Source organism: Dryobates pubescens, chromosome 4 (assembly GCF_014839835.1).
Source record: "Dryobates pubescens isolate bDryPub1 chromosome 4, bDryPub1.pri, whole genome shotgun sequence".
In the NCBI taxonomy this organism is placed as follows: Eukaryota; Metazoa; Chordata; class Aves; order Piciformes; family Picidae; genus Dryobates; species Dryobates pubescens.
In genome coordinates this window covers 10,135,331-10,268,239 of record NC_071615.1, presented here as the reverse complement: position 1 = coordinate 10,268,239, position 132,909 = coordinate 10,135,331, and the positions used below count along the sequence as shown (strand labels likewise).

The 132,909-nt window shown below is 52.4% G+C and overlaps 5 protein-coding genes across 9 annotated transcripts; 2 read left to right on the top strand and 3 right to left on the bottom strand.

The window, feature by feature from the left end:
* Positions 1-22,004: 22,004 nt before the first annotated feature.
* Positions 22,005-30,046, bottom strand: UBALD1 (UBA like domain containing 1). Its single transcript, XM_054180488.1, has 3 exons — positions 29,799-30,046; positions 24,045-24,104; positions 22,005-23,104 (listed from the first exon to the last, which is right to left on the bottom strand). Exons 1-3 carry the CDS (start codon positions 29,904-29,906, stop codon positions 22,784-22,786), a joined length of 489 nt encoding a protein of 162 aa, XP_054036463.1. The 5' UTR covers positions 29,907-30,046; the 3' UTR covers positions 22,005-22,783.
* A 6,347-nt stretch (positions 30,047-36,393) lies between these two features.
* Positions 36,394-95,677, top strand: MGRN1 (mahogunin ring finger 1). 4 transcript variants are annotated; one of them, XM_009900531.2, is made up of 18 exons: positions 36,394-36,521; positions 43,330-43,448; positions 47,324-47,412; positions 55,555-55,701; positions 67,964-68,081; positions 72,951-73,017; positions 76,082-76,134; positions 79,240-79,287; positions 83,580-83,648; positions 85,764-85,923; positions 87,658-87,767; positions 88,712-88,777; positions 91,260-91,483; positions 92,399-92,522; positions 93,042-93,084; positions 93,714-93,821; positions 94,390-94,434; positions 94,967-95,078. In XM_009900531.2, exons 1-17 carry the CDS (start codon positions 36,434-36,436, stop codon positions 94,428-94,430), a joined length of 1,674 nt encoding a protein of 557 aa, XP_009898833.2. In that variant the 5' UTR covers positions 36,394-36,433; the 3' UTR covers positions 94,431-94,434; positions 94,967-95,078. The 4 variants fall into 4 exon arrangements, with proteins under 4 accessions (XP_009898833.2, XP_054036456.1, XP_054036458.1 ...); XM_054180481.1 differs by lacking the exon at positions 94,390-94,434 and having other exon boundaries at positions 94,967-95,677; XM_054180483.1 differs by lacking the exon at positions 88,712-88,777.
* A 444-nt stretch (positions 95,678-96,121) lies between these two features.
* On the top strand, positions 96,122-98,921 carry NUDT16L1 (nudix hydrolase 16 like 1). 2 transcript variants are annotated; one of them, XM_054180485.1, is made up of 3 exons: positions 96,122-96,381; positions 96,942-97,202; positions 98,165-98,921. In XM_054180485.1, exons 1-3 carry the CDS (start codon positions 96,160-96,162, stop codon positions 98,612-98,614), a joined length of 933 nt encoding a protein of 310 aa, XP_054036460.1. In that variant the 5' UTR covers positions 96,122-96,159; the 3' UTR covers positions 98,615-98,921. The 2 variants fall into 2 exon arrangements, with proteins under 2 accessions (XP_054036460.1, XP_054036461.1); XM_054180486.1 differs by lacking the exon at positions 96,942-97,202.
* Positions 98,922-101,966: 3,045 nt separating this feature from the next.
* NAA60 (N-alpha-acetyltransferase 60, NatF catalytic subunit) lies at positions 101,967-121,989 on the bottom strand. The gene is made up of 7 exons (XM_054180489.1): positions 121,878-121,989; positions 110,461-110,576; positions 108,905-109,034; positions 107,079-107,175; positions 104,146-104,380; positions 103,162-103,346; positions 101,967-102,688 (listed from the first exon to the last, which is right to left on the bottom strand). Exons 2-6 carry the CDS (start codon positions 110,568-110,570, stop codon positions 103,190-103,192), a joined length of 729 nt encoding a protein of 242 aa, XP_054036464.1. The 5' UTR covers positions 110,571-110,576; positions 121,878-121,989; the 3' UTR covers positions 101,967-102,688; positions 103,162-103,189.
* A 986-nt stretch (positions 121,990-122,975) lies between these two features.
* Positions 122,976-130,942, bottom strand: INTS15 (integrator complex subunit 15). The gene is made up of 6 exons (XM_009900557.2): positions 130,635-130,942; positions 129,508-129,729; positions 128,152-128,317; positions 126,586-127,113; positions 124,529-124,568; positions 122,976-123,833 (listed from the first exon to the last, which is right to left on the bottom strand). The coding sequence occupies exons 1-6, from the start codon at positions 130,824-130,826 to the stop codon at positions 123,644-123,646; spliced, it is 1,338 nt and encodes a 445-aa protein (XP_009898859.2). The 5' UTR covers positions 130,827-130,942; the 3' UTR covers positions 122,976-123,643.
* Positions 130,943-132,909: the final 1,967 nt, after the last annotated feature.

Here is a 132,909-nt window from a genome sequence, read left to right as displayed (position 1 = left end):
CTGGTCTCGGATGGTCACACTCCAGCAGCTCCCCCCCAAGCTGCAGAAATGCTCCCACACTGCAGCCAGCCCAAAAACATCCCATGGGCACAACCAGGGTGGCTTTGGGCCCCAAGGGATGGCCAAAGCTGGAGTGCTGGGCAACCCATTCAGGGCATGCCCACCTCCACAGCACTGCACAAGCCTCCACATGCACCAGGACAAGTAGCAAGCCCTGCCCCAGCCCTGCCTGCATTACAGGTGTACCTGGAGAAGTGGTTCTGGGGTTCAGCCACCTCCACCTGCAGCTGCTGGGTCAAGCTAAGGCAAGGCTTTGGTAAGCATGGGGAGGAAGATCCATCCCTCCCTAACCTGGTGGCTTTGCTTTATTCCACTCCTGTTTTCTAGCTCACACTCCCAGCCTTTCAGCAGCCTCCTGCAAGGTGGCAGGAAATCTAATCAGCTCTCAAGTCCATGGAGGAGAACCATTGCCCATTGCTGATCAGGGAGGAGCACCACAGCCTGTTCCTGATCCCCAGGAACTGAGCAAAGCCCCAGCAGGCACAGGCTCTCCCCAGGCTGGCTGTATGTACTAGTATTTCTCCCCAGATACCTGCAGTGGGATGTTGCAGGGACACAGCCTCAGAATGTAATTCCAGGGCAGCTGGAGGTCACCTTCCTCCTGCTTTTCTCTCCCATTTCTTCCCTGGCACCAGGGGCAGCAGAGGCAGCCCCAGGGCAGGAGTTACACACAGAGCCTTTCCAGCAGAGGAAAGCACCTGAAGCAGAGCACACTGCAGAGCCCTCCTTCTCCTTCAGTGACCTACAAAGCTACAAACTGGGCTGTGCTCTTTTTAGCTCCACTGGGGATGGAAGGGGAAGGAAACTTACTCTGCTGAACATAGCCAACCCACCCTGCGCTCCCAGGAGCCTTGGACCTTCCCATCCCCATGCCTGCAGGGTGGGCTCCTGGATGAGTCCAACCCACCTGGAGCATTCCCAAGTCCTTAGCTAGGGACAGCAGCCTGTGGGGGAGCTGGCTGAGCCCACAGCTTTTCTACTTTAAGAGATCTCCTCCCATTCCCGCTCAGATGCTGCCTTCCATAAGGTAACATCTTTCAGCACTCTCCAGCCTTACTCCCCCTGCCACCAAAGCAGCTGGTGAGAAAACTCAAGGGACAGAAAACCAAGAGGCAGCTCCACCCACGTGCTCCAGCAGCCACTCCAGAAACGTCCCTCAGATGAAGCAATAGCCCCAGACCGAGCCAGCAACTGACCCTGCCCCCCTGGCCAGCAGGACGAGGCAGCCACCGGGCCACGGCCAGTGGATCCCAGAGCCACGCGTGCCCTGGGATGAAGGAAGCCGCAGGGGCTGCAGAGCTGCTCTGCTGCTGCTTGGCAGGCTCAGCCACTCTTAATGCAATATTCTGCTTATTAAGAGAGGTCTGTAAAGAGCAGGATGCTGGCTGGGTGCCCTTCCCAGGAGGCAAAGAAAGCCTGTTGCTTCTAAGCCTCTTAGAAGCTTTTCCTCCTAGGCTTTCTTTTATCTTCATGTGAGAAGCAGAAAACGCACCCCAGCCCATTTCTGCCAGAGAGCTGAGGGGAGCTGGAGGGCACGTGGGTGGGAGCTGCCCCAGAACATCACTCACTGTCCTGGCACGGACAGCTTTGCAGTGTTCTCTCTCAAAAGCAGCATGGACAAAGCAAAGCAAGACAGAGCCTCCCCCTCGTACGCCCATGCAGCGCAGAGAGGACACCTTGCTCTCAGGAGGGTGCTAGCAGCACCCCTGCAAAGAGGCTGAGCTTCCCTGGGCAGGAGAGAGGGGAGCCAGGAGAGTCCTGAGGGGCTGAAGTAGGTCAGTGGTACCTGGGCACAGGCAGGTGAGGTGGGAAGATCCAGCCACTAAATAAAAGCGTATCAGTATCTTGCATCCAAAGAGGATCCCCAGGAGCACGTCACAAGGACTCTTGCTGCAGGACACTTCCAGTTTTAGCCACTAGCTTTCAGTGAAGCTGACTTTCCTGTCTCTGTCTTGCAAAAGAGACATGAGACTTCTGCCCATGGATAGCAAAGTCTTCACAGCACACAGAGCCTGCTATACCCTTCTCAGGGATCTCCAGCTACCCACACCAGCAGGATGAGCCCTTCTGCCTGCACACTCCAAACCTTAACCATATTAGTTGAACCACCAGTGCATTGCTGTGCCATGGAAACAGTTTAGCCATAAGCAGCTGCTCTGCCATGGGAAGAACCACACTGACAGAACAGCTGAACACTGAAGGGGGAAAAAAAGACCAAAACAACTTTACAAATCACTTTGGCCAAGTTTACCAGGCTCAGGGTCAAAACCTGATGGAATCACCAATGCCAAGTACATGTCCTTTGGGAGAAGGACCCACATAAGACTCAGAAGGAGTCAGTCACCAGTAAAAGGATGTTCCCAGCCCAAACCCCACAGATTAGTTCTCAATGGCTTTAACTGGCTCCTCCAACTTCAACTAACTACATAAGATGAATGCACTACACACTGGTTGCAAACAGTGCCCCTGTTAAAGGCAGGAGACAAGTGAAGGGCAGCATGACTAACCAAGCAGAACAAGGATCAGAGGATACCCCCTGGATCAGCACATCCTTCTTTCCCTCTCTGGGGACCAGACCCCAACACTTCCCTTCACATGCCAGCTGTGTGGTGGCTGTCCTGCTGCTATTCCCACAGGAAGCCTGCCCCAGCCCCAATGCTTTCTGGCTATGGCTTCTGCCCTTCCCCACTGCTGGCTCTGTGCTCCCTGGTTGACCCAGGGTCTCTTCCATGCAGCTTTTGGGTGAGGAGAACAAACCCATGGCAACAGGTCTACACCCCTCCACCCAGACTAGGGCATGAGCCCCAGTCCTGAGAGGTCTGTGTGAGGTTTCTCTGCAGCAATGAGCAGAGCCACAGAGCAGCACACAGCCCACACATGGCTTCCCAAGCCACCTGCTTCTTGTGCTCAGCAATCCCAGCTCCAGTTCGTTAGGGATCAATAACTCAAAAGTCCAAAGTTCCCACTACAGACACATCCAAAAGCAGTGACCACAAAGCTCTCCCAGCTGCCTGCTGCAGCCACGAAGGGAGCTGGTGTGTTTGGGTCCAGTCTTCCCTGATGGCTGTTACTTCTCTATGCTACATCACACAGTATCACCACAGAAATAGTCTGGGATGGCAAGAGGAAAAGATCTGCCCAACCCACCTGTGTTCCAAAGAGGTCAGAAACAACTGAGCCATGGTGTGCAGTGGGACCAGGGAACATCACACCACCAGAACAGGTCCTAGATGAACACATGCTAACATAGCACAAACCAGAGCAAGCCATGAGGACAGGCACAGGTAACTCCTGCCCTGCTCAGGGAGCCAGGATTCGGATGGTTATCACCATTCTGCCAGGCAGCAGCCCTCTGCACTTCAGGCTGCTTCCTCTTGGATGAAACCAGCGAGTGTGAGACAAAGCTGAAGCAGATGGAGCCGGTCACTGGCAAGTCTAACTCACGTGCAAACCCTGACGGTGCAGCACTGGCCCTGTGCAGCTCTGAGTCAGCCTCACAGGGCAGCTGAGATCCACTCCCACCAGCAGCAGCACAGTTTGTGCTGTCCTCGCTCCTCCCGCATTTGATAACAGCAGACCCATAGCCGTTTGGCTTTGTTTTGTCTAGGTGAGCAGTGGCTCCAGCCACCAAAGCAGGAAGCAGCAGCAGCATTTGTTCGTGCTCAGCCACATTCAGTGGTGTTGGCACTTCAAAAATCACAGAATCAGAGGATTATGAGGTTGGAAAAGACTTCTCACAACCTTCTACCCAGTGCTTCCATGACCACTAGACCACGTCCTGAGGTGCCACATCTGCTTGGTTTTTGAACACCTCCAGGGATGATGATTCAATCACCTCCCTGGGCAGCCTGTTTCAATGCCTGACCACTTCTGTAGGAAAGAAATTGCTCCTAACATCCAACCTAAACCTCCTCTGGTGCAGCCTGGAGACATTAAGCTGCTCCTGCACATTTTTGGAGTGCTTCCTCCATGAAGAAATTTCTGGTATTTAGGAAATGAAAAAAAGCCACACTGAAATTAAATTAGTAAAGAAGAGGAAAGGATACAACAACTTCCAGCTTTGCTGCACACCAAACACACATAAACTTAAGCTTCCAGGCCTTTGTAAATAGATATCTAAGAGCAAAGGGGAGAACTCCAAAGAAGTCTGGGCTCCCTCCCTGAGGCCAGCCTCCTTCCTCCTACAAAAGGATCAGCCTTACAGACATCATCATCCCAGCTTTCCTGAACGCAGGAACACCACCTGTGTGCCACAAGCTTCTACCCGCTCCAGAAAGAGAGAAATACTGAAATCGGGAAGGCAGACAAATGCAGTAGGGATGGGCACAGAAGGCAGGTCAGACGCTGGCACAGCGTCATTTGAACGAAAGCCTTCACAAGGGCAAGAAGAGACTGAACCAAGCAGGGCCAGACGAGAGGCGGACAGAGCCCTACCCTGGCCGTGGGGAACACAACTGCCCTCCTCCACCACCATGGCGTTTCCAAGCAGCATCGCGGCAGCCTGGGCCTGCTCCGCGCCTCGCAAGCGTGGCCCGGAGCGCCCGCGGCCCCGCAGCGTGCGGGGCTGTGGCTCAGCTCCCGCCGCTCCCCAACGCCCCCCGCCATCCACACCACCAGCTCCTACCCGCAGGGGAAAGGCGGCAGGAATCGCTGCTGGAAAAGCAGTCTCGGTGGTCGCTCCCGCCTGGCTCTACGCGCAGCAGCGGCACAGCGATGCCTTCCCTGCCAGCGAGCCAAACTTCCCCCTCAGCCTCGCCTCTTCCCATGCGCATCTGCTGCCTCCAGCCCGCACGCCGCCTCCCCTGAGCCAGGAGGGAAGGAATCGGCCGCGGGCAGTGCTGCAGCCTCCTCCAGAAAGAGGACGGCCTGGCAATCCTCGGCCAGGGGCACGCACCCCCTCCGTGAGCCGCTGTTAACCCCAGCAGCACCTCCCCGGCTCGGCGCTCCGCGGCCGGGCCAAGCAGGCAGAGGGCGCATGCCTACAGGACACCGCACAAGCGCCGGCGGAAACCCGAGGCAGGAGCCGAGGGAAAGCTCTGCTCTTTTCCCTGGTTCTTACCCCAGCGGCGCAGCTGCATTTTCCTCCCAGCACCGCTGCCCGGGAGCACAAACCCCCCGTGCAGAGCAGCGGCTTTCTCCCACGCTTCTGCAGGCAGAACTCGGCTGTGGAAAATTGCTGCTTCCAGCAGGGTCAGACTCGTCCTTCGGCACGGGGCTGGAGAGCTCTGCTGGCAAAGCAGGACGGAGGCAGTCCCTTGAAACACGGCTGCCAGGGGAGAAGGTTATTCACCATTCAATCCAGCTACGGCAGACAGAGCTTCCCCGTGCTCTCCTCTACAGTCTCAGATCTCTGGAGGAGCATCCCCGTTGCAGTCGTTTACCTTGGGACCTCGGACATCTCGTTGCACCTTCTGGGTACCACTGTCACTCAACAGACAGCTAAGAGCAGGACCCTGCTGGAAGCCAGATGCTGCATCCAAAGCAGGGCATTAAATCCAAACCACAATCAGATCATCTCCATGGCACAGCCGAGGCTCAGCCATCCCCAGCCAGAGACTCAAAATTAGTGCTCCACACAGCCCCCCTGCAGGAAAACTGGCCACAAAAACTCCTGCTTAACACGAGGCTGGGTTATCTGAGACACCCACAAAGGGTTATGTGCAAGAGGAGCCTTTGTCAGGACCTGCTGCTGCCTCTGGGATTCTCTCCAGTGCTATTCACCTCCAGATGGGCTGCCCAAGTGCTTGCTGGCTCTCCATACCGGGGCTGTGTTACCAGGACCTGGTTAACTGGAACATTTAAAGAAAGAAACAGCCAAAACAAAGAGAACACACTGGGGCAGCTCTTGGCTCTCCATCCTGGGCTCCCAAGCTGCAGTGCACCCTTGTGGGAAGCATCATGCATCTGCAGAGCTCACTATGACAGCAGTGACATCCAGCAAGAGCCAAGAGGGAGATGGGTGAGCTGCCAGTGAGGACAGGCCATTACCCCACACTTCAAAACTGAACCCCAGCCCCTACACACTTAGGGGCACTGGGGAAGGCTCAGGTGTGCCCAGAGCTCACTGGATCACAAGGCAGCTGGACTCAGCTCCCAAAAGACAGTTTTGTGAACACAGAGCAAGTTGCAGCCAGGCTGCTGCTGGCCCTGGAAAACATTCCTCTTCCAATCAGGAGGGGCTTTCTGTTCAGACCTTACCAGCTGATCATCTGGGCTCAGGAGAGAAGATGAACTGCAACACTCCAGGAGTTCTCAAGGATTCAAAGATGCCATTGAAAAGAAACTCACAGAATGGTTTGGGTTGGAAGGGACCTTAAAGATTATCTATCCGACCCCACTTCCACGGGTAGGGACACCTTCCCCTAGCCCAGGTTGCCAGCCTGAGTTCCTCTGCACCTTAGCAATCTGCTCAGCAGAGAAAAGCAGGGTGCCACAAGCCAAATCTCTGTACCTTAGCAATCTGCTCCAGAGAGACTCAGTGAAGAAAAAGGAGGGTGCCATAAACCAGATCTCCAGGGAAGCAGATTGCTGTTCTGTGAGACTTTGAAGTTCACAAACAGCCCAGGCTAACACCTGATAACATCCATGGGAAAGCACCAGCAGTATCTGCAGCTGGAATCCTGTGCATCTACTTGATTTCCCCCCCGAGAGGCTGAATCCTGCATTACATCATCCATCTGATAGCCAATTAATAATGTTAAAACACAGTCTGCAATAATCTAGAGCAATTAACACCAGCATCTGTTCCAATAGTGGTGGTTTAATGTAACACCAAATTCAACTGTGCCACAAGACTAGTTGTTCATTTAAAGAAACCAACAAAAAAACCAAACTCCAGCTTGAGAAACTTAACAGTGAGCACAAGTCCCAGAGGAGCTGGGGCACAGGCTCCACAGCTCTTTGCATTAAAGGCAGTAACAGCTCTGTAGCTCAGTATCACAGTATCACCAAGGTTGGAAGAGACCCCAAGGATCATCAAGTCCAACCTGTCACCACAGACCTCACAATGAGGCCATGGCACCAAGTGCCACGTCCAATCTCCCCTTGAACACCTCCAGGGATGGTGACTCCACCACCTCCCTGGGCAGCACATTCCAATGACAAACAACTTGCTCGGTGAAGAACTGTCTCCTCACCTCGAGTCTAAACCTCCCCTGGTGCAGCTTGAGACTGTGTCCTCTTGTTCTGGTGCTGGTTGCCTGGGAGAAGAGACCAACCCCTTCCTGTCTACAACCACCTTTCAGCTCACCTCTGATGGCAGCCCCTGACTGATGCTTAAGGCTGAGTTAGGAAGCAAGCAAAGGCAGAAGGATCCTCCTGTCAGTCCCTCCCACTCCCAGCACTCAAAAGGGTTTTAGGGATTAGGTGGCCTGGAGTTTCTCCACAGACCATTCAAATTCCTTTCCTCCCCAGCCCACTGAGCTCTGCCACAGACAGCAGTAGCAAGTTCTGCTCTTCAGTTACCTACAGGAAAAGGTCTCTCCTGCTGTCACAGTCTGCTGCCTGTGCATTCCAATGGCACCTCCCAGCTCTGACATGAAGATGAACACAGGGGGATGACCCACAACGTCTCACAGCACAAGTCAGGATTTTGTAGTTTCCCTTCCCCAAACTATACTAAAAATAGATCATTCTTTGAAGCACCCCATATGCTTTTGTTACTACTCCTTCAGTATGTAGAATTTTTTTGAGAGGAAGTCCAGTAATACAGTGACATGGTTGCTGAATCAAACTGATTAGCTGTGTGACTTCATTAACTAACTCAGTAAGCTCCAAGTGGGGAGGAAATTAGAGTCATAGAGGATCAGCACTTTTGTGGAGATGTAGCCTCAATTTGTCCTCAGAATTAATCAGAGCCCAAGAGCCTGTATTCATCACTCCCTTGCAGATTTTGCAACACAATGAAACGGTTTTGAACACAGTGGTGGTGATTCCAGACCCTTTTTCCTTCCAAGAGATGTACAAAATAGAGGTCGTGGTGCTGATGTTCTCTAATCTGAGGCACTGCACCAGCTTGCTATAGGCCCCAACTCCAGTCTCCAGCATTAGCATTTGCTGTCCTCAGAGCCCTTCCTTGGCACCAGAGAAGCTGCTGACACTTAGATTTAACAGGTACAGTGTCACCTTGCTATTTTTTTTCCCTGAGGACTTGTGAGAAGTGCTCTATGTCATAAGGCTACGGCTTGCTCTTGGCAAAGAAGTTTGGGTTTAAGCAGGAGTGTCTGAAATCTCTCCCAAGTCCTATTGCCAGCCAAGAGGAGCCATGCACACCCAGAGACACGTGCACTGGAGGAACTCCTTCATGCTGAGGCCACTCATGTTATCATACTTACCTTTTCTCCTACAGCATGACCACACCTTGCTGTTTCCAGACCAGGACCTCTCTCCCAGTGGCCCAGTGCCCTGCTAGTGTGGGACTCGCACATCCCAAGGCAGTTTGACAGGAGGAGAGTATCCTGCCCTTTCCTGATCCCTTGGGCTGTTCAAAGACAGATGACACTGTCCTAGTTCACAGAACTCAAGACAAGAAGGCTCCAGGGAGACCTTACAGCAGCCTTCCAGTACCTGAAAGGCACCTACAAGAAAGCTTGGGAGGGACTTTTTACAAGGGCTTGTAGTGATAGGATGAGGAGCAATGGCTTTGAGCTGGAAGAGGGCAGATTTAGAGTGGGTATTAGGAAGAAATTCTTTCCAGTGAGGGTGGTGAGACACTGGAAAAGGTTGCACAGGAAGGTTGTGGGTGCTCCTTCCCTGGAAGTGTTCAAGGCCAGGCAGAATGAAGCCTCGAGCAACCTAGTCCAGTGGAAGTTGGCCCTGCCCATGGCAGGAGGTTGGAACTAAATGATCTTTAAGGTCCATTCCAACCCAAATCATTCTATAGCTCTATGGTGCTGCCTTTAGTCCACGAGTTCCTCCCCAAACGAAGCTGTGCTGAACCTCGGGGGTTCCTCTCCTTCTTAGATGGGTGGCCTGCTTTTGATTTAGAGAAATCAACAATGAAACACACAGGACTGACTTTCCTTCACCACCAGCCAGAAATCTCATCTCAGGTTACCAGCAGCACCCCGAGCACAGCTCTCTTCAATCTCCCGTTTAAGTGAGGTGCTGCGGGTAGCGGCACGCGTGGACCTCACAGCTGCGGCGAGCGGAGCTGCCTGCATCACAGCAACTCATTTATTCTCAGAAAGGCTAATTTAATCTGGCAGGGAATGTTCTCCAAGCCTCCTCACACAGAACAGCTTTTCTTTTGGTTGGCTTAACAACAATACAGCATATCCAAAAACGTGGAGGGATGCTAAAGAAGAACACTGCCCTTGTGTTTGGAGTCCTCTGGTACTTTTGTCTTGAGAAGTTTCTCTTGGTAACCACAGACTTGGAGAAAAACAGAAAGTGCCTCTGTTGGGTTTAAAAGCCCAACTGTATTTTCAAGACAAAATATACACCAGGCTCAGGCTACCCCTCCCTCTCCCCCCATACAACTGTCTTGACAGAGAGAGCTGTGCTGCTAATAAAACTAAAACCCAGCAGAGGTTGTTGAATATGGAAGCTCAACCACGCAGCTGCACAGCCAGCGTGGTGCTCAGCACACCTGGCCCAGGGTGTGCTACCTGCCCCTGGAAGGTGACTTTCCCAGCCTAGACTCCAGAGTAATAAACTTCAGAAGACATTCAAAAGCTCTCTGTATTAAGCAGCTGTGTAACAACATGATGAAACATTTCAGGGACAGCAGTGTTCAGCTTTCCAGCCTCTGCCATCCATGGAGGGGAGGGGGCAATAACTAATTAAGGAATCAGTACACTTTTATTCATTGCTTTTGAATTCTAGTTCTTGTTTTCCCCTTATTTGCAAGGGGGCAATGTATCCACAGTCATGTTTAGTTACCTGAACCAGAGTGTGCAGCCTCTTAGCTCTGCAGCAACAGTCACCACATCACCTGTGTCACACTGACACAGCATAAAGAAGTGGTCCTCATGTACCCCCGTACAAGGTAGATCACAGGGGAAACAAGCCCTTTGGAATTAGAAGAGCTACAACCAGTGGGGTTCATAGAATCACAGAATCCCAGCATGGGGGTGGGGGGTTGGAAGGGACCTCTGGAGATGAACTAGTCCAACCCCCCCCTGCTAAAGCAGGGTCACCCACAGCAGGTTGCTTAGGAACACAACGTCCTGGGCTGGTTTGGAATCTCTCCAGAGGAGACTCCACCACCTCTCTGGGCAGCCTGTGCCAGGACTCCAGCACCCTCACACCAAAGAAGTTTCTCCTCCTGTTCAGATGGAACCTCCTGGGTTCCAGTTCTAGTTTGTGCCCATTGCCCCTTGTCCTGTCACTGGGTACTAATGACAAGAGTCTGGCCCCATCCTCTTGCGCCCCATCCTTTAGCTCTTGCCGAGCACGGAGAAGATCTCCTCTCAGGCTGCTCTTCTCCAGGCTATTGGTTTTAGCTTTACAATAGACAGAGCTGCAGGAGTCTAACCCTCCCTGCTCTTAGGAGCGGCACCACCATCCTGCTGCAAAAGAAAAGCTGACGCTGTGCAAGGACCACAGCATGGACCACGTCTGAGAGGGCTCCTTTGGTACAAGGCCAAGAACACACCCCCAAAGGGTGTCCAACAGCTCAGTAACTCAAGAGCAAGGATTTGGTTATTCAAAAGCAAGGATTAAAAAAAAAAAAAGAAAAAGAAAAAGAAATCAGAGGGAGCTGAGCATTAAGACAAGCCAGAGGAGAAAAGATCCAACCCAACACAACACTCCCCTTGTTCCTATCTGTCAGGAACTGCTGTCCCAAGAATAGCCTATTCAGAAACCAGGAAACTCAGAGCAGCAGGGAAGGGCTGAGTCATGGCCATTTGGAAAGAAAAAAACCACACACAACAAAACAACCCAAAAGGGAAGGCCAGAAAACACGGACAGCAGCTGTTCTGGGGCTTGGAGATAGGAGCAAGCCAATCCCAAACACATTAGCCAGTCCTTGTTTTTTTCCCCCCAAGCTCTGCAAATGTATGGAGTTGCCATAAAAAGCAGCCAAGCCTCCCTCTGCTCCAGAGAGGCAAATTTAGATCAGGTAAAGCTGGTGGGGCTTCCCAGCACCAGCCCCTTAACACACCCCCCCCAGCCCTGCACGGCTGCAGGGACACAAGCTGCTCCCCTTTTACATCCTGATCTTTGCCTTTCTTTGTTCCTCTACAGCATCAGCATCCCAGTATCACAAAGACTTACAGGCTGGACAGAAGCTTTCCAGGAGAAGTGCAGTCTACTTCAGGGATGCCATTAGCAGAGGGCAAGGAGCCATTTCCCTCGCCCACACTGGAAGGCCATGAGCTAAACTTGGAGGGTTTCCTACAACTCTCTGTGAAGGGCTGAGCAGAAGGCAAGGGCCCCCCCCCTCTCACAGCCAGCCTGCAGAAGGCAAGGCCCCCCCCCCCCTCACAGCCAGCCTGCAGAAGGCAAGGGCCCCCCCCCATCTCACAGCCAGCCTGCAGAAGGCAAGGGCCCCCCCCCCCTCACAGCCAGCCTGCAGAAGGCAAGCCCCCCCCCCCCCCAGCCAGCCTGCAGAAGGCAAGGGCCCCCCCCGCCTCACAGCCAGCCTGCAGAAGGCAAGGCCCCCCCCCATCTCACAGCCAGCCTGCAGAAGGCAAGGGCCCCCCCCATCTCACAGCCAGCCTGCAGAAGGCAAGGCCCCCCCCCCCATCTCACAGCCAGCCTGCAGAAGGCAAGGGCCCCCCCCATCTCACAGCCAGCCTGCAGAAGGCAAGGGCCCCCCCCATCTCACAGCCAGCCTGCAGAAGGCAAGGGCCCCCCCCATCTCACAGCCAGCCTGCAGAAGGCAAGGGCCCCCCCCATCTCACAGCCAGCCTGCAGAAGGCAAGGCCTCCCCCCCCTCCCCCCACCAGCCTGCAGAAGGCAAGGCCCCCCCCCCCCCATCTCACAGCCAGCCTCAGCACTGCCCAACTAGCCCCTAGAGAAGACCAGGCTAAGGTTCAGTTCATCTTAAGTCTTCCCACGTGACAGTCTTTGTTCTGTGACCTAAATCAAATCAATTTCACAATGATTCTCCCCAGGACAGTAATCTTACTCACTCACCCATAATCTAGAAGATTATACCTGCCCTCCAGCTGTGGGGAAGCACAAGGGATTTGGGAACAGTGAGGGCTTATTTTTAACACAATTCCTCAATGATCCCTCACAAACTCAGGAGGGGGCTGTGTTTCTGCAGTCAAGTAACTGCACTTCAAAACAGGTTGGGAAAAAAATCTCCATTTCATTGTGCAGTGTGGGGTCCTGACAAGTTAGAGATGCAAAGGTACAAGTGGGAAGACCCTCAGATCTTACCTGACCATGCTGGCTGTCCCCAGAGGCTGCTAAGAGAGTTCAGATTAAAGATAGCTGCAGTTAAGTAGAGCCTCACACAGGAGATGTGTGGTGTGATGCAGCTTCCTTCCTACCACCTTCCTGTGATCCAGCAGAGGCCTGCTGACCTCTCTGGGCTGTCAAACAGCCCTTTTTCACCCCAAATACAACACACTTAAGACTGCAGCCATGAAGCAGCTCAGAATGAGCGAGCCCAAAGCCAAACTATAACAGCATCTGAAAGTTTCCCTGAGTGTCTTCTGCCAGAAATAAAACCTGAACTCCCCTGCCTCAGAGAATTTATACTGTTGAGAAAATGGGAGTATGTTTTCCTACAGCATCTGTTCTAATTATGATCCCTTTGATCAGAGCAGATCTGTCCATTGCAGAGCATGCCAAGATGTGACAGTGCCTATGAAGATCATACTACTCCCCTCCAGCTGTGAGAGAAACAACAGGAAAGCAGCCTGGTGACTATCACATCCCAAGGCAGAAGTTGCCCATCATGTGTTTTATGAAGGGAAAAGAAGGTACCCAGGTATCTGTGTGCAAACTGGTGTGCTCAGGTGCCTCACCTGAATTCTGCAGGTCAGCTGGGTTCAGGCAAGAGTATTTTGCCTGCAGAACAGCTGTAAATTCAGGTCCTTGTAGCAAAACCAACAAAAAGCCTCCAACTATGTGCAGGACAACTGAAGTTCTCGCTACAAACCACCACCTTGACTGTACTGGGGAAGAGGGAAGGGCACTGTACAACTAAAATCTTTCCTTCTAGAACATCACTCACTGTTGCTAAGAGCCACAAGGCAAATCATCTGTGTGCTGCTTTCCATCTCTGCTGTCCTCCCTGTTTCCAGCAGCTTTGTACAGATCAGCCTGGGAGAACAGCACCTTCCTCCTGTCTGATGAGAAGCTGGCATACCTGTTTAGAAGCTTCAAGGTAGAGTCAACCCTGCTGCTTTTGCTATTATTTTAACCTCCATGTTATGCACACACAATTTCTTCCTTGTCTCTCCTGGCAGTCACCAATCTTCTCCTTGGCTTGGTGCAAAGCTGTGTAAACATAAGTCTGCACACAGACAAAGTCTGACAGTACCCATGGGACATTCACCACACACAGAGGGCTGTGGTAGTTCCAGCAAAAGTGATGCACAGCCCCTAACAAAAACCAAACACACACACACTCCACACAAACTTAAAGAGCTTTAAAAACTTCTTTCCATCTAGGATACTCTTTCCTGATCAAAGCAAGTATAGGAAATCAAATGCAGGGCTTTACAATAGCACCACAAACAGACATACCACAGCTAATTTCATCATTCTCTTTACCTAGAAGCAAAAACCTGGTCTTGGATCAGAGCCTGTGTGTCTCCTTCCAAAACCACTCATCCTCATCCTGGAAGAGCTCTGCCTCAGTCATATCTTTTAAGTACAAGCATTTAGTTGCTAAATTCACATCTAAGGAGAAAAAAATATAATCTTTTACATAATAAAGTTACTTACATCCCTTTTCTGCTCCATTAGTGAGCAATACTGGCAATGGGAACACTTCTGCAGATAGCAACACTGAGCCAAGGACCCAAACCCCACTGAAGCACACAGCGTGGGTGCTGTGGACAGGCTCTTGTCTCACCCCTGGCTGAAGGCCCTTCAGCTACAGGAGTGCATTAGCTGTGCTCCCAGAGTGCATCCTCCAGTTGTGCTTCACCCAGAAGGAAAGCAGTTGCCACACTTTGATTTCCCAAGCACAGGAGTGGCTGATTAGGAAGTGAGCTTCACAAACATCCTCCTCAAACAAAACAAGGTCCTGATGGAGACACCCTCCCTCCTTTCCTAACAGCAGCTGAGGCTGAGCTCCAATCAAAACAGAAAGGTGAGGAACTGAATTTCAGGTGTAGGACCTGTTGGAAGCAGCACCAGAAACTCAGCAGGGTCTTGCATCTTCTTAGTAAGGGCTCAGGCTCTGAAACAGAAGCTCCTTCACTGTTAACTGTCCCAGTCAAGCCTGGCAAGATCTTTTGGTACTCATCATACAAACATGCCTATGCCCCCTCCCAGCACCTCCCTGAATACAACCTTGAGCAGGTGCAGCCACTGCAGCCTCATCACTCCTAGAACCACAGCTGGGGAGGATTGAGCCTGCTTGCTCCATTTGACATCCAGGGGACACCTGGAGACTTTGCTTCATCACTCAACCCTTATTACAGCTTCATCACCTGTCTGTGCTCAAGCCACACCACTGGACAGCCTCTTACCATCAGTTCCCCAAGTCACTGACTCCCTGCCTCCCAGCAGGAATTCCTTCCTCACAGAGCACCTACGGAGAGCAGTGCAGGTACATCGTTGAACACTTCCAGAGAATCAATAGAATCATTTTGGTTGGAAAAGGCCTCCAAGATCCTCCAGTCCAACCAGCAACCCAACACCTCCATGGCCATTAAACCATGGCCCCAAGTGCTATGGCCACACCTTTACTGAGCACCTCCAGGGGCAGTGACTCCATCACCTCCCTGGGCAGCCTCTTCCAATGCCTGACCACACTTGCAGCAAAGAATTTTTTCCTAATCTCCAACTGAAACATCCCCTGGCAGACTTTCAGGTTATTTCCTCTCATTCTATCACCTGATACTAGAGAGACCAACCCCCACCTCACTCCAACCTCCTTTTAGGGAGTTGTAGGGAGCAATGAGGTCTGCCCTCAGCCTTCTCTTCTCCAGCAACCCTATTTCCCTCAGCTGCTCCTCACCAGCCCTGTTCTCCAAACCCTTCACCAGCTTCATTGCCCTTCTGTGGACACACTCAAGCAACTCCATATCCTTCTTGGAGTGAGGGCCCCAAAATTGAACCAAATATTCAAGGTGCAGCCTTACCAGGGGATTTCTGAGGGACATTGCTCCAGAGAAGCCTTTAGGAAAGGGAATTTTTCAGCCTGCACTTTCCACATCCAACCCCAGTAAGTTTAGTTACTAAGAACAAATGAGTGACATACTACAGTGATTTATCACACTACACAATACTTCAGTTTTCTCTGCTGCCTACTCCAATCACACACTCTGGAAGGCAGGAGTGCCCCTGCTGAAAGAGAAGCCCCATTTCAAGCATGTTGGTTGAAAGGGAACAAGCAGAGGGGTATCTTGCATATTCTCAGCAAGTTTTCCATGCAGCCTCAAAGCACTGTAATTATATTTTAAAACATCTCCACTTAGAGTCAATGTGCCTGACCTAGTCTACCACCTGATATTTTAGGCTCAGCCTTAAATGTGACAACCACCAGCCCCCTCACCAGTTCTCACTGGTGCAAGGAGGCCATCTCTGAACAACTTTCCCAGTGACACCTTGGGCCAAAGGGAACACACGTACGCCTGGAGAAGCTTACCCTCAAGCATCATTCCTGTGGATAATCCAGAGGACACTGACATGACCATGTCCACCCTGGCCTCGCTGTTCCTGCTCAGCTGCATGGCCCTGCACCTGCTTTCAAGAGTCCCAAGCCCCACCCCTCCATTTACCAGCAATTCCAATCCCCATTAACCACCTGAAAGCTGCCTTAGCAGCTCCTACCATTTTGCCTCTCCACTCCGCTTAGGATTGCAGAACCAAGAACACTCTAATGGTTAAAGACCTTCCAGCCTCCCACTAACATATATTAGTTGGCATTTGTTGTTGTGCTTGGTACCCATTAGCTGAAGGAGCTCTCCTCATTTCACAGGGCTCACACGGACAAAGTGCTGATGGACAACACTACCCCCATCATCATAATTCCTTGTCCTGCTTGTCAGGACATTAGAGGCTCTTTCAGCTCCTCTAAAACGGGCCCATCATTCCTGATGCCTGAGCAGGCAGTTCCAGCCCGAGCCCACGTCTCTCGAGCAGGAATGACTGGAAACACACACACGCACTTGTACCTCGGCCTGGCTTCCTGCTCTCCCAGCGATCTGTTTGGGTAATGGATGATAGTTGCTCTTCTCACAGCTGTGCCCTGCCAGCAGCTCCCTGCCGTCCGCTCTGCAAGCTGGCACGACCTGCGCCGGGCTGCAGCGCTCGCCTTACAGTGGAAAGTCTTTTCCCAAGTACACGACCTCGCTTCCCACCCGATTAAATTTCATCCCGTGCCCGCAGCCCCAGCCCTCCAGCACGTCCCGATTCTCCCAACCCTTCCCTGCACTGCCGAGGGCATAAAGCTGAAGCTTTCTAAGATCTTAGTAACGCTCTGTGGACTACGGACAGCACTAAAACCCGGTCCCAGGCCCGGGCTGCCTGCTGCTCTCCCGGCCCACCTCCCCATCCCTGCAGACCTCTCCTTGCCGGGACGCAGCTCCGCAGCGAACGGAGAGCCCTTCCCTCTGCGGGAGGCGCAAGGTCCTGCCTCAGATTGTTAGCTGGGGATTTACTGTCGTCCCTCTTTTTCTGATCAGCGGCCGATGGTGCCAGACTTCTGCGTTCCCCCGGCCGCGCTCGGTGTCCCCACCGCTCCAGCTGCTCTCGCTACCGGGAGGCCGCCGCGGCCTGCCCGGGCTTGAGGGGGGGACACCGGCCCCGCCGAGCCTCCCTCGCTGCCCGCCGCCGCTTCCCGCTCGCCCCGCTCCCCACTGCTCCCCACAGCCCAGCTGGACCCCGCGCCCGACCCCCGCCTCGGCCCCGAGGAGAGGAACCTACCGGCTCCCGGCGGCGGCTCCGGCACCTGCCGGCTCCGGGGCGGGGCGGAGGCGGTGCCGCGGCGGGGCGGGACGGGGACGGGCTCCCCCGGCTCGGGCCGGGGTCCGTTTGCCGAGCTGCGCTGCTCCAGGACGCGGCTGGGGCTTGCGCTCCACGCCAAGCTGAGGAAGGGCCTAATCCTCTCCACCAGGCCCGGCAGCACCAGGGGCCTGGTCCCGGTCCCCCGAGCCGGCGGCACCAGGGCCGGAGCTGGGGCAGAGCCCCCGGCCGCGTCTGCAAGTGACCCCCGCCGCCCCCCCCGCCGGTGTCCCAGCCCCAGGCCGTCCCCGGGGGGCCGGGGGAAGCCATCAGGAGTGTCACCGTCTGGCTGGCGGACGTGGGGTCTGGGACAGCTGATCGCCAGGGGCTGCAGGTCGGTGCCCCTCGCGGCCTCCTGCGAGGCCTCCTGGAGCACCTGAGCGCGCAGGAGGTCACAGCACGGGTGGGAGAGAACGAGACGGGGCTCCTGCGGCCCGCTGACTGTGTGGCCAGCGGGAAGCCTGGTTGAGTTCAGCAGCAGCCCTGGCTCGGGAATGTGGAGGGGCAGCCGAGCCGCCCCAGCAGGGCCCCGGGCAGCAAAGAGCTGCCAGCCAGCCCCAGGCCAGGCAGCCACCAGGGAGAGGCAAATCGCGCAGCTGAAGAAGAGGATCGAAGCGGCCGAGGAGAGAATGATGGAGGTGAGAAAATATCCTCTGGATATTGCAGGTCTCACCCTCCGGGGTGTCACAGTGGGGTGTGGCCTATGCCACATCCTGCCCAGCGTGAGGTCCTGCCCTATATGGAGTCCAGCCCTATGCCATGTTCTGCCCTGCCCAGTGTGCCATCCTGCCCAGCGCTGTCCTGTCCCATGCAATGTCCTGTCCTGTCCCAGCACCCTGCCCTACGTGTTGTCCTGGTTTATGCCATAGAATCCTGCCCTACACGATGTACTGCTCTGGGTGACATCCTGCCCTACCTAGTGTCCTGCCCTATGCAGGGTTCTGTTGTGTGCAGTGTCCTGCCCATGTCGTGACACCTGCTGTCCTAGGACCCAAGAGCCCAGGATAAGTGTGGAAGTGCCTTCCTGACTCCAGTGGCCCCAGCTCCACTGTGGGGAATAATTAAAGAGCAGTATTTTACCAGAGCCACCATCCAAAGTTTCATTCTGTCACTTCTCATGTGCCCCTGGGGCTCTTGCTCTGAGATACAGGTCTGTTGGGTCCCATCCTGCCCTGGCAGTTGTGCCTGGTCACCCTGTGCTGGACACACAACTCTCATTCCCTCAGCTTGAACAGCAGCAGCCCTGTTGGATTCTGCTTCTCCTCTGTTCTCCGTGGCACAGCCAGTGGCTAAGCTGCAGCTGCTGGTGGTGCTGCCTCATTGGCAGGCAGGCCCCACACTAAAGCAGGGTCCTGTAGGAGACATTGCCATGGCACAAACTGAAGTTACTTGGCTGTTCAGGTTTAGATTTGGAATGGGAAACACATCATGCAACATCAGAGACACCCTCCTTGCTACAGCCACTCATTGCAGCATAAGGATGAGTCACAAAGTGGTGGGGTCTAGAAGGGACCTCTGAAGATCATCTCCTCCAGGATCACCTGGAGTAAATAACCCAGGAACATGTCCAGGCAGGTTTTGAATGCCTCCAGAGAAGGAGACTCCACAACCTCCCTGGTCAGCCTGTCCCAGGGCTCTGCCACCCTCGAAAGTGTAGATTTTTTTTCCCCATTATGTTTATGTGGAACCTCCTGTGTTACAGTTTGTGTCAATTTTACCTTGTTCTGTTGAGTTGTGGTGACCTTCTGCCCTGGTGTTGTCTCCACAGGCAGCATGGTGTCTGACCCACAGCAAACCCAATACTTCTTCAGCCCTTGTGAGACCTGGCAGCCCCAGGCCAGTCCCATCTCACTTGTTGTGACGGCTTTGAGCACAACCACAGGGCAAAGGGAAAAGGTGAAAGCACTTTGCCAAGGGTGAGGGAGCTGGAACTGGGATGCTTGTCCCCTTTGAATATTTTCCACTTTTATTTGGGGGAGCTCCATGGACATGGGCATGTTTTAGCCTGATGTGGCTGATGCTGTGGCAGCACTGTTGGGTCCCAGAGACCTCCTCAAGCCACAGTCTTCACTGCACACTCTCCCTTCTCTCCATGTCCTCCACAGCCTGTGAGGACCCAGCATCACTGACCAGACCCATAGTGCTCAGGTTGTGGACATGTGGGAAATGCTCAGCACCATCTGCTCCCTGAAAACCACCGCTGAGGGCTTCCAGGAGGAGCTGCTGCTCCTGAAGGACAATTCCCAGAAAGTGCCTACATAGAGCTGGGACCATTGCTGGAAAGGACTCAGCAAAGGGGTTGGGACCTGCACAGATGGCCAGGGTGCAGGCAATGACAGGATGAGATGCTGGGCTCAAGTTCCCTCCCACCTCAAGGCCTAGCTGGGAGATGTGGGATGTGCCCTGGGGCCCACACTGCCTGCAGCCACAGAGCCCAGCTCTGGCCCAGGTTGGGTGCTGCCAGTCTCTGCCTGTCCCTGCTGATGCTGACCCCCACCATTCCCAGCCCCTGCAGATGCTGAACCCCCGAGGTCTCTGTTTAACAGGCTGGGCTGGAGGAGGTGCAGGAGAAATTGGCACAGCAGGACAAGCATGGACACCTGCAGAACATCCTGGACCAACTGGTGAGTAGGGGCAGCCCTGACAGAGGGGCTGGGGAGGGCATCTGTGGCACTGTGCAGAGAAGCATGCAGCACCAACTCTCTAGGACTGTCCCCAAGCTGTCCAGGGTTAGCTTTTGGCAGATGAAGCTTCCCAAGGGCTGCCCTGGCTGAGGTGACCTGTCTGAGCAGGTGTTGGTCCCCACAAAGTTGTTCTGACGGGGCCCATGTCACCCTCCCAGCAACTGGAGCAGAGATCTCCATCCCTGGGTACCGCAGCATCGTGGACACTTCCACTGCTCTTGTCCCTCTTGTAGTGCCAAGAGGATTTTATCCTCTAGATTTTGAGGCTCTGGGAGACCTGCAGGGCTGGGGACAGAGTGGAGCTGGAGGTGCTGGCAAGGTTTGGAGTCTCTCTCCCCATCCCAGGGGCTGCCCAGCCCCTTCCCTCCTGGAACAGGCTGGACCTGCACCAGAGCTCTCTCTGTGGGGTGACTGCTGGTGAGGTGTGTGCAGGCTTCTCGGTGCAAGGCTCCTTTGCTGGGGGCTGGCAGTGCCCCTCAGCTCCTGAACAGCATGGGCCACCTCTCTCTCCAAAACTTCAGGGGCTCTTTAATTTCATAAGCTCTCCAACAAGGAGCTGAGTCCTGAGGCCTCACAGGAGCTGGCCAGTGACGCCTCATGCAGGCTGAGCTGTCTGCTGGAGCTGCAGGAGGCTGTGGGGATCCACATCAGCCACCACGAGAGCCAGCTCCAGCAGCACAGTGAGCACTGACAGCCACGCTGTGCCAGGCCATCATACTGGGCTGTGCCACCAGACCTTGGCCAGGACTAGTTGGTATCAGGGCCATCCCATTTGGGTCCCTGAGCCACAGCAACTCCCTTATGTCTCTGCCTCACTCCCAGCCACAGTGACATGGCTGGTGGTGATATGGTCACTGCCCTCTGAGGCACTGCCACTGGCCATGCCTGGGACCTGGCAGCAGTGCTGGGGGTCTCCACAGCCATAAAGCCACCTCAGTTTGGGATGGTTGCCATGCTAGGGGCCTGCAAGAGCCGACACTGCACAGATCAAAGCTTTGATTTCTGTTTTCAGATTAATTGGGGACCCTGGAGGATTTGGCTGGCCAATTGGAGGAGGGGGCAGGTGCACTCAGGGCTGTGCTGCCTGGCCTCAGGGGACTGGTGGGAGCCACTCTGCCCTGGCAGCTGCTCACTACAGTGTGGTATAGAGCACCAATAAAAGTTGCTTCCTCCTCTCTTGTCACTCTCATCCAGTCCCTGGGCTCAGCGAGGCACACGGGATGTCCTTGGGGACTCAGTGACCAGCACCTGACACTTTGGAGCTGGGACCTGTTTCTGTGAGACATTCAGGTCTGTGCTCTGGCCTTGGATTTTCCAATCCTATGGCTGTGGTAGCCCTGGGACAGGGACAGGCAAGTTCCCCTCCCCACCATCCATGTCTCCATGTGGTTTCACCTGTTTCACAGGCAGGTGGCTCCCTCCAAGGCTGGGGACAGATTCCTTTTCTGCTTCCCCTGGGTAGGCTTTGTGCTGCACACTCCCTGCTTCATGAACCATTCCATTCCCAGCAGAACTGCAGACTGTGCTCCATGTATGTGTGTAACGATCCCAGCTCGCTCCAGATGCCACCACCTCCGCCCAGCCCACCTCGGTGGTGCAGGACTGAGGCACCAGCACAACCCCACAAAGGGAAATTCATGAGGGCCAGCTCCAGCCCCTGCTCCCAGCCTCTGCTGAGGCTGTGCAGGTGGGAGCCAGGGTGAAACCACTGCTCCTACAATGTTTATTTTAGCAACACAAATAAGAGATTGAAATTAATTATTGACTGGTGAGCACAGGGCTCTGCAGGGATGGTGACCTCCAAGGGAACTGGCCCTCATCAGCCAGTGAAGGTGGAATAGGAGTCCAGTCACAAGAAGACACCCAGGACATCCAAGTGCCATGCAGGGAGCCTGAGGTCTCCCTGCAGCCCTGCCATTAGCCTACTGCTGCTAGGGACTCACCCCCACAGCTGATGTGGGGCAGAGCTGGGCTGGCTCCTGCTGGGACTGAGCCCTGGCATGGGCCTGGCCAAAGGCAGTCACCGCATGGCTGGGATGGAGTGTTTGGCGCTGCACATGCAGTGGAGATGTGGCCAGTGCCAGCTCGGAGGCATGGCAGGCACAGAGCCACTCAGAAAGGGGATCCTGAACGCCTCCCAGCCCAAGCCAGCCTCGCCCACGTCCCCTGGCTGCTGAACGAAGCAAGGACACGGGTTGAAAGCAGAGCGTGTATTGCAAGCGGCTGCGGTGCGGCTGGAGAGCCTTCCAGCCGCCGGGAGAAAAGAACAGAGGGTTAAAAACGATCCCAGTCTCTAGGGTTACACTGTGTCATGCAAACAGCCCTGGGGCAAACCCCATCCCAGGAGGGTGTGCAGGCCCAGCTGGGCCACCCTGGCCACCATTGCTGGGACTAGTGAAGGGCCAGGCATCCCCCAGCCCTGCTCACCAGCAAGCACGGAGCATGCAGGGTGGAGGCGGCAGCCAAGGAGGCACAGCCCTCTCTCTTCCCCTCACAAAATCCAAGCTGCACACCATGTGTACCCTCCACCTGGTAAAGTGGGGCCAAGGTATGGGGGGAAACAGCCACAACCCACTCTGTCTGGTGGGGTGGCTCAGGGGACCCTGAAGAAGGGACCTCCTCTGTAAATGTCACTCGCATGCAAACTCCGGTGTCCCAAGAGAGGAGGGGGTGCTCCCTCCCCAAGAGCCTGGCAGCGGCAGGGGTCCCAGGCAGAGGCCAGCACCGGCCCCACGTCCCACGCAGCCTCCTGCTGTCTCTGGGCAGCTCTGTTTGAGCTCGAGGACAAGTAAAAACTACTTCAAACCAAACCCATGCAAGGCAGCTATTTGCTCGTGTGTCTCGGTGGCTGCCAGACGCCCTGGCAGCAGAGTTCCTCTCCTCTTTGGGGAGTGAGGGGGAAAGAAAAAAATATATTTATTTATAGGCAGGGGTCCCCGCTGCTCCCCGCCGCGGCCTCATCTCTCTGCCTCCATGGTCACGTTGGCCTTCTGTTCTGCAGTGGCTTGCTGGGAGACGGCGGCTGGCCAGCCCGAGGGCTGCGCCGGCGGGGCCGGAGTCCACATGCTCTGCTGCTGGCCGGGGGGCGAAGCCGCCGGCCAGGCGGGGTTGAAGGCCCCGTGCTGGGGCAGCGGCGGGGCCGGGGGTGGTGGGGAGGTCGCCATGGATGCCACAGGGCTGCTGCTGTTGAAGCTCTCGGAGGCCTTGAGGCGGGAGAACATGGTGAGGGCGTCGGGGAAGTTGGGCGGCGTGGCCGGCGTGTTTGCAGGAGTGCACATCTGCGGGAAGGAGAAAGGGCGAGGTGTGAGGGGTGGTCTCCACCTCCTCCCTCCCACCAGGGCCCAGCATAAGGCCCCTTTGCCTCCACCACCGTGGCACATTGAGCTCCTGGACCTGCGCTCTGCTGTTGATGCTGCCCACAAGCAGCAGTTGATCAAGGCTCTGAAGGCCAGTGGAGACACCAGTGTGGCGAGCCCCTGGGCAAGTCACAGATATCCTCTGCCCCATAACCTGCTGGTGCCACCCTGGGCCTGCAGCTTTCTGGCTCAGCTCCCACCCCATGGCAAGACCAAGTACATTTGGACCCCACTTGCTCTGCATGCTTCAAATCCCTACTTGTCCCAGAGAGTGAGATGAGGCCACATCAGGCAGCAAATCCCTAATACACATCTGGCCAAGCAGATTAAGGGCTGCTTGGGCATGAAAGTGAAGGGACCCAGTCTGGGGACAGCTGGGAGAGAAGAGACAGGCAGCACCATGCGTGGGCACACTCTCACGTTTACACACAGCCAGACGCTGCGCACACTGTGCCAGGGGCACGCTGCGGGGCTCTGCACGCTCGGTCATGCCGGCAGGCCCGTGAGGCTCTACACGTGGCTGTGTCTACACAGCCTCTCTCTGCAGCGCTGAGGGTGATCTGGACTACTGGCCATGCCCAAAGCATCTTGTCAGACCGTTTCCTCTCTGAGGAGCAGCCCAACCCCTCTGCATGGTTTTGAGGGCACTCCCAGACCTGCTGTCCCACCCACTATGCCACCCCCAGTCGCTCTCCAGGAAAACCTTCCTTGGCAGGCAGCTCTGGCAGTGCCTGGGCAGACCTCCCTGCCAGCACTCCTGGGAGCTGTGAAGCCACTGAGCTGGGCATCAGCACCAGCCCGAAGCATCCGCCAGCTGGTGCTGTGCCCCAAGCGAGTGCTGGAGAGGTGGCAATGCACTTACCATCTGATGGTGGTGGCTGTAGGGGATGTTTGTTTCTTGGAAAAAAGCACTGAGAGCAGTCTGAAAGAAAAAATTAAAATAAATCAGGAAGATGATGTTATCACTGGCACGGAGCTGGGCACCCTCCTCGCCCCTGCACACAACAGCAGGGCTTTGCAAGACCTCTAAAATGACCCAAACCAGGCCCTAGCGGGGCTGGACTGTGCCCACAGCCCATATCCAGATGGGATTGCACTGTGGGTGGCTCTGCTCCCATGTCCCCAGGCAGGACCTACGCCTGCCATCTGCTTGCACCAGTGCAGGTGTTTGGGGGATCACCAACGTGGCTGCTGCTGTAGCAGACCCTGGCAGGCGTTTCAGAGCTCCCAGCAACGCTCTGCAGCTGCTGCGTGCAGGGAGAGCAAGGAAACCAAATCCAAAGCCTGCAGGAACCACTCTGATGTGTGTCCTTAACAGAACAAGACCGTGGCTACCACAATGATGGTCTCTCCTGTTGGGAGATGCTCAGGGCTGGGACTGCCACAGGCAGCCCACCCCATAGACCAGAGCATTTCCAAGTCAATCGCAGGCAGGGCATTATGCTTACGACTGACATAATGTTGGTTAGCTTCCAGTTCAGACCAGTAATATCTAGTAAATGTGTCACATGCCAGACATGTGAGAGTACGAGGCAGGGGTTGCAGGGAAGGAACACTGGGAGCATGAACTGGCCAGGAGGGCAGACACCCAGCCCAGGTCTGGGAGGAGCAGAGGCAGCAGAAGCTTTGGGACGGCTGGAACTGGGCTGATGCAGGATGGGCAAAGGTGAAGCTGACTTGGGTTCTGTGCCAGGCTTTAACTGAGTTTGGGCTAGAAAACAAAGTTTGGATTCAACTGCAGATCAGATCTGACAGAAATGTTAAGAGAGTTGGTTTGGATTCAGTTCTGGTTGGAGGAAAAGCCATAGTTAGGCCTCATTCAGCCCTCTCCCAATGGCAAGTCTGGCCTGCAGCTCTAAAACCAGGGTGTGGAGCAGAGTTTCTCCGTGACCCAAGACTTTGCTCCCTTCCTGCAAGCCAGTGATAGGATCATGGAATTGTTTCAGTTGGAAGAGACCTCCAAGATTGAGTCCAATCTTCGACCTAACATCACCATGGCCACTGAAATCCCAAAGTGCCATGGCCACATGTTTCTTGAATCCCTCCAGGGACAGTGACTCCACTGGAAAGGTGAAGGGGCTGTGATTGTACCAGCAAGGAGCTGGAGAGCAGGTGCCAGCTGCTCACAATGGGGTTTACTGTTTCCTGGCTAGCCAGGGGTAAACTATGAGGCAGTGCAGGTGGCAGCCAGGAGTATACCTGCAAAAAAACAATCATCCAGACCTGGGTAGGGGAAGCAACTCTTGCTCTAGAGTCTGGCAGCATCCAGAGCTCAGGGGGAGCATGTGATAGCTGGGCTGGCCAAGCCCTTCCCTGTAATACCTGCATTACCCTGGCTCCATTTAATAACCCAGCACCCAAATGCTGCAGCCAGACAGGCTGCAACCTGAAAGCCCTGGGCACCCACAGGCAGGACTCACTGGATTTCAGTGATGGCCACAGATCAGGAAGAGGGTCTGTGGCCCCAGAGGCCAGCTCCAAACAGGCCAGCACATGTCTATGCATGAAGGAAATGGCCGACAGAGATACAGACGCTTGTGAGGCAGCGACACTCCCATCCCCACGCTACCCTTCGTCCCGGGTGAGGTCTGATGTCAACACCCACAGCCTTATCACTCAGGCAGAAAGGATAGTGATAAGGAAGGGGGGTTACAGCAAACGAGAAGCACAGGCAGAGGTGTGGGCACAGCCAGATACCATAAGCAGATTACATCTGCTCTGCAGCAGTGCTTTCCAAGAGGCTGCGTGTCTGGGACTGTGCCATCGGTAGGCAGGGGCCGAAAAGGTCCCTGCTGTCCCCTGAGCTGCCCACTGATCCCTGCTAGAGCTGGGATGAAAGCTGTGGTCTGTGTGGAGGAAGCACTTCACCATCACAGGCTCCTCTGTCTAAAACACTGCGTCTCCTCCCCTCCGTCTGCCCCTTCCCAATACTGGCAGAAGCAGCCCCTCTGCCCACCACAATGCCTACTACCTCCCAAGGGATCCAGGACCTGCAGCAGCCCAGGCAGGTGAGAGACCCATACACCCACGTCCTTGGTAGTGTGGGGTACCAGGGTCATGCAGGTAGCCATCACTGCTGATGCCACCTAGGCGCCAGACAGTGTCACAAGTGCTGGGGCAACGGGTGCAACTGCAAAGCTAATTGATGCTCCTTGGATTGAGGAGCCTGAGCCACAGCTCAGCCCTGACCCTGGACCAAAGGCCCATTGCCCATGTCACCCTGGGTGTAAGAGCAGGGCAAGAACTGCACCTACTGCCTGGCCAAGCTTAGCACACAACCAGGCAACCATCTTCCCCCCCCACAGATTCAAAAGCAGGAGGCAGATCACAGAGACTCTACCAGAGTGCCAAGAGTTACCTTGGCACTCTGGTAGAGTGGTGACCCAGAGTATGGCTGCAAGGGCCAGGTAAGGAAATGAATGCAAGGAGACCTGGACACTGAGCAGAACAAGCTCAGCCTGGAGGAGGGGGCACACCCAGCCCTCTGCAGCCACTTGGATGGGACCCTGGGCACCATTTGATCCCCTGCCCATCACTGCCCAACTTGTATTCATGCCCTCTCCATCTCAACTGTGTGTGTGAGCTGGAGCTGCTGCAAGCACAGGGATCTGGCAGCAGGAAGCTCACGGTGCTAGAGCAGTCCTGGGAGAACCCTGCCCTTGAGCCACAAAGGGAGGGGAAAGTGGCTCAATAAGACATAAATACATCAGAAGAGGAAGTGGGAACCCAACTATGGACAACCAGAACCAGACACCTGCTTCTCCTCTTGCTCACCACACACAACCTCACTAAGCTCAACTGAGACAAAACATTTCATCAGGAAGAGGGAAGGAACTGCTGTTTTTCTTAAAGCTGATTTCTTCTTCTCCTTCTCAAGCAGCCCCAGGGACAATAATACTTTCCTGCCTAGGAAAGAGCTTGATCCACTACTCAGCCATGAGACATGAGACTCTGCAAACTCTGAAGTGTCTCCCTGGCAGGCTGGTGGAGGTACCTGCTGTTCTCCCTGGCTTCTCCCAAAAAGCCAGCACCTGTGGCTCTGGGATCGAGTGCCAGGCTTCACCCAGACACACTCCAAGCTGCTTTCTTCGGCCTGTAAACCTCCCCCTTCCATCAGCCATGGCACTGCTCCAGCTGCTGGAGGGCTGGGCTGGCACGGCCATTCCTGCTGGCACCCACCACAGTTGTCCCTGGCAGCACAGCAGAGCTCACAGTGCTGCAAGAGCTGCAAGCTACACCATGAGAATGCCTGCCCTGGGTCTCTGTGAAACAAGAGCGGAGTCACTGTGAGTACAAGGCACAAACCACAAGCTCCCCACGAGCTGCCCCATTCCCTGGGCACGGAGGTGTGCAAACCACATGGCTTCCTTGTAGAGTCCCTGAGTATGATCAGCTCATGCTGAAGCAAAGGCAGCTGTGCCCCCACATTTCCTGACTTCCTGCTCACTGTCCTGGATCATGCTCCTTCCCACGGGACAAACTCCAGGTGACACAGGGCTGGCAGGTCAACACGCACAGCGAGCCTCTGCAGCCCCCACTACCAACAACAGCCCCAGAGCAGCACAAGCCCGTAAAACTGGTTCCAGACTATCAGCATCCCACCAGCCTGAAACTGTCTGTGTTCTACAGTGGCATCCCTCTCCCTCCTGCTGGTGACCCAACACCCTAGGCTCCTGCTTCCTATCACAAGCTGCACCTCTGCCCAGGCAGGAAAGTTGCTGGGCATGGCAGATGGATTCCAGGGTGAACCCAACACCTAGATTGTCTCAGCTACACTGTGCAGACACCTCCCCACGGTGGTCTTACAGGGAAGAACAAGATCCTCAGGGTGCAAAGCAGGCTGCTCTGACTCGAGCTGCATGCAAAAGCAGCACTTTGAATTGGAGGAGTCCGAGAGTGAAAACAGTGTAAATTACCACCGAACTTGCCTGACCTATGCCAATCTACACTCAACAGAGGGCCTAGCCACCGAATGGGCACCACAACGAACAGCAAAAAGCCTCAGCTGGACAAGCAAGAAGTGAGAGCACGCTGGGGTCAGGAGCTGCCACCTCCCCAGCGTGGGCTCCCCGAAGCAGAGGTGCCCAGCGGCCATTTTGCACAGGGAGTGAGCTGACCGCTGCACCAAAAGCGAGTGGGGGAACGTAGTAAGTGCTCATCCCCACGCGTTTGTTTACAGCCCAGCTTCCTCTGAGTCATGTGAGTGCCGAGCCGGCAGGAGACGGCTGTTTGTACTTGTGCAACTCGCCAAACGGTGGCAAAGTTCTGGGGGGAAAAAGAAAAAAAAAAAAAAAAGAAGAAGAAGAAAAAAAAAAAAAGCCTTTTGAAAGAAAAGTTAAACTTTTGTCATCTGCTCCCGGCCCTCTGTTGCAACAGGCATGGAGGTGATGGCAGCAGATCCTGCCCGTCCCAGAGGGCCACTGTCAAACTGTATTAGTAAACAAATCCCAGCGCATGTTACACGTGCCACACGGCCACCGGTGCTGCTGCCAGCCGGCCGCGGCGTTAAACGGGCACGGTGGAGGGGGAGCACTGCTACGGCTTTCCAACCACCCCCACACCTCCACCCACTCGCTCCCCGGCCACGCATGGCTTGGCTTTGAACACCTCTCGGCCTCTGGTTTAGACTCTGCAGATGCTGGAGCTGCACGGTGCTGAGCTGCCGCCATGCCTGATCCATCCGGCAGCCATCACGTTACCGATCAACCACGGAATAACGGCCGGGAGGGTGCCAGCGACGCTCGCACCCATCTGGTTAGTACTGCGTGCTGAGCGAGGGGTGCCCTGAACACAGGGAGGTACACGAACCGCATCTCCTGCTCTCCAGCCCGACTCACACCTCCTCCTGCATCGCAAAACACGCTTCAGCGACAAAGGTGCCACTAGCGTCAGATCCATCAGCTCCAGCCTTGGGAGCTGCTGGGGCTGCAGAGGTGAAAGAACAAAAAAATCCCTGTTCGAGAGGAGCTTTGCCTGATGCAGCCGCCACGCTCCTAGCTTTGCTCCCTGCACTGTGACTCCGGGAACCTCCGAAGGCGCAGAGCACCCACAAAGGCTGCCGGGGGGAAGGTCCTTACCGCCACCCCTGCCCCACGCGTGACGTTAACTCCCGCCGATGTTACGGAGCATCCTGCCCGCGAGTAAGAGGAAAAGGAGTCTGAAGCCAGAAAAGCTTTGACCTACAAAGTCTTCTCTCCCACGGCTGCCTGCGGACCGAAACTCTCCACGGCAGGGCTGTGGGAAAGGTCGCGGTGGGGTTTTCTAGCCCACGGCCACGCGGGGAGGTGCGCTACCCGGGAGGAGAGCTCGTTGCCCCCAGCCCTTCCGCCGGCCCGAGTGGGGCCCCGGCTAGCCCTGGCTTCGCAGACACCCACGCCCCGTGCCTCCTCGTTTCCCCGCACGGGGCCCACGCCAGCTCCGCGCTCCCCGCCCAGCGCGGGGGCAGAGCGCGGCCCACGCCGACGCGAAGAGAGGAGGAGGGAAGCGGTGTGGGGGGGTAACGAGCAGAGCCGGGCCGGGCGCGCCCCACCCAAACCAACCTACCCAAACCCAACCAGCCCCGAGCGCTCGGCGGGGTAACCGGTACCGGCGGCCGGTGCCGGGGCGGCGGCCTCACCTCGAACTGCCAATGGGCCGCCTGCAGCAGCTGCTTGGCCTGGTCTGCGGCGCAGCCGGCCGCCAGCACAAACTGGTTGATCATCACTTGGTGCTTGAGCTCGTCCATGGCCCCGGCCCCCCGCCGCCCGCCTGCTGCCGCCGCGCCCAGGCCGCCGCGCCGCCCCCCGCCCTCACGGCGCCGCCACCATGGCGGAGCCGGCGCGGCTCACGCCAATGTTTACTGGGCACTGACTCACGGCGCCCGGCGAGCCCCGCCGACGGCCGCCAGAGGCGGGGAGGGGCGGGGCAGGGTGGCGGCCGCTGGGAGATGTAGTTCCCGCCCACCCTTCCGCAGCGCCGCCTCCGCGCACCCTGGACTACAACTCCCGGCAGAGCCCGCTTTGTTTGCGGAGCGGGAGCCGGGCCTCAGCGTTCATTGAGTGACGTTTCGAGATGGCCTATCACCACGTGGGGCTTGGTAGTACCTGACCGTATATGGTCAACAACGCCGCTACCCCCAATCGGAGGGCGGCGGGGGCGGGCCGGAGCAGGGGCGGGTCACGTGGGCCGGCGGGCGGTGTTTACAGTCGGCCGCGTGCGGTTTCCTGTTGACGTGCGGGGGGGGGGGAGCGGGAAACGGCAGCGGTTAGGCTGCCACTGCCCTTCGGCCCCGCCGGTAACTTTTAGCTAGGCAGCGGCGGGGCGGGGGGGTCCTTGCAGGCTCTGCGATGCCCACCGGCCTATGGGACCCACTGGGGACTTGTCGAGGGCTTGCAGCTGCTTCAGAGGTGCTGCCGATGCCGTGTCCACCTCACAGCCCTGAGGTGAGGGACGGGAACGGAGGCCCACGGGCCCCAGACCTGGCCCAGGCAGGGCACTTTGGCAATGCTGCTAAACGATGGGAGGGGGCTGTTCAGTTCCCTTCGCAGGCCTACTCCCATCACTTACACGTCACTGTGCCCCACTGACACGGTTTCTGAGGTGTAAAAGGAGAGCTGGCAGCGGGGGAAGGTTCTGGAAGGGGCCGGCAGGGGGGCGGGGGCTCCTGGCAACAGGAAAGGATCAGTTGCGCACGGGGCACTGCCATGGCAGATGAAATCACACAGCCTGGCAGGTGCCGCAGGGCCACGCTGCAGCGCCCGGAGGGGACCACTGTAGTGTTGCTAAGTACCGGGAAGCGATAAGCACGCACGGACATGCGGCTGAGTGGCTGGGGGGTAATAAAGCAAGGGGAAAAGCAGGGTGAGATGAAGCGATCTGCTGTCTCTGCAAGCCTTGTGAAGGCCTCCAGCCTCCACTGCCTTTCCTGAGCGATTCTGGGCTCTTTCCTGCAATTCGTGCCTGGGCTTAGCCTTGCTGCAAGCAGTTTGTTCACCAGTGCTCCTGACCCTGGCTGGCATTTCATGTATGGCTGCAGATATTTCTGAGCCATGAGGATTAACAGCTGAAGCTCAGGCAGGTCATGTGTTTGACCTGAGGGGTTTGCGATCTCTCTTGCTTGAACACGAATTGCCCCAATATTTTCCAAAGCTGACCATGTCTCCTTTGGTAACAGTGTTAAGTACTCCAGGCCTTGGAGGATGCCAGGGTCAAGGAGTTTCCTTCCTCCTTCTGTGTATGTCACTGCCTAAATCAAAGTGAGAGCACAACTGTACAGCAGGATGCATCAAGAGGTGACCAGTCTGGTTTACAAAGTCAAGACAACCCCAAGAGGGAAGTGGCAAGAAGTGATCTGCAGCCAGCAAGGTGTAAATACAGCTGGAATAACAAATCTCCATAAGGATTATTTTACTCTGAAAGAATCAGACATTTTTAGAAACCTTGTAGCTTGATGTTTAAAGGGAGAAGGGCTGGCCCTGGCCAAGCAAGGCTTTTGTGGAGGGTTGCAAGCCCTTTGGAGCAGGGCAGTGTTTAAAGAGGCAAAGTTCATGGGCTAGCCACTCCTTCCAGTGAGGACTAACTCTACGTGTGGTCTCCAGGGCTTCTGAACCTTGTTGTTCTACATGTACCCAACAAAGCAAATGACAGCACTGGGGTAGGGATAACTGAGACAAAGCAACTTGCTTCACTGGGTAATAAACCCCTGAGCAGATGGACTTTGGATGAGCTGCTCTGGTAAGTGGAAGGTTTGCAGGCAAACATAATTCCTTGTTTATGTGAGCGTGCTCATTGCTGCCTTCCCTGCAGAGATGTCCAAGGAGACTCCTGAAGGGCAGCTTGTGGTAGCTGGAGAGCTGTGTGTGGCAGCAGGAGGGTGGGTGTCCCTCTGGCCTGTCTGCCTTGTCACCAGGCTGAAGCTCAGTGGAGTTGTTCTCCCCAGGCATTTGCACTGGTAACTGCAGTCCAGCCTCAGAACCCCTTTTTCATCCATGTTTTTCAGGAATGAGTGATGTGGTGGATGCCAGCTGGGTCTGGGACACAGTGACATGACCCTTGGTAGTGGCAAGCATGCAATGGAGGAATAGGGAGCCCTGAGAGCTGGCAGGGGAGGTGGACTCTGATGAAGGATCTTTCCTCTGTCCTACTGCTCTTCTCTGAGTTGTGCAGGAGAATGGCTCCAGGCTTACCTTTTCCTGGATGGATTTTGCCCAGGAAAGAGCTGGAAGGCAGCTGAAGCCTCCTCATCAGCATTGGGGCTCTGCAGGGTCCTGGGGGCAGAAGCCTTGACCCAGTTTTGCTCTGGTCCTCCCTAGCTTGGCTGCTCTCACTCCACAGTAATGGCACCTGGGGTCTCAGGCTCCCCTGTACTTTGTGGGGGTGTTTTTACCCCTTTAGGAATGGAGGGGCCTCCCATCTTTGTGGCCTTCCTCTCCATCTTTAACATGGTGCAGGCAGGGCCCAGGGCCGGCAGCACCACAGTGAGAGATAATACAGTCTCAGGGAGCCCAGAGGTGAAGGTGCAAACCCCATGCCTGTTGACACAGCCAGGATTTGTGGGGCTATCTCTGCTTCTTGCATCTAAAACCAGCCCCTGCCCCACTGCTGGCAGTAGCTCCAGCCCCAAGCCTCTCATTTTCGTTTCCCCAAGCTCCTGGCAAAGTGAGGGACAGCAGAGGCGAGTGGTGCAATATCCTGCTTTTGTGTGTGCCAGCACCCGTGTCCCCTGGGCTGGGCGGGGTGAAGGAGCTGCGGTCCGCTGGAGGTGCTGCTCTCAGCTCTGCCGCTCGCTTTGGGCCCTGGTGTTTGGAGCAGAAGGGCTGAGCCCGTCCCTGGCACGCTGCTGCTATTGTAGTTGTCTGTCACAGACGTCTCACCGAGCAAGGGCCCTGAGGGAGTTATTCTCCAGCAAAGGCCCCTGCCCTCCCAGATGACAATAACCTCCTGGGGGCCCGACTGCTTCCTCCAAGCTCTGGAGAGCTGCAGACCCGGGAGAGACCTTCTCATTGGTGGAGGTTTTGCACGAACAAAACCCTCCTGCAGTGGCGCCGGTGCTCGGCAGTGCCAGGACCCTGCTGCTTGCCAGGCCCCCGGATGTTGGCTTCCCTGCTTATCCCGTGTGACACCAGCCTCCTGGTGAGCAGCACAGGCAGCTGCAGGGGTAAGGTGGCTGCTTTTGTCCCCAGAAAAGCTCAGGAAACAGCTTTGGGTCAGTTGCCTGACAAGAGGGGACAGAACCTGAGCATCTCCTTGGGCTGGGGAAGGCCAGGATGCTCTTGGTGCCCAGGCTGCAGGAGGAAAAGAAGGAGGACCCCATGCCCTCCATCCCTGTGCTAATTCCCCTCCTTCCACTCTGCATGGTGTGAACATGGCTCCGCTTTGCCCCTGTGCTCACAGCCAGATGGCTGGCAACCGGTTCCTGGCACAGCATGGGCAGATGGAGCTGCTGAGCCTTGCTGTGCTGGGTCTGCTCCAGCACCAAGCCCCACTTCAGCTGCTTGTGTGCAGGGTGAAGCCACAGGTTCACACTGCTCGGTTCAGGGCTGCTGGTGCCACATGAACCGTTAATACCAGCCTACTGCTGCTGCCAGGACACTGCCCAGTTTCTTGTTCCCAGCACTGAGGAGTGTCTGGGAGCTGCCCAGGCAGGCAGAGAGCACCCAGGATGTGTTCCAGGGCAGCACACAGAGCTGGCTGTTGCTTTGCTGGTCAGCAGACTCCATTCCTCCCTCTTGGTGCAGTTTCTGTCATGAGAAACTCTTGCATGGAGAGGCTGGTTGAGCAAGAGGCACCACGGCTCCAGGTGCCATCAGGACCCTGAGGGCTCAGGCCAAACTAGGGCCAAACCACTACAGGGACACAGCAGGCAGTGCCCAGGAACCTTTATTGCCAAAGCGCAGCCCAGGTCTCCCCTGTGCCAGGTTCAGGGTACCCAACTCTCGTGGTTTGCTGGCAGGATGTGGCCATTGCTTGTTTTCCTTGTTCCTGCCAGCACAATGCACCACAGGAGCAGAGCAAGGTCCAGTCCTGCTTTGCCCTCACCCCTAACACCTCTTCCTGCTGCAGTCCATGCCCCTTACGGCCCCACCGATCCAGAGTGGCTATGCTCAGGGTGGCCACAACAACTGGCAGGGCAATACCTAGCTGGAAGCATGTTTCTCGGCAGGTTTGTTTGCTTGCTCCTGCTGGCTGTGTTTTAGTTTGTGTTTACAACCACCAAATTCCACCCACCGCCCACTCACTGTCACAAACCCCTCCCGTGCTGGCAGGCTCGGCTGTCTGCTGTGTCCTGCCTCCCTGTGCCCCAGCCCTCTTCCCCTGCCAGTCCTCTACTCCCGAGGCCAATTTAAGAGATTTTGGATGTTTCACCTCAGGTCCTCATGTCTCCTGGGGATCTCCAACTCCCACCACTGGAGATTTGAGTCTTGCAGCATGGGCCTGTCTGTATGGTGTGCAGGAAGGCGCCTCCCTTAAAAGCCGAGCATGGGGCATTCTTCCCTGAGTTGCTGCAAGGCCTTGGTGCCAGGAGGGACAAAACTTAGTGCTGGGACATTGGTGGGGGCTTCCTTTGTGCCTCTTCCTATCGGCGGCGGAGATTGGAATCAATACAGCTGATCAGTATGATCTAGTATCGTTCCTTTATTGTTCCAGTATTGCAGGCCTATGGCACAGGCCTGTGGTAAGAGTATAGCACAGTGAAGTAAAGCATGCAAGCAGAAGGGATAGGAAAGGCAGAAGTGCCTAGCAAGGGAACTGCTACAACTTATATAAACTCGGAGTGCCTTGTTGGCATGGACTCATTGGTTCCCTGTGAGTGACCACACATCACACTATTATAGATTATTGGTCCAACTCCTGATGACATGCAAGGTTTGTTGATGCAGGTGCATGTCCTGTTGTCCCAAGATAACTTGCTGTGTTTATAGCTACCAGTGCCTTGCTTTAGTTACATACTGCAGGACAGCACTGTTTTGGTACACTGATAGCTGGCTCTGCACCCATGCTGAGCATGGCCTACCACCATGTCAGGCTCTAGGCCTGCACTGCCAGATTGCTCACACTGCTCGTCGCTGGCATTGCCACATCTCCCTTCATGCCATCCTCCTGGCTGTTGTGTTATATGTGCAGGACAGCCTTCAGTCATTCCCTGCTCTCGTGTGCAGACCTCAGACATCTCCATTCACTTTCCTGTGTGGTTTATCTGCCAGGAGAGGTTTCCCCATATAGACATCACATGTACCTGCAGCTGAGGAGACCAATTGTCTTCCTCTCCTGCTGGCAGTGAGCCTCAGCCAGAAGCAGGAGCCACCTTTGAGAACTGAATCAGATAACAAAATCCCCATACCAAACTGCCCAGGATTTGCATGGCTACCCCAGCTGGTCTGCAGGTTTCCCACATCCACCCCCCGACCTCCATCCCTGTGTGGACCAGCCCTGCCAAGGTGCCAGTCCCCACCAGCCACGGGAAAAGAGGCTGGTGGGCATGATTGTGGTGTTGCTACATGAGGCTCCCCTTCAGAATAACTACCAGCAGGTTAATAATTCCCTGGGCTGAGCAAAACTGCCTGCCCAGATACCCTCCCTGGAATTCCTTCTCTCTTGCCTTTGCACCTTTTGCAAGGTACATCCTCTTGCAGATGTCTCTGGGCGTCCCTTATGAGCATCCCTGTGCAGAGTGTGCCCCTGGCCGTACCTTCTGTGCATCCCTTCTGGGCATCCCTCCTGAGCATCCCTGTGACAGCTCCTAAAGGCTTCCCCATCCAAGGTGTGTCCCTGAGTATCTTTCGTGCACATCTCCTGGGCACCCCCGGGCATCAGCCTCGTGCAGAGTGCTCCCTCCCGGTGCAAGGGGCTCCCTCCCGGTACAGGATGCTCTCTCCCGATGCGGGATGCTCCCTCTCGGTAAAGGGTGCTCCTTGCCGATGCCGGATGCTCCCACCCGGCACAGTGTTCCGTCCCGATTCAGGGTGCTCCATCCCAGTGTAGGGAGCAGCCCGATGCCCGCCCCCGCCGCCCTCTCCAGGCGCCGCGGCTCGGTCGCAGCCCCCGCGTGGCAGCGTCCCCTGCCTGCAGCACGCCCCCTGCCGGCAGAACGCCCCCTGCCGCGGGTCGGCGCCGCCGCCGTGCCTGCCGGGAGCTGTAGTCTCGTGGCTGGCGGACTCGCTTTCCCGGCGTGCCCCGCGCCGCCGCCGCCGCCGTGGGTGCCGGTGCGGGCCGCTCGCCGCCGCCGCCGCCGCCGCGCTGTTCTGCGTCCCCCAGCCCGCCCGCCCTGCCGCCATGGGCTCCCTGCTCAGCCGGCGCATCGCGGGCGTGGAGGACATAGACATCCAGGCCAACTCGGCCTACCGCTATCCGCCGAAGTCCGGTGAGGGCCGCGGGGTCGCTCCCCTCAGCGGCGGGGACGGGGGAGGGGGACGGGGACGGGGACGGACCTTCGCCGGGTCCGCCGTTCCCTGGGCCGCTCCGAGGGGGACAGGCGTAGCGGGTCGCGATTGGGCCACGGGCTCCTCGGGGAAAGGGGTGAAGGAGCGCCTGTCATCGGCCGGGCTTGGGCTCTGCTCGGGCCTTGCTTGCCCGGCCTCGGAGCCTCCCTGGTGTGGGGAGCCGATGGAGGTGTCTTTTTGGGGCTAAATCTGTCGTATAAAGGCGTCTCGGTGCCCGGTTTGGCTGAAGTGTCAGGGTGCATAAGGGCGTGTGTCCGGACACTGAAGCTCAAGGCGCTGGTCCGCCCCTCTGTCAGTTTCCACGGCCGCCCGGCTCCGTCGTTGCCCACTGGCCATGGAAGGTGAGCAGGGCTTCGCTTCTTGGTTCTGAAAACGTGAATGCAGCGAGTCGTCAGTGCGTGGCAAGTGGGACATCTCCTGCTGGTAAAGAAGAAGTGGTGATGGAGTTTTGTGGGGATGTGGAAGGGAAATGTCATCTGGTGGAATGTCGGGTGGAAAAATTCCCCCATGACAACCTTCTTTAACTCCTTAAAATGGCAGTGGTTCTCACCTAGCTGCTGTTGGACTGACATGGCCTACATGCATGCTTGTCTTCCAAAGGCAGGTGTTCTGAAAAGTCAGTGTTGTCAGCAGTGCCACTTGTGAGAAGTTGGGATGAGCTGGTGACTCACCTTGTCTTAGACAGGCTGTTGAGATTGGCCTGGTTTAACTTGTTTAAAGAGTTTTATTTATTCTCACAAAACAAGGCAGCAGGGAAATCCAGATGCTCTTTTCTGTGCACTATCCATGCTAAGTTTCTGTTCTGTTGGGGCTTTTCCAGACAGGGTAAAGTGTTTGCAGAGCTGCAGTTTGGGTTCTCTTGCTCAAGTACAGGTACAGTGTAGCCTTTTTGTTCAGAGACTTGAGTTGTGGCTGTGTCTGATGACTTGTTGGTTATGACATCCTCAGGGCTCTGTGGCGGAGGGAGCTGGCTCTCCCTCATTTTGTTTGGAGGAGACACAAGGTCTTCTCAAATAGAGTCCTGCCATCATTACATCTTGTCTTGTTGCAGGTTGGCCTTCAGCAGGAATTGTGGTGGGGAAGAGGTGGAAGGGGGGAAACCTGCCCAGAAAAATTCTTCATCTTTGTTGGCTCTCTCAGAAAACATAATCGGCCTTTTATTTTTTAGGGAGGATCTAATTTCTTGGGCTGCTGGGAAAGGTAAATGTCTCTGTTAGGTTCCAGCAGGTTTCTGCATGTCCCTTGGGTGCTTGGAGGGCTTTTCCAGTGAGGATGTGAGCTGCCTGCTAAGCTGTAGCTATGGTGCCATGGATCATGCTGGCAGTTTTCTCATAGCCTAGAGGTTGCACCTGAGTTCTGCTGACAGACAGGAGTTTAGATATGGATTGGATTAATTCTAACCACCATATGCAATGAACATTGAACTGCTTCTTTCAAGCCCTCATCCTGTTGCTTCTGTACTGTTATAATTACCCAGAGCAGAATTTAACTGTGGTGGGTTTTAGCCAATGTGCTCACCAAGGTAACCCAGTCCCACACGTGGAGTTGGGTTTGTATGTTCACATGTACCCTGGGAAGGGTCTGTTGCCCAATGTGCTGCCAAAGACTGTTCTACACCTGGTACTTCCCTTGTAAAACTGAAGAGCTAGTGCCTTCAGGCAGCTGATTAAAGAAAAGTGTTGGCATTTCCTTTAAAGGCTTTAAATACAATTGGATGCTTGTTAATTAATTTTCTGTTACACTTGTGCTTTTCCTGAAACCATAGTTGCTTTGGGATAGAGCTTCTCTGCCTTCTTCAGGTTTATTTAACAAGGATCCTTTTGACTTCAGGAAGGGAGAAGAGCTGTTCAAGCTCAAGATCATTCTAGGCAGAAGAAGAGGCCATGAATGCTTCAAAGTTGGAGACTGAAAGAAGGTTACTAAACATCAGGACAGTAAGGGCTGCTAGGATGGCAACCCCTCCTCCCTTCTTCAGGTGGAGCATGTTCAGAAGGACATTGCTGCTTCTGGTCCTACAATCCTGAGTGTGTTGTCTTGGGGCTGGAAAGATTGACTCTGAGTGGTACAACAGCTGACAGTGAAGACGAGTGGCAGTGAGTGTGTGTGGTTTTATTTGATTTCAGGAAGCAAGCTGGAAGTAGTACAGAAAGTTCTTGGGCTAAATGATTGCTAATTATTTCCAACTTGATGCTGTCCCTGTGAGCCCTGTACAGCTCCTGCCTTCCTGGGAGAAGCCCAATTTCCATTGGCTGTGTTAGCTCTTTGGATGTGTGCACTGGAGTGTTAGCTTGGCACTCAGGCAGTCTCTTGGCTGTTCAGAGATTGCCCCTGAAAGGCTGGGAGATGTGGTTAGAGGGTGTTCTCTGAGGTCACCTATCCCCTGGAGTCATGTGTAGCACTGGGGGTTGTCCATCACCTTTTAGATTCTTTCCCTCCCAGTCTCTGGCTTAAGCAGATCTTGACTTTACTGCAAGTGTCTGGACAAGCTGCTGTGGCTCTGGACAGCTGCTGTTCCTGCTCAGCATCTGAAGGATGCAGGTTTGCCTTCTGGAGCAAATACACCACCTCACAAGAGGCACAGGTTATAGGAGGAAATAAAAGCAAAATACAAGTGTTGTAACAGCAGTTTCAGCAGTTTATCAGTGCAAAGGGACATGATTACTTTACCAGGTCCTACCCATTGACAACCCTTGTGAAGTCACTGCTGGCTGCAAATGCAGTGGTGAGTATTCATTTGTCATTGACTGACTCTTGATGTGGTCATTTCTGGGCCACTGACAGGGATTCAGCAGGTTGCTGTGGAATCCACCTTGGTCTTTATGAACCAGAGTCTCTAATGAGGCATCCACAGTTGCAACTGATGTTCAGATTGTAGTTAAAAATCCTCTGAAAATGCCCTGCTTATTCCTGCAGGGCTCTGGGGGTGGATCATCTGCGTTTCCCCTCCTGCATCTGGGGGGCTGAGGCTGCTGAAATGCTGTAAGGTGACACCTGATTCCCTTCTCTGAGCCCTCTTTGCTGGTACCTTTTCACCTTTCTTGCTTGCATTATGGGGACTGTGCTGGCATTGCAGATGCCTGACCAGCTGGAGCAAGGCTGGAGAAGGGCCCAGCTGGTGCTGCCGAGTTGGTGTCCCCATGAAAGGGGCTGAAAATGGGTAATTGCAGGGAGTAGTCATGGCCATGGCTGCGCTTCTGTGCTTGAAGCAGTCCAACAAGCTGTGTTGTTGCATGCAGTCTCATGATGCCCCTATTGCTTTAGCAACCAGTGAGCAATGCACCAGGGTTTTCCGCAGCTCCTTCGGCAGCTCCTCTCTCCTTCCCGTGAGCTCATCCGCAGTGTGGAGCAGGGCAGGGAGCGCGTGCCCTTGGGATGGCTCCTCTCCCCTGGAGTAGGCTCTTGAAAGAGAACTCCCTGGACATTTTTGGAAGGGAAAAAAAAAAAAAAAGAGTCAGATGACTCCTCTCTGAAGCTGAGCTGTTCTGTTGTTTGGGAAATGATGCTTCAATCCAAGGAAGGGCAGCTCTCAAGAGGAGAAGAGTGCCCAGAGTTGTACCCAACCCATCACCTTGCTCTCAGCCCTAAGCCATGTGTGCTGTGACAGTGTCAAGAGAGAAATATGTTCTTAGATTTCTCACTTAGCCTTTGTTCCTCACCTGCTCTGCAAAGCAGAACTAAGTGATTGCCTCCATTACTGCTCTGCTGCTGTAGTTCTGGAGGGGTTTCAGCCCAACCCTGCTGCTGATGGCCACCACCATCTGCCATTGACTGGAGCATTCCTTTCCTACCTTCTCCCCAGCTCCTCGTGGGCACCAGACTGAAGCACTCATGGGGTTGCTTTTGCTACTTGTTTGTTGCTGGATTATATTTAACCCAGCTCAGAGCCACATTCCTGTCTGCTACATAACTGCTTTTGGTGGCCCAGCAGGGATGGGTGATGAGGAAGGGAAGGTGGCCTCATCCAGCCATGGTGCTGGTTCAGGCTCAGGCTGTGTCTAGGATTATGCCTTCAGTCCATCCTTTGGCAGGCTGTGGTGGTGAGTGTCTGGGTGAGTAATTAAAAATGACTCAATTTCTATCACTTCACCATTGGTTCTAATGGCACCTAATTACTTTCTGTTAATGAACACTGTATGATACAGCCCTTGTGCTGGTGGAGCTGCAGTTGTGTTGTTGGCTCTGTGCTCCTGGGGTTGTGTCCCCTGCCAGCAGGTCACTCATGCATCACATTCATGTGCTGGGTTTGCTTGGTCATGGGATTAGGACACTGTGTTTGGGTTAGGGAGAAGGAATTAAGTCAGGTCTTTCTCAAAGCATTTTGTCTCCAACATGGACAGACTCTTGAGTTGCTTGTGGCAGTGGTTGAGCCTTTGGTCTTACCTTGAGAGCTCCGAGTTTCATGTGTTGTTGTAGCAACTGGTTTCTGAAAGCTTCCAGGAGAATATCTTTTTTTAGCTGCTGTGTTACAAATCTGTCAAGACAGTTTGCTGCCATCCTTGTTTGTTGGTTTTGCTGTTGAGACCTTCCCTACGCGGCAGCTTCTGTACCCATAGCAACACTGGCAGAGCCCAGGGGTGTTCTGCACACTGTGTGTTCTCCTCTGAGATCCTCCAAGTCATCTTCCTCGTGCTCTTTGTGAGGGGCACTGACTGTGTTTCTTGTTTGCTTGTGAAGGAAGTGCCTCTGGGTGAAAGCCACCCACCTTCACCTTACAGGAGGTACCTTAGCAGGAAGATGAAGGGAGCCTTCAGCCTGAATGTGGAATTGAAGCTGTGTTTTCCAGTTAGATCAGTGCTGGTGCAGGGGGTAGTGTGTATTTGTGAGAAACCCTAACAATGTGTTAAGACATCCCAAAACCAGTTCTTGGTGAAACAAAGACAGCATAGCAGGTGCCTTCAAGGTGGTAGTTAATGTGGCTCAGCGTTGTTCCAGGTGTACCTGTTCATCCCAAAGTGTCCAGTTCTGGGCTTCCCAGTTCAAGAGAGACAGGGAACTACTGGAGAGAGTCCAGTGGAGGGTCACAGAAATGCTGAGGGTTCTGGAGCATCTCTGTGAGGAGAGACTGAGACTTGGGGCTGTTTAGCCTGGAGAAGAGCAGCCTGAGAGGGCATCTTCTCGATGCTGATCAACAGCTACGGGCTGGCAGTCAAGAGGATGGGGCTGGGCACTTTTCAGTGGTGCCCAGAGACAGGGACAAGGGGCAGCAAGCACAAACTGGAGCCCAGGAGGTTTCACTTAAACATAAGGTTTGGGGGTTATAAGCAGGTTAGCTTTTTAATTTGTTGCTTGTGGGAGGGGTGGGCAAAGGCTGCCTGCCGTTTGGAGCACTTACATTTTGTTATGCTGCTTCCCTGGGACAGAGTCGAGGCAGATTCTGGACCTGTGGTAGAGCCGGTTGTTGTATTTGGAAAGAAGGATGCTTGTAAGCTGAGCTTAAGCAGTAGCTGAGCACTGCCATCGTCATTAAAGCTCTGCCATCTGTGCAGAGAATGAAGAGCCCTTCTCGAAGCATAAAGGAAAAAAAGCCTTAATGGAAAACGCAGAGCCATTCAGGAAACCCCTTCCATTTCAGAGTAAATCGTGCTTGCTCCTAGCTGGAGGGACTGCAAAGCCTTCCCTAATGCCTCCATAACCGTTCAGATGTTACTGCTTCTGTAATGACTCATTTTACAACAAATTTTATGCTGTCTGTGCATTGCTCATAGGGAAGGGAATGTAGGTTTGACTCAGTCTTTTCATCACAGGCATGAACCCCCCCCACTCTGAAACTTCAAGGGAAATGGCTTGGGTGGAGCCTTTTATTTTGGTTCTCCTGATACTTAGTTCTCTGAAATTGTAACTCCATGAAGCTCACACTTGAGAGTGTCTTCCTGAAGTCTTTCTAGGAGGAGGTGACATTTGTGGTGCTCTTACACACCTGGATTGTTTTGGCTGCAGTTAATGCAGTGCTCCAGAATCTTACTGACCTCAGGCATGCATCATCTCCTGACACTGTTATTGTGGTGTATCACCAAACAGAAGGGTGAAACAGCTCCGTGGTGAAGCTTTCAGAGCTGAGGTTCAGTTGGGTCAGGCCCAGGGCTTATCCCCTCCAGACATCCATGTTTCTGCATTTAGAACTGTCTCTGTTAATAATGAAATTCAGCATCAAGGCATGTAGTCTCTAGGACAGTAGAGGTTATGTATGGCTCTCACCCTGGGACATGGTGGTGAAAGAGGAGATGGAAGTCCTAGTATCATAGTATCAGTCAGGGTTGGAAGGGACCACAAGGATCATCTAGTTCTAACCCTCCTGGGCTTTGCAGTTGAGGAAGCCTCTTCCTTCTCTGAGCTGCTCTATGGTGTTTGTGGGATTGGACTTCACAGGGGAAGGTGGAGGAGAGGGGAGGAATTCATCAAATTTGAGCCATATTGGAAAGAGCTGGCTTACTGCTGAGCTGGCTTACTGCTCCCTGGCCCTTCTCTGGAAAACAAATAAAAATGGAATTATCTCCACTGTAAGGATTTATTATGTGCTGGTTTTCCCCCTTCCCTGCTTCTTCTGTTGGCAGTGGCCATCACTGGTCCAGGGAAGGAGTGACCCAACAAGTACTTCTGTGCCTTGCTGTCTATGGCTGTGTTCTTTTATAGCTGTGAATTCAAAACCACACAGACCAGCTGCTCTCTGGCAAACACTTGTTTAGAGTTTGTTTTTTACTGCCTTATGTTGTTTGTTTGGTTTTTTTCTAGGAAACTACTTTGCAAGTCACTTCTTTATGGGAGGTGAGAAGTTTGACACCCCTCACCCCGAGGGCTACCTTTTTGGTGAGAACATGGATCTAAACTTCCTCGGGAACAGACCTGTTCAGGCAAGTTCCTGTTTGCTGTCTGTTTTGCCCTTTGGTTTCTTGCATGTTTGTGTAGAGTAGGACAGAACAGACATGAGGCCCTTGCTGCTTGGGGAGTGTCATTCCATTCTGAGGCAGGAGTACATTCCCCCCACCCCACACCCCAGCCTGCTGGCTGTCGTAGCTTTTCAGATGCAGAGTTTCTCAAAGAAGCAATGCTCACCTTCTAGGGTTATTTTCACAGAGAACAGAAGGAAGAATTAGTGAGTGAAGAAGGACAGGGATACAGGAGTGCAAATGTTGGGACTAATTCTGCCTGCCTGAGTGAGTGTAAAACATGCCACAGAGAGGAGAATCATGGAGTCATAGAATGTTAGGGGTTGTAAGGGACTTCCAGAGATCGAGTCCAACCCCCCTGCCAGAGCAGGATCATCTAGGGCAGGTCACACAGAAACACATTCAGGAGGGTTTTGAAAGTCTCCAGAGTCACAGAATCAATAAGGTTGGAAAAGATCTCAAAGATCATCAAGTCCAACCTGTCCCCAAGACCTCAGGACCACTAAACCATGGCACCAAGTGCCATGTCCAATCCCCTCTTGAATACCTCCAGGGATGGTGACTCCACCACCTCCCTGGGCAGCCCATTCCAATCACTAACAGCTCTCTCTGTGAAGAACTTTCTCCTCACCTTGAGCCTAAACTTCCCCTGGTGCAGCTTGAGACTGTGTCCTCTTGTTCTGGTGCTGGTTGCCTGGGAGAAAACCCCCTCCTGGCTACAGCCTCCCTTCAGGTAGTTGTAAAGAGCAATAAGGTCTCCCCTGAGCCTCCTCTTCTCCAGGGTAAACAATCCCAGCTCCCTCAGCCTCTCTTTGTAGAGAAGGAGACTCCACAGTCTCTCTGGGCAGCCTGCTCCAGTGCTCCATCACCCTCACAATAAAGAAGTTTCTCCTTATGTTGAGGTGGAACCTACTGGGTTTCAGCTTACACTTGTTGTTCCTTGTCCTATTACTGAACCCCACTGAAAAGAACCTGTCATCTTCGTCTTGTCCCCCACCCCAAGATATTTATAGGCATCAATAAGATCCCACCTCAGCCTTGTCTTCTCCAGACTAAACTGGCCCAGTTCTCTCAGTCAAGGCTGGGAAGCAGGTCCACTTGAAGAGCCTTAACTTCACAGGGCTCCTGGACAACTTGGGTGGATTCCTGGCAGCATTCAGCCCATGGTCTTCTCTGTAAATGAGAGGCCTGGCTGCCCAGGGTTGAGACAGGACTTGATATTTGGTGGTTTTTGTTTGCTTTGTAACTTAGATGGGCTGCCCAGAAAGTTTTCCCAGTTGGAACATGGAGGTGTGTCTGGGTGTTTTCTGAGACTACCAAAAGCTCCTTGCTTGAGTGATTGGTTTGTTCTTTTGTTGTGACCAGGGTGTAGCACTGTTGTGAGGGAATTTTGTGCAGGTGTTATGGTTTGGATTTCTCTTGCATCTCAAAACTAGTTACAAAGAAACTAAAGACAGTTTAGGCTGGAGGTGAGAAGAAAATTCTTCACAGGAAGAGTTATTGGTCATTGGGATGTGCTGCCCAGGGAGGTGGTGGAGTCACCGTCCCTGGGGATGTTTGAGAGGGGATCACACGTGGCACTTGAAGCCATGGTTTAGTTAGTCATGAGGTGCTGGGTGATAAGTTGGACTTGATGATCTCTGAGGTATTTTCCAACCTTACTGATTCTTTGATTCTATGATAGCAGAGTTTAGAGATGGATGGTTTAGATAGCATTTAGAGATGTTTTCAAAGTGCTGGGGAGGAAATGGAGAAGAACTGCTTGCTTTGCCAGCTATTTTCCTAGTTCTTTCTGCAGCTTCAAAACATGGAGATGAAAAATTGATGTTGTGGTGGTTGTCTTCAGAAAAGCTGTGACTATTGTTAATTCACACTCAGAGGCAGCACAGGATCACTCCTGTTTTACAAGTAGGGGGGAAACTGAGGCAAGATGAGTCAGTGTTTGAGTTGGAGCAGTGACAAGGACATTCTGCTTTCTGAGCTGTGCCGTTGGTCTTCTCAGCACCACAGTTACTTAATAGGACTCTGCAGGGTAGGCCAAGGAAGGGTCTGGAAAGCCTTTGTTCAACCAGAAAGAGCTTGATGAGCAACAAAATGAGGAGAGTGGGACTTCAGATGGAAATTGTTCTGGATTTAACAGTGCAGTGAACGGAGGATGCTTACCACATACTCTGCACTGTATCAGCACATGGAACCTGAGCAGGACAGGGGATTCTCCTTTGCTCTGTGGCTAGCAGCTGCACACTGCTCCAAAAAAAGCAGAAGGCACAACTGTTAACTAAGTATCTCCTATACCTGTGGCTGTAGGGACTAACCTGGCTGTTAAACTGCCTGTGGGTCTCAGCCTGGCTTTCCTTGCAGACATCCCAGTACTGAATTTCTTCACTTCTTCAGAGGGGTGGGTGAGAATGCTGCTAACACAGTGGGATGTTTGCCAAATAGGTTTAAGAGAGGGAGGTTGTCATGGTATATATTTTGCCTATGTAAAGTTATTGCCCTTTGGCAGCTCTGATTAATCTTTAAGGAAAAAAAACCCACTGGAACACAGAGCAGCAAAACTGCTTTCTTGATGTGGGCCAAGTTCTTGCTTTAGAGTAACTGAGGTCTTGACTGCTCTGTGTCAAGCAGTGCTACCAGCCACAGTACTGAGTTGCCAGGATGCAAGGAAAGTACCTGCCGGTGCCCTGTGAATTCTCTGCTGCCCGTGGCTGTGGCACAGGGTCTTCTGTGGTGTTCCCCCAGTGGTCAGGAAACAGCACATTTGCCCTCAGGCTCTGGCTGTTGCCACACCAGTACGCTTCTGTGGCCTGAGGGGACAGCACTGAAGAGCTGTGTCCTAAAGCCCAGCTGCAGCAATGTTTGTCTCCCTGTTTAGCAGGCTTCTCATGTCTAAGGAAGGGCATACTGGTGGTCTCTGTACTTAAGAGGGTGACTGACACGGAGCTTACATCACTGCAAGGCCCTGGTAGATGTGTGTGTCAGGGATCCCAAGTGTAAAGAGGCTGTGTGGTGGCACTGTTTTGGGTACATTCAGAGACCCTTCTGCCTCAAAGCCTGTTCTGTAGCTCTCTGTGCCGTGCTGTTGCTGTGACTTGGAGCACAGCTGTATCTCCACTCTGAGCACCTATCAAACTCAGCAGTTGTGTGAGTGGATGTTTCAGCTTCAGGCTTTGCTGAGCAGATGGGAGATCCAGCAGGCAGGTCTGCAGCTGTACAGGTTGTGTTCACCACAGCAAGCAGTTTCCTTTGCATTTCCTGCCGGAGATTCTGTGACCAGTAAGGAGAAATCCAGTCTGAAGCAATATTCTTTATTTAAAGGACAATCTATGTGAGAAGGTCTCTTGACTGTAGAATAGAATGAGGCCCCCTCTCCCTGTCTCCCTTTCTTTTCCAGAACATTTGCCCCATTGTTTCAGGATAAAAAAGAGTTTCCTCCAGTAATCCAGGGCTTCAGCAGGCTGATTAGCAGTCAAGTCACTGTTTGCATGCTGTAACACACATGAAAGGGCTGCATTTCTTCTGCTCAAGCTGGAGGTGGTTTCTTTAATGGAAAGAAAAGCTCATGACTGAGAATTTAGGGTGCAGAAAAAGAGCTTGTGAAAATGCCCTTTCTTCAAGCATCTACTCCCAATATGAGCCATCCTGCTGAGCAGGATTTTCACCCTGAAACACGCTTGATTTACCTGTAAATAGAATTCTCTGGTACTGTTCCTTGTGGCCCTTGTACTGAGTATCCTTAAAGGTGGATGGTTCTTGGTTTGGGTAAATTGTATGCCAGCTCACATGCTGCTGCCTTTTATAGTATAATAATAGGAGACTGATTTGCCTTTTTGTTCCAGTTTCCCTATGTAACTCCAGCTCCACATGAGCCAGTGAAGACACTGAGAAGTTTGGTGAATATCCGCAAAGACTCTCTCCGGCTGGTCAGGTACTTGGATAAACCTTTCCTTTATTCAACCCAGTGACCTGTTGGGGTGGGTTGAAAATTCACACACCCCTCCTCCACCCCCCCAACATTAAATGTGCCAGACCAGCTTAGTTGGAAGCAAATGAAAGCTGTATTTACAAAGCAAAACTGCAGTCTGCAACGGAATGCGATGAATGTGTACAAAATATACAGGACTGAGAAGATCTACAGATCTTTGCAATTCATAAACAGCACAAGGATCCCCCTGGTCAAAGACCAGGGGAAGCTAATAGCTTCTCCCTCTCTGCTTTCCCTTACCTCCCGCCCTGTACACAAAAGGGACAAGAGAAGGGAGCAGAGAGATGTTAGACTTAGCCAAAACAATGCAGCCAAGGTCAAGCAGAAGTGAGTTATTGTCTCTCCCAGAGCCATGAAGCAAGAGAAGAGGAAAATTGTTTTGGTACAGCTAGTTTTAGTCCCTTATCTCTTCCAATGAGATTGTTTAGAACTAACATATCTTCCCTTTTTACACCCAACAGTGATTTATTTACATTTTACCACTTTCTGTTCAAGATCTGTGAACAATTTTTAAAGGCATAGCCTAAAACTACCACATCCAGAACCACCCTGCATGTGCTAAATCAGGTTTTGGAGAAATAGCTGGATTCCAGATCTGTGTTGCTAGATATGTTGAGAGGTTTCTGCATTGCTTTTTGCTCTCTGCAGCTCACTGAAAGGAGGTTTGAGCCAGGTAGGGGTTGGTCTCTTCTCCCTAGTAATCAGTGATAGGATGAGAGGAAATGGCCTCAAGTTGCACCCGGGGAGGTTTAGGCTGGGTATTAGAAGAAACTTCAACCACTGTAACAGGCTGCCCAGGGAGGTGTTTGAATGTCCATCCCTGGAGGTGTTTCAGAGAGGCAGAGATGTGGTGCTGAGGGACATGGTTTAGCACCAGCCTTGGTGGATTTAGGTGAAGGTTGGAGTCAATGATCTTAAAGTTTTTTCCCAACTGAACTGATTCTATGATTCTTTTGTGATCAGAGCTTTTATGTGGTTTTTATGCTTCATATCCCTAGGCTTAGCAATCTGACAGACCCAACACTGTGTCTGTCCCTGCAGGACAGACCGGGGTGGTAAACAAACCCATGAAATCATTAACATGAACGGAAGATATTAGTCAGGTCAGTAAACCCTGCAGACAGATTCCTTTCTGCATTCTTGTGCAAGGAGAAGCCAGAAAGCAGCTGATTCTGGTGCAAGTCACAGGCCAGGAAGACTGATTGGTCTTGAGTGAAACTTCCTCAGGTTTCTCCTGCTGCCAAGATAAAGGTTGGTCCTGGTGTTACGTGTTTGTTTAGATGGCTCGTGTCCCGTGCACGGCGGAAGGAGGTGTGGATACCCAAGGAGATCTGTTACCTATCACTGCTCTGCATTGGCATCTAAACTGGCACTAGCTGGATTAGACACGGCCAACACTTTGGCCTGAAGCTGCCCTCTTTAGAACAGATGGCTGAAGTAGAGGGGCCCAGCATCCAGTGCTTTGTTTTGGTCTGAGGCGCTGGGCAGATGTCCAGGCAGACCATTTCTCAAAGGTCCTGGAGCTGCTCTGAATTCTGCATTTCAGGCTCAAGGCTGGAGGACTGGCTGGGGGCCAGCTTCAGCTCCCAGCCAAGGTGGTTCTGAGAGCGTGGCGTGATGTGAGTAGTTTGAGTCATAAGCACACAAAGCCCTCAGTTTGGTTCTGTGTGAAATCCAAAAGTTGTTTGTGTTTGGTGTGGGGTATTTTTTTGGCCTGTTTGTATTTTGTTTGGTTGGTTTGTTCTTGGCTTTGTTTTGTTCTGGCTTTATTTTGGTTTGGTTTGGTTTTTAAGTGAGCAATACCTGTGATTTCCAATTGAGCAGGAAAAGAGGGAAGAACTTCTGGATAAGCAGCCATTGGTAAATTGCTCTGAATGCTGTTTGGCTTTCTCAGCTAAAGGGTGAAGTACTTCTCTAGGAAAAAGTCTTTCTTTCCTGCCACACTTGCTGTGGAAAAGGTATTTTGCTCTCCTTGCAGGCATCCATTGTAAACTAAACAGCGTAATACCTCTCAGAAGCTAAATGGGAAGTGACTTTTCTGCTGGGAGAGGCTTTGCTGTGAGTGGAGGAGTTGGTAGGGTTTTGTATCTATACTTCTGTCATTCTGTTTTCTGTAGTTGCAGGTCCTGTCCCCACAAGCAGAGCTGCAGCTCTGGACTATTTGAAATGAGGTGTCCATGCATCTTGACAGTGTCTCGGTTTGCATCCATCCAATTCCTGGTACCATCAGTTTGGCCTCATGAGCTCTCACAGTCTCTTGAGCTGCTGCTGCTGTGTTAGTGTTGAGGACACCACCACTGACGTTGCTCTGTTTAATTTGTACTGATGTAGACCCCAAATGAGATTTTAATTGCTAGTCTCCAAGGGCACATTCTGTCTTGTGCTTTTCTACTGTTCTGGACTAGAGGCTTTTTCTTTCTCCCTCTCTACGTGTAAAGACACTTTGTGCCCTCTGCAGCTTGGCTTATTCACAACCCGTTGTTAAGGCTTTCACATTATTTCCAGAACTAGGGAAGCTTAATTTATCACCTCCTCCACCAAATAAAATGATACTGAGCCAAATGTCTAGGTGTAAAGTAGGTTCTGATGGTAAAGTCATCACAAGCTTTTTGCTTTTCCTTGTGTTTAGTTGACAATTCATTGTTCACCGGTGAAGAAAATGTTGATCCAGATTTGGAGTGTGAGGTTTTTTGGAGGAATAGGAGGAAATGTCTGCTCTGGGCTTCCTGCCTGGCTCTGACCAGACAAAATCCTAACTAGTTACTGCAGCTCTGGAGAGAAGCACCAGACCTGTGGGTATTGAAGTCCTGAGTCTGACACCTCGTGTGAGCGCTTTATTTCTATCAGGATGAGACTTGGTGAACCTCGGAGAAGGATAACATCAATTTTGCTGTTAACCACAGAGAGAGAAAGATTGGCTCAGGTCTGTCTTGTGTCCCTGTTTTGGCCCTGCATTGGAAGCAGGTTGATGGGCTGGTACTGGCTGCTTACTCTTACCTTGAAAGCACTTAAGTTGCAGGAAGATCATGTCATGAAGCAATGTGTTTCATGGAGAAGTTGCATCCTGCAGCAGCCTCTCTGCTTCAGTGTGGGCTTTGGAACAAAAGTGCTGAAGGAATCATCAACTTTAGTGGTTTGGGATTGTGTCTGAAGTAGCAGCAGTACCATGAAGAGCAGTGAGACCACCAAACATTTTGGATAGAGCCTGAGAGGGAGTTGGATGCTGGGGACTGAAGGGAGACTGAGTAGCTGTGAGAAGAGGGAAATCCCTTCTCTTTTCTCTCCAGCATAACAGGGCTAACCTCAATCTATGGAGCTATTCATTCCAGGGTGGAGATGGTGATGGTGAGGGTGCTGGGAACTGCCTGCAGAACTCTGCAGGGTTCAACAGTTCAACCTCCCTGCAGGGAGGCTGTAGACAGGCAGGGGCTGGTCTCTTCTCCCAGGCAATCAGCACCAGAACAAGAGGACACAGTCTCAAGCTGTGCCAGGGGACGTTTAGATTGGCTGTTAGGAAGAAATTCTTCATAGAGAGAGAGATTGGCCATTGGAATGTGCTGCCCAGGGAGGTGGTGGAGTCACCATCACTGGAGGTGTTCAGGAGGAGACTGGATAGGATGCTTGGTGCCATGGTTTAGTTGATTAGATAGTGTTGGATGATGGGTTGGACTTGATGATCTCAATGGTCTTTTCCAATCTATTCCTTATTCTATTCTATTCTATTCTATTCTATTCTATTCTATTCTATTCTATTCTATTCTATTCTATTCTATTCTATTCTATTCTATTCTATTCTATTCTATTCTATTCTATTCTATTCTATTCTTTCCTATTCCCATTCCATTCCCCAAACAGGAAAGCCTCCATTTGATGATGTTGCCCTGCTGTGAAAGCCAGTGCTGATGGGGGTGTTGCCTAGTTCTGCCTTCATTTCAGGCCTGCTCTAACACTGTTGTAATGCACAACTCACAGTACTAAGTCAAACAATAGTAATTTGTCCTGCATGTCTACTGAGTTGTTGGTCAAACTTCTCAGTCTCCTCAGAGGATGAAGTTGGGTTCAGCTCGACCTGTTTCTACAAAACTGTGGTGGCTGCTGTTAATTATATTTTTGTCTTTTAATTCTTTAACAGAGAAACAAAAAGTTCCAGCATTTCCATTGTTTTATCCTGAAGTGATGTCAGACCAGGTGGCCTCAGATTCCTTGGTCATCCTGCTTTGCCTTTTTCATCATAAAGTTGGATCTGCTCTTTGTTCTCACAGGCGGTCAGTCCTGTCTGCTCTGTACCCCTGGTTGTGAAGGCTGTGTGGTGAATTGTGTGCATGACTGAAAGGCACACCTTCCAAAGTTGCTGCTGTAGAAATCTCTGCATGCATCTCTAGCCACCTCACACCAGCACTGTCTGCAGGGCTTGACTGAATGTACACTTCAAGTGCAGGTGGAGAGAGAAGAGCTTGTGAACCACCTGAAGCACTCCTGAGACACTTCCTTGTCTGCCACGTCTCTTGCAAAGAACGAAGGAATGCAAAATGTGTGCCTTTGTCTTGTTATTTCCCTGAAGTTACAGCCCACCATTCCTGCACCTTAGGGTGGAACATGAAGTGTGTCTACCTCTCAAAGCTTGTACCAGAGCTGTCCTTGCTTTTTCCTTGGCCCATCTAGCTTCCATAGCTGCTTCTGCAGCCTTTTCTCATCTGAGCTCCTTGCTTTGTGTCTTAACCTCCAGCACCAGGTGTGTTGCAACAGCAAGCTGTGTACAGAGCCTTGCTGTGACTGTCTCCATTTAGCACATATCCTGCACCCCCTGCTCCAGTGGTGCTGTTCCAGGCAGGCAGGGCTTTAGCTCTCCTGCTTCCCAGCAGATACATCCTTCAGAAACCTTCTCTCCAGGCACTGCAGTTGGTAGTGGCTCCTCAGTGGTTTCCCAGAGCAACAGCTTGGTTCTAGTCTGGGTTTAACCCCTTTTCTTCTTGAAAGGCTGGAAGGACATTCAGAATGCTGGCAGGGAGGTGCAGGGGTGATGCTGGGAGCAGAATGCTGATCTGGGAACCCCTATGCTTTGTGTGATCTCACTGAGGAGACAAAACAGGTGATGGTTTTACTAATGATCCATTGCTTTTGTGTGATCTGCCCCCATCCCCAGGTCTCTTACCTTGTTTGGGCTGTCAGAGGTATCTAGATCTGTGTTGTCATCTGTAACTCATGCATGTACCTGGCATCTCTACCTCTATGTGCAGTGAGTATAAATCTGTGAAGTAGCCTTCACATCAGTGCTTGTCAGGAAGGGATGCTGGTTTTTCTCAGGCCTAGTCCTGGAAGAAGTGGCAAGGGTGTCATAGCCTGGATCCTTCCCTGCTGACCTCGGATCAGTGGAGGGCTGTGCAGCACGGGACAGTTTGCAGAAGCTGTGCTGTGTGTGGACACAAGCACCACTTGTGAGCAGATTGTTGCCATTTGCTGGGTCAGGCCAGCACAAAATGTTGGTGCTACCCCTGTGTTCTCAGGCAAACCTGCCCTGCTGACTAAGGTGTTTCTTCTTCAGTCTTCAAGTGCCAGTATTTTATCCTTTGAATGCAACCAGCTTGTGTGAAAATGCCATCTTGCAACCTATTGGACGTTGTATCCAGGCTGCTGCAGATGTCCAAACTCCCTCTTGGGATCTCTCTTTTTTTTATACTAACATGTTGGGTGGATTCTAGCTTGATTAGCTGCTCTGACCTAGGTGAACCTCTGGCAAAAGTCTTGTTTGGAGCTCTCCAAGTCCTTCAGACAGGAATGCAAGTGCATGCTGTAGCGATTCACTAGGGCTCCATTAGGATGTGTGTGAGGCATTTGATTATACTGCTCTCAAATTTTATTTTACACCTTCTGTACTGAAGTGCTGAAACTGAACATTCCATTCTTGTTCAGTGTAGTGGAACCCTCTTAATTAGGCAGCAGTTATTGCATCCCAGTGAACTCGGTAAATAAGGATTCCCTTGACGATTTTTAGCTTGAATTATGGAGGTTTGCTGAGCCCATTCCTGACTGTTTTCCACACTGCAGCATAGCTATTGAGGCTGTTTAATGAAGGGAGAGGCCAACTGATTCTGTGAAGTTAGAGCCAAGCTTTTCCTGAGTAGTTTAGCTGCTGGCTTTGACCCAAGCACCCTGTTAATTAAGGTAACACTGTGATAGACAAGGGAGGCTGGAACTGGGCAGCGGATCAGGTGGTGCTGTGCAGTGACTGGACCAAAGGTAATGGTTTTAATTTGAAACCATCTTATCAGTAAACTTATCAGTGATTAGAAATATTTAAGGGGTGAGTGTCAAGAGGATGGGGCCAGACTCTTTCCAGTGGGGCCCAGTGGTAGGACAAGGGGCAGTGAACACAAACTGGAACCCAGGAGGTTCCACCTAAACATAAGGGAAAACTTGTTTGATGTAAGGGTGGTGGAGCTCTGGAGCAGGCTGCCCAGAGAGATTGTGGAGTCTCTTTCTCTGGAGAGATAAGTTCACCAGGACACTGTGGTCCTGGGCAAGCTGCTGTGGGTGACCCTGCTTTAGCAGGGGAGTTGGATCAGTTGATCCCCAGAGGTCCCTTCCAACCCTCACCAGTCTGTGATGATGTAAAAGAGAGCAGATTTAGACTAGATATAAGGAAGACATTTTTTACACCAATATGGTGAGACCCTGGCCTAGGTTGGCCAGAGAAGTGGTAGAAATATTCCAGGTGAGGTTGTTTGGGGCTCCAAGAAACCTGATCTGGTTAAAGATGCCCCTGCTCACTGCAGGAAGGGTTGGACTATGTGACCTTTAAAAATCCCTTCCAAACACCCTATGATTCCATGTTTCTCTCTTCTGGTCTCCCTGGCCACTCCCAGCACACCATAACTCACTGCTGATCCATGGTCATAGCTTGCTGCCCTGGAGCTTGCCTCATACCACTTTCTTCACTGGATTTGTTACCTGCCTTTTCCAGCAGCAGTAGTACTGGGCAGCGGTGAGCACACAGTGGGATGCAACTATACAGTAGCCTATAGCCAAGTTATTAATCATCTTTATGCTCATTGAATTAACTTCTAAACTCATATTGGTTATCCTGCATCTCTTATGCAGTTGGATGTGTTGGGGTTTCATGCAATCAATATTTATAGCCTCCAGTCATTAGCAGCATCAAAGCTTTGGCTGATGATTTGTACACGTAAAGATGTTTAAAGTTTCTGATCTGAATGTCCTCTTCTCTGTGATGCTTCAGGTACCTTTTGTGGAGTTTCAGAAGTTCTTTGTGTCACAGAAACTTTGGGTTTTTTTTGCTGTCATGAACCATTTCATGTGCAGAATGAAAAGAATTAGTGTTCAGGCCTCTCAGGCCCACACAGGGTTGCTGACTCCACCACCTCCCTGGGCAGCACATTCCTATGGCCAATTACTGTTTCTGGGAAGAACTTTCTCCTCACCTCCAGCCTGAACTTCCCCTGGCATAGCTTGAGACTGTGTCCTCTTGTTCTGGTGCTGGTTGCCTGAGAGAAGAGACCAACCTGACTGCAACCTCCCTTCAGGTAGTTGTGGAGAGCAATAAGGTCTCCCCTGAGCCTTCTCTTCTCCAGGCTAAGCAACCCCAGCTCCCTCAGCCTCTCCTCACAGGGCTGTGCTCAAGGCCTCTCCCCAGCCTCGTTGCCCTTCTCTGGACACATTCAAGTGTCTCAACGTTCTTCTTAAACTGAGGGGCCCAGAACTGGCCACAGGACTCAAGGTGTGGCCTTACCAGTGCTGAGTTACAGGGACACAATGACTTCCCTGCTCCTGCTGGCCACATTATTCCTGATGCAGGCCAGGATGCCATTGGCCTTCCTGGCCAATTTGTCTCATTCTGTGTCCTGGCACTGTAAGGCTGGCTGAGATCCCTCAGCACCATGAATAACTTTAATAACTTCAGTCAAATCTTGGGAGAACCTTCCTTGGAGGAAAGAATGGAAATCCCCTGGAGAGCCTCAGGTGGACTGTCCAGAACACTTAGATTGGAGCACTCTTGTGCTGATCTCCAGAGTGATCTCGATGTTATCTCATAAACACAGGTTCTAATCCTCCAGTGTTGTCTTTCAGGTATAAAGATGATGTGGACAGCCCTACTGAGGAGAATGGGAAGCAAAAGGTCCTGTACAGCCTGGAGTTCACCTTCGATGCAGATGCTCGTGTTGCCATCACCATCTACTGCCAGGCTACAGAAGAGTTTGTTGGTGGAATGGCAGTGTAAGTCCTGGGCTTGTGGGCATGTGGAGTGACACAGGAGCTGTTGGGTGATGAACCTGTCAAACATCTCCCATTAATCACCCCCAGGGGCAATGCTGCCATGGATGGTGGTGAGGGAAATCTCTTCTTTTTGGTTTGTTTTGTTTTATGTATTCTGATAGTGTTGAATATTACTTTCACTTCCTTCCCCCATGTAGCCAACATCTTCTCTTCTTCCCTTTTTGCTTTGTTTTTTGGGTGTGAGGAAACCATTCTGTGAGCAACAAAGGAGAGGAACTCACAGCTCTATACTTTGTCAGCAGGATGTTCTAGGACATTAAAACAACCACCCTTCCCTTCAAATACTACCTGTTCTTTTTCCAGATCACTTAACTCTCTGGATTTCAGTGTTCCCTGTGACAGGAACACCTGGGCCACCAAAGTAAAGTTCAGTCTGAAACTTACATAACATGTTTGTGGAATGGAGGCCCACTGAAAAGTCCCTTTTGGCATAAGTGACCACTTACACACATGCTGTTGTGAGACTGGTTGTCAGGAGGATTTACCACCTCATGTGTTTGCTTAGCTGTAGAAAGAATGGTCAAAACATCATCTGTGGAATCTTCCTCATATCCTGGTAGAGCATCCCTGCAGATTTCAAAGTGTTTTTTATCTAAATGAGCTGGAGTGCTGTGTCCAGCTCTGGAGCCCTCAGCACAAGGAGGACATTAGTCTATTGGAGTGGGTCCTGAGGAGGCCACAAAAATGACTGGAGGGCTGGAACACCTCTGCTGTGAGGACAGGCTGAGAGAGTGTTGGGGAGAAGAGAAGGCTCCAGGAAGACCTTATTGTAGCCTTTCAGTGCTTAAAGGGGTTGATAAGAAAGATGGGGACAGAGTTTTTAGCAGGGCTTGTTGTGACAGGACAAGGGGTGATGGTTTGAAACTAAAAGAGGGAAATTCAGACTGGATACAAGGCAGAAGTTGTTTACAGTGAAGGGTGGTGAGACACTGGCCCAGGTTGCTGTGCTAGTTTACCACAGTCTTTCCCTACAACACAGAAGTGAGGGAAAGTAACACACACAAAAAAATCCAGAGTTGAGATAAGAGTTTACTGTAAATGAGGTAACACAATGCACAATTACCTTAGCCTGTTTGCAGAAAAAACACAGCAGAAAGCAGCAGCAAGTAGAAAACAGTGAGCTAAAAACCCAAGCCAGGGAGCTACTCCCCCATCCCTCCCTGTCTGGCTGCCATCCCAGTGGAAGAGCCAACATCCAAAACCCAGAACCCAAAAGCAGCAACCAGGACAGGAAGCCTCCCATGTTACAACCTAATCTTCAAGCCCCATAATACTTTGCTCCAGCCAGCACTTTCATTTTGAAGCTGATATTAGGCAGGATGGTTTTGAATAACATTTGACTTAACCAATGACAGTTGCCCAGAGAGGTGGGAAATGCCCCATCCCTGAAAGCACTGCAGGTCAGGTTGGTTGTGACTCTGAGCAACCTGCTCTAGTTGCAGATGTCCCTGCTGACTGCAGGGATGTTGGACTGGATAACCTTTAAAGGTCCCTTCCAACCTGAAGCATTCATGATTTAAACTGTTCCAAAGAATTCCTCTCTGTATTGAGAGCTGAGGTGGCTGAACTGTGCTCTCCCTGGTGTCATCTGGGTACACAGGAGCTGCTGGTACATTATGGCAGGCTTTGGAGGGCCATGGGACAAAGAATTCTGTTTTGTTCACTGAATGAAGGAAGATTGAGGCTGCAGAAGCTTTTGGCTTCCTCCTGTAGTGGCTTTTGGCTGACCAGTGTCTCTGTGCACATAGTGCTGATGGCTTCTGAAGTGGTGCTCTTGATTTGGGGGCAAATTTAGGTTTTGTTGAAGGGAGAAATACGTGTGATAGAGCATAAAATGCCTTAGGTGTTGTGTGCAAAGTATAAACACCCACTAATGATCAATGAAGAGGGTATTTTTAGCAATGAGACAAGCTCAGTGCTCTCATCCAGATGTGCATTCCTCCAAAGTGGTAATAAACTAGCTCCTTTGAAGTGCTTGAACATTCTCACTTGACAAACTCTGAGGACACTTTCTGTTTGGATCCAGTTTTTCCTGAGCAGAGCTGAATGCGGCAGGATGCCTTAGAAGTCCTGATAAAGTTTCCATGTTCTGTCTCTTAGGTCCTTAGGTTTCCTGTGAATTTAGTGCTAGTGAAGGTGTTGCAATGGCAGTCTTGGAGACTGAAGTCCTCTTTTCCTAACACAGGTGCAACGTGGAGAGGTGGCCAATATCCTTTGTACTGCCCTGCAGGGTTCCTTGGGTTTTGACCTAAGAGGGAAACCATCTGTGGGCTGCTGAGGAGAGCTGAGGGCCCCTGTGGCCAGGGTGGATGTATTTACATTATCAGGCTTTAGCCATTGGTTAAATCAGCAAGTCTTGCTTTACATCTTGATTTTTAAACTTGTTGGTTTACCTCAAAGGAGGATTTGTCCCTGGTCAGTAGCAATGAGCCACTTACAACGTGGTGGAAGCTTCCTATCAAACTTTGTGCTATGTTTTACAAAGAGCTTAAGTCTGTGAAGATATATACCTGGAGTTTAAAATGGCTTTCTGCAGACTTATGGTGTGGCACTTTGTTGTGACAAAATGGCAAAAAAAGAAAGTTTTCTGTAACAGAAAGCTGCACTTTTTAATTTAACCTGGGCCTTGAACCAAGCTCTGTTGGGCTGGAAGTGCAACTGAATCCTCTGAGACCCTCAGTGTAGTGTTCATGTTGGTTAAACTGCTCCATGGGGGACTCTGAAGAGACTGTCTTGTCAAGTTCTGCCTTGAATATTGATTGCTTAATGGAAGTCTTGTAGTTACTGAATATAACCAACTGTTCCTGGGCAGAGTGTCTTCTCTCTGGGCAGTGTTTCAGTCTTCTGTGTCTGACAGCTTTCCTCTCAGAACTCTGTTGCTTGATTGGAGGAGAAAAATGCTTGAGAATGCCTTTTACTGAAAAGTAGTGCTGTGCACTAAGCCAGTGACTGTCACCAGTGCTGCTGTCTGTTCTTTAGAGCTTATGCAGCAAATCTGAACCACCTAACTGCTTTTTAAATTGACTGTGAACAATTCCCAGGTAGAGTTTCTCTAAGTTAACACAACTGTCAACTTCAAAGAAAGAAAAAGGGGGGGGAAAAAGGAATTTTTTAATTCACCCTATCCATGGTTCTCTGAGAGCTGGGTCTCTGTTCAGCTGGCAGAGGAGAGGCCTTTGTTCAAGAGCCCTACCTGCCTCTGCATGAAACTAGGATCAGCAGTCGTTACCTGGTCAGCAAAATGTAGCTGCTGATACAGTGCTGCCCTGCTAGGGTGGCAGCAGGCCCCTGTGCACTAAAGCTTTATGTCAAAATCCAAAGCACTCAGATTCAGCTCCTGCTTCCACTGCTGGCCTTTTACTTAATAAATGATCTTCTCATTTCCTTGTAGTATGGGAGTGATGAACTGTCTGTCTCTGGAGTGGACAGTAAATGCTATAGAAGTGTGGGGAGTAGAGGGCTGCACCAGAAGCCAGGGAACTTCTTGGCAGGCATGATCCTGATTTCGTGCAGATGTGTAGGTAATAAAGTCTGAGGGAAGTGAGGTACAAATATAGACCTCATAAGCTGCTTTAATTCAACCCAGGCTATCCTTCCATGTGGAAGTGGCTCGTGGAGCACGTCCTGGGGCTTGTGCAGCTGCCCAAAGTAGGCATCTCCACTTCTCTGGATTTCCTGGCTGCTAGTAAAACCTTTTTCAGCTCTGATTTCAGCTTTGCAAAGCAATTCTGAAAGGGCAGTGCTGTAATTACTTTGATTTATTCTTTTGAAATTCTAGTGGGGGGAAAAAAAAAAACCCACCCAAAATAATTGGGGCTGCATTCTTAGAGCTCTGAGGGAGTGAGTGCATTTTTAGTGCAGCATCAGGAATGCAGCTTCCCCCTGCCTGGCCTGCTAGCTTTGCATTTTTTTTGCAGTTCCTTTCCTTCTGACAGCTGCATTCAAGGAACAAGAATCTGCAAAAGCTGCCTCCTCTATAAATTCAAAACTTCTCTGGCTGTAGCCAGCATTTGATTGGGAAAAAGGCCCTCTTTAAATCAAAATACTTCCCCCCCCCCCCCGACTCTCCTAAAATCCTAAAATGGGAGAAACTTTCTGGACCCTTGTCAAAGGCAGAAATTTTCTCCTGGTCCTCAGCCTGCAGCATGGCTCCCTAGAAGTGCTGAACAAGTTATTCTGGCTTCTCTGCTGACACAGCCACTGATCCTGATGGTATCAGTGCTTCTGCTCCTGTGAAGCTCCTGCTAGGAAGGTGGTTGTGTTCATACAGTTTGGGGTGAGAGGAAGGAGGGTGGGTGAGTGGGTGGCTGGCTGTGACCAGAGGCATAGCTTGTCATGGAGCCTCTTGCTCACCTGAGAGCCACAGTGCTTGGTGTGTCATGGGCCTGCCTTCAGGATTAGCTGATCTCCATCAGCAAACCTTGCTCTGTGCAAGCCAGGAAGCTTCCTCCTGGAGCTGTTTGGGCCCTGTTTAAAAGCCAGTGGCTTTATCAGTATGTGCTGCCTGTCCTAACCTGTCTCAGAGAAGCATTCAACAGACTTTCCCAGGTAATCCTGCTGGAAGATGTGCTCAGCCATACCATTTCCCAGCCAAGATCTTGGGAACATGTATCTCCCAACTGCTGCCTGCCTCTTGTCCTGAACTGTTGAACTCTGAGTTTCATGGGGAGCTGCACTATCACCTCTGTGGGACTGCAGCTGACCAGTAAAAGTCTGGAGAAGGCAAATGTGTGCTTCATGGGGCAGCAGAGGTTTCATCACCTCTGCAGCCCCAATGCCCTGGGGATGGTACCCAGCCCTTCCTTGTGCTAGTGCAGATGCAGTGACAGGTGAGAGGACAAGAGACAATGTGCAGTGAAAGTGTAGAAACAGGTGATAGGACAAGAGGAAATGGCCTCAAACTCTGCTGGGGGAGGTTTTGGTTGGAGATTAGGAAAAATTTCTTTGCTGCAAGAGTGGTCAGGCACTGAGACAGGCTGCCCAGGGAGGTGGTGGGGTCAAAGTCCCTGGAAAGTCCACGCTGGCACATGGTTTAATGGCCATGGTAGTTTTAGGTCAGTGGTTGGACTCAGTGATCTTAGAGGTCTTTTCCAGTCAAAGCACTTCTGTGTTTCTGTGATGCAGTGAATAGCTGAAGGACTCCCAGTTCATAGCCTGCTTTCTCCTGCAGGAACCGGTTCAGGTATTCATACCCTTAGATGTCTTTGATTTAGGAGACAGCTATGTTTTTTGGAACAGGCTGTAGAGATGTTCATATTCTCTTTTTATGTGTGCTCTGTGAATGCATCCTTTCCTTTTCAGGCAAAAGCCTTGACGTGCTCCGTTGCTGGGAGGGCCCCCGGGACTTTTCCAGCTGTAGCTATCCTGCTGACTGGCAGGAAGGATTGTGTAGTTAAAACATGACAGCAGCAGTTGTTTCCTCAGGGTAAGGAGTCAAACCAGCCCTGGAGCTGGAAGCACTTAAAACAGCCAACTCTAAAGACACGAACAAACCAGGCAGAACAGGAGCTGATGTTAAATATGAGAGGTTTGAGTTTTGCAACCCATTCGTTGTGGATGTTCCTTCCCTGGAGGTGTTCAAGGGGAGGGGCTTTTTACAAGGGCTTTCAGTGATAGAATGGAATAGAATGGAATGGAATAGAATGGAATAGAATAGACCAGGTTGGAAGACAAGGGGTGAATGGCTTTGAGCTGGAAAAGGGGAGATTTAGACTGGAGATTAGGAAGAAATTCTTTACAGTGAGGGTGGTGAGACACTGAAACAGGCTGCCCAGGGAGGTTGTGGATACCCCCTCCCTGGAAGTGTTCAAGGCCAGACTGGATGAGGCCTTGAGCAATCTGGTCTAGTGGGAGGTGTCCCTGCCCATGTCAGGGGTGGCAATTAGATGATCTTTAAGGTTCCTTCCAACCCAAACCATTCTATGAATCTTCTTTGGACAGAAAAGATTCTCTTCTCTACCCTAGTGATGTTGCTGAACTCTTTTTTCTTCTTACAAAGAGAAAACGCCACAAAAATAGGTCAGTCCAGCTCTGCAGCCTTTGCCCTTTCCCAGGGCTGTGCTGTTTGTGTTGCTGAAGCACACGTGGGTGTAGTGGATATATGTATTTATATATATATATATATTTCTCTTTTTTTCCCCCATCTCATTTCCTGGTGAGTTGTGCAATGCCTGCTCCACTCCTGGCAGGCAGACGTGACACTGCGGCGAGGATCTGTTCTGGCTGCCTGTGGAAGCTGGGGGAGAGTTGGTTCACAAAATGAAACCCAGCTGGAAGGAGCAGCTCAGCACATGGCTGTTCTCACTCCAGCTTGCGTAGCAGAGCCAGAGGCACTCAGATATTCCTTTGGTTATTTAATAGCCTCTGTCTATTCAGGGCCTCTGAAAGGTGCTCTGGCTGCTTCTGGCTGTGAGCTGTGGTGATTAATAGGAACTCTTTGTGCAGAGAGATTTCTTCTGTGTGAAGAAATCAGGGGCAAGTGCTGGTCTTTGCTAGGCACAAGCCTTGCCAGCCAAAGCCTGCTTTGATCCAGGCAGACACCAGTCCCCCAAGGGAATGCTGTAGTGTGCAGAGTTCATAGGCTGGAGAGCTGAATTCTCTAGATTGCAGCAAGCAGACAAACCCTCTGTCTTTAATGAGAGCTCTGGCCTTTGTGCCTCTCTGTGTAGCTGGTGTGTAAGCTGCCAGCTTTGAAGCCTGGTCAGAGTTGTGAGTGTGATGCTCTCACCAGTAAAGTCAGCAGCTGAAGGCAGACTCTGCAGGTGCTGGAGCGGGATATGGGCAGCAGGGTTTCATCTGCATGGTAAGATATTTGTTTTCTCCTGGAGGAGCCCTGGTAGGGCTGCAATGCACCAGGTTAGCACTCAGACATCCTCCAAACTCTGGGAGTCTCAGGGCTGAGTCATGCCTAACTGTGACTGACACCCAGGGCTTTGACCTTCTTCTCTGGACCTGCTCCAGCTCCTCAGTGGCACTTGATGCCATGGTTTAGCCATGAGGTCTGTGGTGACAGGTTGGACTTGATGATCTTTGAGGTCCCTTCCAGCCTTGGTGATTCTGTGAATGTTCTGTGAATATTTTGGTGATGTTTCTTTTATTAAAAAAAAAAAAAGACTTTGAGTGGAGACACTTGTTCAGCTTCCCTCATCCTCAAAAGCTGTTTGATCTGTCCCAAAATGAAAGGGGAGTGAGTATGTGGATGAGAGAGGTGGCCAATGTGCTTGCTCCACATCAAGTCCTGGCCCCTTTAAACACCAGCAGAACAAGAACATGAAAAATTCAAGAAAGCTGGGGAGGGACTTTTTACAAGGGCTTTCAGTGATGGGACTGAAGGGGTGAATGGCTTTGAGCTGGAAGAGGGGAGATTTAGACTGGAGTGGGGGCGGTGAGACACTGGAACAGGTTGCCCAGAGAGGTTGTGGATGCCCCACTCCCTGGAAGTGTTCAAGGCCAGGTTGGATGAGGCTTTGAGCAACCTGGTCTAGTGGAAGGTGTCCCTGCCCATGGCAGGATGGTTAGAACTTGATGATCTTTAAGGTCCCTTCCAACCCAAACCATTCTGGTTCTGTGACTGGCTCCCTCCTCCTCACTTGTAAGAGGACCTGGAGCTTGCCAGGCATTCACAGTCTGCGGCAGTGGAAGAATCAATTCCTGAGTACCCTCTAAAGATCTCTTGTAACTCTGCCTTCTCCTTGGGTCACTGCAAACTGCCATGCAGTGTGCATGGGTAGCTGCCACTCAAGAAAGAGGACTCTTCTTTTGTCCACAAGCTGTTCCAAGCACAGTTTGTCTCTTAGCCCTTAGTAGTCAAAACCGGTGCCTTGGGGCAGCACTGCTACCTGCATCCTGCTTTGCTCTGAGCAGTGAGGTCTGGATGGTGCTTGGCACAATGCTGAGGCAAGCTGGCTAGGATCCCTGCTTGGTGCTTCTCAGTCAGGAGTCCCTGTGTTTCTGGTAACAGGAACTGTCTTTGACTGCCCAAAGCAGCCCCAGTGCTGGGTGGAGATGTGAGTAAGGAACACAGCATTGAAGAAGTCTGCAGGAGCTGGAATGGTGCTCTGCTGAGAGCTTACCCAGGTGCTAATCAGGGAGGAGCACATTTGTATTGCATCTCTGCTGAGCATGTAACAACAACAATTTGACTGTGCTTAGCCAGGGGTTCCTGAATGCTAGGTGGCTTGGGAGCTTCTTAAGGTCTCCAGGTGCCCAGTAGCGAGTCTGGACTGTGTACAGGATGAGCCACAGGCTGAGTTTCTCTGGGTGGGCAGCGAGTGCTTCTCAGCTGATGGTGGAGGAGTAGAACTGGGCAATAATTTTAGTTTGCTTCCTCTTCTCTCAAATCACCATGATGCAGTCCTGGAGCTTCTCACCTGCCAGTTCTCTCATGCACAGCTGGTTTTGTGGGGTGGAAATGCTCGACACAGGGGAGGAAGGAGTCAGCATGGAGTATAAGCAAAGGTGTGTCAAAGAGCTTACAGCAGGAGGCAGGCTGCATGAACCCTTAGGACAGAGCTCAGGCTGCTGCAGTGTGGTGCCCTCTGTTGCTGGTGAGTCTCATCCTGTCAGGGGTACCTGAGCAAACAGACAGGTTTAAAAATGTGACTGGAGATTTCTTTCTGGTCTTGACCTAGTAGGAGAGACCCCACTTCTCCATTGTCCTGAGCTGCCAGTGTTCTCAAGTAGTTTTCTTAGACTTCCCATGTGGATGGAGACCTCTCATGGTGCAAAGTGAGGAATAACAGCTCAAACATTCAGATTTCAGCCTTTATGTGGGGTGAGGCAGCATGTTGCTTCTCTGCTACCCTTTATTAGAGCACACTCTCTTTTTCTGTAGCACAGCTCCGCAGAGCTTCTCCAGTACTGTTGCTGTAAGCCCACAGCACCACAGGCAGGGAATGGAAGACTTAACGAATGCAGCAGATGCCAACCAAAAGGGCTGGGCTTGGGCTGAAATTGCTTAGGCACTAATATGCAGGGTGCTTGCCAGGTTGTCCTGAGCAACACAAGGAGCCTGTACATGTGCAGTGGATCCTGTGCCTCACCTTAGGAAGATGATTGATCTCTGTGACAATCTGGGGTCACCAGCACTTGCCAAGGGAATTCACCAGGCTCTGCCCTGCTGGTGCTCTGCAACCTCAGCACTGGCTGCTGACTGGAGGTCTCCAGTGTTGTCAGGATGTTCAGATCCAAGTCTTAGAGGCAGTTTGCAATGAGAGCAATCAGGGTCACACAGCCTGAGGCATAAAGCTCACTTGAAGAAGCCTCCCTCTGTTGTGCTCTTCATCTCAGAAAATCTTTGTACCTGGTTTATTTCTTTTCTCAGGGGCGGTGAGAGCAGCAAGACTGTCCTCCTTGGAACAGCATTACTTGTTTCCCTGTTGTAGACTGGTTTGGGCTTCTGGTGCTGTAAGTGCAGGTCCTCCAGCCTTCCTGGCACTCATCATCAGCATGTTTACACCCCTTCCCCAGTGCTGCTGTGGTGCATGTCATCCAAGCAGTCTCTGACCTTCCACTCTCTGCACTTTATTTCTAATAGGTTCCCAACTTGCTGTCACCTTGGATAAGTCACTCTTCCATCCCCTGCTTTCCCAGCTGTAGAGGGAGAATTGTGCCTTTCTGCAGAGCTGGGAAGCTTTAAGAGCACCACAAAAGGAGCTAGATACAGGCTTGCTCTATTCATTGTGCTTGACAACTCAGTAAATAAAGCTTCACTCAATTGCTCGCCCTGTAATTCACACATAAAAGACCTGTCATTCTGATCTCTTCCCACACCATGCTTTAAATGCAAAGGATGGAGGGGGACCTTCTAGTGAAGCAGCACAATTTCAGCACAGTACAGAATGGTCTTTGAGGGTGAGGTGTTGTCATAAATAACACAATGCACCTGGCTTGGCAGGAAGAGCAGAGTGTGTGTGGTCTGCTTGGTCTTCGTCATGGCCTTCCAGACTTGAACATGGCTCTTGTGACACTTGATAGGCCTTCTGGTTCCTCAGAGGGTGCAGAGAAAAGCAGCAGCAGTAGGGAGCCTGGCTTTTCCTCCTTGGGTTTGGGAGGAATTAAGAATTTCTCATCATCTTCTGGTATCCAGGTCCTTACACCCTTGGCTGCAAAATGCATCCTAATGATGGTGTTTTCTGGCTCTGTGTTAGAGTGCTGGCTGGGTCTGGCCCTGGAGGGCAGCCTGCTGTCTCTGTGGGCTCCTGCACTCAGGCAGCAGGTACCTGCCAGAGCTGCAGAATTTGAGTGTAAAGTTTCCACAGCATAACTTAAAGCCAAGTTTGAAGGTTCAGGCATGTCCCCTCTAATCACCTCTGCCATCATCCAGCCCAGTCTTCACATCTCTGGTGTGATGTTCAGTTCTGCAGTTCCTGGTTGACTCAGCCCCAGGGGGGTTTCCCACGGTTTTTGACTTCCCTCTCTCTGGAAGTGAGCTGCCTGACCCTCTTGCTTGTGGAGACCAGAAGACATTACCTTGTGTGCAGAAACCCTTTGTGCTTCCGTCCCCTTCCGCTGTGCTCTGCTCCTTCACAAGGTATAGTTAGGCTGAAGGAACTTGGAGCTTTCCAACCTTTGCTTATGTCCCTAGTGATCTGTAAGTTGTGTCTGTGCTTCAGAGCAGCTGAATGTCCTCAGAAGTACAGAATCCCATGGGTTTTTGTGGGTTTTTTGGAGCAAGGATCCTCTATCTCTGCCTCTGTGCCCTCTGTTAACTGCTCTGCTTGACAGGACTCTGAATGAATCAGCCACATCAAATGCCTCCATGTCCTCTGGTGGGGTCTCCTCAGGGCTGGCAGTACTGCTACTCAGGTTATTCTTTGGGAGACACAATCAGCAAAATCTGAGGAGCTGCTTGTCAGGGGACCCTATGTGATATCCCAAGCTGAATGAAGGAAGACCTCAGCCTAGAACTCCTGGTGCTAATGTGACATCTGTCCCTGGAGCCTGTCCCCAGGCTGGCTGGTTGATCAAGAGCTGTGGCAATCAAGTTTCAACAAGTCTTCAAGCTTGTAGCTGTTCATTGTGCAGTGGCTGGAGGCCAGTGCTTTGCTCACCATGTGAAGCTCCACTTAAGAGGTGATGGTTAGTGGCACAAGAGAGAACATCCCATTACTGTGACCAGCTGTTAAAGTCTTTCTTGCAGGGCTGGAGCTAGACCTGTCTCATCACTGTGCCAGGGGAGGTTGGTGTTTCTGCAGTATAAGCCTCTAGGGCAAGGGATCTCTTACTTTCTCTCTAGTTTGTTAGCATGCTCTGAACACACAGTTAGTAGCTCAACAACAAAAGCTTTGGGAGTAAAAACAGCTTCAGATGTTCCCACCCTGCCTTCTCTCCCTTCTGTGCCAGTGTTGGCACTGCAAGAGGTTGTGTACCTCCAGCTCAGATATCACTCTCCAGAAAGGGGCAAAAACTCCTCAATCCTGCTTTGCCACTGAAGCTCACTGTGACTCACACCATCCATAGTGACAGTCAGTGGGCAGATAATGTGTGGGCTTTGGGTGCAGAAGATGGTGGATGGTATCTATGGTCCCATGCCAGAGATGTTCATCCCAGCATGGCAGTGCTGGCGTTTCAAGTGCTGGGCCTCGAACGGTGGAAGAAGGAGGCTGGCATGGAGGAGCGGGTGGTGTCTCTGCAGTGGTGTTGGGATGTTCCTGCAACATCTCTGGGGAAGCACATAAAGAACAGAGAGGTGAATTGGAATGACTCTTGCTTAGCAGGATGATGGTGAGCCAAGCAGTGTTCCTTACTGCAGAGCTGTCCTGGGGAGGCATAGGAGAGCTTTCAGTGGTGTGTTGGGTTCTGTGTGGCCACTGTTAGATCATTGCTCATTCTCCCTGGGTTTACTGCAGAAAATAAAACTGTCTGCCAGGCTGAAAGCATTGCCTAGGCCCTGGATTTAGTGAGCTGGTCTTTGCCAGGCTGATGCACCCCACTGTACTCCTCTGACACCCAGTGTTTCCAGGCAGGTCAGTATGGATCCAATCAGACCTTGCCTGTCTGCACTGCTTTCCCTTCCCTGCGCTCACCTTTTTGCTTTGACCTTTCCCTTCCCTTTTTGTATCCCCTCTGAATGGCTGACAGCCCCTGCCAACTTAGAGCTGCCACTTGTGGTTCCTGAAGGGTCAATGGGTGTGAATGAACAAGAGCCTAGCAGAGAGCCATCATTTGTCACAGCAAGTTTTCTTTTCCTCTCTTTCTTCAGGTACAGCACAAAGAATCCCTCTCTGCAGTCGGAGACAGTTCATTACAAGAGAGGGGTAAGCCAGCAGTTCTCCCTGCCTTCCTTCAAGATTGATTTCTCAGACTGGAAGGATGATGAGGTAAGTGTCTCCTCAGTGTCCCCTTTCCATAACCCTGTGGTCCCAGAAGCACTGGACTCCCATTTAGTGCCATGAGATGATGGTTGGAAGGCAGCCTCTCCCAGCTGCCATGGCATGTTTTGTGGGTATGAGATGAATGGGGCCTTGGGAGGAGCAGGTATGAATGCTGTCTGGGAACTTGGCAGGTAGATCAGGCAAACAGAGAAGAAACCCAGAGAGGCAACTGTTGGTATCTCTGCTCAGCTGGCATCCCAACATCTGGTGTAGGAGGGAGGATGCAGAGATTGGCACTGGAGCTCTTCCTGGAGGAGCCTGCCACTCCTCAGCCTCCCAAAGAGCTAGTGGAAACAAAAGTCTCTCAATCTTTTTGTTTGGATGTTTTGTTGTGTGTCTTGTGCTTGAGTTTTTGGCTGGTCCTCTGGAAGAGTGGTTTCCAACATTGAGGTACATGCAAGACAATTCACTGGGAGGTGGGAAGAACTTCAGCAGTACTTATAAACAGTATCTTATGAACAATAACTGTACCTATGTGCTCAAGATTGTTTACTGATGGGATGAACAGCCAAAATAGTTTGGAGACCACTGCTCTAGAAGAGTCCTGTTTAAGGGCCACATCCTGCATTATTAACTGTAGCAGCACAGTGTTGTGGGAGGATACTCTCCTTTCTGGGGCAGATTCACACTGGTGCATTAATGCTGAATAAGGGGATGCCTGCCTTTTTTCAGTGTAACTCATAACTGCAACCAGACAAAGGCTTGGTTTTAATTAAGCTCTGTGGCTTTTCCTACACAACAAGAACTGTAGAGTCCTATTGATTGTGGTATCTTTGAAAATTCCAACCCAGGCAGTAGCTCTCTGCTTCTTAAGCCTCTGAGCTGTGGCCCAAGGGCCTCTCCTGCATGTGATGCAGGGCAAGGAGTCCTTGGTCTTTCCTCTGCTCTGTGCAGAATTGCCATAAGAGATTTCTGATGCACAGGAGTTGCTCTGTAACTACTGCTAATATATTTGCTCCTGTGCACTCATCTCAGTGCTCATTTCCTCACCAAAACCTGTCTGAGAGTGTAGTGTATGTGAACCCTGGCAGATAACTCTGCCTTTTATTAAAAACTAAAAGAAACAAAGGAGAGAACAAAAAAAGGGAGGGGGGGGAAAGAAAAAAAGAGAGGAAGAAAAGTAGTCTCTCATATATGTTGAAAAGATTGAATAGCTATTGTCTTGAAGTTACTGTCATAATCAGTCTCGTGCCTTAACAAATGCCTTGGTGGTTACCAAGAGCCTGCAGTCTGATCTCCTGATGTCTTGGCTTCTCTGCCAGTATATGATTTCACAAGTTCAGCCTACAAAAGCCTGGAAGAGCTGCTTTTCAGTCCCTTCTGTCATCAGAGAGAGCTGGAAAGTAGGAGCTCAGATTGCTTTCTTCTTCAAGAATTGAGAAGCTTAATTTTCACTTTTGTTCCTGCCAGCAAGGTTTCAGCTTGAGAGCGAAAGTCATGTTCCTTCCACAGCTTAAAAGGAGAGGTGCTGTGGAAAAATGATCTTCTGGCTCCCTTTGCTTGATTCTGATACATCCTCTGTTGTCATTGATGTTGCTGGGAGCTCTGGCTGTGGAGAGAAAGTGGAACATGCACTGTGGTTGGGAAGTCTCCTCTTCTGTTTCAGCTCTGTGTACGCATCCGTCCTTGTCCTCTCAAATCCAGCCAAAAGTATGTTGCTAAATCTTAACTGACCACCAAAATGAAGCACCACATTCCTATGAGGTGTTCAAGAAACATGTGGACATCACACTTCAGGACATGGTTTAAATGACCACAGTGTTCTTAGGTTGATGGTTGGACTCAATGATCTTAGAGGTCTTTTCCAACCAAACCATTTCTGTGATTGTCTGGGACAGCTAGCAGAGTGTTATCACTCAGCTGTGTACCCTTGCTTGCCTCAGACTGCTGCCCAGCTTTGTTATTGAGGTTGTCCAATAACCCCTAATTAACTTCATGTTTATGCTCAGCATAACAGTCACATATGATGTGGTTCTTGGCTGGCCAGCAGAAAGGAAAAGAATGTTGTGGCAGGTTGTTATGTGGAAAGCTTCATGAAAGTTTCCTTTGTCTTTGTAATGTGCTGGTTTGTTGGCACGTTACAGTGGATGGCTTGTGTTGGGACAGCTGTTTCCAGATCCATAAAATGAATGTGGAATGTACCCTTAAAGAGGCATTTTGAGATAGAATCATAGGATGGTTTGGGTTGGAAGGAACCTTAAAGGTCATCCAGTTCCAACCCCCAGCTACGCTCAGGGATGCCTCCCACTAGCCCAGGTTGCTCAAGGCCTCACCCAGCCTGGCCTTGAACACCTCCAGAGAGGAAGCATCCACAGCCTCCCTGGGCAATCTGTTCTAGTGTCTGACTACCCTCACTGCAAAGCATTTCTTCCTAATCTCCAGCCTAAATCTCCCTTCTTCTAGCTTTGCTCCATTCCCTCTTGTCCTATAGCTGCAAGCCCTTGTAAAGAGTCCCTCCCCATCTTAGCTGTAGGCCCCTTTCAAGGCCTCTCCCCAGCCTTGTTGCCCTTCTCTGGACACGTTCAAGTGTCTCGATGTCCTTCCTAAACTGAGGGGCCCAGAACTGGCCACAGGACTCAAGGTGTGGCCTAACCAGTGCTGAGTACAGGGGCACAATGACTTCCCTGCTCCTGCTGGCCACACTATTCCTAATGCAGGCCAGGATGCCATTGGCCTTCTTGGCCACCTGGGCACACTGCTGGCTCATGTTTAGGTGGCTGTCAATCAGCACCCCCAGGTCCCTCTCTGTTTGGGAGCTCTCAGCCACTCCAACCCCAGCCTGTAGCTCTGCATGGGGTTGCTGTGGCCAAAGTGCAGCACCCAGCACTTGGATTTGCAGCCCGAAATTTATGCCTGCAACACTTGGCAGAGCCACAGCTGTGTGGCTCATGGGCAACAGCACAGCTGGCTGGTGGCTGACCAGGTGTCTCATCTCCTGCTGTACAAACATCAGGGATTTCAGAGTGAGCATCAAGGTCAGGTTGGATGAGGCTTTGAACAACCTGGTCTAGTGGAAGGTGCCCTTGCCCATGGCAGCAGGATTGGAACTGGATTATCACAGACTCACAGAATCATAGACTTGTTAGGGTTGGAAGGGACCTTAAGGATCACCTAGTTCCAACCCCCCTGCCATGGGCAGGGACCCTTCACATTAGATCAGATTGCCCAGAGCCACATCCAGTCTGGCCTTCAAAACCTCCAGGGATGGGGCTTCTACCAGCTCCCTGGGCAACCTGTTCCAGTGTCTCACTACCCTCATGGGGAAGAACTTCTTCCTAACATCCAGTCTGAATCTACCCATTTCTAGTTTTTTTCATATTCCCCCTAGTCTATCACTCCCTGACAGCCTCAAAAGCCCCTCCCCAGCTTTCTTGTAGCCCCCTTCAGATACTGGAAGGCCACAATTAGGTCTCCTCGGTGCCTTCTCTTCCCCAGACTAAATAGCCCCAACTCCCTCAGTTATCTTTAAGGTCCCTTCCAATCCAAACTGGTCTAGGATTCTAACATTTAAGTTGTAATTTATTTGAGGAGGAACCATTTTCAGCTATGTTAAGGCTCACAGTGAGAACCACCTTCCCTCCATCCTGGGGGTTTTGGGTTGCTGTGTGTGCTGATGGCTATCTTGATAGTTTATCTTTTGAGGGACTGGCTGGAAAAGATGCTGCTGCAAATGATTTTGGGGCTGCAGGGAACTGAAGGAAGCTCCAAAGTGTGCTGCAGTGCTTTGAAACAGGTTTCAGTTTTCAGCAGTAAACTGCAAACAGACCACCTGGAGCAGCATGGTGAAATGACATCTCTTTCTCTCTTGGCAAGAGATAAGACAAAAGTCCCCATCAGTAATTAACAGAACCCACCAGAAATCCAGTCTCTGAGCCAGTTCCGTTCCTGGCACGGGGCAGTGTTTGTAAGGTTGCATTTTTCTTGTGTTTGTAAGAGGATGATGGAGCTTTTGAAGTGCTGGAATGAAGTGCAGGGTGAAGGAAGAAATCGAGTCTGTTTTCCTTGCACTCAAGCAAGATCTTACATTTTCACTCTCACCAATTAGAAGGTCAAGGACCTGAATTTCATAACATGCCAACAGATGGGAATCAGTCTGGTGTTTCCTTAGAGTGTTGTGTGAGCTTACAGATTTTTCTCCATCTTCCAGAGCTCCGTTGAAGAGTCACTTTGGTTTCCTTTGGTGATGTAGGGAGCATGATGCCTACTGCTGTGCTATAAGTAGTGTATCCTATCATATACAACCAAAACTATGGCACTAGATGTATTTGGAGAGACTTTTCCTGCTGCAAATCACTCAGGAGACTTTAGGATCTATGGATTAGTGAGAAATGCAAAGGGAGATGCTTTGCTTTGCTGGCCATAGCTGGTGTTCAGTGCCGTGCTGCCCGGGGAGGTGGTGGAGTCGCCATCATTGGAGCTGTTTAGGAGGAGACTTGATAGGGTGCTTGGTTGCATGGTTTAGCATTGGAGGTGTTTAGGAGGAGACTTGATAGGGTGCTTGGTTGCATGGTTTAGTTGATTAGATGGTGTTGGATGATGGGTGGACACAATGATCTTGAAGGTCTCTTCCAACCTCATCTCCTTCTCCTTCTCCGTCTCCGTCTCCTTCTCCATGTTGTAGTTATTCTGGTTGACTCCCTTTGAAAGTTGGTGCCTCAATTTTCAATCCCCCTGCTCTGTTGTGTCATTTTCAGACAAGGGACTGGAGGCCTGTCAGAAGGACCTTCATTGCTCTGCTGTTAACACTATCTGGAGTGTTGTCTCCAGGCAAGGCTGGTGTGAACTGCCTAACCTCATCTCATTTCTTTCCCTCAGCTGAACTTTGACTTGGACCGTGGAGTGTTCCCTGTGGTCATCCGAGCAGTGGTGGATGAAGGGGATGGTAAGAATGGTGCTCTGCTCCCTTGGTTTTCCTTTATCCCTCTCTGAGTTTGTTTGGCTGCTTCAGGGCAAGCCTCCTTTTGCAATGATGAAAACATTTTACTTGTGGGAAGGGCCTGGGGAGTCTTCCCAAAATAAAAATGCTTCATGAGTTCACCTCAGCTTCTGTGTGTGGAAAGGGCCCAGCTGCCCACAGGCTCCTACATGAAAACATCCTTTTAAAAACAGCCTCCATTTTTAGCAGGACAAATGGCCAGGTATTTAGTGCTGGAATAGTGTTGAGGAGAACTCCTGGCTCTGCTACCAGTGCCAGGCACAAACTGGAACAAAATTCTTCTCTCTTTGGTTTTTGCATTTGAAATGTGTGAAGTAAGGGGGCAGTTGGTCTCTCCCCTTCTTGGAGGGCTAAGTTGTCTTCACAAAAGCTACAGCTAAGTGTGGAGTGGACCTTCTCCTAGGGATGGTCAGAGAAGAAGAAATGGCTTTGAGACACTCAGGCTGCTGTTAACCAAACACAGGTTCATTCAGCAGTGTCATGTTCTCCTGCCTTTTCTGAAGGCTGCTAAATAGTTACTTCTCTTTGATGAGAAACAATATTGATTATTTTTACAGCCTGTGGCATTTGGAAGAGGGAAATCCAAGGCATGTTTGCTTTGTCACTCACCTTGCACAGTATTGTCCTCAGGGGGGGTGTGTGTGCTTTTGGGCAACGTGTGTTTGCACTCATTCTGAGTGTCAGCAATGGAAAGGCCTCAAGGGAGTGACATTTCCTCTAAAACTGGGGGCTGTTGTGGTCAGCAGGGCCAACATTTTACTGCTTTTGTACAAAATTTAAGAGTAATTAGAAGGGGAAAAATAATCCTTTAATTGCATGGTTTAGTGCAGTCACCTGTTCAGTTTCTTCTGTTGTAGATCTGAAAGGATATGGCCAGCAGGAGCAGGGAGGTCATTCTGCCCCTGTACACTGCACTGGTTAGGCCTCACCTTGAGTACTGTGTCCAGTTCTGGGCCCCTCAGTTTAGGAAGGAGGTTGACTTGCTGGAACAGGTCCAGAGAAGGGTAACAAAGCTGGGGAGGGGTTTGGAACACAAGCCCTATGAGGAGAGACTGAGGGAGCTGGGGTTGCTTAGCCTGCAGAAGAGGAGGCTCAGGGCAGACCTTATTGCTCTCTACAACTACCTGAAAGGTGGTTGTAGCCAGAAGGGGGTTGGTCTCTTCTCCCAGGCAACCAGCACCAGAAGAAGAGGACACAGTCTCAAGCTGCACCAGGGGAGGTTTAGGCTGGAGGTTAGGAAGAAGTTCAACACAGAGAGAGTGATTGCCCATTGGAATGAGCTGCCCAGGGAGGTGGTGGAGTCACCATCATTGGAGGTCTTCAGGAAGAGACTTGATAGGGTGCTTGGTGCCATGGTTTAATTGCTTAGGTGGTGTTGGATGACGGGTTGGACTCGATGATCTTGAAGGTCTCTTCTAACCTGGTTTATTCTATTCTAAAGTGCCCAGAAACTCAGTGCATTATTTTACAGCCCTCTGAGCAGAACTGAAACAGAGCTGAGTGAACCAATTGAAAGTCTGACTAACCAAGCACAGTGCAAGATGAAGGAAATTACTTCTAAAGTGCATCTATTTTTAGTGATTTCAGGCACTGTTAGTAAGATTGACTTACATGTCTACTTCTTGACCATAAAGCACCTTCCTCTGCTTACGGAGCTTTTGGCAAAGTGTTTGTACTTCCTGATGTTGGGCATGCCTAGAATGACCAAAAATAGAACAGGAGGCAGCATGGGAAGCATACATTGATGTACATGCCATGCCCTGTCTAAGCCCATAGTGTGCTGTCATCTATTTTACTAATCTGGAAAGGCAACTGCTTTTAAATCCTCCCCTGGCAAGAACACCAGCACAAGCCTATGTGACACTTCAGCAAAATTTGAGGAAGAAGTGGTGTGTTTGGGTGCTTTTTTAGCTGGTGGGACTGGAAGGAGCTGGCCTGGTGTGTTGGGAGCCCCTGGAAAATTACAGCTGGCCTGTAACTGCTGGTGTTCAATCAAAGGAAAGGGCAAATGAAACTAGCAGTCAGTGAGATGTTGGTTTGGACTGAATTCTGCCAGGAGATGTTTGCATGCCTTGAAGAATGTCAGCTTGCACTGTTAGCCCTTTCCCATTCCTGCCAGCAAGCTTACTCTCAGGGAGAGGTACAGAAAGCCTGTGGGAGGGTTGGAAGTGCTGCCAGTTGCTGTTAAACCAGATGGATTTATTAATCTCTGTGATAAACTCAGGTAATTAAACCCAGGAGTTTTGGCGGGGAGAAGCAGAAGCCCTCTGAACACTTTGTTTTATTTTCCCTTCCCAACCTCTGAGAACAAAGTGGGATAGTTTGAAGCAGCCATGGTAGTGAAGGCATGTCTGTGTAGGGTCCACCACAGAGCCCAGCAGTGTGTGCTTCTTGCCCTGCAGGAGTGTGTGATGAGCCAACCTGAGGACGATGTAGTGAAAGGTTTAAATTGCACAAGGAGATGAAAATAGAACTGCTGCCACTTTAGGCATTGTGAATGGACTCAAATTCAGCTCGAGGTAGTTTTATACTCGTGCTGTTTTCAAGGTTTAGGCAGGACTGATGGAGCAGGTCCAGAGGAGGGCCACCAAAATGATCAGGGGGTTGGAGCACCACTGCTACGAGGACAGACTGAGGGAGCTGCGGGTGTTTAGCCCGGAGAAGGGAGGGCTCTGGGGAGACCTTATAGCAGCCTTCCAGGGAGCCTGCAAGAAGGATGGAGAGAGACTGTTTACAAAAGCCTGCAGGACAAGGGGCAATGGCCTCAAGCAGATGTAGATTAGATATTAGGAACAAGTTCTTTACTATGAGGGTGGTGGAACACTGGAACAGGTTGCCCAGGGAGGGTGGTTGAGGCCCCTTCCCTGGAGATATTCAAGGTGTGAAGCTCAACAGGGCTCTGGGCAACCTGATTTAGTCCCTGCTGACTGGGGAAGAGGTTGGACTAGATGACTTTTGGAGGTCCCTTCCAGCCTGGACCATTCTATGATTGCTCTTTCTCTTTGTGCAGTGGTGGTTGAGGTGACAGGTCATGCCCACGTTCTTCTGGCTGCCTTTGAAAAGGTGAGTTCTTTTTTCCCCTCCTCTCTGTCCCCATCTTTGTGTACATATGAATACTTCCAGGGGTCATTAGTTTGTGTTTATATAACAGTACCTTGGAGTCCTGGCCTGTGACTGGGGTTCCTGGGTGCTACTGTAGTACAAATAATTGCTTGCAGCAGTTCCTGTGTAGCCTTTAATTACCGTTTGTACCCGAGCTGGTCACTCAGCTAATTGTAGCTGCTGTTTCCTGTGTGTGGAGAGAGGGTGGGGCTTGGTGGCAGTGATCTTTGAGGATGGAAGGTGTTGACCATGGCTCCTGCTGTGCAAAGATCTCTTTGCAGAACCGGATCTGCTGTGTCCAGACCTTGTTGCACCATTGTTTGGCCTTAGTTTACAGGTTAAGACCAAGCCCTTTGAAAGAATTAGGATACATCCTGTGGGAAGACCTGAAGGTCCACTCCTTTCCAGTGGCATATTTGATGTAGCTGACTACTGCCTACCCCAAAAGGCTAAACCAAACTGTGTGCATAAGCCTTGATAACAAAGCCTCTTCCCATGATAACTGGGCCCTGAAAACAGTTCCAAGATCCCTTACTGCACCATGTTGTGTCTGGTTGTGGTAATACTGCAGACACATAGCCTGGGCAAGTGATACTTGTAGTGACATGTTAAGATGAGGCAAGAGATGCTGGAGGAGAGCTGGGCACATCGAGAGCAGCATCATTAGTGCTGTGCTGTTAGAATTCCTCACTTTCAGGTTGCCACACGGCTGACTTCTTTTTCTCAATCAAAGTTCAAAGTTGCCAGGTCTTAACCTGTTCTTCCTGGGCAGATAGTGTGAATGGTGACAAGCTGAGTCAGAGGGCATGGGAAGTACAGTCAGTCCAAAGGAAGCCCTGTGGCTGGAAGATGCTCTAAGTGTACTAGGTTGCTTTTCTGTTGGACTTGGTATGTGAAGAAAATGAGCTTTCCTGTGTCAGAAGCACAGTGTTCCTGAGCACTGGGTCTGTAGGTAGTTCTCTACTCCCATCTTTCAGAAGGGAGGTAAACAGCTGCAGCACCCCTGGAACTAGGGCAGGGTATTTCTTCTAGCTTTCTCTTCCAGCTGATCTGAAATACTGGAATGCCTCAGTCATCATTCAGCAGAACTGGGAGAGGACAGTGTGGGCAGTGGGTCCTTGGGGAAGGCTGTAGTGTTTGGAGCTGTCATCTTGGTGGCAAAGTGATGGAGAGGGAGACCTCTTAGCCATGCAAAGTGATTGTTCAGCCATTTGTGGGGAGGGGAAAAATAGATGAGACCATCAGCTTCCTGCACATTACAGCCTGGTTTTGAAGTACTTCACTCATTTGCCTTCCTCATCTGCAAGCCTCACCTGTACTGCCCTGGCTGTTGCCTTCATGGCTTTTTGGTTGTAGCTGGGTTCAGATTAGGCTTTGGATGTGATGATGTGAGTATGAGTTATAATTAAAAAGGAGTATGTCCAGCTGCTTTTCCCCAAGTATTCAAACAGTGCTCTTGCAGGAAGCCCAGCCTCTGTGGTCATGCTTGGATCTGGTCTAGCATACCATGTCCAACACCTTCCAGAAAAATACAGCAAAATACATATTGGGAATGTGTCAGCACAAGGGCAGGAGTGAAGCTTTGGAAATACTTGTCTCATGAGACTGGAAAGTGGCTTGAACTGCACCAGCTCTGGAAGGTTTTCAAGGGCTATAGGTTAATTCCACCCACTGTGCAGAGTCTCTTGAGTTCTCTGGATGCACAGAGGTAATGGCAGAAGGCCCTGGAATATTCAGGGAGCTGAATGAGGTGTGCAGCAAAACTGGGAACCAACTGAAGCTGGTCAGGCCATTCCATCAAGGCTGGATTATGACCTCAAGAATACCAAGTGCTTCCCTTCTTCTGTTCTGTGTGTGCTGTGAGAGGGAGATACTGTCTGGTGGGGCCACTTCTTCTCATCTTTCACTGAATGCTTAAAGCAAGATCAAAATCTTTCTTTTATTAAAAGGTCACAGGGCAAAGTGCTTGTGGAGTTCTTTCAACTCCCTGTTTGATTAAAATCCACTGCCCATGCTTAGAATAATTGCAGCTTTTGAAGTGTAGGTCCATAAATCCAGAGGAGGCCCTTGCTAATGAGCACTGCTGCTGATGACCAGAGCATGCTCAGAAGCCAGCAGGCCTTGGTAACTTCCTATTTCTGTGCATCTTTTAGATCAGAATAGTAACCTTGATGCTATGCCTAGTCTGGCCTTGCAGCTCTTCCAAAGGCAGAAACCTGGCACTTAGTGTTTGCCTGGCAAACAGGGACTGCTTTGTCCCTTGGTGCTCTGTGGTCCCTTCCTCTTTAAACTCCTTCAGCAAACAGCTGCAAGTCTGCAGCTGTTCGCAGCAGCAGGGTCTGCTGGGCTCCTTTCCTGCTCTCTAGGCTGTGGCAGGAGAGTTGGTTTCTTTCAGTTTAGTTGGCCTTTGTGGATGATGGAGGAATGGTTAATTCTATTCTACTCTACTCTACTCTACTCTGTTCTATTCATAAATTAGAAATAGCACACAGAAGTGCTGGCACTGGCTGTATACAGAGGTGTTCTAGCCATGCCTGCTGCCACTGAGCAAATGAAGGCCTGGAGGTGGCCACAGAGCTCTGAAAATGGCAATGTGGAGCATGTGTGAGTTGTTCCTGACTCCATGCAGTGGACAGGCCCTGTCCTCACCCTCCTGCCAGTCCCCTTCTCTCTTGGATGGCTCTCTAACTGGGTGTTATTTACAGTTAACAAATAAAGGAGGTCACAACTGGAAGGAGGTTGGAGCCAGGTGTGGGTCACTCTCTTCTCCCTAGTAACAAGTGATAGGATGAGAGAAAATGGCCTCAAGTTGCACCAGGGGAGGTTTAGGTTGGGTGTTAGAAGAAACTTCTTCACTGAAAGGCTTCTCAGCCATTGTAACAGGCTGCCCAGGGAGGTGGTTGAATCCCCATTCCTGGAGGTGATTAAAAGATGCAGGTGGTGCTGAGGAGCATGGTTTAGCACCATACCTGGTAGAGGTAGAGAATGGTTGGACCTTAAAGGACTTTTGCAGCCAAACCAGCTGTCTGATTCTGATCCTGTCTGATGCATTTCCTTGTTTCCTAGCACGTCGATGGCAGTTTTTCCGTGAAGCCGTTAAAGCAGAAGCAGATTGTAAGTACCCATTTCCTCTCTACTGCTTGGTTAGACATCTGCTGGTGTCCCACAGGAGCTTGACTGTACCCACTGGGAAGTTTCTTAATTCACTAAGAGTCTGAGATCTCACTTTGTTAGCTCAGATGTCACAAGCAAAGGCAGCGAGCTCCTGGCAGCCCTTAACATTGGGTTGGTTATTGCACAGCCAGATGTGTGGTGGGGCAACAAATGCAGCAGTGTGGGACTGGCAGAGCAATGGTGCAGCTCTCAGTGCTCCCCTGGGAGGCAAGCACTCTGTATAGTACTCCCTGTGTGCTTCTGCCTCACTGGAGCTTACATACACCACTGGCAAAGCACAGTGCTGAATGCTTCCATGCCTGTATGGGTGTAAGTACATCAGGTGTGCATAAGTGAGCCTCGGTGCTGTATGTGTTCAGGATGTGAATCCCATCTGTTCTTTGACACTGAGTTCTCTCTTTTGTGGTGTAGAAGGATCTCTGCAGACTCCCAGTGTTCTACTTGGAGGCTGAAAACTCTTTGCTTTCCACATGTGTGTGGATAGTTTTCTTCCTCCACAAGCTTCCTTGTTGTGCTCATGGTATCTCAGGAGTAGTCCCAGAGCCTGAGACCTTTTGGCTCATTGTGCCTGTCCCCTACAAGTATCCTGGTGCTTAGGCAGTCACAGATGTGGTGTTGCTGGTTCATATACCAGATTGTGCAGAGTATGAGAGGAAGGGAAGGAGGGAGATTGGCAGTTAGGGAATCATCAGAGGTCTGTAGCCCTTTTTTAGCCCATCCCAGTGTGGTGAGATGAGGGGAAGCTGTGTAGTTCCTTAACAAGGTTGTAGTTGCATCCATACTTGTGTAGAGAGAAAACCACAAGCAACTGCAGACTGCTAATATTGGTGAGAATGTCAACCTCTGAAGGGAAATCTGGTAGGGATCCTGTGGCAAGGCTCAGTGTGAAATGTCTTAGAGAGAGAGAGATTTGGTTGTTGATGCCTTCACCTTTAGAGGTGTGCTGTGTTTCTGCTTTAAATGTGTTTGCTTGTGATTGATGGATACAGTTTTCTGATCTGATTTACTACCAAGGAGGTCAGTGAGTGCCTTGATTAGACACTTCTTGCTCTAAGGTGTTCCTTCCAGGTTAGGAAAAAAGCCACTAAAGACTATCAGTTAATCACAGATCCAAAGGACATTTGGTAATTCCTTGCCTGCCTCACCAGTGCTGTGCAGAGACTCATGGCCTGTTCTTCAGACTTGCTTGTGCCTAGTGACAGCAATATTAGTCCTGGCTTCCTGAGCTTTATGCCACTGCTAGTGGTGAGTTGCTGCTCCAGCCTGATGTCTGTTCTGAGCCCTGTGTGTCCCAAACTGGCTCTCCTCCCTTCCTTGGTGCTTCCCCTGGCTGTGTTGCAGCATGACCTCCTGGCTAGGTGATCAGTCTAGGTCCCACAAGCGTTTTTAATAGAGAGAGATAAAGGAGTCTGTTGAGCTTGCAAAGGCAGGGTTGCAGTGAGAACATGCAGAAGAGCCATGCCCTGAGGGGAAAGCATGTGTGTGCTGTGCTGGAAGTGGCTGCCCAAGTGCTGAGGGAGCAGAGCAGCGCGATGCCAGCGGTGCCTCTTCCTTATCTGTTCTTCTGATCAGAGAAGACCATTTCTGAGTTGATTAAAAGCTGCTCATTTATCCTCCTCATGGGTGTTGGGGAGGGATTTTATTTTACTTTCCTCCTTTTTTAAACAGTGCTTAGGTGGCCACAAGCTCCCCCCGTGGCTCTTGGGTTGCTGTGCACACTGACACACTGTGTGTGCCGCTCTCCATTTAGCACTCTGGGCACCTCAAATGGAAGGCTGTCTTGCTGGAAGTCTCTCCAGGGAAGTTCCCACCCTGCCACAGTACAGTCAGCCAGCTCCTGCAGTGAAACAGTGTGTGCTTGTCTGTCTTTACTGGCAGAGCATGTAACCTTCCCACTCAGCCTTTGGTTGTGGGTCCTTTTTTTTCCCCCCTTGGCAGATTGCAAAGTGCAATGCTTGTATGTTCTCTCCTATGGCTTTTAAAATAGAAGGAGGCTCTTGCTTAGAAGAACACACAGTACCACTGAAGCTGAGAGAGCATCTGCACCCACAAAAGCATAGAGCAGAGGTATAGAGTGTAAGTCTGGAGTAAACCATCTGTATGGCATTGTACATTCTTCCTCATCACTGCTTTTCTTCTGCCTTCTCCATGCTATTGCCAGGTTCCTTTTGTGTGCAGCAGATCTCTAAAGCTCTTTAGGAGCAGGAAGCAGCAGCTAATGAGCTGAACTGCTTTGTTCCCTGCTTTGTTCTCTGGCTGAGATCAGTTATAATGTATGTACCAACCTGTTCAAAGAAATTCAGCCTGGATGGATACAAACAGATGGATCAGCAGAAAAACATGACCTGGACTTGGCTGGCGACTCCTGTGTGCATCAGCTGAGGCTGTATATAGCAACAGAAGTTGTTGAAAGGATGATGTGGTGCAGGATGGGTTGGAGAAGCATGAAGGTGAAGGACTGCATTGTCTACAATCACATGCTTCTTATTTATTCCTACTCTTTTAAAACCTAGAGGTCTTTGTAGTCAGAGCCATGTTACACTGCTTACCCTTCCACTGGGACAGGAGCTTCTCGGGGTTTTTAGAGGCAAGCAGTTAAAATGAAAGCAGACTCCTGCAGAGGCTTTGGTCTCTTCCTTCCTGACCTCTTCTTTGCTTTGAGCTGACCAGTTCTGCCCTCAGTGTTGCTCATCATGATTCTCCAAGGAGTCAGGATGCTGTAACAAGACTCTCTTTGTAATGTCAAGTTCCAAAAGGACATCTCCCACGTAATTGCTCCCAAACTTCCTGGGTGAGTTGTGAGCTGCTGCAGAGGGTTTTGCACAGCAGTCCAACTGCTGACCTCATTGCTGTGAAATGCAGGCCCAGAGGAGACTGTCTGTAAGCTGCACACTGAGTTCAACAGGGAGACTCTGGAGCTGGTTTGTGAAAGCTGCTGTGTCCCAGCTCAGAGCATCTCTGAACTGGCAAAGAGGCTGCATATAGCTGGCTCCTGCCTCACCTTCTGCAGCACTGAAATTCCGTGGCAAAGCCATTGCTCTTCTGGGAACCTGGCTTGGTAAGAGGAGAGAAGAGTGGCCAATTACACATGGAAATGCCAAAAGGCCTGTGATCAATGAGCTGTTGAAGCACTGGGTTCCCAGTGGCTTGGCTTCGCTGCACGATGGCAACTGGAGAGTTACTGGGGATGGCAGGAGAGCATTTCCATCCCCTGTGTGTGAGATGTGCCAGCTTGATACCTTGCAGCCCCTTCAACATTTTGCCTGTGGTGGGGTTTTGAGCAGAGGAACACAGCTTGCTCTGGGGAAGCTGCTGTGTAGCACCACGTATCGGGGGACTGCTATCCTTGTGCATCCTTGTAAAGGCTGCTCCCAGCTGTGAGTCTCGTGCTATACTTGCTGGCTAAACTAGGGAGAAGGGGAGAGCACACACAGTGCAGAGGGGCTTGTCTTGCTGGGACTTGAACCATCAGCTTCTCTTGCCTCACTGCTTTGTTTCTCAGGCAAGTTTGCAGGCAGCTGCCCGTGTTTGCATACAGGCATGGCTTGGAGGGGTGTGTCCCAGAGCTGGGGCTGTGAGCAACTTCCACCTGTGCCTAGAGCACTTTCTGCCACCACACATCCCAATTTAGAGATGCCACCTAGGGCCTGGGGATGGTAATAAAGGACACTGCACTAATGTAAGCTTGGCCCTCAAGTGTTTCTCGTAGTTTGTCTGCAGTAGCTTGGCATTGTGCTCCCAGGTGATGGACAGGGAAGTGATGTGCAGCTGGTGGTGGCTGTAACAAGCTGCCAGATGGCACAGCACCTCTGCTGAGGTATACAAAGATGGGTGGAACTTCATCTTGGTTCCAGTTAAGCAGTACTTCACAGGAAGAAAGGGCAGTGGAAGGCTGCTTGCCTCTGCCTTGTTTGAGCTATGGGGGTATGTTCCCTCCTGATCTCTGAGGCAAGCAGAGTTCTTGTTCCTTAGATGGCTTTGGCAGTGGCAGAAGTGGCCTGTTGGACTCCCTGCTCAGACCAGACAGGATGGGCACCACTTTTGCAGCAAGCAGAGACACTCTCCCACCTGTCCTTTGTGATACTTGTTTCTGTTATTATTTTTCTTGTAGCTACAGGGGAGCTGGCTGTTGTGGCTGTAACATGGGCATTTTGACACAGGGAGGGAGAGGAGGTGATCAGGAAACAGCAATGAGAGAGCAGCTGGCATTCAGCTCTTGTCTTCTTCCCTAGGTTGACCGGGTGAGCTATCTGCTTCAGGAGATCTATGGCATCGAGAACAAAAACAACCAAGAGACCAAGGTAAAGGTACTCAGGAGGATCCTGCTCCCTGAGCTGTGGGTGTCCAGCCTGCACCTTCTGCTTCTAACTGTGGGGCTTGTCAGGGCAATGTAGAGAGGCTTCCCTGAATGACTGTCAAGTCTGTGTCGTTCCTGCAGGCACTGAAGAAGCCCAGAGTCCTCTCTGTAAGGCTCAGTCACTGGAGTCATGCTGAGATGATTTTCATAGTATCATAGTATCAGTCAGGGTTGGAAGGGACCACAAGGATCATCTAGTTCCAACCCCACTGCCATGGGCAGGGACACCCCACACTAGATCAGGCTGGCCAGAGCCTCATCCAGCCTGGTCTTAAACACCTCCAGGAACGAAGCTCTTGAGGATGTTCCCATGGACTGGGATTGCTGGGAGAGCAGGGCTTCAGTGCCTCATGGGTCAGAGCACTGATTTTGAGGGTTTGTAGAGACAGCCATGGGTCAGTGTTGCTGCCTCTCTGTAGCCAAGGCAGTCGTGCCTGGTGTCTGTGCTTTGCTCCTGTGGCTTCTTTCTGAGACTGCACATTCCTGTAGTGCTGCAGGGAGCTGGGCTCAGCCTGCATTCCCCAGCAAGAGGGAGCAGAGCAGTACAACGGGATGTATGTGCAAATGCCAAACCCAGAAACATTGCCTGCCTTTAGGCAGGGGCTCCTGCTGAATCCCAGCTCTCTGCACAGCCCCATGCAGATTGTGTGACTGCTTTATGCTTCAGCCTGATGTAAAGCTGCCCTTTGCTGCCACCTGGGCTGCAGAGCATAGCAAGGGTTGACCTCGGACTGCTCTGCTGTGTGCAGCACATGATTTGCAGACAGAGGAGCAGTCACAGAGCAAGACAAGCAGGATTTTGTCTCCAAGCAGTGTGCAGAGTCCTGCCCAAACAATCCTGTGATCTCTTATCTGCCTGTTCCAACAGGTAGCACCTGAAGAGGCAGGAGGGAGAGGTCTTTTCAAAGATTTTTCTTGCACAGAGGATTGGAGGCTTTTTATTTGGGTCCTCCAGGGTCCTGTGATGATTCTCTTCCTCCAGCAATCACACATTTGTGGGCCATCAGACAAGTGGCCTGGGGCCATTTTCGTTCTTCTCAGTATGCTTAGCAAACTGTATGAGCGAGAAAGCCAAAAGCCTGCCCTCCTTACCTCCCAGCATAGTGCATGTGACAGATGCTCTGTAGTGCTCTTTACACCAAGGTTGCCCTTGGCCTAGCATGTGTTAACCCAGCTGACCACAAAGGCCTCATGAAGTTGGACCTTGCAAAGGCAGAGGGTGGCCCATGCTGGGTCATCAATTTGGTGGCCTTCAGCAGAACTTCTGTGCTGGGGTTCTCAGGGGTCAGTGGAGAGAGTGCTTGTGGTTGGAGAGTGGGTTTCTCCTGCCAGCAACAGCTTGCTCTGTGCCTGTAAGTCATTTTGTGGAGCTCCAGGTGACTGAAAGATGAGTGCATCACACATTCCTGTTGAATGGGTCCACACTGACCTTTTTAGCAGGGTGGCTGTAAGGAGGTGAGCATCCCAGGCTGGTTTTTCTGCAGCTGCATCAAAGCTTGTGCCGGCACAGGAGGCTGGTGAAGATGCTGTGGCAGGAGAACCGCTCACTTCATCACTTCAGAGGACCTGTGGAAACTGGGCTAGACATGGCTGGAGTCCAGCCCAGGGGCAGCCCGACCTACTGCCTGCCACAGTCAGCAAGCAGTGTATTTTGGGGCTGCTTTCTCCCTCTGTGGACATGGGGCAGAAGGGATGGGCTGCTGAAGAGGCTGCTTCTCTGCGGACCCTGGGAGCCACCAGGCTGGCATGTGGGACCTTATTCTTGGTCCCCCTCAGCTAAGGGCATTCCTAGCCCAAAGGAGCTCCCCTCTGCACACAGCCTGGCCCTGGGAGGGGCAGCTACACCTGAATTCCCAGGACAGTGCCCTGGTCTCTGGCATTTAGTGAGCTCAGAGCACAGCCCCGAGAGGAAGGGGTGTCCGTGGCAGGCTGGGAGGGCTGGAGCTTGGACGCCGGCTGTCTCACAGGCTTTTGGGTGGCAAATCTCCCCAGGCTCCAGGGTTCCTGGGCAGTGCAGCATGGCCCTCTCCATTCACAGCATCTTGCCTTTCATTTGCAGCCTTCAGATGACGAGAACAGCGACAACAGCAACGAGTGTGTGGTTTGCCTGTCTGACCTGCGCGACACCCTGATTCTGCCCTGCAGACACCTCTGCCTCTGCAATTCCTGCGCCGACACCCTGCGCTACCAGGCCAACAACTGCCCCATCTGCAGGCTGCGTGAGTCTCTGCCCAGCAACCAGGGCATCTTCTCCTCCAGGGGCTCCTGCTCAGCCAGTACAGGCTGGGGGAGGCAGCATGTTTTACACACACCACCCCAGGCTCAGCATCAAACGCACTGCTGCTCCCACTGGCATCTGGAGGTTCTTGGCATCTAAACTTACTGTCCTTCAACAGGAAAGGAGGAGCACATGGGAGAATGGCCCTTTGTCCATGCTTCCTTGGGTAGTTGCCCTCTCTCAGGGATGGATCTGAAAGTGCAAGTGCCCCGAGCCATGCTGTGTTGGCAGTTCTTGTGATTTGGTGAAGATGATGGAAAATCCCCCAAAGGAGGGGACACAGAGGTGTTCCCTGAGAGTATCTGTCTGAGACATCAGCCAGCCCCACTAGAGGGCTGTCCAAGTACTTTGCATGATTATTTTTTCCCTTTCCACAGCCTTCCTTTGACTTCAGCAGGAAGGCAGAGATGAGATAATGATCAGTTTGGAGTCGTTTACTTTGCCAGGAGAGTTAGGGGGATCTGCTTAACCCTTGCATTGCCCAAAAGAAGGGAAGATTGAAATAGTCATTCTGGCACCAGGCAGCACTCGTTGCATTCCAAAGGCTCTTGAGACAAGATCACTGTTTTTCCTGGACACACAGCTCCTGTGTTTTCCTCTCTGCTTGGTCCCTGAGGGATTTGATTGTTTCTAACTGATACTTCTCAGGAAGAGAAAATAAAGAGCCTGAGAGAGACATTTGGCCTGAGAAATTAAGTCTAAACAGTTCAAACCTGGCAAAGACAGAGCAACTAAAGGCAAGATCTTATCAAAGGAAGGGCCAGACAGCCTTGACTGTGAGTAGCACAACACAGAACACAGGAACAGCCTTATCTCATCTGCATTCTGTTTGTTTGGAAAGTGTCCCCCACATCCAACTTCCTGGGAATCTGCTCCTGGGGAGTGCAGAGGCAGCAAGGACAGATTTGCACCTCTGTCCTCTCTGGGCTGGTCTGGTCTTGCAAGCAGGTGGGGGGCAGCAAGAGCTAGGGGAATGGCTGGGCTTTTCCTTCAGCATGAGCAAGTTCTTACAGCTGCATCCCAACAGATGTCTGGCTCATTCATAGGCACCCTTGGCACAGAGGAGCCAGTGATATTAAAGAGCTGCAGATAAAAAGTGGGACTGTGGGTAGGGAGTGGAGATCAAAGCTATTGTGGTGGGAGGACTAAGGGATGGCTATGCTGGAGACAGCAGTGTGCCCACTCACCCTCCAGCTGCATTTGAGCTATTTCAGAGCCTGTCACCACCATAGCACTGGTGGTGTATAGCAGAAGCTATGCTTCCAGTGCCAACTGGACCTGAGGGCTGAGCTTTGTGGGGTCTGAATGATCCCAGAGTGGTTTTATGTGAGTCTTCCCCCATCCTGTAGCTTGCAGTGCACTGTCCAAGACCAAGGTCATGGTTTGCTTACTCTGTTGCACAGTATCAGGCCTGAAGCACCTCTGCACGTGACTGTAGTGGGACAGGCAGTGCCTGCTCTCTGCAAGGACTGCATGTACCCAGACCAGCAGATCTCTTTCCTCTCCAGCTCAGCTGACTAGAAGCCACAGCACTTGGCTTTGGTGTGCTCCCTGGCCCTGCTACCCACGGGCATGGGGAGCTCCCCTGTGCCGGCAGTGTGTTTGCAGTAAGCCAAGGAGCTCTGGCGTGCACCTGGCATGACCATGCAGTCACCTGCCTGCTGTTCCCTCCTAGCCTTCCGTGCCCTGCTGCAGATCCGGGCTGTGAGGAAGAAGCCAGGGGCTCTGTCGCCAGTGTCCTTCAGCCCTGTCTTGGCACAGAGTGTGGACCACGACGAGCACTCCGTAAGTACCTCGCGGCCGTGCCTGCCAGGCCTGGCTGCTGCTCTCGGCCTCAGTGGGCAGCTCCTGTGTACACAAGTTGCTTGGCCCACTGCCTGCTGTCCCTGGGACCTCAGGAGGTGTGCCTGCTGTCCCTGGGACCTCAGGAGGTGTGCCTGCTGTCCCTGGGACTTCAGGAGGGGTGCTCAGGCCTTGGAGTGAGGTCCTCCTGAGCAGGCAACAGGTGAGCCTCTCTTGTCAACCCTGCTAGACAGCCAGGATCTCTCCTCTCATGGATTAGTAACATGGCTGGTTCTAGCCAAGTGCCTTCCTCTCGTTTGGAGGAAACACATCCACAGAGACCTCAGTATGAGAAAGTTTCTTGGGGCCTGTAGCACACTCTGGACATGACAGGGGGGGAGCTGGGAGATTGTGAAGGGCTCAGTCTGACTTACACACACATCTGTGTGGCAGCATGCTCTGATGAAATGCCCTTTGTGTGGTAGCAGGAAGGCCTCGTAGTGCCAGCCTCCCTGAGCGATGGGGGTCTTGGCATGCAGCTGATGGAGCATGGGATGGAAGGTGTGGTGTTGGTGGCCTCAGGGCCTGATCTCATGTCCCCATTCTGGTGAGGGCAGCAGCTCATTGACTAACCACTGCTGTTGCACAGCTGACTCTGGTGAGACATACAAGATCAGAGTGAGAAGATCTGCATCTAGATCATCTGTAGGGTTTCATGGGAACAGAAAGGTATTGTCACAGAAAAAGCCTGGGTTTATCCATCTGCCTTCAGCTGGGGCTAAGAGATAGGATGGGGGAGAAACCCTGCAGGCTGTTGTGAAGCAGAGCATGGTGTGTAGAGGAAGCAGGTGCTGTCACCTGGAGCGAGGTGAGGACGTGCTGTGTGTCTGTCTGTGTCACTTAACCTCAAGAAACAACTTCTTTAAAACCTGGTTTTCTCTTGGCAGTGTTCCTTTAAAGTCCTTAAGGTCAGCACTGTCTCCCTGCCCAGCAGGAAACCTAGAAGGGAAACAGTAAGTGGATCTGATTGTGCTTGGCTCCCGTGGCAGTTCTTTGTCAGCAGTGTGGCTAGCACATGGAAGTGTCCCACACCGAAGGCTTTGCTAACACTCTGAGCTGTGCCCTGCACAGGCTGTGGCACTCCGCCTGTCACCTCCATGGCAGTGGTGAGACCCTCACACCCTGCACAGGCACTCACTAACCTGCCTGGTTTGCCTGCAAAGGAATAAACAAGATGGAAGCAGCTTGCCACAGAGGTCTCCTGCTGACACTCCAGGTCTGTCCTCAGGTCCTGAGCCTGGCTGCTTAATAGTTCCTGGCCAAGATGTTTTCGTAGCTTTGTAGGTCTGTGGGCAAGCTGCTGTCCCCTTGGCTCACCCAAAAGCTTCCTTGCATTTGTCTCATCCCTTTGGCAGTTTGCTGTGGGCACATCTTCTTGTGGTTTCCACCGTGGTGCTAGGATGTAGAGGGGGACAAACAGGCACTGCTGCACCAGGTCTTGCATTCAAGGGCACTGGCTGCAGAGGTTTGGTTTTGCAGAAGCAGGAAGGATGGAGCTTGTTTTGCTGGGGACTCTGAGCTGGTGTGAGAGTGTAACTGGAATGCTGTGCTGGGGCCAGCATGAATGGAATTGTAGGGGACCAGGAGGCAGGAAGGGGAAAGGTGAGGGAGATCCCCAGGCCAGCAAGGGTCTCTTTGTGTATTCCCATCAAATGCAGCTACATCTCTCAGTGGTATCGGGGGGCTGCTGTTTTCTTTTGCTCAAGCAGGTCTGGATGCTCAGCCTTACAAGGGAGGTGGCTTGTTCTGCTTGAGCCTGGAGAACACCTGAGGCTGGGTTCAGGTGATGAGGCTGTTGAAAGCTTGTCATGACCCTGGCTGTCTGCAGGCCTCCTACAGCAACTAGCAGCACTGCTGCTGGAGCAGGGGGCTCTGTGGGTAGGGCAATGTCCCAGGAGAGAGTAGAGACTCCCAGGATTGTGTGAAAACTCACCAAGTTGCAGTGAGTGTGTTGTAGCCATTGTCTGAGAGATCCTCCTCCAGCCTCTAAGCTGAGCCCTAGATCCTGAGCTCTCACCACAGCAAACCAAAGGGAGCAGCCTTGGTTTACACAGCCAGGAGAAAATGTCCCAGGCACTACCCAGAGGGATTTGTCTCCCTGATGTTTCTGTCCACAAACTAGCACCTCCAAGATGCTCTCTGGAAATAAAATGCTTTTGTGGAGGTGGCTTTTGGCCCCACCACCTACAGGTGGCAGCAGCTGTGCAGCGATTCCTCTTCATCCGACTTGGTTATCTTGCAGTCACCAGCTGTGGTCTTCAGAGAAAGCCCATAACCATCACAGGACCAATACACAGGGGATGTGTGTTGATGCTTGACCCCAGGTGTCACTCCTCCTTTCCTTCCCATCAGGTCTGGCTCCTTTTGTGACCACAAGTGAGTCGGTTCAGCAATCAGCTCACACCAAGTCAATGGCTGTGTTAGGACAAGTTGCTGGGCAGGCTCATCTGTAGCTGTGTGATGAGGAGATCAGGCACAGAGAAGCTACAGGAGTTCATGGCTAGGCTTAGCAGCAACACACCACTTTAGGCACAACACAGAGCCACCTCCCTGAGGATATAGGGCTGAACAGCTCAATTTAGTGTAAGTGTGGACTGCTGCAGTCATGTCTCTTTGCAGTGGGCTGGGCTGAGCTGCCTATGGCCTGCTGGGATGCAGCACAAACCCCATTTGTCTCTGAGTCCACAAGATCTTTGTAATCAAGAGGGGGTTTGGAGTTAAACCAATGTTGATCTAATGGCTTTGTAAAGCTCCCTTGGACTGACAGCTTAATGAGTTTTGCCCTCCTCCCTTTTGGGGGTCAGTGGTTCTGTGATCTCTTTCCTACCTTTTAGCAGAGGTGACTGTGCAGGGAGCCAATGCTAGCAGCTGAGAGGACTAAGACCGTGGAAGAAGTGGAAGTGGTCTGGGCTCCAAAGACCAGCTCTCAGCTAGTACACACATGCTCCCTTCCTTTGACTCTTTCTTAGTGGTGCTGCTGTGAAACAGCTGCATGTAGTAGGGCTGGAAGCAGAAATGGAATGTTTATTGAGCTGGAAGGGTCTCTGAACTGTTGGGTGAAAAAAGTCCACCTGTATTTCATAGCAGCTTTGTTAGGAACCTGCTTTTCCACCATCCTTGTCCAGCTGTTGAAAATATGACAGATGGGGCTGTCCATCCATGTTCTGGCTTTATGAGATGCCCAGGCCCTCCAGCATTGCTCCAGAAACTTTCCTGGAGCAGCAGCAGCATCACAACCCAAAGGGGAGCTTGTGGCTGTTGCAGGGGAAGGAGGCTGAGGCTCTCTGGAGAGATGGCTGTGGGGATGGGGTGCCTGGGAGCACAAGGTGGGAGGTGTAGGGCTGGACTGCACTGGGGAGCAGGACCTTCCCTATTAGGGGGGCTTCCAGCCTGGCAAGGGTTTCTTAACAGTGCCCCTCTCTGTCTCACCTGCAGAGCTCTGATAACATCCCTCCAGGCTACGAGCCCATTTCCTTGCTGGAAGCGTTGAACGGCCTCCGCTCCGTTTCCCCCTCCATCCCCTCAGCTCCTCTGTATGAGGAAATCAGCTACTCTGGAGTGGTGGATGGGATGCCACCGGCGGGCCGACCCCTCGTTGGGATGGACAGAGCCGTGGAGAGCAGCCACCAAAAGGGCAAGCGGAGCAAGTCTCCAGATAGGTCAGCATGGGGATGGAGGGGTCCACTCCTCTGGAAAGCCCTGGGGCTTGTGGCCACGTGCACTGGGACCAGGAGAGGGCTCTGGCTGCTCCCAGCACTGGTAGCACTGCTAACCCAGAACATTAGGAGGCCAGAAGGTACTTGTGCCACTGAGAGAGCTGGGATATCACCCCTGAGTTCAGCCTGAGGTGACCAACTTATATTTCCTAAAGGCTGGCTTTGTCACCAAAAGAAAGAGGGTTTCTATCAAGGAGAATTGAGTCCAGACTTTGGAGGGAAACATCTCATTTCCAAAGCAGTTAGTCCCTTGATTTGCATTAGACATTCAAACTTTGTTGGACTTCTGCTTTCCATGGAGCAAAAGAATGCTCGCATTTCAGAGCACAAAATGCTGAAGGAGATTCTTTAGTTGTTATCTCAAGCCTCCTCTAGTGGCCTTGTGATGGAGGATGTAGGTGTGGAGCAGGCAGCCCACTGCAGGTGTACTTCACGTGTCCCTTGCAGGGCTGTACAGACTGGGTCCAATGGGGTTTGTTCCTGGCACTCCTCACTGTGCTCCACTCCAAATTTCCTCCTTGGAAGGGAGCTCTGAAGGTGTGAGAAGCAGCCTGGGACCTGCTCCTCTTGCTTTCCATGAAAGACAGATTTGTCTGAGTTGTGTGGCTGTGCTGGAGCGCTGCACCACTGGGCTCTGCCCCAGCAATGCTGCTGCTCTTCTCCTCAGAGCTGGTACTGGAGGGCCCTGGGGACTTTAGCTCAATAGTTTGGTCTCCTGCTCATGTACGTTGGCTTATGCTGCTGGTGGAGGGACCTGGCAGGGGTGGTGACAACTTAAGCTGCTGACAACAAATCTGCCAGTGCCCATGGTGCTGGCAGTGCTGTGGCTGCTTGCAAATGGAGTTTCTCTTGCTGCAGCACACTACGGTCTCCCTCGTCCCCAATCCATGAGGAGGATGAAGAGAAGCTCTCCGAAGACTCTGACTCACCACCAGCACTGAGTGGTGGTGAGCTGGTCCTGAGAGAAACCAGCCCTCCAGAAGTAAGTCTGCTCTGCTGGGGAGCTGCTCTGAGCCAGAGCTCTTCTGGGGAGTGCTGCTTCTGGAACATGGGAGGTGCCTCATGAAGGGCCATCAGCTTCTGCAGTGGCAGGCTGAAGATAATCTTCTTGCCACGAGTACCATAGAGCCAGCAGTGTTGGATGCCTTTATTTACCCATAGGGAAGGCCATAGCTGCTGCCTGTACCCTAGCACATCTTTGGGAGCTGGGAGAGTTGGAAAGCCCCTTGGCTGCAGCCATGTCAGAGCTGACCTTCCCTCAGTTTCCTGGAGGGGCCCAGCAGTGTCTGAGGTGGAAGCTGGGCCCTGCTGGGCTTTCCACACCCACTTCTCTTGCCTGTAAGCCCCATCCATCCTGGCCTCTGGTGGGTGGCATCTTGGTGCTTCTGGGAAACAAGTCTTGGCCCCAAGCACAGCTCTGTGGAGACCCACCAGAGCAGGAGACAACCACAGTGATGGCCTCCAATTTGCAGAAGTAACCTGTGCCTTTTCCTCTTCACAGAGTGTGGCGGGGGAGGAGACCGAGGAGGCCTCGTCCTTGCAGGGTGAGTGTGCACTCAGCCCTGGGGGCAGCCAGACCTCATCGTGGTGTGCAGCTCTGCTGTGCTGGGGTAGCAACAGCTGGAGAGTGGACAGTTGTTCAGAAATATCCAGCCCTTGAAATTTCATCTCTCAGCTGCTGTGCTTCACCAGGTCTATCCTAGAAAGCATGGGGGAAAAGTCAGCAGAGCTCTCTGGTTTGTTTCTGAGCATCTCTCGTTGCTGTGAGCTCTGCACAAGCGCAATGTCCATGCTGTGGGCTATCTCCTCACACGGCTGAGGGAGGGGATGGCTGCCTGCCCCAGTGCAGTCCTGGTGAGACCATGGCTCCAGTACCAGCTATGCAAGATATACCCCATATCTTTGGGATGGGTCTCTGGTCCACAGTCAGCATCCAGAAGGCATGAGGACAGGGTGGGAGGGAAGTCCTGGGTGCATTTTGGGGCTTGAGCAGGGATGTGAACAGAGCTGGCCCTTTGCCACTGTGACCTGGGCCAGTCTGCCTGACCCCGCTGAGACCTCTGTGAGGGGGGCAGGGAGCTTCCTCAAGTGGAAGATCTCAACTCATCCTCCTGGCCAAGTGCTTTGCAGAGCTGGGCTGGTTCTGAAGGGCTGTGCTCTTGGCTGGTTCTAGGTAGCCGCCCTCCCTCGGTTGAAGATGTCCTGCAGGATGCCAGCTGCAGTGAGCACAGGAGCCTGACGCAGTCGGAGAGCGACCCTCCGGTAGACGTCTACCTGCCAGGTAATGGCTGTGCTGTTGGGGTTGGACCTTCTGCGCTCTGGGGTCTGGTTCAAGTCGCCAAGAGGCCTGGGGGTCTGTGGCTGGTGTGCCTGACCACGGGCAGTCTCCCCAGCTGGGGTGGTGGTCTGCAGCCTCGGAATGGGACAGGAATGCACCTGCCCAGGGCGAGGGGGGCTAGTGCAGAGGTAACTTGTCCCCCCTTTCTTTCTCTTCCTCCCTCACCCTTTTGTCTCTGTCCTTCCCCTCCTTTTTCCTCTCTGGGCTATGGCCGCTCCATGGCGCAGTTTATGTGACAATGGCTTCCTGTGCCTGCAGCAAACCATGCTCCCACATCTGGCTGAAGGAGGGGAACCATATGGGCCAGCTTCTGGAAGACCAAGCTGGTGTGGGGGGCAGCGGGCACCCCTCTGCTGTGGGGTGGTGTGGCAGTGGGGCCGTGTTTTGCTGGCCTCACCCCAACTGTTGTTGTTGCAGCCTGTTTTCTTCTGCAGAGCGGCAGTCTGTTCTGAGTACCTCTCTAATGTCTCCTTCCCTCTCTGTCTGCCTTCCTCCCTCCTGTCTTGGGCAGCACTGGGTCCCGATTCCTGCTCTATTGGTATAGAGGAGTAAGCTGGTACGTCTTCTCGTTCTTCTTACACATCGCTGTTGTGTGGGGCAGCAGGAGCCCTCCTGGGACAGCTGGCAGCCGGGCAAGAGCAGGGATGGGGCTGATCCTGGCCATTGGGGCAGGGAAGGAGGGAGCAGCAAACCAACCAGCGTGTGCTGCTGGCCCTGTCTTGGCTCTGTTTCCATTCCTGGCACCGGCTGTTCCCCAGTCCCAGGACCCCAGTCTTCCCCCCTGTCTTTGGCTAGGCTCCTGGGTGAGAACTCTGCTGCCTAATGGGAACTATGAATATCTATTGGCTTCTCCCAGACTGGTGGCAGATAGTGTGTCCCCTTAGAGTCCCATGTCTCACCCCTGTGCGCTTAGCAAGGGGCAGAGGGGATTGAGCTGGTGGGTTCCAGCCCTGTCTCCTGTGGCCAGTGCAGGGTAGGAGGGGGTGGGGGTGATGGTCTCCTTGGTCCACACTGCCCTTTCCCCAGGGTCGAGCACCCTGCTTGGGCACTGGCATTATTGGGACTGAACTCCCATTCTCCTCACTCAGGCTCATCTGACTTCACCAAGATGCTCCCCGGCCGCGGCACTGGCAGCCCCACGCAGCCCCTTCTCTTCAAGCAGACACGTCTTCACCTGGAGGACGAGCAGAGCCTCTTGTGAGCGGGGCTGGAACACCCCTGCCCCAGCCGCTGGACCCCAGACCCCACGCACAACCTCTTCCCCCCTTCCCCGGCGGGGCTGGCCCGAGCTCACCACCCCGGGGTTGCAGCGTGTCCCACCAGCAGGGTTGGCGTGTCCCACCAGCACGCTGTCGGCACAGCCCAGTGATTTTTTAAAAGACGTGCATGCTTCCTGGCGGTGGGTAGGGGCCGGCGTCGTGTTTTCACTTGGGGGGTGTGGCGGGGGGTTGGATTTTTGGGGTTAAAATCAGCAGATGAAGGACACTACCGTTGTATATTTTGTACACACCAAGCACAGCCCTTTGCTGTCACTGCCCCTGTACATAGCTGCGGCCCTCCCTGCCTGCCCTGGGTGCTGGGGTGAGCCTTGCCGGGACACGGGCTTCCGCCGAGTTGGGGTAAGGCTAGGGGTCAGCCTCGGCCCACCCTGAACGGGCCCGGGCTGAGCCCCACGCCTCCCTCCCTTCTACGCGGAGCCCGGCGCTGCCCACGCCGTGTGCCTTGTTCTGCTTCTGCGGCGGGTCCTGGGGCGAGCCCCTCTCTCTTCCCTCTCTATGTTTGTAGGAATAAACCCGTGGAGCAGTCACGCGAGTCCTTGCTTCGGGAGGGAGGAACGGGAACGGCCGGGGCTCGGGGACGGGACGGAGGCGCTCCCGGCTGCGGGGCGTGGGGGGCGGGGCCTATGCATGGGGCCGTGTGCCGAGCGAGCCGGGGGGCGGGGCCGGGTCTCCATCCCTCGTCCGCCTTTCCAGGCGCGCACTTCGTGGCGCCCACCCCTCAGCTTTGATCTCATTGGTGGCGCTCGCCGCCAGCCCCTCGCGCGGCCCTTGCCTAATATGGCGAGCGACGCGGGCAGCACGGTCCGCTTCCATTGGCTGCCTGCCGCCATCGGCCGCCCCGCCGAGTGAGGACGCGGGGATTGGCGAGCGCTACCGAGCCCCCATTGGCTCCGCGGCGGGCGTCCTGTTGCCACTGGCTCTAGCGACGATCGGTCCCGCCCCTTCGTCGCCGTCGCCGCCGCGCGTGCGCAGAGCGGGCTCACGGAGCGGGCGGCGAGACGATGGCGGCCATGGGGACGATGGCGGTCATGGGGGCCCTACCGGCAGGCGCGTTGCCGCCGCTGCCTACGCTGGGGGTGCCGGGCGTGCCCGAGCTGAAGCCGCTCACGCGGTACGAGGCGATGAGGCTGGGACCAGGCTGGAGCCACTCGTGTCACGCTATGCTGTACGCGCCCAATCCGGGCATGCTCTTCGGCCGCATCCCGCTGCGCTACGCCGTGCTGGTGAGGGGGCGGGCGGGCGGGCGGGGAGGGGGGGGGGGGGACCGGGGGCGGGCGGTGGGGCACCGGGACCGGCAACAGGACGGGGAACAGGCAGGGATGGGACTGTGGGGCGGGGCGGGCGGGCCTTCGGGATGGGTCGGGCCGCGGGATCTGTGGGAGGCGGGCTGCGGGCAGGCGGGTGGTCCCGGGCGGGCGGCGCGGTGGCTCTGGCTGCTCGGTAGTTGCTGTGCAGAGTAATTGATGCTATCGTCAAGCTTGACCGCGGCAGCGGCGGGCCCGAGCCCGGGGCAAAGGCCCCGGGACCCCCGGATGTGCGCCGGGGCGGACACGCCTCGGCGTCTCGGCCTAGGGCCGCGGCGAGCTCTCGGAGATGATGTCGGTGAATGGTTCTGGATGCGCTGGAGATGGTAGGGCCGCGCTGGAGCGGCCTGGAGGCTTCCCCGCTCTCCTCCGCCACTGCGGAGGCCTCTGTGGCGCCGGGCTCGGGCGCCCGCGCCTCCCCTCTCCCCTCGCCGGGGGGCTCCGCGGTGCCCCATTAACACCATGCGCCTCTATTGCAGATGCAGATGCGATTTGACGGACTACTGGGCTTTCCCGGGGGGTTCGTGGATCGCCGTTACTGGTCCCTGGAGGACGGTCTGAATCGGGTGCTGGGCTTGGGTTTGGGCTGTGTGCGCCTGACGGAAGCTGACTATCTGTGCTCGCACCTGACAGAGGGGCCACATCGCGTGGTGGCACACTTCTACGCCAGGCAGCTGACCCTGGAGGAGCTGCATACCATCGAGATCAGCGCGGTGCATTCCCGAGACCACGGGCTGGAGGTGGGACATCCAGGGAGGGGGTGTGTAGAGCTCTGTCCGTTAGGCCCAGGGAAGATGACGCTTCCCTGCTTAGGTGTCTGCTGGGCTGCCGCAGCCCAGCGGGGGAATGCACCGCATGTAGAGCTACCACCGGCGAGTGCCCTGCACCGCTGTGTAGCACCGGCGTTAGGAGCTCTGCCTACTGGCTGGGGTCGTGTCTCAGGCTCCAGAGCATAGCGAGCTCAAGCTCAGGCCTTTCCTGGCGACTGCCTGTGTAGGGAGGAGCCCCACTGACCTGCTCAGCCTCACGGTGTGGGTGAGAGCTGTTTCACATCTTGGGGGGCATTTCCCCCCACTCTAGGCTGGGCATCCTGGACCGGAATCGCGACCCTTGGTGTGGTGATGTGATGCTTTAACCCGAGTTTTCCCCAGCTTGCACGGAGGCAGGGCAGGAGGAGGCAGCCTTCCTCCTGGGTAGCTGAGTCCGGCTGACGCCCCAGGGTGAAGCGTGAGAACGAGGGTCTCCCCGGGCGCCCACCGGGCGCTCGGCAGGTTCCAGCACCTGTGCAAACAGAGGACATTTGGCCCTGGGTTGTGGTGTTGTTGAGGGGCACATAGGGCAGGGGGTGTGTGTGTGGGGGGAAGTGGGCTCCCTGTAGTGGCCTGGGGCAGTGGGATCCCCTCAAAGGGGCAGGAGGGGGAATGGAGCTAGGGCTGGACTGGGCTGGGCTGGGCAGGGAGAGCAAGGGCCTGGTGAGCTTGGGGAGAAGCAGCGCAGGGGCTTCAGCCGGGCTGAGGGCAGGCAGGCCAGGGCAGGAGGCCAGGGCAGGGCTTGGTGTGGGAGGAAGGGGCAGGATCTGGCAGGATGGGACTGGGCTGTGGGCCGGAGGGGTGCTGGGGTAAGGGTGTGGGGGCAGAGGGTGGTGGCGGGGGGGGCCAGTGCCACTGTGTCCTGTGCTAAGCTGTGCTCTATGCCATTGCAGGTGATGGGCATGGTCCGTGTCCCCCTCTACACCCAGAAGGATCGCATGGGTGGGCTGCCCAACTTCCTGGCTAATTCCTTTGTCGGAACCGCCAAGTTCCAGCTGCTCTTTGCCCTGAAGATCTTGAACATGGTGCCGGAGGAGAAGCTGGCCGAGGCGGTGGCTGCCACGCAGAAGCCGAAGAAGCCGGCTATAGATCACGCAGCCGGGGGGATGGGAAACCCGGCCGCGGCCAGGCACGGCAATGAGCTGGCGGCAGCTGCTAAAGCGGGCGACGAGTTGGCAGATAGGGCAGAGAACCAGGCGGCCATGCAGGCGGCAGAGCAGGCAGCGGTCGGGCTGGAGAGCGGGGCCATGGCGGAGCAGCTGGCGGCCGAGGCGGCGGAGCAGCAGGCGGGGCTGGGGGCAAACGCGGTGGCAGAGCACGTGGTGGCCGAGGCGATGGAGTGACGCCGCTGCCTTCGCACTTAAGTGGGTGAGACTTAGAGACTTTCTTCTACCTTTCCGACCCGTGGCTGGCTGCAGTTGCTGCCCACGCGCTCTCACTGCCCAGCCGGGGGCGCGGGTTTGGAGCAGGGGAAAGTGATGTATTTTTATGGCCATTAAACTCTAGCGAGCTTCCCAGATCCACCTGCACAGCCCCCTGCAGAGAGTTCATTGTGCTTACGTCCAGGCACCCAGGCCTTAGAGTTACCTTTTGATTTCAGGGGCGCGCCGCTGCCGCCAGGTCCCCGGGTTTCATTTTTAAGGAGCGGAATTGTCTCTCTCTGTTTGGGTTTTTGTTGTTGTTTTAACCTCCCCGCGGCGGCTTGGACGCGGCCGTACCTGCAGTGAGACGGCTGAGGGGCAGGGCTGCCGCTTGGGCACCTCTGCCGGCGGTGGCCAGCGCAGCGGGGCGCCCGCTCTGGGTGTGCCGTGAACTCCCTCCGGGGTGTTGGGGAGAGCCTGTGTGGGTTTCTGCCTGGAGATCTGTGGGAGCAGGAAGGTGGAATAAATGGCTTTGCTGACCGCTCTGCAGTTGGGCTTGTTTGTGACCGCTGGCGCAGAGCCGGTGGTGACCCAGAGCTTTCTGGGGTGGCAGCGGCTGGGGGTCGGTTCCCTTTTTCCCCCTTGCCCTATTACTTGTAGGACTGTGAGAAGCTGGAGGGAAAGGACAAGGCCCAGAGCTGCTGCTGCTGGCAGCCCCTTTTGGCTGGGGGTAGCTGGGGCAGAGGAGGCTGGCTCAGAGTGCAGCAGCACCATAAGCTGTGTTAAGCTTTGCTGCTGAGTTACTCTAGAACAGCTCCTGCACCCAGGGGCATCGGGCAGGGCTCTGGGGAGAAGCTGTCTGCACTGCTGTGGGTGCCAGAGCACCTCCTGGGTGCTGGCTGTGTGTAATGGTTTCTCCTGGCTGTGGAGCCCCACTGGAGCCAGCACAGCTGCAGCTTCTCAAAGCCCAGGTCTCTGCTGGGGGAAACATTTCAGCTGAGCATCAGTAAAATCCTCCTCCCTCAGCAGCCCTGCTGGAACAGGGCAGATTCTGTGCTGGAAGAACAGCTCCCCAGTCTCTAGCCTTACCCTGTCCCTCCCTCTGTCCTGCTCAAAGGTGCTTGCAGCCAGGGCCACCCCTAGCCCTGGTGCAGGGGGCCTACGATCACTCCACCTCGCAGAGCAGCAGAGCAGAAGGTCAGGTGAAGGTGCTGGGTGCAAGCTGCTGCGCAGTGACAACTCAGAAGAGAGGTTTGGTTTAATTGAAGACATTTAGAGACAGGCTGATGGCAGCAGCACAAGGCTCTTCCATAAATAACAGGCTGGGAGGTGGGGCCACCTCAGAAGCCAGGGCGGCAGGAGGACAGCCCAGTCATAGCTCTCCTCATGCTCAAGTGCTGCAGCTGTGGAGTTTGGTTGCATAAGGGCCAGGATGGAAAGTGGAGGGAACATCAGTCCCAGGCAATCAAGAGAGCAAGAGGGATTTGTTCTGGTCCAGGGAAAGCAGGTGCTGAGGAGACCCAAGGGCTGGAGGTGAAGAAACTTGAATCAACCAACAGGCATTAAGGGGAAAACTGGATAAGCAAAGAAAACCCCAAACCCAAAAAGTGAGTCTGGTGAGTCTGGAGTGGTGATTCAGGTCTCCCCTGGGGAAGTGCTGGGGCTAGAAGAGGGTCACAGTGGTCCTATCCTACCCTTTCTGCTCATGAGGGCCAGCTAAGCTGTGAGAGGTGCAGTGGGGACAGCCAGTGCCTCCCCACCAGTGCCTCAGCAGCCAGCCATGGGTTTGCAGTGGGCAGAGCTGGGGGGCAGAGAAGCACACAAGGGTACTGCCTGAGCTGGCAAGGCTAAGCTGGAGGCAGCTGAGCTACCTCAGTAGGGTGGTGGCAGTCAGAGCCTGGCCAAAGGCCCCAGCTGGTTGCACAGCACTGGAAGGGGATGCAGAGGGAGCCCCCAGGTTCCAGTGCCATGAGGGCCTCAGCAGCCCTGCCCTGCTCTTGTGCAGGCAGCTCCACCACATCCCTACAGAGAGGACTTGGTGGCAGCAGGCTGCACACTCACCAGGCTACTCCAGTGCCCAGCCCCCAGCCCTGGGCACAGGTAAAATGCTGAGGGGCACCTCAAGCCCAGGCTGCAAGCATCAGCCCCAGCTCAGCCTGCTGCTCCCTGCCCCGTCACACAGCCTCTGCCACCAAGCTGTGTCCCCTGAGCCTTACCCAGCCTGCTGCATGCAGGGCAGTGGCCACCTCACACCCAGCTGACTGCACAGGGCTGCTGGTGCTGCCACTCTGCAGAGCACCCTCTGGAGCACTCTGCTCCAACAGCCTCAGAGCAAGGCTAACACCAAGGACAGCCTCAGCTTCTTGTGGCTTTGCATGTCTCCAGGGAGCGACTCTCCATCAGCTCCAAGCTTGACTGTCCTCATGGGGACTCCTTTATACCTTGTGGCAGTTAGGGAGCTAGACAGAGCCCTTAGAGCCCTGGAAGAGGGACCAGCAGCTCCCCACAGAACAGCCTTCTGCTGCTCCACACCATGTCCTGTGTGAGCCCCTGGGGCTGGAGCAATCTGCTGCAGCAGTGGGGGCTGTGGAGATGCTGTGCTCACTGGGGCTTTCCATGCCAGGGCACACAGTGCCAGCCCTGCACAGCAGCAGGCAGAGGGAGGCTAGTCCCAGGCACCCTCCTGGGGAGCCAGCCTGGTACCACAGCAGACTCACCTCTTGCACCCTGTATGAATTATCTCCCATCTCAGGGCTGACAGACACTGACCCACTGTGCAGTCAGCCAGGCTGCACAATCTTGACAGACTTCTCCTTCCCTCCTGAGCCTTGGTCCTTGCTGCTTTGTGTCTCATGGCTGGTTCTTGCCTGTGCCTGCTGCCAGAGTTGGCACTGCCCATGCACACAGGCCCTGCACCAGGCCTGGCTCAGGCCTCTGCGCACATCCAGCTTCCAACTGGAGAGGGGACCGAGGAACACAGTGCTGGGCAGGAGAGCCTCAGCCAAGGAAGGGGAAGCTGGCAGGGTACAGGACCTGCTGCACTTCTTTCATGGGCCTGTCTGGGGGACTGCACTCTAAAAACAAGGTGCTCACTGAACCTCCCAAGACAGAAGGCTGCAGCATGTGGACAGGAACCACTGGTGAGCTGAGGCCCAGCCCCACACCAGTGAGCAGCTGGGAGGGCTTCTCTTCAGCAAGGAAAAGCTGCTGTGATCTGTGCATCCCCAAACCTCCTGCAGGAGGCCAGCCCACTGGACAAGGGCTGGCAGGACCCTGCAGGGCTCTGGCAGCAGCAGCAGCTCTACACCCCCCAGCTTCCCTCCCCTGCTGTGTTCCAGCTTTGGACAAAGGCAGAAAGCTCTCTACAGTATAATATAGATATATATTTCACTATGAAATAGCAATTTCATTCCCTGCCTTCTACTTGATACATCCTCAATTAGATGCTTCGTTTTGGGTGATTCCAGAGGGCTGTGGGGCTGGGTGGGTTCTCATGCGAGGCAGTTGCCCTCCCTGGAAGGTAACTGCAAGAAGCACCAGCAGCTGACTCGGCAGGACCCAGATGTGATCCTTGCTCCCCACTTCCCTGGCACCAAGGGCACGGCCAAATATTCTGCCAGTGGCCTGCCAGGGCACTCAGGGCTCATTTGCATGCTTGGTCAGTGCACCTTCATTAACCTCATCAGCACTGCTTCCAGCAGCTGTGGGGTGGGAGCAGCAGGGACCTCTCTCCATCACGTACACAAGTAGGAGCAAACCAGAGGCGAGGGACGTGGCAGGGACAGTGCGACATGCACACAGAGGGGTGAGGCAAAGGGCCTTCAGCCAGGGCACAGCCTGGCACCTCGCACGCCAGCCAGGCCTGCCCAGGCAGCTCGCAGGCTCCAGGCCACGGGGCTAAGTCAGGGCTGCAGCCCAGCAGGTGTGGAGTCTGCCAAATCTTGGTCAGTGTGTGGAACGAGGAGGCTCCTCCTGGGGCTGGGTCTCTGACCAGGAGCTGTCATCGCCGGGATCCGTGCGGCGCCGATGGTTCAGGAGATGGGAGGAAGAACGAGCCTAGGGAAAGAAGAGGGCAGCTGCCTTGGGGTAGCCAGGTGTTACAGGTCACCTCAAGCCACTGTCCTGGAGACCCTGTTGTCAGATACATGCAATGCAGCTGGTGGCAAATGGACTACCAGTTACTGTGCTGGGACACGGAGCTAGGGGAAGAGTGAGGACCCAGCAGCGCTGGGCCTTGGTTTAACAGAGCTGGGAAAAGGAGAGACAGCAAAGACAGGACATCTGTCAGGCTCCAGGCTCAGCTAAACAAGACCAGAGTTCAGATTCTCTTCAAATGAAACCAGTAGGAGCTTGGCCACAGGCTGGAGACCAGAGCAGAGCAATGCCCCAGACACCTTACGTAGCAGCTGGCCCAAACAGCAGAGCTGCAGCTTCAGCAGCCTGTGCTGCAGGATGCTCTTGGCTGCCCCAGGAGAGTGGCTGTGGGGCATGGCCAAGGAGGCAGTGAAAGCAGCTCCTTAGGCACCCACCTTTGCTCTTTGTACATCCTGGGCTCAGTCACATGGTCCTGCTGTACTCGATGCCACTCTTGGCAGAGATGCCAGACCAGGGCAGGAGGCTGCAGAGGAGGCTCTGGGCTTGTCGGTAGATCCTCTGGGGGATGGAGCAGGGGCTCAGGCTGGCCAGCGTCGAGCCAATGTGCTGCAGGTAGTCAGTGGTCATCAGTTAAGGGCAGCAAGATCCACACTGCAGCTTCACAACTGACCAAAGATACCCTGTGGACTGGCACTGCCCAAAGAGATGTCAGGACACAGTGACAGCCACTCTGCTCAGATCTGCTCCTGTCAGTTGTCTGCTCCCCCTGTCAAAGGCACTGCAGTAGATGGCAAGTTTGAACACTGGCTGCAGCTTAGGTGGGAAATGCTTCCCCTAAGCAGCTGCTAGCTCCCTTTGCACTGCACAGCAGGTTCCTATGGGGACAGCAACCCACCCACCTGCCTGGAGGGGTCTGGGCTGACTGGCTACACTGGGAAAGATCAAATTGCTTCTCCACGATCCAGCCCCTGAGACAAACTCCCAAAGTCAGCCTGTCGAGGTCCAGGCCAGGCCTGAGTCACAGGAAATCCTAGGCCACAGGAAGCAAGACCAGGGGCTTCTCTGCTGTGCTCCTGGCCAAATCCTGCACCCCACAAGCCACAGCCCATCTCCCACTTTGGCTGAACACCAGCACTTGCTAGCACTGGTATCAAACCTGCTCCAACCTAGAAGTCAATGTACCACCCCACACTGCCTCCCCGAGCTGTTCCTGGGACACCTTGGGCACAAATGGGTCGCTGTCACATCCCTCCAACATCACCTTCCTTCTGGCTTTGCATTAACCTTGCATCTGTGCAGGCAGCAGTCCCCAGACCCAGCCAGGTCATGCTTTGCTGGGTTGCTGCTGTTAAGCCAAACCAGAGCTGGGGGTCTGCTGAGTGTGCTCCATGGCTAACCAGAGCGGGGGTAAAGGATATAAGATTGTCCAGGGCGGGTGGCCGCCGTTGATGTAGAGGACATAGGTGAAGCCATCTTTGAGGACTCCTCTGATGGAATAGTAATAGGGCAGGTAGTGGTGCTGTTTAAAGTCTCTGTTTTCATAAAAGTTTATTGCTGTGTTGTTAGTGGTGAGGACGTGCAGGTAGATGGCTTTGCAGTGGTCTTGGGCAGTCGTCGATATATGGTCTTTCAAACTCTCAAGCAGGAGCGAACCTGTGGAAAGCAAGAGCAGCAGAATCACACAGTGCAGCTCACAGAGGATGTCAGGGGTTGGAATGGACCTCTGGAGATCATGGACTCCAACCCCCTGTCAGAGCAGGACCACATAATGCAGCGCAGGTCACACAGGGATGCATCCAGTCAGCTCTGGAAGATCTCCAGAGGGGACTCCACAACCTCTCTGGGGAGCCTGTTCCAGTGCTCAGTGATCCTTACACTAAAGAAGTTCTTCCTCATGTTGAGGTGGAACTTCCTGTGCTGTAGCTTACACCCACTGCCCCTTGTCCTCTCACAGGGCACGAGGGAGCAGAGGCTGTCCTGTCCTTCCAGACCCCCAGCCCTCAGATATTTATATTAAAATCCTTCTCAGTGTTCTCCTCTCCAGACTAAACAGCCCCAGGGCTCTCAGCCTCTCCTCCCCAGGCAGTGCTCCAGTCCCTTCAGCATCCTGGTAGCCCTCTGTTGGACTCTCTCCAGCAGATCCCTGTCCCTCTTGAACTGGGGAGCCCAGAACTGGATGCAATGTTCCAGGCGAGGTCTCACTAGGGCAGAGTAGAGGGGGAGGAGAACCCTGCTGGACACACTCCTCTTAATGCACCCCAGGATCCCATTGGCCTTCTTGGCCACAAGGGCACATTGCTGCCCCATGGATAACTTCTTGTCCACCAGGGACACCAGCTGCCTCCTCAGGGACAGCAAAAGGCTTTGCAGGTTGAGATCTTGCCCCCAGGGTCTAAGCAGCAATTGCTGCACATGCTTGAAGACCCCAGAGCCCACCAGTTCTCACAGACCCTCTGGAGGAACCTCCCAGGCTCTCCTCTTGCCTGTGAGCACAGCTTCACAACACAGATCTTATCCAGACACCACCTCCTGGTGCAGACACCACAGCGATGAGCCAGACAGGGGAATCTGACAATAGCAGTCAAGCAGCACTGGGCTCTGGGGGAGGTCAGTGACTCATTTTCAGTGCTATCAGTTCCATCACATTGCTCTGTTTCAAAGCTATTATACACAGCCCAGTGTCAAAACAGAACTTCACAAGCAGGTTGCTGCACTGTGTCCACTGAACTCCAATGAAAATCTAAGATCTGGTAGGATTTAGGTCCCTTCTAAGGAGGAGAGCTGAGGCAGAGTCCCATTCAACCTGGATTTTCAGCAGAAGAAACCAGAAAAGGGCAGAGAGAATATTTCAGTGCCAAGAGACAAGACCTGAAGGTTCACCCAAACTACCACAGCATGGCAGGAAGGACCCAGCAGAACCTGCAGAGAAACCTCTTCCCTCAGGTATGGTAACCACAGGCTAAAGAAACAGCTCAGCTAACACAAACACCCAGATGAGATCTCTGCTGCTGTTCCACACTCACCACAGCACACAGGACTTTCAGCAGCACCCACAGGAGCTCAAGAGCAGAAATCACCAGCACTGACTTCATGGTGACTTGATACTGAGTGAGAATTTCTATCAGCCAAGCACAAAAAGCCACTGAGAGACATCAACAGGAGAGCAGTTTAATTCTGCTGTGAGCTATATTCCTCTCTCCCATCTCACAGAAACCCAGCTGCCCTCTGGTTTGAGAATAGCAGAGAACTAGAAACCAAAGCCTTTCATGCCTGCCAGAGAAAAATGAGAGCTTTAGTGCTCAGAAGTATGCCTGGAGGGAAAAGCTTCCTGCATGAAAGACTTCAGCTTCAAACACAAGCAGAAGAACTCTCAGAACTCTCAGGAGAAAGGTCTCAAAGAAGAAGGTGGCAGCAGCTTTTTAGGTTATTTTGCTACAGGTACAAGCCCAAAGTCTTTGAGAGAGCACAATGACATGCTGCAGGGATGTAACAGGTACAGCAAATACTGATTCTGAAAGGGGAACATTCCAGAAAGATGGAGCTGGGAAAAAAAAGAAAAGGACTTGGGATTTGGAAACTGAAAGAGGACTCAAACCCACCACAGTTTCAGAGGAGTCCTCTTTACCACCTTTCCTGAGCACTGTTCTGTGCTGCTGTCTTCTCTCTACAGAAAATTTCCCTCCAGCAGCATTTCAATGTAAGTTTTAAGCACAGTGCTCCTCCTGAGGACCCTTCTGCTCATGTCTTTATGGATCCTATCAGCTGGTACCTCTCTAAACATGCCTGGGGCAGAAGAGAGGGCTTGAAGAAGATGAGTTGTGTCTGTATCTACTGAAGGGGCTCCAGATGTGCCACACTGGGTCATGCTGCCAAACCTGGTCTGTTTCCTTTCACAGACCAAAGATCTAGATCAGGCTTGAAGTGGCAGCAGAAGAGCACTTATGTGATGACAAAACCCATCCTGCTCTGACTGGAGATAAGCCCTCCTGACTGCAGCATTTCCCAGTGTGAAGGGCTGCAGTCTCAGCACTTTCAGTCAGTCTGAGCAGCAGGACTGCAAGTTTTTGGTGTGCTCAGCTGGCCCCTGGGGACAAGATGGACAAAGCCTGGTTGTGCTCTGCAGAAACACCTGCACATTGTGCTGTGCCTGCACCAGTGAGAACATCTCAGTGCAGCTGCATGGACACCAAGAAGGGGATGCAAGTGCATCACCTTCCCACCTGCTCATACCAGTCACCACCAAGCTTGTTTCAAAGGGTACTGTGGTGAAATGGTGGAGCTCCTTCACCCATGCCCACCACCCACACATGGCAAACACCAGCAACAGAGCTGTCACTTAGCAGCATCTTACCTATTCCATGTTTCCTGAACTCCTTCACCACTCCAAGACTTAGGATGTAAGCAACTTGAGTGTCCACAGGAAAATTGGAAGCTAGGATGTCTCCATCCTGAGTGGAGATATGACAAGACATTTAGTAGGATACCTGGGGAGGCACAGGGGGAAGCAAGAGTCCTGTAGTGGAACAGGTGAAAGCAAGGACACAGCAGGAAACTTCTCCACTGAACAGTCTCAGCTGAAGCTTCTGGAAGGGATGTGGGGAGTTAAAAACCTCCAAGCATGGTGCCTGAGGGGTTACTCCTACTTTCCTGTCACCTTCCCAGGCATGAACACAAATCATGATGTTTCATGGAATCATAGAATTGTTGTGGTTGGAAAAGACCTTTAAGATCATTGAGTCCAACCATTCTCTAACTGTACCAAGCCTGGTGCTAAACCATGCCTCTGTGACCTTGAAACACCTCCAAGGATGGGGATTCAACCACCTCCCTAGGCAGCCTGTTCCAGTGGCTAAAAACCCTTTCAGTGAGGAAGTTTCTTCTAATGTTCAACCTGAACTTCCTCTGGTGCAACTTGTGGCCATTTCTTCTAATTCTTGTTGCTAGGAAGAAGAAACCAACCCCTACCTGGCTCCAGCCTTCTTTCAGGGAGTTGTAGAGAGCCAGAAGGTCTCCCCTGAGCCTCCTTTTCTCCAGGATAAACAACCCCCAATTCTTTTAGCCACTCAGCTTCCCTTACTGTATACATTATTTGTGGGCTTAGGTACAGAATATATTTGTATTCTTTCCCAGGAAGGGTTCAAAGTGTCAATTCTGGAGCAACCCAGCAGTGTCTAGATCAAGCCAGCAACAGACATTATTGCCTGCATGCTCCAGCTGAGTTTGGTGTCACCTGGAGCTCTCTGTACTGCTGCAGAGGACAAGGAGCATGCTCTTCAGGCTCACTTGCCTGGAGCAGTGTCTGACCAAGCCCCTGGCTTTCAGCTTGGCTGCAACAAGAGCCTTTTGTTAAAGCTACTGAAGGTGCAGTTTCTGACTCAGTCTAGCTCTGAGGTGAAGCCAGACAGCTAGAGTGAGTAGAGCCACAGCTCTTGGTTCCTACCAACGTTCAGGTTATTGCTGATGGCCTTCTCCAAGTTCTGCACTCGCTGCACTGCCCCTGCTGTTCCTCCTCCCCTTGCTTATACTGTTTTCCCTACACTGACCCAACTCTTTTTTCCCATACTGTCTCCAGTGACCACCTCTTCCTCACCTCTCTGCTGCACTGTGTTGCCTCTCCTGGCCTCCAAGCTCTGCTATCCCTGCAGCTTGAGCTTTCTGCAGCCTGCTTACCTCTGCTTTGTGCTCGAGACAGTGACCCTGTAAACAGAGGAATTTCTGCAGGAAGTCACAGCAGTGACAGACCCAGCACAGCTAAGGAATTTTAAGCCTTCCCTAAGAGATGAAGAGGTTGGTTCTCCCACAGCTTCACATACCTCATTCACCAGCCACAGCCAGGCACACAAAACCAGCCAGGCAGCAGTTAAGTGTCCTGCTATGCTGTCACTTTTGGATTCTGCCTGCATGATTTGATCTCTTCATCATCAGTGCATGGCTGCCTAGCTCCAGCAAGAAGAGACTCTGTAGTAGCAGGCTGCTCAGCAGCCCCAGTGCTCAGACATCCCATCACCCACGCTCCAGCAGCTGGAAATCAGCACCTTGCTTTCTTAAAATTAACTCAGGATTGCTCTTACAAGCATCTGGATGGAGGGGGGAAGAACACCCAGAGCAAGTTTCATCCCAGCTAACCATGGCAGGAGGTGGCCTGTCTCCTGCTGAAGCACAGGTTAGTAGCATTACCTCTTTATGCACCTTTGTTCTGCTCTTGATCTCTGCCACTATCATGCCCACGATGGAGCCTCTGTAGGTGGCTGCGAGGGAAAAGAACTTCTTGTTGGAAGTGATATCTCGGTACCATGAGTCAGGGTACCTGGGAAGGAAGAAAAAGCAGGGATGTTCAGTAGGATAGAGCCCACAAGAGCAGGCAGTGCCACAGCCAACACTGTGTTGAGGTGCTGCTCAAATGGAAATGGGCAGCAAAGCCTTTAAATGCCAGTCCCTGGAACCACAGCCCGAAGGATCGTAGCCAAGACTAAGGGAGGGAAGCTGGAAGGGCCATCCTGGCAAAGACATGCAGCCAAGGAGCTCAGCCACAGGTCAATTTAAAGTTCCTTCTGTGCTACTAATTTAGCTTATCCCATGAAATCTAGGTGAAGAAGCTGATCACCTTTCCTGCCTGAACTGTGGTGTGGCAGCAGTGAACACCAGACAGCTGCTGCACCCCATGTGGTAGCAGGGTTCCTCTCAGCTGCATCCAAGCAGCAATGCAGGCTGCTCCTGTAACAGCCTCCTGCCTTGCTGAGACAGCCACACTTCCCTTTTACATTCATTGCCCAGAGCTCTCACTTCCATCTTTAGCAAGTTATTTTTAAATGCAAGATCCATCTGCCCTCATCTAAGAGGATCTCATTAATTTGATACATGTGTGAAAAAACCCACTGCATGTTTGTACCCCAAAATCACATCCCCAGCCTCCAGCTCTGCTGCAGCTATGGAAGGGAAATGAGGGTACTCTGATTTACTTCCACATGAGACTTCAGCACACCTTGTGTTCACAAGAAAGCTGCACATTCAAAATGTTATGACTGCCTTTCCTGGTTTATTACATTTTGTGCAACATTGATTATAATCCACTAAAATCCTCTATAAACCTTCCCAACAAAGCTAAAGGGGGAAAAAAGAGCCTTCAAGGCTACAGCTGTAGCTTCACTGGCTGCTCTAAGGCAGAAAGCTCTGTCTGTCCCTCAGGGAAGCTCCATAGTCCTGTGCAGGCACAAATGGGGGTCTAGGGAACTGATGTGGGACAGACAGAGGTCAGCCTCTCAATGTCCTTCTTGGAGTGAGGGGCCAAAATTGAACCTAGCATTCAGGGTGTGGCCTTACCAGCGCTGAGTACAGCACCAGAACTTCCTTACTCCTGCTGGTCACACTACTGCTGATCCAGGCCAGGATGCTGTTGGCCTTCTTGGCCACCTGGGCACATGCTGGCTCATTTCCAGCCAGGTCTTTCTCCCTGCCAGGTCTTTCTCTGCTGGGCAGTTTCCAGCCACTCTGCCCCAAGCCTGGAGGCATTCGTGGGGGTGTTGTGACCCAAGTGCAGGACCTGGCACTTGGCCTTGTTGAATCTCATCCCAATGGCTTTAGCCTATTGAACCATCCTGGCCAGGTTCCTCTGCAGAGCCTTTTGACCCTCCAGCAGATCAACATTCCTCCCAGCTTAGTGTTATCTGCAAACCCACTGAGGATGCACTCATGCAGATCATTGATAAAGACATTCAAGAGCACCAGTTACATACTCTATTGGGAACCAGTCACCACAGAGCTGTTTCACCCTGTCTATGTCATCGTGGCAGAGCAGACGCAGGTTTACGTCCGTCAGTGCAGCCGGGGGCACCTCCTCTGTCATTCACGCCTGCAAGAGAAGAGTTGGGAACACATTAGGAATGAGGAGGCACAGATCCTGACCCTCAGCTTCAGTCAGCTGTCTGCACAAAGGCAGCAGCAGGTTCTCAGTATCAGTCTCTCTTATCAATAAAGTTCTTCCTGGCAGCACGAGTTTTGAAGGAGGATGAAAATAACCCACGGCCCTGCTGACCTCGTGCAGGATGCTCACTCTGATGTCTTCAGCCTCTTTTAACAAGGTACTGGAAGGAAAGAAGCAAGCAACAACTGAAGTGGTTGTAAAAGCATTTGCAGCACAGAGGCATGAATGAAGAACAGGCTTTAGGCAGGACAAAGCCCCTGTGAGATTGAGCACAGACTGCAAACAAGGCAGGCAGAGACAGGGCAGCTGCAGGACTCTGCACTCTTTCAGGGGCTACCTGCAGTTCTCTGTCCACAGATTTGTCTCTCTCACCTCAGCACTCCTAGTCCCAGGTAAAACCACCAGAGCAGGATGCAAAGAGAAAAGGGTGGCTACCTCTCATTTAAAAGATAATTTGCTTTTGGTTCTACTTTCTTTCCCCTGTTTTAAGGGGCCAAAACCTTGGCTTGGAAATGCTGCGCGACAGGGGCGAGCTGCCGGCAGCAGCTTTGCGTGCACCTCCTGCTGGAAGGGCTGCTCAGCTCTCCACTGCTCTGCCTTTGAAACTCAAGCAGGAGAAGGAGCAGATTTAAAGGGGCCAGATGTGCCATTTGAGCAGTTTCAAAGCAGGAATCACATCACCTCCCTGACACACACTGACTGGCAAAGGCACATGAAAGGGGCAGGCACAGGCAATGTCCCGGTTTGCCGCAGGGCAGCACACAGCCCTGTGTGACTGCTCTCCCTTCATGCACCCCAAAGGGAAAACCAGGCTAAGCCATAAAATCCACAGCCCACCCCTAAATTAAACTCCACAATCCAGCTTCTTTCTGCAGTTCCTTGACAGGCTGAGAGCTGGAGTTGTTCAGGCTGGAGAAAAGAAGGCTTCAAGGAGACCTTAGAGCAGCCTCCCAGTACCTGAAGGGGCCTGCAGGATTGCTGGGGAGGTTTTACAAGGCCATGGAGTGACAGGATGAGGAGTAATGGCTTCAGAGTGAAGAAGCTGGATTAGATTAGACATTAGGAAAAAATTCTTCCCATGAGGATGGTGAGGCACTGCAACAGGTTACCCAGAGAATTTGTGGAGGTTTCAAGCCTGGAAGCATTCAAAGCCAGGTTGGATGGGGCCTTGAGGAACCTGGTCTAGGAGGAGGTGTCCCTGCCCATGGCAGGGGCACTGGAACTAGATGATCTTTTAAGGTCCCTTCTAACCCAAACCATTCTGTGATTCTGTGATGAACTGGTAGAGAGCAACTCCCAGTTAGCACTATATGGTGATGGCCAAAGAGCAGAGTCCCCAGGTGCTGAGGTCCTTGGAACTCAACGTCAGTGCTGAAAGAGAAGGAATCAGCACTGCTGACAGGAACAGTGTGAGCTCTCATCCACCATCCTCCCAGACAGCAGCATAACACCTCTAGGCTCATCTGCCTGGATCTCCCAGGGAGGAAGGAGGAGCTCTTCCACTGGATTGTGTGTGACTTGGAACACATCAAACAGCCCACAGAGCAACAGAAGAAGGGATACAATTAAGGTCTAGAGGAAATTTTGCCAGCCCTTCTCCCCCCAGGTAGAAAGAATGGCAAAATGCTTTAACAGAGCAGAGGTCCAAAGATGTTCTCCAACAGCTCCTGAAAAAGATGACATGGGCTGGTGTTTTGTCAAGCAAGGGATCCTTCCCAGACACAGCCTCCCTCCCAGTGACTGGTCCCACACACCTTCCTGAGAAGGGCATCCAAGGGGACCCATACATTGATCTGGATTGCTTGTTCTTCTCCAAAGAGGTCCCTAAAGAGAACCACAGCTATTTCACAGCCTGTTCTAGGATGGGGGATGAACATCTACCAAGCAGCCCACAGCTTCCACAACTGGTTCAGATGCTGGGTTCAAAACAACTGAAGCACCTAGAAACCCCACACACCTCCTTGCTGCTTTTAAAACTAATTTTACACTCCCAGAACTGGCTCAAGCCCTCTGAGGTTAGACTTTGGATGGAAGCAGTGATACACTCCCCACCACCAGCCCCTGGTGACCTTTTATCATGCCTCAGCTTTACCCTGTGGGACCCTGAAGCAAGGGAATGTTCCCTTGCTGCAGCTGATTTGTTCCTGCTCGTTGAGGTCGCAGCAGTGGGGACCCCAGTCCCACCCACCCTCTCCTCCCAGCCTTGCTAGCCCCTTTGCTGAGCCATTTCAGACCAGTGACCCACCACTGGATCATGAGATGAGGGCAAAATTGTTCCCAGACCAGAGTCAAAAGCTTGGGTAGCCTAAGATCAGCTTCAGGGAAGGGAAAGGAGGGAGGAGCAAGCAGTCACATTAAGCCAGAGCCGCTCTGGTTGTGGCAAAGCTCCAAGCCCTGCTGCATCACTTCATTAGTGGGCATTAGGCAGTGCTCAGGTTTGCAGCAGCAGTGCTCATTCTCATACATTTTATTCTTCTGGAGAAGTTTTGATGCTCCTGTAAGGCAGCAGCCCTTCTCTGCCAGCCCTCTGGGCATTAATACATCAGGGGGAAGCGAAATAACCACGACAGAGTCATGGTTTTGCTCATGAGAAGAAAAGACAAGGGCCTAGGAGCAGACTTGGCCAGCAGCTGCTGCAGGAGAGGCAGAGCCAGCAGAGGACACATTCTTGTGAGGATTAGTTCATGTTTATTTAACACTATATTCTCAAAGAGCTGGGCAAGCATTATGCCTTATCCTGCAGCTGAGGCCAGCCTTAAAAAAGTAATCCATGATTGTTTTGTTCAAGAGGATAATGCCCCTCCCCTCAAATGCAGACAGCAGTTTCCCAGCAGGGGTTGTGTTTGCAGGGACTTCTCTGTCCGCGCCGCGTGACGTGACCCAATCCGAGCGCTCCTGCACGTCTCAAGAACGCTCTTGGGGCACTGTCTGCTGCCACAAGGTTTTGGAAGAGCAGCCCTGTGCACCTTCCTCCCTGGCCTGCTGCAGGAGCTGCAGAAGGTGGCTGCTATGACCAGGAGAAATCCCAGGCAAAAATCAGTTCTTTTCAGTCCTAGGTGAGAGCCTCTGGCTCTTCAGATAGCTGGGTGAACACCCAAGATCTGGGTCCTCTGCACAGCCCATGACATGCTGCAAATAGCAGGGCCAGAGTCCTGAACAGAAGACCCAGAGTCCTGTGTCCAGTTCTGGGCCCCTCAGGTTAAGAAGGACATTGAGACACTTGAACATGTCCAGAGAAGGGCAACGAGGCTGGGGAGAGGCCTGGAGCACAGCCCTGTGAGGAGAGGCTGAGGGAGCTGGGGTTGCTTAGCCTGGAGAAGAGGAGGCTCAGGGGAGACCTTATTGCTGTCTACAACTCCCTGAAGGGAGGTTGTAGCCAGGTGGGGGTTGGTCTCTTCTCCCAGGCAACCAGCACCAGAACAAGAGGACACAGTCTCAAGCTGTGCCAGGGAAGGTTTAGTCTGGATGTTAGGAAGAAACTCTTCCCAGCAAGAGAGATTGGCCAAGGGAATGTGCTGCCCAGGGAGGTGGTGGAGTCCCCATCCCTGGAGGTGTTTAGGAAGGGACTGGAAGGGGTGCTTGGTGCCATGGTTTAGTTATTAGATGGTGTTGGATGATAGGTTGGACTTGATGACCTCAAAGGTCTTTTCCAACCTGGTTTATCCTATCCTATCCTATCCTATCCTAAGGACCAGCAGGAGTTTTCACAACTTTCTCTACTTTATGCTATCTGCCACTGGGGATGTGATTTATATTAAACCATTCAATCTGAACCAGCCAAAGGTCTAATTCCCACAAAGCAGTGAAGATTTCCCTTCTGCACTTCATTCTCAGCTTACTGTGTTTTTAGGTTACTGGTCTCACAGGGAGTGCTCCACACAGACACCCATTAGCAAGCTCTTTTCACTTAATACAATAAAAGTGTCACTGGATTTGAAAGCATCATGAATTGATTACCAAGAATCTCAAAGAGGTGCTTCTAGGACTTAGGGCAATACTATCAAAGCAATAGGAGATGAATTTGGAAGTATTTAAATACTTGGTTTGATCCCTCCTAGATACTGCTTCAGGTCTGATCACAGAATAAAAATAAGGTTGAGAAGATCCTTCAGGGTTCAGCCCATCTTAGGTCAGGTTGCTCCAGTCCACAGCCCCACTTAACATCAGTGAGGAGCAAATCTCTGCACCCTGCCTGGACTCAGACTAATACTTTTGCACCCAAAGGTGCAACTGCAAAGCTGGGGTGTTAGATGTGCTGCCTGCACCAGCCCAACAATCTCTGCCCTGTGTGCAATAGGAGCTTACCTCTAGGTGCTATTTGTTACACTCCAGTTATCCCATGTGATGCTCCTGCTCCTTCCAGGAACCCCATGCAGGTTCATTTGGGACAACAAAGCAACACACAAACCCCAGATGATGATTCTCCTCATTCCTGGTATGGCATGCAAACCAACAGAGCCTGGAGTTAAGAGTTCTGAGCAGAATGGAGATTGTTCCACCTCCCTTTCTGAGCCATTAATCACATCCCAGGGGAGTGCTGCCCAAGGCTGCCATCGCTCCGTTCCCTGCATCAGCAGAAGCAGATGTTTGGAGCGAATGAGACTCTTAATGAGCAGTCCAGGATAAAATGACTGATTTTATGCCTTGGTCTGAAACTAATGTACTGATAAGGCTGCCAACAGGGTCTGGACACTAGACTATGCCATTTATCACACCTTTTCACCCAGGCACAGTGATTTTTTGGTCATGTCTACCAGCACCTTGGAGCCCCTTGTAGTCCCCTGGTCACTCAGGGACATACACTAGCACAAGACTTCCAGTCTTAAACTCCTTCAGCAGCAGGTTCCTTCTAGACAAAAAAGTGCCCTCTTCATCCACCTTCCTCCTGTACAATCTCCCAGGCTGTCACATCTCAAGAAGATGTTCAAGAGGACACAGTCTCAAGCTGCACCAGGGGAAGTTTAGGCTCAAGGTGAGGTTCTTCACTGAGAGAGTCATTGGCCATTGGAATGTGCTGCCCAGGGAGGTGGTGGAGTCACCATCCCCGGGGGTGTTCAAGAGGGGACTGGACATGGCACTTGGTGCCATGGTTCAGTAGTCATGAGGTGTTGGGTGACAGGTTGGACTTGATAATCTTTGAGGTCTCTTCCAACCTTGTTGATTCTATGATCTTGAAGATATGCCAGTAGCCCAGCCCTGCTCTGTGCAACCCCTTTGCTTCCAAGCACCCCCCAGGCTCTAATGAACTTCTCTCCAGGACATCAGGCTGGAGAAAAGACTTTGACAGTGCCTGGACTTTCTTCCCCAGTAAATTCATCCAGGGCAGTGTGCACAACCAGTACACCCCTGCAGTGGAGGAGGGCAAAAACCAGTGAGCTTGGGGAAGAAAGTGCTGCAAAGAAAGATGAATTTGTCTCAGAGGCAGGGAGACTGGAGAGTAACCTTGGGTTTAGATAAACAGCTGCAGCAGTGAACTGTCAGGTGCTCAGAGACAACTAACAAAGAACAATGTCTTCCTGAGCTAGCCAGGCAAGCATGGGGAAAGCAGATACAAGGCTGAGCTCAAAGTATAAAAATAAAGTACAAAAACTTTGAAGGAAGCAAAGAGCCTGAGCTGGCTTCAGTCTGCATGTCCCTTCCTGGTGACTGCAGGTGCTGAGCACCATTCTGGTGAGCATACAGAAACCAGTAACAGACACGACATTTGTGTCTGGATTCCAGTGTGCACTGCAGTTGCTGTGCTATGCTTGTCCTGTGGTTTCAGTGTGTTGAGTATCACCCTGCTAAATCCAAACCCCAATGAACCCCAAACATGCCAAACAAGTCCATCTGGTATTAAATCCTCCTTGTCTGTGAGACTGTCTGTGAGAGCCTGGCCAGAGCACACTGGACTCAGGCAGCCAGGAAGGCAGCACTGTGGCACACAACCTGGGAAAACCCATCCTGGCTTTCAGCCTTCCTCCCAAAGGCTCACCCCACGCTGCTCAGCCAATTTGTCCTCAGCTCCGAGATCCTGACAACATCACTCTGTGAAACGCACTTGAGCCTCAGCCCCAGCTCTGCACTTCCCTTTCCATTACACCCAGCCCGAGGCACGCACACCACAGCACTCAAAACCTGGAAGCCAAACCCCACAGAACCCCAGCAATTAACACTCTGGCCTCCTGCCACGAAGGAGCAGGATTTGAAACAGACCCCAAGAGGATATTAAAAAGGCAAAATGCAGTTCCACCTGCGCAGCAAGCAGCACTCACTCACTTGAAATGAAAACACTTACTGGTGGTGAAATGCTTTCCCAGTGGTATCCCTGAGCCCCTGCACGCTTCAGGTTTGCCTTGCCGGCCTTCCAGCAGCAGGAGTGTCAGTGTTTTGCATGTGAGATGCCTCCTGAGCTGTTCCTTCACCCTGCAGCTCCTGGTACACGCATTCCTGGAGCCCTGGCTTTCGCAGGAGCCGGTGCCAGGATAAAGCCTCTCTCATGCAGGCTGCAAAAGGCTTCCTGCTGCCCCAGATACGGCGACTCCTGCGGGAGCGGCCAACAGGAATCTCTAAGAGGGCTTCGCCGCTAAATCTTTTCTTGTTAAGACGCAGAAGAGAAAATCTGCTTTGAGACGGGAGCACTGCAGGGAGCTCAAACCCGAGGGTCACAAAAGAGCCACATTCACAACCAGGAGCTGGGCAGAGGAGAGCTCCAGGACCTCGCCAGTGCTGAACACGGCAAGTTTCCAAGAGGCAGCTGCTCCTCCGGGGAACAACAAACCCACCCCAAACGACTCATCACACATGCAGGCTCGCTGCCATTTCTGAGTCAGAGCAAACAGCTACGCACAAAACCTATGTAGTGACTAAAAAAAACAACCTGCCAGGGATTCAGCTTTGTGTAGTACAAACACTAGCAGAGGGGAACCCGAGCTGCCTCCATTTCCCACACTTGTCCTCATTACCAAGCTCGATAAAGCCCTGTCCCCTCCTTCTCCATCTTACCTTGAGTCCTGTGTCCAGTTCTGGGCCCCTCAGTTTAAGAAGGACACTGAGACACTTGAACGTGTCCAGAGAAGGGCAATGAGGCTGGGGAGAGGCCTCGAGCACAGCCCTGTGAGGAGAGGCTGAGGGAGCTGGGGTTGCTTAGCCTGGAGAAGAGGAGGCTCAGGGGAGACCTCAATGCTGTCTACAACTACCTGAAGGGGGCTTGTAGCCAGGAGGGAGTTGGTCTCTTCTGTCAGGCAACCAGCACCAGAACAAGAGGACACAGTCTCAAGCTGCACCAGGGGAAGTTTAGGCTTGAGGTGAGGAGAAAGTTCTTCACTGAGAGAGTTGTTTGCCATTGGAATGTGCTGCCCAGGGAGGTGATGGAATCACCATCCCTGGAGGGGTTCAAGAGGGGATTGGACGTGGCACTTGGTGCCATGGTCTAGTCATGAGGTCTGTGGTGACAGGTTGGACTTGATGACCTTTGAGGTCTCTTCCAACCTTGGTGATACTGTGATACTGTGATCTCCACCACTACAGGAGACAAGTAACTTTGTAGAGGCTGTTGCAAACAAGGTGCTTTAAAAAAACAAGACCTGGGACAAAACCCAAACCACCATTCCTTCCCTCCTTGGCAGAGAAGTGCCCCAAACTTGCACCTCCCCAAGATCCTGAACTCAAACTCTGAGCCAACATGGCTCCTTCTCCTTTTCTTTCTGAGTGGTGTTTTCCAGCAGGCTCCACTCAACACCTGCCCCCACTCCACTGCTCCTGTCTTAAACTGCTAACACCTCACATGGATTCTGGCATAGATGTCTGCTCTTGCAGCCACAATAATACCTTGAAAAGGAGAAACTGTAAAACTAAGCACCTCCCATTCCCACCTTGCTGTGAGGAGGAAAGTGTGGGTGGGAGGACAGGGCACGAGACAAGAAGCTCTAGGGGTTTTGCAACACCCTGCACTGAAGCCATCAGACAGGCTGCGAGTGGTTAAAGGCACAGGAAGGCAGGACCCTGCCTCCCTAACAGCGACTGCAGACCGCACTTAACTCGAGTTTGTAGAAGAGATGCTCAGCTAAGACAGAGCTTTCTCTGAGTTTACACTGGCCAGCTTAGCCCAATTGTTCCTTTAAAAGCATCTTAACACCAGAGGAACAAAGCACTAACAACAGCAGGGGGATGGCACCGAGTCACCCAAGGGAGCCCTGTTCATCACCAAAGGCTGCCTCCAGGCCAGCAGCCTGTGATGAGCAGGAGGGCAGAGCTGGAAGGGCTCTGATTCAGCTCCCCACTCACGAGGAAGTCCCCAGCATTGTACCTGTAACTGCTCAGGTATTTGTCATCTAGAGTCAGCCTTTGCAACCACAGCTTCACCTGCTCCTGCTCATTCCATGAATTATGCTAGGAGTGGCCAGGGTTGGGGATGGAGAGGTGAAAAATAACCAGGAATAAAGAGAGGAGGTGGCTTCCTGGGCGGCAAGACCATCATTTCACACCAGCTGATGGGCTAAGATACTAACACCAACTTACCAGACTACACCAACCCAGCACCTATATTCACAATACATCCCACCCCCATAAAGAAACAACCCTCCAGGAAGAAATCATAGAATGGCAGGGGTTTGAAGGGACCTCTGGAGATCATAAAGTCCAACCACCCCTGCCAGAGCAGGTCACACAGGAATGCATCCAGGCAGGTTTTGGAAGTCTCCAGAGAAGCAGACTCCTCAGCCTCAGCTGGCAGCCTGCTCCAGGGCTTCACAACCTCACAGCAAAGAAGTTTTTCCTCATGCTGAGGTGGAACCTCCTATGTTCCAATTTGTGTCAGTTGCCCCCTGTCTTCTCACAGGGCACCACTGAAAGGAATCTGTTCCCTTCTTCTTGTCCCACACCCTTCAGATATTTGTAACCATTAATAAACACCCCCAAGTGCAAACAAAGATCAACCTTACTGGGAAAAAAATAGCAGACATGAAAAAAGTCCCAGACTTCATTAACAAAAAGAAATATACAGGGTTAAAGGCTCTTGGAGCTCCAAACTACATAAAACCATTTTTCTGCATTCCACTGGCAGTTCCCACAAGGTTTTGTGACACCTGAGGCCAGCCCAGATACCAAAAGCCACAAGGATGGCACTCTGGTTCAGGAAAAGAAAGGACAATGAAGAGTGCCACAGGTTTTAGGGGGGCAGTGACAGGACAGCTCCTCAGTGATCACTCAGACATGTTAAGTTGTCTCACTTTAAACAGATCAAGCAACCAGCTAAGAGAAACAGCAGCAGCAGCAATTTCACAGGCCTGTTAGAACGAGACTGACTTGCTGCTCTATGGGGCTTCATTTTCTACCAAGATTAATTCAAGGCATAACAGAACTGCTGCTTTTAGCCAGCAAGTTAAACCCACCTGCTCAAAACCCTGGCATCAAGCAGTACCCAATACCACTGCTTCTGACTGGGGGGTGGCTCCAGTGCAAATGAAGAGTTCACAGTAATTATAGAAGGTTGGGAGAGAGCTATGGGCTTGTTTAAAAAGAGCCTCACTTCTGAGAAATCTGTGAGAGTTTATTCCTAGAGGGAGCTGGTCTAGTTGGAAACCAGCATGCACTAGCATTCCCCAAAAGCTAACCTAATTGTCCTCCCAGTAAAGGCTTTTGTGGAAACTCAGATGGACTCAGGACAGCCTATGGCAGCTAAATGGAAGCAAATCTAGGATGAATGCATAATAAAAGGAGATTGCAGCTATAACCCACTCACCACTCACAAAAACTAGATAGTAGAAGAGAGAAATAGATTTGCAACAAAACTGGCTGATGATCATTGAGGACAGGGCATAGATTTCCAGGACAGGAAAATCTAAAGCTGTTCACAGTTGTAGAAATCTCACACAACACCAAAAGGCTAATAAAATGGCAGATGAAGTCTGTAAGTGGGTAGATAAAAAAGGAATGTAGATTGGAGAAAGGCAAACACTTCCTGTTTGTGTTATCCACTGCAAGAGGGAAAAAAAAACCCAAACCAAAACAAACCCCAAGATGCTCTCAGAAGCAAGTTGCCTGAGTACATCAGTGTGCTGTGCAGCTGCAGTCAAAACAGGATACTGGGAATTACCAGAACAAACACACCTGGGAAAAACACACATTTAAAAAGCCTTTGGTCTAGGCTAGCTGCAGGTATTTAATGCCTCTATTTATCTGTCAATAAAAGGTCAGACACTCAGCTGCACCCAGGCAACTCTCAAGAGAGGAGAAAATAGTGCAGTGCAAGGCCAAGGTTCAGGGGCGCTCACCACAGTCACCTAGCAGGGGCTGGCTGATACTGGGAGGTGCTGCAGCATAACAAAAGCAGGATAAACTACAACAAAGGTCAAACTCCAGAGTAAACATAAATATTTAAACAGCTTGATGATTATTTGATATCTATAATCAAGGGGGAATGTCTAAGAGCTCATGGCTGGACCCAGTAATTCCTGTGGCAAGGACACCACCCTGGTTATTAGGAGAGGAAACAAATCAGCAATTTCAGCATGCTGCTTTGGCAGCCTCTGAAATGAAAATGTCATTTTCACCATATAGACACACCACAGGTATAACCAGCCATTGCACAGCCCAAGGAACCAGGCACAGCAACAGGCACACTTCTGGCAAAGCCTACTCCCACCATGCCAAGCAAGAACCACTGTGCCACGAAGCCTTTGGGACATTTAAGGCTCAGTTTGATCAGAAGCCATTAAAAATTCAAGATACAAGCTGTAAAGCGATTCAGCTCTTACACTACTTCGATACAAAGCCGAGCAACGGCTCTCTCTTTACTGAAGCCCTACAGGCTGCTTCAGAGACTTCTGTACAGCACAGAGAAGCCAAGCTGGGAAAGAGAAGGATGTTTGTGAGCCGTGACCCGGGCTGTCAGGGGACAGAAAGCAGCCAAGAGAGCTCCTCTGCAAGAGAAAAGAGCTGGATCTAGCGACGTAGGACACATTCCCGGCCCTCCCAAGGGAAATTCTGCTAGAGTGGGAAAGGAAACGGAGACGCATTAATGTTGCAGCCGCCCCTGCGCTGCTGGCTGAGCGACCGAACGCAACTCGGAGTCTACTAGGTGAAGGAACAGGGCAGCCCGAGGGGATCGGCCTAGGAACTGGGGGCTGGAGTTGCCATGGCGACCTGCGCCCAGGACGGGCCCGGCCGGACCCGTCCCGGAGGTAAGCCGCCATGACAACCGCGATCCCCTGCTCGGTTCTGAAGGCCCCACCGCGCTTCTCCGCTCACCTCGGAGTGGCGGCGGGCGCGCCGCGGGGCGGGCGAGTCGGTTCAGCGCATACCGAGCGGCGGAAGCGGGCGACGGGCCGGCGGCCGCGACGGACACCTGCGGGTACTTCCTGTGCCCGGGCACCTCGCAGCAAGAAGCCTCCCTATAGGCTGGCCGAGGGCACGTGACGAGGGAAGCTGCGCAGGCGCACACGCTCGCTCTCCCGAGCCAAGCCTTGAGCAGCGCAACGCGGAGCAGCCACCGCGGAGCGGCCACCGCGGCTAATCAATGGGATTTTTAATTAACGAGGCGTGCTTGGGCACAAAGGACTCGGGAAACAGGACGCTGGTTGATCACTCACCTCCGCCCCAGTTTCCCCTAATCCTACACTGCAAGGGGCACTGGGACAACTGGTGAAACTGCTAGGGCACCACCCTGGTAATCACTTGGGTTTGGGTTTTTTTAAGGATTTTACCTTGTTGAAGCTGTACAAAGTGATGGAGGAAGGGAGAGGACAGTAAGAAGAATAAGGAAGAAGAGAAGGAAGATGATGAAAACAGAAGATGACCACAAAAGAGGAGAAAATTTCATCTGGAAAGGACCTACAGCAATCATCAATCTACCTGCCTGCCTGCTTCAGGGATGACTAAAAGTTAATAATGATATTGTAATAATATGCTTTATTTACCTTCCTTTTCCAGAGAAGGAAAAGCAGTTTCCTTCTTAGCTGTTTCATTCAAATCAGACTTTCCCAGCTTCCACTTAATCTGCCCTGTGTTTTGGTGGCCAGCTAACCACAGTCACCACATCTCTTCTGATGAGGACAGCAGTGGAAGTCTTTAGTGAAGTCACTAATGTATAGAAATAACCTTTTTGTTGTTTTCACCCAGCAGCAGGGGCTCAGAGCATCACTGCATAATGACAGAGAAGAGCTCAGTTGAAGGAAGCAGAAGGCATGCTTTGCTGTAGTGCCAACAGCACCAAGTTCTGCCACCCTTCCCGGGATGCTCCTGCCTGGCCTGCACACCACAGCTAGCCTCTGGCCAGGTTTCCACTGAGCATTAAACAAACACACCAGATATTTCAAAAATGACTGAGGCACATAAAAAAGGCATTTCCCCAGCCTGGAAGATGGTTCCCTCCCTGGCACAGGCTTAACAAGCTGGACTTTCTGCAAGACAAAATGGCAGGATTATTTTATGCTTCTTAAATTGTCTCCTTTAATAGGAAGTGCTGCTTTACTCTACCTTGTGCTTCTGAAACAAACATTTGTGTTCCAAAAATATACAGTGTACACCATACTCTGTAGCCATAGATACAAACATTTACAAAGTAATGAGCAGGCTGGAGTGGAGCAGCTTGAGAAATCTCACACCTTTCCTCCTGGCCCTCCTGGAGCAAGAGCTGCTGGGTTCCCTGTGCTGTAATCGGATCAGGGCTGCTGAAAAAACACCACTAAGGAAGAGCACATCCTTGGTGATGATATGAAACAATGTGGGTCCAAAAAAATTCCACATGCTGCAGAGGGTTCAGGTTTCTGTTGCCTCTTCCCAGCCCCTCCTTTAGTCCCTGTGATCTGCCTTAGGATCTGCATCCCACATCCAAGCTGACTGCAGCCTGCTCATCCTCACCCACGTCCTCACCGCTGCTGAAGGGCTGATCCCTCGGGCAAGCACTGCTCAGCTCTACACCAAAGAGGAAAATGTGCTTCCCAAGGCATTTGGTTTCATCTGCAAGGCTCCCTTGAGCTAAGGGGGAGCAGGAGCCACTCTGCAGTCCTAGCACTCTAGCGGATGGGGCGGTACGGGAACGTCATTCCTGGTATGAACGTTTGCACGGGATGGGCCGGGAGCGCCGGGTGAGCTGCGTGAGCAGGGTAACCCAGAGGAGGGGTATGGATGTGAGGGTAAAATCCTGGTGGCAGAGCCCCATGGGTTGGTTGCTGTACTGGACCTGAAATCACCAGCTGGAGCAGGCTGTGGAGAGAAAAATCAGAGAGGGGTGCGGATTAGAGAAGGCTTTCGCCGTGGCTCTCGCTCAAGGGCTTGGCTTTAAGAACAGTTCATAACCAACTCATGGCACTGCTGAGAGGCAAGAGGGCAGGGATTTAATTATCACAGAATGGCTTAGGTCAGAAGGGACCTTAGAGATCATCTACTCTGACTTCCTTGCCATGGGCACGGATAGCTGTGATCTAGACTCAGCTGGTCAAGACTTCATCCAGCCTGGGCTTATGGAACACTTTCACCCCCCCTGCTCTTTCTCTTTAAAAAAACAAATCTTGGTTTCTCTTTGCAAAGAGGAAAGAAGCAAAATGCTGTTCATCTTAGGGTGAGGTATAACAAGCAGGGCTTTGGGGCTAGCACAGCTCTGGGGCAGGTTCCACACTGTCCTTTTGTTTTCCCTTTCTGTACATTTGCTCTAACACAGGCTGGGCAAAACCGCCTGCAAGGTGGGAGTCACTGAAGTCTCCTTTAGGCAGAAGTTCAGCTTGCAAGAGAAGCAGCAGCCAGCACTGTCACCTTTACCCTTGTGCTAAACTATGGGAATGAGTAAAGGCCAACTTCCAGAAAGTAAACACAAAGTGTTAGAGATTTTTGTCTCAGCAGCCCTCAGGTGTGTCTCTCACAACATGCATCAAAACCCACACAGCAGCAGAAAGGTCTCTTACTTGTTATGTGGTAGTCTGGAGCAGACAGTTCTCAGGTCATCTGAAAGAGGGCAGAAAACATAGCAATAAGGGTAAAGCCACAATTAGAGCAATTTTCCTCTCTGCTCTCCTTAGAATCATAGAATGCATTGGGTTGGAAGGGACCCTCAAAGGTCATCTTGTACAACATGCCCTGCAGTCAGTAGGGACACCTCCAACTAGATCAGGTTGCTCAGGGCCCCATCAAGTTTGGCCTTTATGGTCAAGGATGGGGCCTCCATCACGTATCTGGGCAACCTGTTCCAGTGTTTCAGTATATCCTCATTCTGAAGTGCTTCCTAATCATGTCCAACCTAAACTTGCCCTGTTCCAGAGTCAAACCACTGCCTCTTGTCCTGCTGCCACATGCTCTTGGAAACAGTCCCTCCCCAGCCTTTCTGTAGGTGCCCTTTAGATAACAAAATGCAGCTACAAGGTCTCCCCAGAACCTTCTCTTCTCCTTAGGAAGATGAGATTACTGAAAAAGCTCCAATCATCAACAGATCCAAAAATCTCATTCTGGGGCCAAAAACTTCCATAGGAGAGAAAAATGTTTCTCCACCTTACCAGTCACCACCTAGGCTTTCCACACCAAGCATATTATTGCTCCCCATTGAACCTGTGCTGCTGGCTGGGAAAAATGCAGCTTCATTTCAAGGCAGACCAAGCCTCAGTGTAGAATTTGCAAGACCAAATCTACTGTGAAGAAGTAATTAAGACAAAGGAAATACAAGGTATGACTCTGCTCACTGTGAATATGGCATTCAGGATAAGAAAGGCCAAAGCTTAGCCAACACCTGTTTTGTACCAGTTTGGGTTTTAGTGTAAAGAAAGAGGTCTTTTTGGCTGGTTGTTTTTAAGCCCTGAGGTCTATCAAGTAGAAATTGCACCTTTCTTTTGCTACCTTCAAACTTCTGCTAAAGCAGAACAGCTAGAACCAAGGTATTTAACAACATACCTAGAGTCCTTTTGGGAAGAGCTTGAGAATACTTTCCTGCCTTGAGGACAAATGCATTCCCCAAACACTGAAATAACTTATTCCAGCAGCAGCTTGCACTGAGTTACTCCCACCTCTACAGGATGAGCTAGTGTTCAAAAAGTATCAGGTCAAAGGATAAAAAAAACACACCACCAAACCAACAAAACCCAAACCACACAGCTGAAACCAGCCAGCAGCTCAAGAAACTCCACTTTCCTGCCTGATCTTATTACAGCCAGAGCTACTTTATGATTAAGATTAGAAAGAACACCACTGAGATTTGACCAGCAGCACTAGTTTAACCAGGGCAAAAGCCTCAGGTGCCTGTTTGGGCAGAGGCCACTCTGCAGCCACTCTCTTGGCTGTTGGAAAGCTTTAAGCCTTCTGGTTGCCTAAAAATTGCCTGTTTTCAAGGAAAAAAGTCTGGCTGGCTGGCTGCCCCTGTGCTGATGAGGCACTTTGCTTTTTCATCTCTGCAGTTCTCTTATAAAGAACTGGTTTTGGAGACAGGAAAGACAGACAAAAGCCATGTTAGCCAGCTTCTTTACTGAGTATAACTGAAACTGCACACACTGTAATGAGGTCTCATTACAGCAGAGCTGAAGGCCCAGAAGTTCCAGATGAAGAGTTTTTGTTTGCTTTTCAAATTGCTTGTCTAGCACACCCGCCCCGTGGGTTTGTCTGCTTCATGGATGCTCCTCCAGCAGGCAGACTCAGAGAAACACAACTGAACAAGGAGTTTTCAATAGCTACAAGCAGTTCTGAGGGGGTCACATTTGTCTTCATGGCAGATAACCAGCTAGAAGCCCCTTGTTATATATAAAACGTATCTGTGGTATAGCTGCAGGATCAGATCTTCAGCTCTGCACCAGTGATCTCTCCTTTCTTACTTCCTGAACTATTTCCTGCACTATCACTTCCTAAGAGCAGCAAACTACCACTTCTGCTGTCAGCACATTGATCTTTTGCTCTCCCCACCTCAAAACTCCCTCCCACAACAGCCACACGCTGGAGGAAACGAACTACACCAAGGACTCTGCCAGCTCTGTAGACAACTTACCTCTGGTGCACAAGAGTGCTCCTGATGCCATGGCCACCTGCAAAGCCTGAGCCAGTCTGTCTAGAGCCAGTTCAATCTCTTTGGATGCATTAAGAGGGTTGAGTTCATCAGACAGTCTGTTAATTTCCTCAACAAGTGGAACCACGTGGTCAAAGGGTATCAACCCCAGGCGCCCATAAAGGTTCTTCTCCGTTAAATGCCCCTGAAGCATCATGAGAACCTGCAGGACACTTAGATGCAGTTTGGAATACAGCTGGTGGCAATCTCTGTCTTCTCCTGCAGTTGAGTCCTTGGCAGTTTTGCTGGGGGGATGTCCATTTGAGAGAGAGGCTTTCTTCTTCCTTTTGTAAGCCAAGGGAGCCTTCACACACCAACGGATCAGTCCAGTCAGGGGGGTGAGCTCCAGAAAGCCTATGGGCAGGTTGGTTGCGATGGGAGTGTTGAGGAAGGTGATGAGGATCAAGCGAGGATCTTCAAAGATCCAGGAAACAATCAGCTCCAGCAGATCCGAAGGAGGGATGAGGTCATCTGAAGACAGGAAAGTTAGTGCTGGGGATGCTGAGCGTTGCACTGAAGCACAGGATTAATTAATTGATCTGTCACACACACCCTTCCTGCACTGTCACAGTTTCAGACCCTCCCTGACTCTCCTGGTTTGGACAGAACACCAAAGCAAATGCTCCTTTGTCCCAGGGAAGACACAACCACGTTCCTCTCAACTTCAGGCAGTGTGGCCAGCAGGAGCAGGGAGGTCATTCTGCCCCTGCACTCAGCACTGGTGAGGCCACACCTTGAGTCCTGTGTCCAGTTCTGGGCTCCTCAGTTTAGGAAAGATGTTGACTCGCTGGAACATGTCCAGAGAAGGGCAACAAAGCTGGGGAGGGGTTTGGATCACAGCCCTGTGAGGAGAGGCTGAGGGAGCCTGGAGAGGAGGAGGCTCAGAGGAGACCTTATTGCTGTCTACAACTACCTGAAGGGAGGTTTTAGCCAGGTGGGGGTTGGTCTCTTCTGGCCAGCACCAGAACAAGAGGACACAGTCTCAAGCTGCACCAGAGGAGGTTTAGGCTGGATGTTAGGAAGAAGTTCTTCTCAGAAAGAGATTGGCCATTGGAATGTGCTGCCCAGGGAGGTGTTGGAGTCACCATCACTGGAGGTGTTTAGGAAGAGACTGGCTGAGGCACTTGGTGCCATGGTTTAGTTGATTATATAGTGTTGGATGATAGGTTGGATTCAATCTCAAAGATCTTTTCCAACCTGGTTAATTCTATTCTAGTATTCTATTCCATTCTATCATTCCTTCCCAGGGGACGCCCTCTGTGGAGGACACTGCTTTGTGCCAGGCATTACCAGCCTGCTCCACCACCAAAGATTCAGCCACTGAGTGGTTATTTTTCTTCTCTTTATAGTGTCAGATGAAGCAACAGCCACACCCCCGAGCTGCTTCTGGCCATAATTACAGGGCAAGAAGCATCTCGAGGTTTTCAGCAGCCAACCTGCTTGCAACAGTTAATTTTGTGTTGCGTTATACTGTTCTTACTTGGAAAGACAGGGCTTGGAAACACTTACCTGAAGAGAGGTCATAGAGAGCTGTGACAGATGTAATGAACTGGCAGCAGAAGCGAGGACTGGCACTGAATATCTGCTTCAGAGTCTGGATGGAGCCTGGCACCAAGTTGCAGTAGTCATCCACCAAGGCTTGGGCCAGCCTCACGCAGTACACGGCAGGGGTTCGCTGCAGAGGTGCACACAGGGAGATGTGGATTAAGCTCAGCCACAGACAACTGTAGAGAGCAGACTTTGAAGTCTGCCTGCCCATATTACCCACCCACCCACTTTGCTGTCTCAAGGTCTTCCCAAATTACCATGTGTGTTTTCTCTCTATCAAAGATCCACTCAGGCAGAAATAAAACTCCCGTTTCACACTATGAAATGTTGCTATCTTGTGTTTACAGCATCTGTACTCATCAGTATTTTCACTTAGATGGAGGTTTTTCTTTTTACTATTTCAGCAACACAGTTTAGTAGTTCAACTAGTTCAGTACCAGGACAACCAGTTCAGTAACTTCTCAGCTCTGCTTGACATCTTTAATGTGAAAAAACCCCCCATCTGTGCAATCCTCATGACACTTAAGAGCTGTGATCTGAAAAAAGTAATGCATCTTCTCCTGCTATCCAGGTCACATCCCTTCCTCCTCCACTAAGGCTCACCAGGTGAGAAAAGAGGGAACCCACAAAACCAGTACTGGTCTGCCTTCTTCCACTCTTCTCTCCCAGCAGAGTGTTTCAGGTATTGCCTTTCTGTAAAGCAGGTGACTTCTGCACAGCCCACAAGGCAGCAGGACAAAGATGTACTTCCCAAGTAGAGAATCTCAAAGGCAGAGGAGGAGGTAAAGGAGATCCTTGAAATACTGCATCCACAGATACGAAGGCCAGACACAGGTATTTTGTGTCCCTGCCTCAGGAGAGAGATTGGTCTCTTCTGCCATGCCCAAGCTTACACACAAGGCATAATTTATTTCCCAAACTCCAAAGTCAGCTTCTTGGGGTAACATGACAGTGAACTGCCCTGGTTTTGTTTCCTAGGTTTGTCACCCACCCCCCCAGACAAACTTTCAGAGTGTTGGGGTCAGGTGCAAAGACATTAAAAAAGAAAGATCAAAAAAAATCCCAAACTTTCTTCTGCCAGTGCAGCACATAAATGGACTGGCAAAAGCTATCCCTTGTGCTGGAGCAAAGGAAAAGACCTGAGGCCAGAACTGAGGTGAACTTAGCTGCAGCAGCTAAGTGTTATATCAGCTAAACCAGCCTGGGAGGAGCACCTGGCTGCACCCAGCTGTCACCAAGCAATAGGTGACACTATGCCCCAGCTCACCCATCATGGCACCTTCCCCTGCTCCTTCCCTGCCTGAACAGAAGCTGTACCTGCAGCCAGAAGGCAGCACACTCCAGAACAGGAACCCTGCATGTAGCCACTGCCATGGAAACCAGCTTTCCCAACAAAGCCATCCTGCTGTCATCTGCTTTGTTTCCTTGAGGGCTGAAGAGAGACGAGAAAATGATCTGCCGGACTGAATCCTTTGTCTGCTCTTGGAAATAATTGCACATGATCTCAAGGAGCTGAAGTTCCTGAAGTGAATTCAGTCTCTGAAAGAGAACAAAAGCATAGCTGCAAAATACAGTGGGGGCTTTTGAAGAACCAAGAGCTGCTTTACTGAAAAACAGGCACAGGAAAGGCTGAGACTTTCCCCTCAGGTGTTAGAAACTTGGTCTTTGTGCACAGCACACATATTCAAGCTTCCTAAACCACCTAAAAGCTCTAAGTTGTATTTGAATACCTGGATACCCAACATGGGTGCTTGTTGTACCTGGGAGTGCTGCCCATGAACTCAGAAATGAAACTGACATCAATACTGGGATGAAAAACATTTCCTCCATTACCTAGAAAGGTTGGACCAGATATCCTTGATGTCCCTTCCAACCTGGCATTATATGAGTCAAGTAACGGGCCCAGTCACAGTACTGTGAGGCTAGTGGCAGTCCACAGGAGCTTTAGTAACCACCACAACTTCCTGGGGCCCTGTCTGGTCTTCCAGAATTCTGACCAGTCCACCAGGATCCTGCCAGCCAGTCTTCTCGCCAAAAAAAACATCAGTAACCAGCACCCCAGGCACCTCATCTTGTCCTCTCAGAGCCTCGGTCTCCAGCAGCAGCTTCCCGAGGGACCTCATCCAGCCCCTTCTGAGGGACTCAGTCTTCAACAGCAGCCCACATCCCAAGGGCCCTGTTCCGTTCTCCCAAGCACTCAGCCTCCAACAGCGGCCCACCCAGGGATCCTGTCTTGAGCTCTAGGGGCCTCAGCCTTCACAGCCACTCCCTGGGGCTACGCCCGGCCTTCCAACGCCCTATGTAGCTGGCCTTACGTCTCCAGCCTTCTGGGCCTGCCCTGCTTTCCCCGGGCCTGGACCTCCACCAGCCCCGGCGGGGACTGTCCGGCCTCTCGGGGCCCCACTAGGCCTCATCCCTCGAACTTCCCGGCCCTCGGGGCCCACCTTGGGCGGAGCGCCACGGTCTTTGGGGACCTGGAAGAGGAACTCCTCCAGCAGCTCGGAGGGGCCCTTGTCGACGAGGGGCAGCGGGGCGTTCTGCAGCTGGCTGCTGAAGTAGATGTCCAGGTGGTAGAGCACCTCCTTGGCGGCGCTCAGCGCGTCCCGCCGCAGCAGCGAGTGCCGGATATCGCTCATGGCTCCGAACCCCACCGAGAACAGACCCCTCTGTTCCCCTCTCTCCGCCGGCCCAGCCCGGCCTGGCCCCGCTCGGCGCGGCGCGGCCTCCCCCAGCAGCGGAGGCACAGAGAGGACTGGCGCTACGGCGGCCCCACAAGGACAAAAAGCGTCCACTCGCGCCGTTGCTGGCTGCGCCCCCTGGCGGACATCCCGCGGCGGACGGGGAGCAGTGCGATGTCGCGGAGCTGGCGGTTGAGCCGTGAAGGGTCTTAGCATGGGATGAGGCCTGAGGGGTCTTGTCCCTGGGGAAGCCAGTCTGGGGGTTGACCTAGGGAGCCTTGGCCTGGCTCTTGGGCTGACCCTTACGGTCAGAGGGTGATCCTGGTGCTTGTGTGTGGCTTGACCTGCATGGGGAGCCTGGCCTGGGGAAGAAGGCTGCCCCTTAACGGAGCCTTAGTTCAGTGCGCCTAATCCAGGGTCTGGCCTGGAGAGCCTCGGCCCTTTTATAGGGGCAGGGTCTGGGCCTGGCCCTCATGCTGCTGTGGAGAGTGTGGTACAGACCCTGGCCATGCTCTAGGGGGCGCTTGGCCCCGGGGCGGGGGCTGGCAGGGCCTCCCCCAGCACAGCCCCTAAGGAGCACCTGACACTGCAGGGACCTGGCGTGGCACTCCTGGGAAACGTGGCAAGCTGCCTCTGGAGGCCAAGAGAGAACCAGAACATCAGCCAAGACCACAGGGCAGAGCTGGGGGAAGCATGTGGGGTGTGGGGTCACCACACCTCAGCACCACACAGCACCCCTGGGAATGTGTTCTGCTCCAGGTGACCTCCTGAGGAGGATCTGGGGATGGGCAGCATGGCAGGGACTCATCAGTTTTTGGAACTCCTGGCTTGGTTCCATACCCAAAGACCAGGTTTGGCTGCAGCGGCACGGACGGTCTGTGCTCAGCCCCCAGCACTGGGCATCCACCAGGGCCAGCTTGTTGGAATTGCAAGGTGCTGGATGGGAACTGTTGGTGAAATAAAGACTTTTTAAGAGAAATTGTAGCTGGTGATGAGTGAGAGCTGCCCACCCCTGGGCTGGATAGCTGCTGTTCCCCACGCATGGTCTCTGGGGTTCCCTGCACCTCACAGATCTCTCTCGGCATTTGCATTAATTCAGGCACCCTCTGGGTCTTACCCGTGGCAGGAGGTGTTGGCACTGGCTGAAAGGGTTGCTTCTTGCGCCCAGCAGACCTTCATTTCCGTGAAAAATGCCATATGGAGCCTGCGGCCTCACAGGCTGCCTGGCTGCGCAAGCGCTTGGCAAGGTGAGCGTGTCCCTCCCCATAAATGCAGGTGCACGTCCCTCTCCTTCCAGAGACCTTGGGCAACACAAAGGTACGTCCCTCTCCCCTCTCCTCCTGCACCTCAGCAGCTCTCCTCTCTGATGTCACCTTCTGCAGCTGGGCTTAGTTTTGCCATTATGCTGGGCCTGGGCACAGCTCAGAGCATCACCCAGGATGTATGGGATGTAGGAGCCTCTAGGCTGCTGTGCTCCCGGGAGCGGGGAGGATCTGTGGGGCTTTGGGCAATTTTTGGCGTGACCAAATCATCACATTACCAAATTGCCACATCACCAGCTGGAGGGACAGCAGGGCTCTGGGTGGTAGCATTTGCAGCAGAAAAAGCAAGCCTGGGGGGCAGCAGGTCCTTCCTCCAGCCAGGCTTCAGGTGTGCCAAAAGCTGGGTGTCTGCTTCCAGTGGTGCAGAGTGCTCAGAGCAGTTGAGCTTGGGCACGGCTCAGTTCCCATCAGCTGGTGAAATATTACCCCGGGGGAGTCGAGTGCCACGGGAAATGCTTCCCAAATGCCTTTCCCCCTGGTGGAAGCTGTTGTGCTGCCTCGGTCGGGAGCTCTGGGAGACTCCAGCTGGGGTGAGAATGGGGCAGGGGCAGCGCTGGGGGGGTGAATAGGTGGGCAGGATGCCATAGGTGAGGATGCTGCGGGCAGGGAAGGAGGTAGGGAGAGGTGTCGGGGGGGGGTCTATCCTTTGTTCCAGCACAGCTGCTGGAGGGACTTTCGTGTCTCTGACACACCCAGGGAGGCATGGGAGAGGCACACTG

What these genes read in the sequence shown, in the direction of transcription:
- UBALD1 (XM_054180488.1), bottom strand. Translation starts at nt 29,906, where the DNA reads ATGGACGAGCTCAAGCACCAAGTGATGATCAACCAGTTTGTGCTGGCG. An exon ending in CGGCCCATTGGCAGTTCGAG is followed by an intron (nt 24,105 to 29,798) that starts GTGAGGCCGCCG and finishes TTTTTCTTTCAG; the next exon opens with ACTGCTCTCAGTGCTTTTTT. An exon ending in ACAGCCACCACCATCAGATG is followed by an intron (nt 23,105 to 24,044) that starts GTAAGTGCATTG and finishes TCCTTCCCGCAG; the next exon opens with ATGTGCACTCCTGCAAACAC.
- NAA60 (XM_054180489.1), bottom strand. Translation starts at nt 110,570, where the DNA reads ATGACAGAGGAGGTGCCCCCGGCTGCACTGACGGACGTAAACCTGCGT. An exon ending in GAACAAAGGTGCATAAAGAG is followed by an intron (nt 107,176 to 108,904) that starts GTAATGCTACTA and finishes ATCTCCACTCAG; the next exon opens with GATGGAGACATCCTAGCTTC. An exon ending in CACCCGCCCTGGACAATCTT is followed by an intron (nt 103,347 to 104,145) that starts ATATCCTTTACC and finishes ACTGATGACCAC; the next exon opens with TGACTACCTGCAGCACATTG.
- INTS15 (XM_009900557.2), bottom strand. Translation starts at nt 130,826, where the DNA reads ATGAGCGATATCCGGCACTCGCTGCTGCGGCGGGACGCGCTGAGCGCC. An exon ending in TCTCTATGACCTCTCTTCAG is followed by an intron (nt 127,114 to 128,151) that starts GTAAGTGTTTCC and finishes TCCTGTCTTCAG; the next exon opens with ATGACCTCATCCCTCCTTCG. An exon ending in TCCAGACTACCACATAACAA is followed by an intron (nt 123,834 to 124,528) that starts GTAAGAGACCTT and finishes TTCTCTCCACAG; the next exon opens with CCTGCTCCAGCTGGTGATTT.
- MGRN1 (XM_054180481.1), top strand. Translation starts at nt 36,434, where the DNA reads ATGGGCTCCCTGCTCAGCCGGCGCATCGCGGGCGTGGAGGACATAGAC. An exon ending in TCGGGAACAGACCTGTTCAG is followed by an intron (nt 43,449 to 47,323) that starts GCAAGTTCCTGT and finishes TTTTTGTTCCAG; the next exon opens with TTTCCCTATGTAACTCCAGC. An exon ending in GACTCTCTCCGGCTGGTCAG is followed by an intron (nt 47,413 to 55,554) that starts GTACTTGGATAA and finishes GTTGTCTTTCAG; the next exon opens with GTATAAAGATGATGTGGACA.
- NUDT16L1 (XM_054180485.1), top strand. Translation starts at nt 96,160, where the DNA reads ATGGCGGCCATGGGGACGATGGCGGTCATGGGGGCCCTACCGGCAGGC. An exon ending in CGCTGCGCTACGCCGTGCTG is followed by an intron (nt 96,382 to 96,941) that starts GTGAGGGGGCGG and finishes CCTCTATTGCAG; the next exon opens with ATGCAGATGCGATTTGACGG. An exon ending in CCCGAGACCACGGGCTGGAG is followed by an intron (nt 97,203 to 98,164) that starts GTGGGACATCCA and finishes ATGCCATTGCAG; the next exon opens with GTGATGGGCATGGTCCGTGT.